Source organism: Argopecten irradians, chromosome 14 (assembly GCF_041381155.1).
Source record: "Argopecten irradians isolate NY chromosome 14, Ai_NY, whole genome shotgun sequence".
NCBI lineage: Eukaryota > Metazoa > Mollusca > Bivalvia > Pectinida > Pectinidae > Argopecten > Argopecten irradians.
In genome coordinates this window covers 6,038,998-6,160,893 of record NC_091147.1, presented here as the reverse complement: position 1 = coordinate 6,160,893, position 121,896 = coordinate 6,038,998, and the positions used below count along the sequence as shown (strand labels likewise).

General features: G+C 34.4%; 6 protein-coding genes across 9 annotated transcripts in view; 4 read left to right on the top strand and 2 right to left on the bottom strand.

The window, feature by feature from the left end:
• Nucleotides 1-1,047: 1,047 nt before the first annotated feature.
• Nucleotides 1,048-24,318, bottom strand: LOC138307297 (thialysine N-epsilon-acetyltransferase-like). 2 transcript variants are annotated; one of them, XM_069247950.1, is made up of 6 exons: nt 24,192-24,318; nt 9,938-10,210; nt 9,541-9,589; nt 3,491-3,562; nt 2,635-2,786; nt 1,048-1,903 (listed from the first exon to the last, which is right to left on the bottom strand). In XM_069247950.1, exons 2-6 carry the CDS (start codon nt 10,001-10,003, stop codon nt 1,733-1,735), a joined length of 510 nt encoding a protein of 169 aa, XP_069104051.1. In that variant the 5' UTR covers nt 10,004-10,210; nt 24,192-24,318; the 3' UTR covers nt 1,048-1,732. The 2 variants fall into 2 exon arrangements, with proteins under 2 accessions (XP_069104051.1, XP_069104052.1); XM_069247951.1 differs by lacking the exon at nt 24,192-24,318 and having other exon boundaries at nt 9,938-14,455.
• Nucleotides 24,319-25,163: 845 nt separating this feature from the next.
• On the bottom strand, nt 25,164-28,000 carry LOC138307386 (thialysine N-epsilon-acetyltransferase-like). Its single transcript, XM_069248098.1, has 5 exons — nt 27,843-28,000; nt 27,464-27,515; nt 26,642-26,713; nt 26,206-26,360; nt 25,164-25,986 (listed from the first exon to the last, which is right to left on the bottom strand). The coding sequence occupies exons 1-5, from the start codon at nt 27,906-27,908 to the stop codon at nt 25,819-25,821; spliced, it is 513 nt and encodes a 170-aa protein (XP_069104199.1). The 5' UTR covers nt 27,909-28,000; the 3' UTR covers nt 25,164-25,818.
• Nucleotides 28,001-28,847: 847 nt separating this feature from the next.
• Nucleotides 28,848-29,528, top strand: LOC138308153 (uncharacterized). Its single transcript, XM_069249092.1, has one exon. It carries the CDS (start codon nt 28,848-28,850, stop codon nt 29,526-29,528), a length of 681 nt encoding a protein of 226 aa, XP_069105193.1.
• Nucleotides 29,529-29,719: 191 nt separating this feature from the next.
• LOC138308152 (uncharacterized) lies at nt 29,720-30,307 on the top strand. The gene has a single exon (XM_069249091.1). The coding sequence runs from the start codon at nt 29,720-29,722 to the stop codon at nt 30,305-30,307; it is 588 nt and encodes a 195-aa protein (XP_069105192.1).
• Nucleotides 30,308-50,347: 20,040 nt separating this feature from the next.
• On the top strand, nt 50,348-88,346 carry LOC138307971 (kinesin-like protein KIF28P). Of its 3 annotated transcripts, none has more exons than XM_069248922.1 (24): nt 50,348-50,572; nt 55,370-55,585; nt 60,780-60,897; nt 61,209-61,320; nt 61,605-61,712; nt 62,277-62,410; nt 62,744-62,814; nt 63,159-63,219; nt 63,722-63,913; nt 68,147-68,262; nt 69,559-69,673; nt 72,030-72,093; nt 72,473-72,601; nt 76,244-76,404; nt 76,608-76,622; nt 78,294-78,442; nt 78,880-79,017; nt 79,148-79,283; nt 79,478-79,632; nt 80,743-80,862; nt 81,263-81,406; nt 82,063-82,206; nt 82,376-82,432; nt 85,272-88,346. In XM_069248922.1, exons 1-24 carry the CDS (start codon nt 50,420-50,422, stop codon nt 85,365-85,367), a joined length of 2,904 nt encoding a protein of 967 aa, XP_069105023.1. In that variant the 5' UTR covers nt 50,348-50,419; the 3' UTR covers nt 85,368-88,346. The 3 variants fall into 3 exon arrangements, with proteins under 3 accessions (XP_069105023.1, XP_069105022.1, XP_069105024.1); XM_069248921.1 differs by having other exon boundaries at nt 63,722-63,919; XM_069248923.1 differs by lacking the exon at nt 76,608-76,622 and having other exon boundaries at nt 63,722-63,919.
• Nucleotides 88,347-115,544: 27,198 nt separating this feature from the next.
• The window catches only part of LOC138308149 (protein lev-9-like), a 14,394-nt gene continuing 8,042 nt past the window's right edge, over nt 115,545-121,896 (top strand). Inside the window, exons 1-3 of the mRNA XM_069249089.1 lie at nt 115,545-116,107; nt 119,655-119,819; nt 120,097-120,264. Coding sequence (XP_069105190.1) covers nt 115,909-116,107; nt 119,655-119,819; nt 120,097-120,264 — 532 coding nt within the window. The 5' untranslated portion in view covers nt 115,545-115,908. The remainder of the gene's footprint in view (nt 116,108-119,654; nt 119,820-120,096; nt 120,265-121,896) is intronic.

The following is a 121,896-nucleotide window of genomic DNA, read 5'->3' as shown; positions in this document are numbered from 1 at the left end:
ATGTGACTTTGCTAGATGTTCTAGCTGGGGTCTGTTAATTAGTAAGTATTTACAATGCCACTGCGCAGTACCTATATGTTGGTACTAAGACCAATGTATGTTATTTTCCAATATTTCCATTCTACTTTCAGTTTCCCGTTTGATCTATGTTAAACCAGATGGGCAATATCACGCTATGAACTCCAATCTGGTCAAGCGTATGAATGGTTAACGTTTCCGGCGCGTCACGGACAGTGTATACAATATATACTTACGCCTATACATAACGGTCAAATAATTTAAAGAGTGGTTTTAAAGTTGTGTGGTCTATGAAATCTAATAGTATTATCATGTTTACAAAGTAGCATGTATTAAAAAATATCATCGCATAATTTTCATTTGTTCGCTTGTTTCAAACCGTTTTGTGTTGAACTATATTCAGAAGCTGATGATATGGCTGTTCCGTTTATTAAACTTGGTGACGTCAACACAAGCGCAAGCGGGAAAATTCAAAGGATATATATGTATAGTGTTGAATTTTAAAAATCGTAATGGAAATATAAGTAATAAACTGTTACCAGATTGGACATACAGTTGATATGAAGCCCATCCGTCCGAAAGATAAATATTCATGGCGCCCGTTAGGGCGCCATTCTATTTATCTTCCTTCCGGATGGGCTTCATATCAACTGTATGTGCAATCTGGTAACAGTTTATTGCTTAAATATTAACATTGGCAGTTAGCCTCTGGCGTGACGTCAAAATAGAAATATTGACGTTGCGTCCTGATTTGGAAAAAAATAATTCCTTGGAAAAAATCAATGGAATCGTCCGTGTAAACGTATTTCATTTTATAAAGTAGCATGGAAAATTAATTATAAGCATTGAAGACACTACTTTTTAATTTCATCGGGTTATGAAATAAATTTTGTTCCCAAACTTTTGTGAGAATCCGCTACGCGAATTCACACAGTTTGCAAACAAAATTTCTTTTGTGCCACTCAGTATTTCCCGCAAAATGTTAGGCTGTTCCGTAGACTGATATTTTTCCCTATACAGACGTATAAATTTCATTTTCATGCTTTATTTCTTATCTATTTTTGTTAATGATAAAGACCACTTTAAATGTATATATACGTATTAGTTGTCATAACGCTAACGCGCACCACTGGATATGCTAAAACACCCACTGTATGTCACACACCAATGCATGTCAAAAATATGAGAACTAATGCTTAAAACGCTCTAGCTATATATATAGATGTCAATGTGACTTTGCTAGTTGTCCTAGCTCGGGTCTTTTCATTAGTAGCACAATCAGGTTGTCAATGTGACTAAGCTAGTTGTTCTAGCCCGGGTCGTTTCATTAGTAGCACAATCAGGTTGTCAATGTGACTAAGCTAGTTGTTCTAGCCCGGGTCGTTTCATTAGTAGCACAATCAGGTTGTCAATGTGACTAAGCTAGCTGTTCTAGCCCGGGTCGTTTCATTAGTAGCACAATCAGGTTGTCAATGTGACTAAGCTAGCTGTTCTAGCCCGGGGTCGTTTCATTAGTAGCACAATCAGGTTGTCAATGTGACTAAGCTAGCTGTTCTAGCCCGGGTCGTTTCATTAGTAGCACAATCAGGTTGTCAATGTGACTAAGCTAGCTGTTCTAGCCCGGGTCGTTTCATTAGTAGCACAATCAGGTTGTCAATGTGACTAAGCTAGCTGTTCTAGCCCGGGTCGTTTCATTAGTAGCACAATCAGGTTGTCAATGTGACTTTGCTAGCTGTTCTAGCTCGAGTCTATTCATTTGGTAGACATTTAAGTCGGTCGTCTCGGTGACGTCATATGCCCCCCGTTTCTTGTAGAATTCTATTGACGCCGTATTCCAATTGTATACTTCCCACTTCAATATTTGACAATCCTGGGCTAAACCAATCTACAAACAGAAAAAATACTCCTGAACTAGACCATTCTACAAACACAGAAAAAATACTCTTGGGTTAAAACAATCTACAAACGGAAAACAAATATTTATTTCCTCTCGCCCATACCAATCTTCAAACAGAAAAGCAAATATTTAAACGCATTATATATATATATAAGCAAGAGGAATTACTCGGAAGGTTGGGAGGGCGGGATGTCAGGTAGGAACACAAACTCCAATTTGTCTCTCATAAAGTCACTGCAAATTAAAGTACCCTAATCTCCGTGAAAACTATTCTGATCATCATTGCACGGGCACAGGAATATCTGTAGTCTCTTATAGTCTAATATTATATGCAATTTATCTGTATCACTTATAGATATTTTGCATTTAGCTAAGGTGTCTCTATCGCCTCTGAGGTTCGTATACAAACTTTATAAGATCTTTCAGACAGAATTGTGAGTAATGTTTAGAAAGCCTAGTAAAATAAATTATTAACAATAGGTGTTTATATAATAATCACAATTTTATGTCGACAACGTAACGGTTGAATAACTTTGGATTATGGAAGATGAGGATGAACTGAGGACAAAACCTTGACAGTGCTACAGTGTATATACCACATAACGTCAAAGACGGACGGTAATGACTCTACGGACGGACTAATCAATAATTGGCAATGTAAGTGTACATTCGTGACTGTAAAATCGGTATGTTAATTGCCAATGAGATAAGTTATTTACCTGTGCTACTTGACTAAAAAGTTTAGATCCAACACCGCTGCCCCTGTATTGTTCTGATAGAAAGATGTCCTCCAGGAAGATGGTCCGCCCAATGCTAGTGGTGTAGATGTAGAAGTATAGGGCGTAACCCCAAAGGAAGGTCTGGTCTTGTGCTTTCCATGGTAATAGGGAATTAAAAAGGTTTAAATACGAACAGGCACCAATAGGACATTATCTTAAATGATTAGTGCAGCAATAAATAAATAAATAAATGAATAAATAAAAAGGGAGCATACAGCAGAGAATTGCTTTAAATGAATATTAAATAAAGTCTCACGCAATAGATTTCCTACCTTTTAGCGCTATCACTTGTTTTTGGTCGCGATTAACGGGTAGTGTCGACTACAACTCAAATTTTGTGTGAAACAAATATCAAATGTGGAAAGACAGCGATTGCCAATTGCACATCAATTGCACATTAAAGGAACTTATGATGCAGAAAGAAATTTTCATGGAGGTATGTTGAAAGGTGTTAGGCCTAGTACTGTAGTAGTTGAGAAAGGAATGTAGTCAGTGCATTAAGTGTGTTTACAACAAGGCAAAGCAAGGGGACTAGCGTAATACGTTGCAAACAACTTTCATGGAATCAATTAGACCGGTATTGAAATCATTGCCCAAACAAATCACCCGGACGCATATTCATTACAAAATCCAATTTAATAATCGCATTTAGGATCACAATGAAATTTATTTTTATAAATGTGCGATTGATTGTCGATACTTATGATATTGCAAATTATTCAGTAAGACTTCCCACTAAATAGTTTCAAACTTTACATAAGACAAATAGTTGACATTAATCACGGCTGTATCATACCTCTCATTTTCTTGTCTTCAACAACTATGCATTCGAACCATTTCCACTCTCCGAAACCATCTTTCCTGAGTCCTGCATGATTACAAAGTATTATCATTAGGGATACTTAGTACAATAAGTGGTATATGTATACGCATACGGATACGGAGACGTATTTGACTGTAATCGATCATTACATGTAACTTTTTCCATCAACTCTATAAAATTCTATACTTTCTTTATTTCGAAATTAAATCAACTACAAGATAACAATTCTGGTTCGAAACACGTGATTTTCGATCGCTCAACAGACTTTGGCTCTATAGCTATACGGACATCTTTATATATGTGTAACACTGTGCCGAAAATCAACCTCATAAGATGTAGAAAGTAAAGGATTTTATAGAATTGATGGCAAACATTACTTATAATGATAAATACAAGTAAAATACGTATTCGTATCCGTATGCGTATACGTATACCGCTTATTGTAAGTATTGATACATATACGTCATACGCAATCTATTTCTAATTCGTGACATTACAAAATATTTTACATCAGTAAAAGAAAAGTCAATTTTTAAAAGGAAGTGACTTAGAAAATAAACGTCTTCCTATTCTACTAGCGACATCGTAAAGTATATTGTGGAACGGTTTGACACCAATCGATAGCAGAATATTGTCATTTCAGGTCATCTGAATTCCATGTATATGTAAATCACATTATAAAAACCTCAATCAAGATTCGCGGGGTGGTTGTACAGAGAAAACAAATTTAAATTTAACTTTTGCTGAATGGCAGTATTTTAAGAGTTTCTTATTACTTTAAGTTATCATATTTTAAGGCATTTCATGCGTCTGTATAGTTTGTTTATAGAAACATAACCCTGTGTATTTTTGAACAAAAATTTGTTTGATGAAATAACGTACACATGTAAACATAGATATAGAAACAGAAGTATATTTACACATCACATGATCATCTAGAAACAACATCACATGATCATCTAGAAACAACATCACATGATCATCTAGAAACAACATCACATGATCATCTAGAAACAACATCACATGATCATCTAGAAACAACATCACATGATCATCTAGAAACACACATCACATGATCATCTAGAAACACCAACATTTCATTACATATAAGGACATATGCTACATAACTATACATATACATGTATAGCCAAGGCCCGCAAAAATAAAAACTTCTTAGACTCGTTTCATTCATAAAATGTCATATGAAATGAACACTCGTATAAGATCCTATAAAATATTCATATAAGATCCTATAAAATATTCATAGATAATTAAAACTAGTTAATGAAATTTGCATCCGAAGGTGTTACTAGTTATGTAATTTATAGGCTTTGTGGATCAATCACTCCTACCAAAGCAAACTCCCACACCAGGCCTAGTAACAAATAACTTATTGTAACGATATATTTGTACCGATATGATGTTTCACCGAATAATTATACGGATTTTTTATGTCATGTAGAGATAACACAAAAAAAGAACAATCGAGGATGCATAAACGGCTGTCTTCATAAGCACTAGTGTAACATGTCATTGAACGTTTCTCATTGGTTGTTGTAGACAAGAAATTAATGGATACATCACAAAATCTTCTGTATTTGCAGAATACATAGAGTATTTTCTTTGTTTCTTGATGAATACAAGTTATATTTCATTGAGTGAGGTGGAAACATTGACTATTTTAACGAGTGCGAAGCACGAGTGAAATATATCGAAGTTTCCATCTCACGAGATGAAATACTTCTGGTATTCATCAATAAACAAAGAATATTTCATTTATTATGTGGGAATATAGGTCACTCGCCTTATATATGATGTTAATTATTTTAGTGTGTGTGCCATAATTGCTGTGGTCCCTTTCGTTGTTTCTATCTGTTTGATATGACACCGGTAGGGTAGGGCTATGTATATAAACAGTCCACGTGCGTTTCCGGTTGAGTATTATTATAGCGGCTATGGTTTGTATCCTTGGGCAGTCTAGGTTAACTTGGTGTTTATCTTTGTGTATTACTTTTACTTACTTTGTTACCGTTTATATGTATCACTGTTTAATTGATCTAGTTAATTAATATGAATAAATCTCCATTTAACTTTATGTAAGTGTTTGTTGATGTGTAGTGAATTGCTCCGCCACATCCTTATGAACTTGGGATTGAGCTGTCTGTAATAAGCTCACCGTGTGTGCGTGTCTCTACTCTCGGGATTCGTCTGCTGACCGGTGTCGTGGGGATTGTAAATCAAAACTATACGATCACACCTTTTGGGAACTGACGTCCCTTCGACGCTGGTCTCGGGAGTGGGGATGCGCTATTACAGAATGGTGCTGTGACCAGGATGTGGAATGTGAGTATTTGATTATATGTCACTTGAACTATTTGTGAAATTCAGTTTCAAGGCAATGTGTATTTTGTAACCTTTATTGTTAGAAATAGCAAGTCCTGTAACAATAGACGTTCATCTACATGTTAAAACACAAAACTGTTATAATGAAGTAAGTTTTTGCTCTACGGTATCAGAAACTAGGAATAAGGATATTGATATTACTTTGTTAGGTTTTGTCATTGAAAGTATATCAATGAGACCATATTGTGTTGGTATGGGGAGATCGTAACTCTAAGGAAACTAGAAAGGAGCGTTACATTAATTAGAAAACTAATGAGTAATGAGAGGTCCAGCCAGTATTTAAACGTCAAAGACAGAGTTGGTAAATTGGAAGGAAACTCTAGGGGATATAGATAAACAAGGGAGAGTGTCAGGTCGGGTTCGACAATGGTTACTGGTGTATTATAGACATAGGTTGTCTTAATGCAAGGTGCATTTACATAGGATAACATTTAGAATGCTGATAGACATTAGGATCAATGTGTCTCTTTCTCCAATTGTTAAATGGGGTTAAGTTCACCAACTCAAAGGTGGATTCATTATGTTTTCAAAATGGGATAAAATGGTCGCGATACATAGTTTCGGGAGTGGAGAGATCGGCCGAGGTATACAGAATGAAATTCCTAGTGATACCTCCTATGTCAACAGTTGGGAGGGGATATATTTTATACACTAATGGGACAGTGATGACAGACTAGGGAGTGAGACCACCTAACGGGACAAGCACGTGTGTATCTGACTAGCCAGAGTCAGGATACTTACCACGGGTATTGGATAATTCATCCAATTACTGGTCCATCCCTACTGTGAGGAATGATGTGAGTGTGACCTGATGTGACCTGGACCCTGAACTCAGTATAAGGTCAGGGTAAGGTCAAGTAACAGCTACAGAAAATACAAGACATCTCCATTGGCATTGGCCTCGAGGAACTGTACCAGTTCTAGGGGGTTAACTGTCAATCAAATGGGGATCAATGGAGCTGTATGAGGGATACGGAGACGTTACGTACCTCCGTGAAGATGAAGGAAGACAATACCGGGGACGTTACGTACCTCCGGGATGATTAAGAAGAGGACCACCGGAGTTGGAAATAACACAGGAAACAGACATTTCTGAAGAGTGTGGTACAACGTTTTTGTGTTAACGTTGACTGTGTAAAGCGTTATGCGATTTTAATTTTATTCGTGTGGATTTTAAAAATAGAAGAAATTGTGACTTTAACATTTGGATTATTTTCATTTGTGAAATGTGAAATATTGTGGATTGTGTCATTTTTCATTTCAGGGAAAACATTGACATATATTGTTATTTGTTTGATTTTCAGTTAAACTGTATGTTTTCGTTACGGATAAAAGTTCCTATGGGTTAATGTTCTTTATGGTTACTCAGATTTTCTGGTGGGATTCTAGATTCGAACTTAGTGCAGTAACTGTTAATCTATATTAATGGGGTATGTCACTAAAAGGTTATTGTTCCATATTTTGAGGTATTAATCGGTATTAAGCTGATGGTTATGATGTTAAATATAGATTATGGACAAGATTATGTTTTGGTATATTGATCTACATAGTGTTTTATGTTCATATTTACTGTACACCATATTTGAATAGTAGCCATGATAATGTTTTGTTTATGGTACATGGAGGTCAGTACTGCCTGCTCCATAGAAATAGTGGTTCTGAAAATACTGTCACATTATACCGGGTTATGATGTGTGTAGTTTGTGTAGCTTTCAGATTTTTGTTTTGTTAATGATTGGAAGATTTTACTTTTGTATTCATAGAGGCGGAAGTGATACCCATTCCAAGGGTAATTAAGATTGATAGTCTTGGTGACAAAGGTATATTTTTGTGAAAATGATACTTTGATCTTAAGGGGGGAGGAATGTGGGAATATAGGTCACTCGCCTTATATATGATGTTAATTATTTTAGTGTGTGTGCCATAATTGCTGTGGTCCCTTTCGTTGTTTCTATCTGTTTGATATGACACCGGTAGGGTAGGGCTATGTATATATAAACATTCCACGCGCGTTTCCGATTGTGTATTGTGATAGCAGCTATCGTTTGTATCCTTGAGCAGTCTAGGTTAACTTGGTGTTTACCAGGATATCGGTGAGTTGCCGGATGAGGTTCCGCGCTCACTGCGCATATGCCATAGATTAGACCAATCAGAATGGGGGTGCGACATCGCAAATAGGACCATGGGAAGGGGGGTTATAAAAGGGGCTGCACAGCTAAAATGGACGACTTGCATGGCCGGATAACCGGCCAACATCCAGGGAGAGATACATGTACCTTTCCCACCTCAGGAGCTGATAACAGCTACCACACAATGCTGACAACAGCACACGTACATTAGTACGTAAACGTTAGGGCACGTGGGGGTGTGTACACGTTAGTTAGGGAGTGGGGCTGTTGCTAGTGTTTACCGGGAGGTGAGGGTGTAGGGTATAAGTTTATAGGTATAGGAGGGGGGTAGATGTACCGTTATCAATAGGTCCTATATAATCCTATAGGGGTGTCCGTATACTGAAACCGTTTATCTTTGTGTATTACTTTTACTTACTTTGTTACCGTTTATATGTATCACTGTTTAATTGATCTAGTTAATTAATATGAATAAATCTCCATTTATCTTTATGTAAGTGTTTGTTGATGTGTAGTGAATTGCTCCGCCACATCCTTATGAACTTGGGATTGAGCTGTCTGTAATCAGCTCACCGTGTGTGCGTGTCTCTACTCTCGGGATTCGTCTGCTGACCGGTGTCGTGGGGGTTGTAAATCAAAACTATTCGATCACACCTTTTGGGAACTGACGTCCCTTCGACGCTGGTCCCGGGAGTGGGGATGCGCTATTACAATTACATTTGTTTTCTCGCTTCCATTTTCAGAAGACCATCACTACTAGTTCCGCAATAGGTTATTCCGCCATGGTATTTTGCCCCTGCGATTACTACGTCATATTTTTGTGAGCATAACGTCATATTTCTACACAAAACATGACGTCATTTTCATAAAACCTGTGTCGCCTTATCTAAGACCTGTTTTGTAAAACCTCATATGCATTAAACACATTACAGATAATGTTTATTTTGATTTTCATTTAACCAATAATCAATAACATTACTGTATTTATCACACAACTGACCCGCCCAGGCATGTCATAAATATCGTAAGACATATGTGAAATAACCCTATAATGACGTCACATATAAATTTGACGTCTTTTAAAATATCTGTATGACGTCGCATGTTTGTTTCAATAGACGCAAACGTCACATCCGTTCCGGATTCAACTATTTTGCTTATATTTCCATTAATAACATTTATGTGATAAATAGAATCTTATACTCGTGACTTTGCGATATGAAATTTATCAAACTCGTTAAATAATTTGATAAGCCACTCGCCTAAAGGCTCGTGGCCTATCAAAGTATTTAACTCGTTTGATAAATTCCATATCACTAGTCACTCGTGTAAGATCCTCCATATATACAACAGAGGAGATAATTTAATACCTTCTCAGAGGAGATAATTTAATACCTTCTCGACATTAAGATTACAATGAAAAGACCGGCGTTGTTTAGACCAGACGTCTAGTCGTCTACAGTAGATTAATTAACACGGAGGTATACTCACTATCTGCTGTCATTTGTAAGGACGGATTCCTGTTATAAACGGACATTTCCTACAACAAAAGATACTACCATTACAATTTTGCATTACTAACTTTGATGGGATTGGGAAAAGTACTAATGCTATCGTATACAGAATAAGACCGAAATGTTATACACAAACCAATAATACAATATAGCTCTACCGGCTAAGCCAAAAAAGCCTGCTGCGTTAGCACAGTTTTAGAAACTGATATTCTGCTTTTGATAAACCGAACTCAACACATAAAATGGCTGAGGAAATGACAAGATGAACAAGATACAATACACTTTCTATACAAATCAACATGTCAGCACGACGCTGTATTTTGTAATCATACGGATTTTAAACATCATGCTTTTGTTGGTTTGTAATGCTATACCTGTCTGAGACGGAGGATTTCCTCGCAGTCCCCTGCCACAGCCGGTCTGATGGTATACTCCTCCATTATCAGCTGTTGTCCCGTCACTTCAGTTCACCCCAAACTCACGTATTGACCTTGACCTGCAGGTCAGCGTTCATACCATAAACTGCTAAAGCGGTTGGCGTCTCAACACTCCGACTGTGTTACATGTGTGATGATCGATAGACATCTGTAAACTGTACTAATCAATGTAACTCTATCTAAGTCTGGAATGTCCTTAAAGGTAAAAAACTGAAAAAGATATGAAATTTTATGGAACTTGTCTTAATGTTTGCTCGCCAAGGCTCGTAAAAATAAAAATTTCTTTAGACTCGTTTTATAACATCTCTTCTGAAATGAACACTAATGTAAGATCTTATAAATATATCAATATTTGTTGTTTAATCTGTAAAGGTAAATTGGCTAATTGATTAATATTTGTATTTCCCATAATGTAACAATTGTAATATTTGTGTTTTTATGATCTGGTAAATGTAAGCTTTAAGCGTTTCGTTGTTTGTAGTTTATACAATTCACTATACGTCCGACACCAGTGTGTTTTTATCATATTGTGTCATTTGTTAAATTGTAGTCTTTGATGGGCACGTTAAAACGAGTGCGTAAAGTTGTTTCCGGAAGTTTGGCCCTCTTCAATTTGTTTGTAATTGATGTAGTAGCAGTAGCATTTTTTTTTTTTTTTTTTTGTAACGTTGTATCACTGAAAGCGTATTAATGTATTATTCATAGCTACTGATTTATTCAGTAAGAGCTGCGCTAGAGCAATCATATTGGTTTAGTGTGAACTAGTAGCTTGTGCAGGGTTCGTACACACGTCACGTTTTCTCTATCATACTGTATTCATATATGTAAGCTACGCTATCTACGTATAGTGTACACTTAATAGTAATTTCTTATTTTAAGGTGTTTTATTCAGTAATAAACTGCATTAAATGGATAAATTCTGCGTGGAGTGCTCATTATCATATAAGTATTAAGTAGACCCTGCTACATTACCATCAATATATGTATACATGTATATATATGTATGTTAGTGTATGCATGTGTGCCAATTAAATATGTTAAAATGAAATGATATAAAATAAGTAAGAAAATGCAAAAATGATACTAATGATATATATTAAAACCCGATGACATATTTTAATGGTTAATAAGGGCGCAGCCCTTCGTGCCCGAAGTGCGATTCACTTCTAAGGTAACAGATACACGAAAATATAAGAAAAAACACAATGTTCAAAATTCAATCCTACACACTGACAGCTTCAGTTTGCAGCCGCCATTTTCCATGCATATGGGGAGGTAGTGCGTTGCTCCGGTACTGCTCTCCCCAGTAAATATATTTAACTAATGCAAATGCATAACAGGAGTAATTAAACATTTTTTAAATTATTTTTTTAAATAATGATAATAACCCTTTGAAAATTAAAAGCTATAGAATGCAGTCAAAATATCCACCAAACGACGATGAGCACAAGGAATCAAGACGTCACTAACGTGAACAAATGGCGCGAAATCATAGGATTCGCATACGTGGCACTCCAGGCCTTGAATGGACATAGAGAAATCCGAATTTTTGAGTTCATTTCTTTGAGTTTATGCTAGACAATTATTACATCATATACTTCTATAGTTTAAAGTGCGTCCTTTTATTTCTAAATTATGTCTTCTACATGAAATAGAAAATAAAATAAACAAGTAGAGCTTCGCTCTTCCTATACCGTGCATGATTCATATTAAAAAAAATCTGGCTGCGCCTTTTAAGGCCTTGCCTTCAGTTATATTATGCTAGTCTATGATAATACATTTGGGATCACGATGTTTGACATACATTGTGGATATCAGTAATACCAAAATATCACCTACATCGTCTGCTGCAGGTAGGGCATGCCATTAATACACAGTTACAAATTAGATTTTATATGAAATAAACGAGATAGCAAATGATTCTATATAATGTATACTGACAGCATTTGCGTGTTCTACTGGCAGTGTGGACGTAAATTAAATTGTTCCAACACATCAGACAACAACGGCTCAGTAGTCCGCCATATTATTACTTAATCGTAATTAATGCAAGCAGTTACAAATAATACACCGAACCAATGTTACGGTGCTTCAAACGGCCCTACGACACACCCCTCTTTCTTTCAATATTATATTTAATTGTATATTGTCCATAGATATGATATAGGGAATAAAAGAAAGTTTACCAAAATGCAATTAAGTCCATGTGTGCTCAACTACTATGGATGAAACTAAATGTATTGATTATTGTTCAATAAATTTTTGAGCAATTATATATTTAAACGTTAAAATTATTATTGCCTCAAATAATATTTCAGCTCTCAATTGGCCATGATCCACTTTAAAGTCTGTAAACACTTAACTACGAAATTGTTCTCTTAACTCGATTATCTTCATATACACTATGAACTGATTTAATTCGGAAAACACTTTGAACAGGTCAAATAGGACTAAAAGCTAGAAATGGGTCTTTAGTCTTATGAATAGATTTCTCGCTGATTCTATTAGACGTTTTACAGCGTTTTCAACCAACTTTTCCGTTTGACTGAGGATACGCCGGTGAGCTAGTTACGTGCTCAAAATCCTAGCTTTCAGCAAATTTGTTAAATTCATGACTCTGAAACGACGGTCCGTTTTCGCAAAAGATATCATCTGGTATCACATGTCTTGCGAAGTGGGCCTTTAATTTTCCAACTACATCTTTACCAGTTTTGTCGTACAACCTGTCTATCTCGAAGTAATCGGAAAAATAGTCTACTGTCACCTTCACGTTTTCTGCTTTAGGTCCAAGATATCACCACCTATCTTTGAATAAGGTCGGTCAGGTAGCTCGTGGTCTCGTATTTAACGGTTCTTTCGGCTGATCGATACATCTGATATAACATATCTCACATTTACTGACAAAAATCTCCACGTTTTTTGTACATTCCTGGCCAACATAAAGATTATCTCATTCTCCGAATGCCTCCCTGTATTCCTAAGTCGATTATGCTGCCTCAATGATATTTGTTCTTTCACTCTCCGGTACAACTACTCGGTCACTTTTGAAAACTAGACCTTTCTGCACGATAAGTTCATCGCGGAATGTAAAGTAGACATGAAGCTTGTTATTGAGGGCGTCTTTAGTATCCGGCCATCATTGAAGAATCGTTGGATTCTGTAGCGGCTTGCAGCCTGGTGTATCGGTGGTACCACATTAATGTTTTCAGTCTCGCACTCAGTTTCAGACCGATTTTCACTGTTTTCCTTGAGATATGCTCTACTGAGCGCGTCGGCCATGTACAATGTCGGACCCGGTCTGTACTGAATTTAAAGATTGAACTTCTGCAACCGAAGTAACATTCTCTGGAGTCGATTCGGAGCGCTCAAGAGATTTTTTTCGACAAATAATCTCTAGCGGCATATTGTCCGATTCTACTTTGCTTTACGTCCATAGGTAAATGCATTTTTCAAACCTCGAGCTCTCTACTCCGAACACCACAGCCAACAGTTCCTTCTCGATTTGAGCATACCGCTCGTCCGTCTTAGTCAAGGACATCGAAGCATAACATATCGGGTGTCCATCTTGCATTAAACATGCACCTAACCCTGTCTGAGACGCGTCGCATTCTAAAACGCTATCCTTTGAAGGATCAAAAAATTTCAACACTGGAACTGCTGTTAGCCCGTTTTCACTTTTTCAAATGCTGTGTCATGTTCACAATAATCCCATACAAACTCGGTATCATTTCTGATTAAGTGTCTTAGAGGTGTTGTGATTTCGGATATGTTTGGTGTGAATTTCTGGACGTAGTTCGTCATTCCCAGCAATCTTTGTACATCCATTTTGTTTCCTGGTTTAGACATTTCTCTAATAGCCCGCGTGTTTTAGGGTCGATTTATAAACTTTCTCTTGAGATTATGTGTCCCATATACGCTACTCGCGATAGTCTGAACTTCAGTTTGTCGCTTAAGATTCTGCTCGTTACACATTTGAAGGAATGCTTTCAAGTTGATCTCACGATCTGTCAACGCGTCCTCATCCGTCTCTTCCGAACCGTATATAAATATATCGTCGTGTATGGCCTTGACACCATTCAAACCTTCCAAACACTCATCGATTCTTCGCTGGAATTCCTCGGGTGCCACCGATATATCTGTAACGATGAGTAAAAGTTGTCCTGTGTTTCATGTACACGTACATCTGTTGGTCAAATTGTCCTGTTATGATATAATGGTAGCGTCATGTAAATGTGTCCGTCAATATCTATTACGTGTGCGTAATGTGGTGTGGGTTTTACGTATTAACTGATTATGTATGCACGTAATGGCACGTGACCTGAGACTGACTATTGACTGGACGCCAACGACTAAGACCGGGTACACTTGTATACCCTGATGTACACGTGCCAGACGAACTAGAGACGGACTACGGGCAAGTCCTTATACACGGGGGAGAAACTACATCACATACATGGTTGTCGTTGCAATCACACCTGTATTTAAGAAAGACGATACTGAAAATATTAATAACTACAGAGGAATTGCTCTTGTTAGCTGTACGGGTAAACTTTTTACATCCATATTGAATGAACGTTTAGTAAAGTGGAGTACTGTAAATGATATAACAGATGCTCAGTTTGGCTTCAAGCCTTTCTATTCTACAATAGATGCGATATATGTACCTCAAACCTTAATTAACAAGCATTTAAGTTGTATTGTTGTTTTGTAGATTATAAGGAGGCATTTGATCTTTGTGAATTGCTTAAACAGAGTGTAAGAGGGAAAGTGTTACAAATAATTCAATCATATTGATGGTTTTATAACACTGTTTCTTGGGGATGCTCTACTGAAACAGTTATTATCTTAAAGGGATCGTCCAGATCATACACACAACACAATGTTGGTTCCATTTAGATTTATTTACTTATTTTTACTATACTTATACAACATCCTTGTACATATTGTCTAATAGGAAACATGTTCCTTTTGTCTCTCTCTTTCTTGGTTCATTCCTTTTGAGTTCTAACTCTCAACTCTCTCGGTCTCTCTGTCCATTTTTAACCATCAACGTCAGACTCTAACGTTCAACTCTTCACCCTAACCATCATCTATCTGCATCTTTGACATGCCAACCTCTTCAACTACAACCTCTATTCTAAAACAATCCATTTTTTCTTAGGTTGTAGAAAAATCATAAAAAAAAACATTATGGGACTTTGATTGAATCAGAACTCAGGTGACAGTGGATTTTGTTTCTTGTTTGCAGAATGGCAGAGAATATCAAACTAAAACAGGAAGAAACTGGACACTCATTTAGTTCGACCAGACAAGATGACCAAGGAGAATACATACCTCAAGTTGGAACAGCAACCAATACGGAGAATGGCCAACATGATATGGCCTCATCGCATGGGAATGGTTGTTTTTCTTATGGTCTTGGTGCAACTGCTGCAGAACCTTCTGAAGATCAGCCGGAAAGCTACTTTCAGATATTTCAAAGCCAAGCCAGTAGTAGATCAGAATCTGATTATGTTATAGATATGAAAGGAATAAACCAGTCGACACCTTACTTAGATCAACTACAACCAAAAGGTAACATGTGTTAAGTTAACATCATTCAGGTGGAATATATTATCTAGTTAATTCTGAAAATAATTTTATATTAAGCCAACTATCATCAGATGTGGGGGCCCTTTGAAATAACTGATGAATTCAGGTGACAACTGCTGCGCTAAGCATTCAAAGGTCACTATAGCCTATAGATAACGGTACAAATGTGTCATATATGTCAGGTGATCGTTAAGACTGTCCCAGGAGCCTGTTGTATTTTAGACTGAATTTACAGCAAGTGACTATCTTGCATTTTGTCAATAAATCTTAATCAGGCTTTCAACACAAATAGCTACAACTTCCTTCACAGAACAATATTTTTTTCCCTAAGTATTGGGATGTGGCCACGAAGGGGTACATAAAGTGTCAAGTGATTCTTGTATTCCCACAGTCAGATAAGTTTAATTCCAAACCATTTAGGGCCCGGCATCATAAAACTTTCTCATACAGATTTTTACTCAAATCTGTGTAAAATCATATACCTGAGTGAAAAATCTGTCTGAGAATAGTTTAATGGTGCCGGGCCCAGATTGTACTGTAAAACAACTTATTTTCACGGCGACTTCATTTTGCGTTTCTTGGAATAACGACAATATAATTATAATGTAATGTCGTCACGATCGAGATCTACTTGGTTCTGCTTCACCTGCATGATTTGACACATTTTTGTGGCAATGTATTTTTCACCATTTCTTTCCCAAGCAAAATATACAATTTTACAGTAGATGATTATTTAAAGTAAATTATGTAATACATGATATATGTGCCTTGCGTATCATTAATTGTGAACTTTTCATTTTGTAGGTGTTCCTAGTGGAGGGTTTCTCTACGAGTTTGATAAATGCATCTTTTTAGAGAAAACCTGCAACTTAGACCAGTTGTTGAATGGACTGTTCTTGATTAACCGGTTTCCACTTATAAAGAAAGGATTGAAAACACTGGCGAAAATATTCCCGGAACAATATGAAGTAAGTTCTGTTTCTTTCATCGCTTATTAATTACTAGCCCATTCTATATAGGAAATACTATATAAAATGAAATTTTTGTTGTGCAGAATCGCTGGTCGAAATTTTAATGAAATGCTCGCATCCTTATGGGGGTGGTGACTCAAAATTGTACAAATGATAGTGCTGACCCCCGAGGGCCGAGATATCTTTGTCCGTCGAGAACTCCTCCTAAACTACTTGACAGATTTTGATAAAAGAGGTATGGTCACTTTCCGCCTGCCACGACCTAGGCCGCGCACAGCTCTTTCTCGAGCTAAAATAAACTACATGTAAAATGTCACATGACGTATTATGGATCTCCTATGTCCACAATAGATTGACATTAGATATTAGTCTATTTCATTGTTCGCATAATAAACGGCTTTTACGTGATCGGTGCAAAATTAAGTGTACTAATTATAATTACTAATCCATACTGACTTTCCGTATATTATACCAGGGTTGATGTGACACAATGAATGTGTATCGTTTATTACAGAAACATATTGCAGTGTATTTATATTATTACATTATATAAGGACATTTTTTCGGCTATTTTTTAATTATCTTTATTTGTGGTTTTGTTTATATTTATCACAAGTTATTCAAAATATCTGTGTGATATCTATTGATGACGAGTCCATCGGACGACCGTTTTTTTGGGAATAGGATTAAAGTATTATTTTACTACATTCAATAAAATCAGCCATAGTAAAAGTCGGACCTCCTATGCGCTTTATGTTAAGGTGATTCGTTACAGTTAGGCCTAAAAGTTTCCCCTCATTTAATTTTCTTTAAAATTTGCTCACTGAAAAATTTGTTGATAAACTGTTTATTAAGGCTTTTATTTGAAATTTGATCGAGTGGTTTCGGAAATATTGTACTCTCAATAATCCTACTTTACAGTCTGTTTTTCTCAAAATACAATTCTACACACGTATTTTCAAAGCTTGGTAATTGACTGAAATATTACAAACAACAACATTTTTTATCTTTAATATGTAAGTTTATATGGCTATCAATGAACTCAATGTTGTTTCCACTCTTAAAACTACATTAATTGTGATTCTTTTTACACAAATGCGTATAAATGAGGCCTAAAAAGGGCCAATTTTTGCATTTGAATTTCAAATCAAATACCTAATTTCAAAAATTGTGTTGTTTAATTTTCTTTAATTTTTTGTCCACATAATTAGACAGTTGTTTGGGTTACGATGAAAGAATATAAAATATGACCAGCGGAATTTTTGAGTAATTTGCCTTTGTATACCCCTACCCCCTCAAAAATGTCTTTTTTCACAATTATATAAATAGACCGAAATCGAGAGGTAATATTTTTATAAAAGTACATCTTATATATTCAACATCATAAAGGGTAAGAGTCTGTTAATATAAATTGTTAAAACTGTCAATTTTATGTCACGATGCCACCAATTCGATGCTATACAAAGCTAAGAAAGGACACAAATTAGCCATTATTTTGCCTGGATAGAATATCTGAAAATGATTATAGAAAATTCCCTGTAAAGATTCCACTTCAATTACCCTTTAGACAATCTATGATTTTATATTGTTTTAGCGGAAAATATTTTATCAAAATCTATCTTTCCATCGTGAATATATCTTAGCTTCAATAGTCGTTTGAGGCAGATATTCAAGCATAAATTTGAATTTGGCGCCAAAATTGTAGCTATGAAAAGCGTCTACGTGACAACGATCGAATCGAAGTTGATAACTTCAACTTCGGATCACAAAAATTTCGATACAATCACAGGGGCCAACTCAATGAAAATGGATGTTGTCATTCATTTTTGTATTTGGACTACGGGCAAGTCCTTATACACGGGGGAGAAACTACATCACATACATGGTTGTCGTTGCAATCAAAATGGCGGAAAATTGTTCGCTTCAAGGTAAAAAATGGTATGCTGTGTCACGAATAACGACAATCTCAATACGACAATGAGTGCACCGTACCCCGGACATTTCCGTGTAACTGTACCAAGTGTTATTTGTGTTATAAATCTCTCCGTTTCTTCAAACACTCCAACACAATATCAAAATATTGCATGATATCGTTAACACAATCAAGCATGGTTTTGTAAATAACTCAAATTTCTGCATATTTCCGATGTCGCATGTTGAATACTTTGTTATATGATGTTGCATATTGTAATTAATCACCGTTTAATTTTGAATTAAGTATATATTCCTCATATCAAGATATAATATCTACGTTTTATCAATATGATGTCGTTAACACTTAAAACTGGAAATGATGTCGTCAACACCTTTTTAGCTTTTACTTATTCGAATATGGCATTGAACTGCTGTTAATTAAGATTTAGCGTGTGACAAAACATTATAGGCTAGTTAACACTATTCAAGTAAGCTGGCGGCTTAATATCTCATTTTTAAAGCATTAATTTTGTACATATAGAAAATGGTGAAAGCATTTAAATATGATCATTTGATTCATAAATCAAGATCTATGAAATGTTTGGTTTTAAAATATTGCAATCACAATTATTACTATATTTTTAGTAGTCGATCGATCGTTGTGAAACAAAGGGACATTACTCTGAAAAAGGCGGAAGTATCTCTTTCCGATATAGATAACGCATATCTATATGATATAAAATTATTACCAAGATCTGCTTCGTTGAAATCAATCCACTAGTTTAAGAGTAGTCGATCGATCGCTGTGTCTACAGGCGCGTCATCTTAATCCTGTATACTCATAGACAATATCTCGAATATCAAATATAAAGATTATGTTTATCTGGACGACGGACGGACTAAAAGTCATCATGACGGGAACGGGGTGAAGGCAGTGTGTGATTATTCGTTCTAGTAGGAATTGGCTGATGCTTACATCGATAATAAAACTTAATTTCTGAAGGACATCTTTTTGTAGTTTTAAAAGGTGGTCGCTAAATGCTGGTATAGCGACCACGTTCCCATGGATTTTTGTCTATGACTTAATTTATGTCTTATCCGAGGCGACAGATCAGCGTCTTTGGCCGATGTATATAAATTGTATAGTTTTTGTCATCACTCCGCTGACCATTAGCTTTTCTTTATGTGCGTGGTGCCAAAGATCTAAAAACGTCATTCTTGGTGGTCAAATATAATACGAAAAGCCCGTGCATGTTTTACAAAATAGAGTCGTTCACCATTTATGTTCATGCATGTTTGGGCGGATTTACGGTACTTGTTTTCTTAAACACTGGCCTCTGCAATATAGAATTGTAGTTAAGTCTCATCAATACTATTTGACTGTTAACATAGAAGGTATGCCTATTTTTGATATAAAGCGTTTGGTATTGTGTTCTCGTCAGCAAATTCGGAAATGTGCCCAGGTAGAGAGAGTTATGATATTGCGCGTCTTCTTTATAGCGATACTTTGAAATATCTCTTCTAAATGCTTATTTAAACATTGTTGACTGTGATCTAAATGTGTTTCTTTTCTAAAATAATCTAAAGATGAGGAATAATGTGTAACACTTGGTGAAAGTCACTTGTAGTTTCAGTGTAACTTTCGGTTGTTATTTAAGGCCAAATAGGTTTTGTCGTATTGTCGCTTCTGTGATCGACAGTGTGCTAAGCGATAGAAATACTCCGGCCCGCGCCAATACGACAAAATTATGCGACAATGCGATAAAACAATGTTGTGACATTGACTGGGCATTTTTTTCGCTCCGCCCACTGTCAGGCCTCGTATTGTCGTATTGGCGCATTCTTCATTGCGATTCTTAACTGTTTTACCGAATGAATTTTCTGCTTGGGTATTGACATGACATTTTTTCACCTTTTTCGATATATTACATGTATATGTATATGTGTTTTTTCCCTAAATTGACTTTTTTGACTTTCGTCTATAAATCAGGAAAGTACTTAAAACGTTAAACCCGTTTAAAAAGATCTTGTGAGTAAAAAGAAACGATTACACGCGACAAATAATAACTGTATATGTACGTGTATTATGTTTTACGAATCATTACTGAATGGAAAGGAAGTTATATCCAGCGTAAATGGCTGTTTTTCGTGGGTTTTGGTGCTAAATATATAGGGATACTCCATAGCAAGTTAATTGATATAGGAATAAGTTATTTTTCGTGTGTACAACCATGACTATCGAAAAAATACTGTTATTTTAACAATCATATACGAGCCACCAAACATACAAATTGGATAATAGTGTTGACGACATCATTTCCAATTTTAAGTGTTAACGACATCATTTTGATAAAACGTAGATATTATATCTTAATATGAGGATTATATACGCAATTCAAAATGAAACAGTGATTAATTACAATATGCAACACCATATAACAAAGTATTCAACATGCGACATCGGAAATATGCAGAAATTTGGATTATTTACATAACCTCACTTGATTGTGTTAACGATATCATGCAATATTTTGATTTGTGTTAGAGTGTTTGAAGAAACGGAGAGATTTATAACACAAATAACACTTGCTACAGTTACACGGAAATGTCCGGGGTACGGTGTGCACTCATTGTCTTGTTGAGATTGTCGTTATTGGTGACACAGCATACCATTTTTTAGTCCGCTAAACCTGCCTATATTATTAGGCTTTTTTAATTTTTTTTTTTTTTTTTGTCTAATATATAGTCAGATCGCGGTACCTCTTAAAAATGTGAAATCGTAGGCCAGATTTGGCCTACGCTACGTCAGCGGCATATTTCTAATATATCGTCCATGCAATGCCGGGAAAACGTACACATACCTTTATATTGGGATCTTATGTACTCCTTTGCCCCCATGTTACATCCCATTTATGAAATTAAACAACTGTGTACAATGAAATACTTCCGAGACCCTTCTATTTCACACATTTGTAATGGCCGCCGTATACACATTTAGTAGAGCAAACGGCAGCCAATCAACTTCGCTTCCGGATTTATTTTTAAAAAACCACGTTTGGTTGAAAGATAAACAAAATTTCTACCGTGTATATGCTACATGTATATGCAACGTGAACGGAAGCGAAGTTGATTGGCTGCCGTTTGCTCTAAATGTGTGAAATAGAAGGGTCTCGGAAGTATTTCATTGTACACAGTTGTTTAATTTCATAAATGGGATGTAACATGGGGGCAAAGGAGTACATAAGATCCCAATATAAAGGTATGTGTACGTTTTCCCGGCATTGCATGGACGATATATTAGAAATATGCCGCTGACGTAGCGTAGGCCAAATCTGGCCTACGATTTCACATTTTTAAGAGGTACCGCGAGCTGACTATATATTAGGCAAAAAAAAAAAAAAAAAAAAAATTAAAAAAGCCTAATGAGATTGTCGTTATTGGTGACACAGCATACCATTTTTTACTTTGAAGCGAACAATTTTCCGCCATTTTGATTGCAACGACAACCATGTATGTGACGTAGTTTCTCCCCGTGTTATATTTCATATATACCAAAGCCTTCGCACCATGGCTGCGAGGTAAATTTATTACATTTTTCCAATAGCTGTTCATTGATAAGTAGCTTACAGTCTTTATTATTCCATATATTATAATACACATATAGCACTGAATAGTTCGTGCAGTTATAGCTTATTTATCTATTGTTCTATGTGTAGTCGCTATATTAACGGCTTTATACTTTATTGTAAGATAAAAGGGTAGTCGAAAAGCATTTTATTTCTGTAAATGCTATGCTGTATATTGCAAGTATCATTCAGGTATATATATATATTATATATATACATGTATATGTCTCAGGTGCGTACGTGTCGGTGTGAGTGTACTGTTTTTAACTGTGTTTTGTGTACTTTTTACAGGGTATTTTAATAAACGGTTGAACACCAATGAACTTTTACCCTCTGATTTCTGTTTATGTTTACGGGCATTCTTTTCCAACGAAACCTTCCGTCATCCAATAGTGGCATCGAGTAGTCATTTCGTTTGAGCGATTTGTTTAAAGGTTGAGGGTCTATACGCACTCTGATTTTCCCTGACGGTTTGTGACAACAACTATTGACGATATCCAATCAGTCGGAACTGTGACAAGTGCCAGTACGTCCCTTTTTACCAGACGGTCTAATTCATCCTTGACCTTTGGTTTTGTTGCTACAGATTGTTTTCTCACCAGTATTTTCGTCGGTTCAAAAGTTTCGTCAATTTCCAAATGAAGTTCTCCTTCAAACAACCTTCATCTTCAAACACACCTGTTTTATCCAGGTAACAGATACTTATTTTCTTCGTTTCGACCAGGTTTACGACATCATCACCCACATTTCTCTCCTGTATGTTATGGGATTGAATTCTGATCAAATCCATTTCCTGTGTGTCAGCTGACCCTAGGATAGGGTGAACGCCTCCCTGCACGATCACAGATTCAACCATATATTTCTCCCTTGTTCTCAGATTGACAGTTTCTAATGTTCTCTTTCCAATGGGTTTAGTCGTGGCTTTGTTGAACATGTGTAGCTTTCTGATATAGCTTTTCAGTTCCTTAAATTGACGATCATGGCATGCACATGCATACACGTGTGCTGATAGGACATTAACCGATGAACCACTATGTAGTTGGAACTCAAAGTTTTTTTGTTGATTTTCAACAGTTCATTGATTCGCTTCGGTTCCACACCTAGTGCCTCAACTCGTCAACAGAGAACATATAATCGCTTTCCTCTGATTCGTCACTTACATGGTGCACGCGTCGATGACCTCCTCCACGCGGTTTGTGTTTTCTTGGACGTTCAGGCTTACGCTCGCCTTTACATTTTACCTCAAAATGTCCCTTATCACCACATCTTCGGCATTTACGTCCACATGCAGGGCAACTTTCCTTCTTCCTGTCGTGTTTTCGACCACAAGAATTACACGCCGCTTCGGACTTATGTGGAGTTGTTTTACGCTTCTTAAAATGGACTTCCTCGTTCATTTCTTCCATTTTTTCATTAGACCAGTAAATGTCAATGCATTTTTAAGTCCAATTTTCCCTCTTGAAGTAGTTTCTTTCTAGTACTTTGTTTTCAAGGCCTATTACGATTCTGTCGCGTATTGTTTCATCTTCAAGCATATCGTATTTGCACGATTTAGCCAGGGATCGGAGTTCGGCGATATATTCATCGATAGACTCATGTTTACCGTGCTCCCTTTTGTTGAACATGTATCTTTCATTGATGTCATTTGTTTGACCAACACAGAAGTCTTCAAATTTCTTGAACACCATTTCAATGTCATCTTTATCTTCTGCTGATTCCAATGTACGTTAGACCATCACAGACCTGGAGTGTTTCAGCACCTATACATGTCAATAATGTCGGAGAAGGTAAGTTTGACGGGACATTAAATTAAAAACAGTTGGACTTGACTTGACCACCTTCAGTACCTTGGGGAGCCTCGGCACTCCACCAACGTTTTGATTAACCATTGAACTCTTAAACCAAGTTTGTTTTCACAAACGTTTATATAGGGTCAAGCTTTATTCACGTTGTCCGGCCTCGTAGTCCTCGGTGAAATTTGGCGGGAACAACATGGTCTGGGTACCCCTTGTTTACAACGATCCGTGCCTCCATATCGATTAAATTCCTGGGCTCACGATCGATTTTCATGATAGTAGTGTCACTTACCTTACCATCGAAATCCATTCTGATACCCTGTTTCGTCTTCTTACTGTCATTGTGGACGTATTGTGTTCCTACACATCAGACATCAGCTCAGTTGTCCGCCAAATTTATTACTCAATCGTACTTCACACAAGCAATTACAAATGATACACCGAACTAATGTTACGGTGCTTCAAACGAACCTACGATACACCCATCAGTAAAAGCTAGGAAAAAAGTCGCTATGATAATGAGAACTCCTGTTTATGAACATAGGGTTTAATATACAGTACATAGTATTTCAATGGACATAGGGTTTGATATACATAGTATTTCACAAACTATGCATTATGCAACCGACAGTTAAAAAAGCACTTTTCAATAACGAAAAGGTCTTTTGGAAAAAAAATAACCGGATTGTGTTTTTTTCTTATTTTGGTAATTTTTGTGACTTGATAGGATAACCCTGTGGCAAATATATATGCAAATAAGATAACCCTTTTGAGCAAGCCATACATAGCCATTTCATAGTTATACTGATGACCTCTTTTTCCTGTTTACACCAAGTCAACAGCTACATTAGAGTAATTTTATTCAGAGCACGAATGCTATCTTTAGGTGTAAAATAGAGCAGGTAGACACAGAGATACCTGGCCATGAGGTACTTGTTTTAATCGGCTAACTGTGTAGTACGATGTCCAGCCTGTCTGACCTCTTGATATGTATAGTGCGATGTCAAATGTTTCTGACCCCTTACTTTGTAGAATGATGTAAAGTTTCTCTGACCTCTTACTTTGTTGTGCGATATCAAGTGTTTCTGACCCCTTTTTTGTAGTGCTACATTTGTATGTTGTTATGGCTATGTAATAGAAAAATACCCCATGTTTTGGATTTATATTAATTCATGGCAGATGACGCCAGTATAATACTTTCTCAATTCCCTACTCGGAACAAATATACCACTGACCAAAGCAATTCAGTTATGGCAAAACACAATCAAGATGGTATAATATATTTATTGTTGTCTCTTGGCCAGTTAATGTACATGATACATCAGTTATTTAGCAATTCATTCACAATAATCAATAGATGGATTTGTTGGTGTAACTATCTATTGATGTTTTATTTACACACATCTGATATAATACATAACCATAACGTATTAGTGAATGGTAATGATATGATCAGACATCGCTTTGAATTTGTTTGTATTGTATACATTTTTTTTTCTTATTTTGGTGCAACCAAAAATCAACAACAAATCTTATTTGGATAAACACATTTTGAGGTATCATGGTATTATTGCTTTATAAGTGTCACAAAAGAAATATCACGAGAGTAATTTTATTGAGCACGATGTTCCTGGTGCATGATAAAGCACTAAAAAGACTACTAATACATTTGTAATATGCACTTTGTACATTTTTTTAAAACTGTTAACGATAAAATCAATAAATGCAAAAATGTCTTGTTTCTTTTGAATAATGACCCCATACGATTATAATGAATTATTAAAAAAATGTTTAATTTAATTGAAGTTAACTACATGTATATGTGTGTACCTCTATTCACCACAGGATGCCGTTTGAACTGTGAAAAGCAGCAATAAATAGTCCACGATAAACGATCCAGAGTAAAATCATGTTTGATATTATGTCTTACACAACTGCTCTAACACGGGTCTGTCCATCCGAAAAATATTCCAGTTCTCTTTGCTAGTCACATCAAACGCGCCACGTGCCTTGTAGAAGTCAATTGACCGCTGGTTCCAACTTAGGACCACCCACTGCATCCTCTGACAGTCCAGGTCCACTCCGATCTGTATCAAATAGAGACATAATTTGGGTTATAACAGTGGTCCAACTTATCTAATGATATGCTTTGAAAGGCCATTTTCAGTTGGAAGTAGGTGTGTATAGTGTATAAGTCACCGACTGGTCACATATTTCTGGAAGTTCCATTAAAACTAAAGGTTCTGAGCTACCTGGTTGGGTAGCATCGGGTTTAAACGTTTAATGTGTGGCCTGGGCAAACATACCTTTATTACAGCATTGAAGAGCTTGGTGCCGATACCCTTTCCTCTTTGTGCTGGCGATATATACAGATCCTCTAGGTACATCACACGTCCTTCCCAGGTAGAGTAGGCGAAGTAATACAAAGCATATCCCCACAAGGTAGCTTGACCTCCCTCACCTGTATATGTATACTGTTAGTTAAAAAAATCGTGCCAGGTCCCTGTGGTTTCGTTCACATAAATATCCTTTTATCTAATCGTTAATTTCATTTTTATTTCTGTTTTCTTTAGAGACAAATTATTCAAAATGATTGTTCTTATGGTAGACCAAATATAATTGTGGTTTTATTTCTTGTCTATCAAATATTTTAGAATGATGTCTCATAATTTGAGAGAATTTGAAAGAATCATGATATATGGATGTGAATACAAGCCAATGTGTTTCGATAAAGAGCCTTACCTGTGTTCCCTTTAGCCTCTACAACCAGACAAGTGAAAAACTTCTGATCGCCGAACCCGTCTCTTCTCAGCGCTAAATGAAGGACATTCATTACGATGAGATTGAATATTCAATTGCATTTAATAGGAAGATTATTGCACAAACATTTGACTTCAGGCCTTGTATTGTGTATGGAATCTAAACTGGAACTATACAGAAAGAGATACCTAGGAGATATACAAAGTTGGTTGATGTGCAATGACCTGGATGCGTTACGTGTTAATGTGTACATGTGTGATTTGGGAAGTTGCGGTATATTTGCTTTGTATTCCATTTTCTTTATTGATGACGTTTTACTGATAACGGATACACCACGTATCCCTCGCTCAAAGTAGTACTTCACATTAAACAAACGCCAGGTAAATAAACTAATAAACATAAGTCAATATTGCAAATCAGATTGCACCATACAAAAAACTGCCAATGATATTTAGAGCCAAAATATTGATTTTGTCAATTCGTATTTTGAACCAAATAAAAAATGTCAATAATTCATGATTTCATTAAAGTAAGCATATAATATTAGGAATTAATAACTGACCATATAGTTTGTAGGCTCTGGGTTCTGTCCAGTTGTACAACAACAGAATGGTGTTCACATACATGCATAATGTGTACTTGTGTTTTAATCGTTGATATATTTTGTGTGGATGATCAACTGTTACAAAAAAAATAAAGAAATAATTATCGAAATGATATTTATCTGGTGTCGTTTTTAGTTCATATCGAACGTTAATAATATTTTTGTTAATATTATATGTAGTAATAAACAGTAACGCCTACTTTCAGCTGTCATCTTCACTTGCTCTGGTAGTTTTTCGAATTCGGCTAACTCCTATAATAAAAACGTATTTTCATAAGAGAAATTTTGGAATTGATATGTATATACTGTATATTTATTTTTACTTGAAATAATTAAACTGCTAAAACAACACTTGCTGAGGTAAATATTACCTGCTTATCAGCCGAGAGTAACCTCAGGCAATAAAATGTTTTCAGCCTTTGAAATACAATGTAGGAAATAAAAATTGACGGACGGATTATTGTCCCGGGCCTAAATCTTTCAGTCACAAATTAAATTCGACACCGTATAAACATGCAGCCAGTATACTGAATATGATGAGATACGAACACGTGTGTCGCGCACTTATGTATTTCTGACCTGTATCAGGCGAAGGATCTCCTCACAGTCATCCTTTACAGCAGGCCTGATGATGTAATCCGCCATTTTTTATGTAGAATGTTGATGTAACAACTTTTCGTCCTCCGGGCAGTCCTGACCTACATTCAGGTGTGATGTCTATATATAGATATCGCGGCCGGTGTCATACATTTATAACAACGGTGTTTTATTTCACTACATATCATATAATGGAATAAAGAATACATTTTGTGTGTGTAAGCTGTACACCGTGGAATACAAAATATGTAAGCCGTACACCATGAAATACAGAATATGTAAGCTGTACACCATGGAATACAGATTATGTAAGCTGTACACCATGGAATACAGATTATGTAAGCTGTACACCATGGAATACAGAGTATGTAAGCTGTACACCATGGAATACAGAGTATGTTAGCAGTACACAACGGAATACAGAATATGTAAGCTGTACACCATGGAATACAGAGAGTATGTAAGCTGTACACCATGGAATACAGAATATGTAAGCTGTACACACATGGAATACAGAGTATATGTAAGCTGTACACCATGGAATACAGAATATGTAAGCTGTACACCATGGAATACAGAGTATGTAAGCATATACACCACGGAATACAGAGTATGTAAGCTGTACACCATGGAATACAGAATATGTAAGCTGTACACCATGGAATACAGAGTATGTTACCTATACACCACGGAATACAGAGTATGTAAGCTGTACACCATGGAATACAGAATATGTAAGCTGTACACCATGGAATACAGAGTATGTTAGCAGTACACCATGGAATACAGAGTATGTTAGCTGTACACCATGGAATACAGAGTATGTAAGCTGTACACCACGGAATACAGAGTATGTAAGCTGTACACCATGGAATACAGAGTATGTAAGCTGTACACCATGGAATATAGAGTATGTAGGCTTACACCATGGAATATAGAGTATGTAAGCTGTACACCATCAAATACAAAATATGTAATGAGTACACCATGGAATACAGAGTATGTAGGCCGTACACCACGGAATACAGAATATGTAAGCAGTACACCATGGAATATAGAGTATGCAAGCTGTACACAATGGAATATAGAGTATGTAAGCTGTACACCACGGAATACAGAGTATGTAAGCTGTACACCATGGAATACAGAGTATGTAAGCTGTACACCATGGAATACAGAATATGTAAGCTGTACACCACGGAATACAGAATATGTAAGCAGTACACCATGGAATATAGAGTATGCAAGCTGTACACAATGGAATATAGAGTATGTAAGCTGTACACCATGGAATACAGAGTATGTAAGCTGTACACCATGGAATACAGAGTATGTAAGCTGTACACCATGGAATACAGAGTATGTAAGCTGTACACCATGGAATACAGAGTATGTAAGCTGTACACCATGGAATACAGAGTATGTAAGCAGTACACCATGGAATACAGATTATGTAAGCTGTACACCATGGAATACAGAGTATGTAAGCAGTACACCATGGAATACAGAGTATGTAAGCTGTACACCATGGAATACAGAGTATGTAAGCTGTACACCATGGAATACAGAGTATGTTACCTATACACCACGGAATACAGAGTATGTAAGCTGTACACAACGGAATACAGATATGTAAGCAGTACACCATGGAATATACAGAGTATGTAAGCTGTACACCATGGAATACAGAATATGTAAGCTGTACACCATGGAATATAGAGTATGTAAGCTGTACACCATGGAATACAGAATATGTAAGCAGTTACACCATTGAATACAGAGTATGTAAGCGTACACCATGGAATACAGAATATGTAAGCTGTACACCATGGATATATAGAGTATGTAAGCTGTACACCATGGAATACAGAATATGTAAGCAGTACACCATGGAATACAGAGTATGTAAGCTGTACACCATGGAATACAGAATATGTAAGCTGTACACCATGGAATACAGAGTATGTAAGCTGTACACCATGGAATACAGAGTATGTAAGCTGTACACCATGGAATACAGAGTATGTAAGCTGTACACCATGGAATACAGAAAGCTGTACACCATGGAATACAGACTATGTAAGCTGTACACCATGGAATACAGACTATGTAAGCTGTACACCATGGAATACAGACTATGTAAGCTGTACACCATGGAATACAGACTATGTAAGCTGTACACCATGGAATACAGAATATGTAAGCTGTACACCATGGAATACAGAATATGTAAGCTGTACACCATGGAATACAGAGTATGTAAGCTGTACACCATGGAATACAGAATATGTAAGCTGTACACCATGGAATACAGACTATGTAAGCTGTACACCATGGAATACAGACTATGTAAGCTGTACACCATGGAATACAGAATATGTAAGCTGTACACCATGGAATACAGAATATGTAAGCTGTACACCATGGAATACAGAATATGTAAGTAGTACACCATGGAATACAGAGAATGTAAGCACTACACCATGGAATACAGAATATGTAAGCTGTACACAATGGAATACAGACTATGTAAGCAGTACACCATGGAATACAGATTATGTAAGCTGTACACCATGGAATACAGAATATGTAAGCTGTACACCATGGAATATACAGAATATGTAAGCTGTACACCATGGAATACAGAGTATGTAAGCTGTACACCATGGAATACAGAATATGTAAGCTGTACACCATGGAATACAGAATATGTAAGCTGTACACCATGGAATACAGAATATGTAAGTAGTACACCATGGAATACAGAGTATGTAAGCTGTACACCATGGAATACAGAATATGTAAGCTGTACACCATGGAATACAGAGTATGTAAGCTGTACACCATGGAATACAGAATATGTAAGCTGTACACCATGGAATACAGAAGTATTAAGCAGTATTAGCGTACACCATGGAATACAGAATATGTAAGCTGTACACAAGGAATACAGACTATGTAAGCAGTACACCATGGAATACAGACTATGTAAGCTGTACACCATGGAATACAGAATATGTAAGCAGCTGTACACCATTGAATACAGAGTATGTAAGCTGTACACCATGGAATACAGAGTATGTAAGCAGTACATCATGGAATACAGAGTATGTAAGCAGTACACCATGGAATACAGAGTATGTAAGCTGTACACCATGGAATACAGAGTATGTAAGCAGTACACCATGGAATACAGAGTATGTAAGCTGTACACCATGGAATACAGACTATATGTAAGCTGTACACCATGGAATACAGAATATGTAAGCTGTACACCATGGAATACAGACTATGTAAGCTGTACACCATGGAATACAGACTATGTAAGCTGTACACCATGGAATACAGAGTATGTAAGCTGTACACCATGGAATACAGACTATGTAAGCTGTACACCATGGAATACAGAGTATGTAAGCTGTACACCATGGAATACAGACTATGTAAGCTGTACACCATGGAATACAGAATATGTAAGCTGTACACCATGGAATACAGAGTATGTAAGCTGTACACCATGGAATACAGACTATGTAAGCTGTACACCATGGAATACAGACTATGTAAGCTGTACACCATGGAATACAGACTATGTAAGCTGTACACCATGGAATACAAACTATATAAGCTGTATACCATGTTAAATAAAAGTATATATTATCGTAAATCATACGCGCATTTTAGTAATTAGATTAGCTTATGAACAAAAATAATGGTAAAAGTCCTATTTAACATTTGGAAGGGTTGTGTTATATACGTTATTGTTATTCTCTTCTTGTAACTTCAATTTGCAAAGAGCATCCATTGACAGTTTCCAAACAAAAATGCTTTTGTGTCGCCTGTCTCTTTAGTACTACGGTTACATATACGTCTTGTTAATACACTCCTATTATTAAGAAACACGGTTTTGTCAGATGTTTCCTACAAATACGTTGTCTGCAAACACAAAAGCAGATTGTTTTGTCAATCAAGGTTTTGTCCATTTCTGCTTCGCTTTTGGTTTATTTTGAAAAAAAAATGTTGATTAGCAAATTATTGCACAGTTGCTTTGAAGATCATGTATATTTCTTTGCTTGACACAAAAACTAGTTAATGATAATAGCAACAGTATTTAACTTAATCCTGGGCTTCAATTTTCTTTCAATCATGTCATCGCTTGATGAACTTCATTAGAACTGACTTCTATATAGACGTCCTTTAGAAATGGAGGGCAACTATTGTGCTAACTCGGATTTGATTATAGTTATACGCTGTGAGGCAAATAAACGAGGGCACATTGGCGAGATTTTACGTTATAGTCATAAGGCTTGATTAATTACACTCTTATATGTTTACCGTAGAGGTTAATTGAGAATACTATCGTACATTGGTGTTAGCGCTGTATACAGATTAAGTTAGCTGTGGAGAAACCAAAACCATGACAATGATACTAGTCGAACAACCAGGTAGATACGTCGATTGAAACTCATATCTCGTTTCTTGATTTGTTTCTATCATACCCGTTTTTCAGTCGATTTCAATGGAGGACTATTTTTTAATGATTTTCAATATCTCGTTTCTTGATTTGTTTCTGCCATACCCGTTTTCCTGCCGGTTTCAATGCAGGACTATTTTTAATTATTTTCAACACGATTTGTTAATCTAATTATTAAATGGGAAAAAGTTAAAGAAAACAAGTCAATAACGACTGGTATTTAATTTATTTTCTTTATGGAAAAACAGAGTAAGTGAACTAAAGGTCGTTGTTGATATTTTTCTGTGAAGCAGCATTTTAATTGGTATCTTATCATCTTTTTATGTAAAAGTAGCAATTATCATATCTCCGGCAGTTACTTCAAGTTGAATTCTAGTAATATACTTTATTAGCTGAAAATTCTGTGTTTTTGTAGAAAGAAAGTGAACCTTAATAATGTAATTAAAAATTATGTTATCATCAAATATTACCAAGAAAACAGAGAATGTTATCGCTATCTCTTTTGACCTAGTTTTTCGACCATGTAATTATAAAATTGATGAGATAATGTGAGATTAATAACATAGTATGGGGTATACCTCTGATATCATCATTTCATACTCTGTGAATGCATTGTAAGACTATGCGAATAACTCTGTGTGAAATGTTATATGACCTCTACTTTCCTATCACGCATCTATGAACCACAACATGAACCTCCACTTTGCTAGCCAAGGATATTAAGTCCGATTCTCTTCCTACTACCCTTGGCATATCTCACTTCAGAACAGGTGTTTTTGCTTTCAAATTCTGATTGGATGCGGCTAGATTCAGGTTACCAATGAAAACCCGGCTTTGATATGTCAAGAAAACTGAACTGAAGCGATATTATAATGAACTACAATTGTAAATTGAGTGCATGCCATTCCTGTCAACATCAACACCTATATAGCGAAGTTATATTACTGTCTATTTAATCAATAAGATGTTTTCGACCAGCTAAATGAACGTCTTGGAAACGTTGCTCCCCAAACAGATAGGAAAGTTAATACGTGCGTGGTTTGTTTCACAAAGTTAAACAATATATACTGCGATCTCGTTACAGTATTCGACACTGCAGAACTTTAGCACAAATCACAAAAACTGGTGTCCGAACTTACTAATAAACAAATAACCCACACAGATGGTAATTATTGATAATCTGTCGCAAACAACATGCGTGTTTCATAGGGCGCAGCATTTTATCAAGCATATAACAATGATAAGAGCTTTTTAATTGGTTTCTTAATACGTAAATGGTAGGAGCGCAACTGCGGTGATCAAGTAGGTGGCGCAGTGCGGGAACGCGTACCGTGCGTTCCATTTGCAGAAATAACTGGCACGAACCTTCTGTATCTATAATGGAACGCGCTGTACCACCCGAACCGAACCGGTACAAGTGGTTCGTTTTCAGAAGCGTACCACTTGTATCCAAGATGGCGGACCCGAGATTCTTCATTTGTCACCGGAATGTGTTCTTTGTTGAAAACAAGGCAGAGCGTATTTATATCCGATAAAATTGCATGGATCGTTTATTTCAATGTGTACTGGAACTATTTAGGTATTATCTTTATATACATTTCATCGTTAACACCGAAAATACCTAGCTTTTATATTCGAAGCGTTTCTTTAATATGGGTGCCGCCATCATGGAAAAAAATCAAAACGTGTTCCATTTGGCGGTGCCGTATCACTTTAGTGCAACTGGTACGAATCCGCAAATGGAACGCCGGTTATTCTGAAGTGAAATATGCCAAGGGTAGTAGGAAGAGAATACCCTTGGCTAGCGAAGTTGCATGAACCTCATATTGACCAACTTTGAAGTTTCAAGGATAAGTACATGTATCGCGTAATATCAACACCTGGACAATGTCATACCTGAAGGCTCTGTGTTGTTTGGACATATTATGTACACCACAAGAATCGAACAACGGCACACTGCACGGCCTTAAGGTTGAACGTCGCTCTCTATATAGAGAATCTCTCAACAATGTAAGTGCATGATTGGGATTTGTCTTTTCTTTGCCGAGCTGGCTTCCGATTTACAATAACATAGCTCAGGAGTGGACATAACGACATGTAGAGATGTTGATATGCGAACTGGCGATTTTAATATATTTGGTTTTAGCGCAAGCAGTAGTCTAGAATTAGATCGTTAGACCATATATATATATATCTCAATACAGTATATTATATCCATACGTATACGTCGATGAATATAGATAAGAAATGAACAACGAAAAAAGTGACTTTTCTTAGGTTATGCTATGAAGATAACCGATGTTGTATCCTTTATATAGGCAATATTTCTATATTTATATATATTCTGTGTTTTAATTTAGAGGCGGATGGCCCCGAACTGTTAGAATTAATTAGTTAGTTAATTAATTAATTAATTAGTTGCTTTACAATTACCAAGTAGTCCGTATCCTACAAACTTTTGTAACGATCTAGTGTTATTTTGTATTTGAAAAAAATATTCGTTGATATTACATTTATGATCATTATCTGATGAAATTGGGATATTTTTATTAGAAAACATTATACGTCTGTATGTTTATATAAGCATCTGGAATTAAACAGAGATTAATGCATCAAAAGATAACTATATTGCAAAATTAAAAGCATTTCTTCCACTGTACATCATAAAAAGTTAAAATGTCTCACATAAAATGAATATTTTATTGTTGACAACACATGTCGATATAATACCAGTCATTAATGAAGCAGTACTGGCTGACGAGGAATACATTATTATAGTATTGTCGATCCCCTCGTTTTCTGTGGTAAGTGGTGACCCTTCATATCGTGTTAGTGCATTTTGACAACGTAATACTTATAAATTAACGACCTCTCAGTTAATCTGATTGTGTTTTTGCATTATTTATATACATATTGTCATTGTCATTGTTTTGGGGAAAATATATATACATATTCAGACCGATCTGGATTAAAGTTCATGTCATCGCTTCACAATTTATAGATGTTTATTTATGTAATACCTTATTGGATAAAGAATTAGCCTTTGGTTTTTCAAATGAAGATGAATAGGATTTTAAATAAGGAAATCCATTTTTTTGTATCGGCTATTTTAAAATAGGAAATCTTTTTCTCTTGAGGATTAAATCTCAACTAACTACTAATTTTAAGACTTAAACTTGCAGTTTGTTTAAAGTTCATTTTAAATGTTATTCTTTACATAATCTTCAATTTTGAAGGAAATAAAGAGAATAATATGTCTTAATACAAATATCTTAATCACATAACGAAGAGTGATACACTTGTGTACCGGTGTTATTGTTTGACTTAAAATGTCAAACTACCATTAAACAAATAACATACTATTTATTTAAAACAAGTTCAATAATTTCTGACGTAGATTTCATCAGATCATTCATCATTTTATATACATTGTATTTCGTTTCATATTCCAGATCGCTGTACGTCTGAGCCTTAGAATGGAATAGAGAAAACAAACAGAAGTAACCTTGACAACTAGATCAAAGATATTTTAGATACAGGTCTTCGTGTATACAATGCCAGAACTTTAACGCTGCACAACAATTGTTTTTTTCTTGATAATTCAGATATATAAATAAGCTGGAAATAAGTTTGTTTCTTACATAACTTTCAAGTCTGGTACATATAATGACTCAAGGGATAATGCTATCAGCTCCATTGTAGCCGGTCCCAAGCACGTGTTGGGGAAGGAGGAGGGACAAAGTCTCGAGTAGAGGTTGTATCCTACATCTTGCATATAAACAACTATCAAGCAAACAAGCAATGCTATAGTATCGTTGAAATAGGTGTATCAATGATACGAGATGGAGTAAGACTCATCAGTTGCCTCGACCCTTGTGGTACAATGCTTTCACTCATGGTTGGTTACAGAATCTGCCATATGCAGTTTTAATAGTCCTTCATCCATGAGGAATCCGGAAGTTTTATCAGTATTTCATAGAAAATACAGATTTAAAAAAGTACAAAAACAAACATCCTCAACAGGTCCTTAGCCTAGATTTGGCTTTTGCGAGTTTTATATTTAGCAACTTTTACGTGAAATAAGAAACATATCATATGGGAAGTGTTTGGACGGTTCAGGGATGAGTACTGCTTATCTCACCAACATCAGTGACAATGACACGGATTAGTTCAGGGCAGGTGGCTTCTTTCCATTCATTTTATGTATGTGCATGTCTGTGGTCAATGTGGTAGCATTCACGTGTATGTGGAGATGTAAAAGTATAGCAGAGTCAATCAAAATCATGACAATGAACCTCCTACTCAGCGACATCATCTATGGGATGTCATTTGCCGTCCGACTTTTCTACATACTGGGTTTCCCAGATGATACCGTTAAACGATATACCTGCTACTTTCAAGAGCTATTGACTAGGGGGTCGAACATTGCCGCCTTGTTCACCATCACCAAGAGCTATTGACTATGGGGTCGAACATTGCCGCCTTGTTCACTATCACCAAGAGCTATTGACTATGGGGTCGAACAGTCGTACGCGCGTTTTCGCTCGGAATAGCGTCAGTCAAACTGTGGGCTGAGTTTAGTAACAGCGATAATCTAACTGAGGGCGGAGTTTACCTGTTATAGGTGTTACACATTCAAAAACTTTCGTAATTTCAATCATTAATACCGTAACAATTAAAAACAGCATTACGTGTACGTATATAGTCATGACCTACAGGTAAATGTAGCCATAGTCACAGGTTAAAGTGAGTGGAAATTTGGTATTTGGTATCTTAACTTAATAATACTATTTTATTTGAAATCACATCAGCTAGAGAGTCGTTACTGTATACATGTACATGTATATTCCAAACGTCAAATTATGCTTTCTTGAACTACAATAGAGGGTTTTTAGACACAACCTATCATAGGTTTGAATAGAAATCTACATATTTATAAGCATACTTTTAAACATAACGATTCAAACAACTAACAATTAGACGTGGGATGTCTGCTTCCGCATGAAACATCTACATTAGGCCAAACAATGTCTGTTTAGGGTTACCCAACCGACCCTAATTTTTTACCCCCGACCCTGATTTTTTTTCTGTACCTAAAGGGATACTCCAATTAATAGTTTTACTCTAGGCCAATCTAATCTGTTAATACCTTCTTCATTAGTCAAATCTCCAATTATTCATTGTTAAATAAAGAGTGAAGAGTAAAAGACACTAATGTTTAATCATTTTATTGATATCTGTTTAGTAAACAGCTCGCTATTGCATCTGAACTTGACAAAAAATAAATAATATATATATAAAAATTTTAAAAAAATCGCTACCTACCGACCCTATTTTTTTGCCAATGTAACCCTAAACAAATATATTTTTTGAGCTTATATATACAGCTACAACCGTGTATGTTCCAGGGAAAGGTTTTACGAAGCTATCAAGATATAGTGTTGTTGTCTTTCGATGGTTATATGGTACTATTGAATTAAAAAAAAAAACATGTTTGAAACCTTTTATCTCCAAGTGTATGCTAACAAATCTTTGGTACAAAGGTGTGACCAAGTCAAATCAGTAGATTTCTTTGAAGTCAACATTGTTTGCGCTACACTACATGGAGTCTAACCAATCGAGGTAACTTCCCAGAGATTTCATTGGCTGTCGTAACAGAATGTTACAACATTTGAGGGAGGAGTCTAATCCGGACGCTTGAACGCAGTTCACTGTATCACCAAGAGCTATTGACTATGGGGTCGAACATTGCCTCCTTGTTCACTATCACCAAGAGCTATTGACTATGGGGTCGAACATTGCCGTCTTCTTCACTATCACCAAGAGCTATTGACAATGGGGTCGAACATTGCCTCCTTGTTCACTATCACCAAGAGCTATTGACAATGGGGTCGAACATTGCCGCCTTGTTCACTATCACCAAGAGCTATTGACTATGGGGTCGAACATTGCCGCCTTGTTCACTATCACCAAGAGCTATTGACTATGGGGTCGAACATTGCCGCCTTGTTCACTATCACCAAGAGCTATTGACTATGGGGTCGAACATTGCCGCCTTGTTCACTATCACCAAGAGCTATTGACTATGGGGTCGAACATTGCCGCCTTGTTCACTAGCACCAAGAGCTATTGACTATGGGGTCGAACATTGCCGCCTTGTTCACTAGCACCAAGAGCTATTGACCATGGGGGTCGAACATTGCCTCCTTGTTCACTATCACCAAGAGCTATTGACTATGGGGTCGAACATTGCCGCCTTGTTCACTATCACCAAGAGCTATTGACTATGGGGTCGAACATTGCCGCCTTGTTCACTATCACCAAGAGCTATTGACCATGGGGGTCGAACATTGCCACCTTGTTCACTATCACCAAGAGCTATTGACAATGGGGTCGAACATTGCCTCCTTGTTCACTATCACCAAGAGCTATTGACAATGGGGTCGAACATTGCCGCCTTGTTCACTAGCACCAAGAGCTATTGACTATGGGGTCGAACATTGCCGCCTTGTTCACTATCACCAAGAGCTATTGACTATGGGGTCGAACATTGCCGCCTTGTTCACTATCACCAAGAGCTATTGACTATGGGGTCGAACATTGCCGCCTTGTTCACTATCACCAAGAGCTATTGACTATGGGGTCGAACATTTGCCGCCTTGTTCACTAGCACCAAGATAAGAGCTATTGACTATGGGGTCGAACATTGCCTCCTTGTTCACTATCACCAAGAGCTATTGACAATGGGGTCGAACATTGCCTCCTTGTTCACTATCACCAAGAGCTATTGACAATGGGGTCGAACATTGCCGCCTTGTTCACTATCACCAAGAGCTATTGACTATGGGGTCGAACATTGCCGCCTTGTTCACTATCACCAAGAGCTATTGACTATGGGGTCGAACATTGCCGCCTTGTTCACTATCACCAAGAGCTATTGACTATGGGGTCGAACATTGCCGCCTTGTTCACTATCACCAAGAGCTATTGACTATGGGGTCGAACATTGCCGCCTTGTTCACTATCACCAATAGCTATTGACTATGGAGTCGAACATTGCCGCCTTGTTCACTATCACCAAGAGCTATTGACTATGGGGTCGAACATTGCCGCCTTGTTCACTATCACCAAGAGCTATTGACTATGGGGTCAAACATTGCCGCCTTGCTCACTATCACCAAGAGCTATTGACTATGGGGTCGAACATTGCCGCCTTGTTCACTATCACGAGTATGTCTTTAGACCGCTTTGGATGTCTCTATTACATGTACGAAATGTTTTACGTATCGAACGTTAATTCTGGGAGTATTCGGTGTCTGTGTCCTTCTTTGCCTTGGTGTCGGTTGTAGGATAATTAACGGCATTGCATACGGTTTGGTCCAAAGGAAAATCGTCAAACTTAATGTACATAGTCGTTTGACTGGAGCAAATAACCGTCATTTGTATTTGACAACATACAAAATATTGTTTGTAGTTTTAATTTGGAATATATTGTATGTCCCTTTAAGCTTATTTTTGCTACACGATTTACGTATCAGTTTACCCCACAACAAATCGTTGCCTATTTTCTTGCCATAATGAATAGTTTTGTGAATCCCTTTATCTATGTCTGGAGGTTTCCTGAATGCCGCCTCCAACTGAAAGTTACAGCAGCTCTCAGAGAAAATCAGAAACGACTATAGGTTAGTTTTCTAGATAAATGACACAGGGTGTAAACATTAAGGTAGATTAAAATGAGGATGAGGAAGGTTTGATCTCAAGAGGATGAGGATATAGAGAATCTCAAATGTCTTATGTGATATCAGATTTATTAAACGAGTTCACTTATTAGATACGCCACAAACATTTAGACGCGAGGCTTGTGTCGGGCGCTAATTAACATTTAAATAGTGAGTTTGAAATATATTACATATCAATGAGTGTATTTTATGTACCAAGTCACTTTTATTATGTTATGCTAGGTTTACAATATGTTCCCGGCGACCACGTCAGCCCCGTTTCAAGCTACCTTGGACAAAACGTGGTCAACGTGAAATAACGCAGAAGGACGTGATAGACAAACGTGAGCGACCGTGATTATTTTAGTGGATGTCGTGCCAGATTTTTAAACTGTCAAAAAGTATGCCACGACATCCACGGTATAGATGGTGAACGTAACAAGACGTTATAAAACGGGAATGGCGCAACAAAACGTAACAGTACGTACGACGCCGTAACAGCTAAAACTTGCAGACGGTCCGTGGCGGAACGGGCAGCAAGCACGGTCTCCGGCATCCCACAAAAGCGTTCAACTTTTGTAACGTTCTGTCACGTTTTTTTTCACTTTTAATCACGGTAGATACAGATGGGCTGCACATTTTGTCCCGTTTTGTCCAGGTTTTCGCGGTTTTCACGACAAGCCAAGGTGGATGATAGCCGTTTCAAATTTGATGCGTTCTGTCATGGCACATCACGGTTTATAGCGGTTGAAAGCCCGACGTGCTGCGACATGTTGCGTCCTATTACGTTGCAAGCAGTAAATTGTATGATGGAGTCTCATTGCCTGGTCTTGTGCATATTTTTGTTGATATTTCCTGGAATATTTTTTATTAATGAATAAAAATAGCAATTATCAAACACATTTTAACCATCAAATAATACCAAAGCTACTATTACAAAAAGCATGTTAAGTGAGAACCATTACAGACAAAAAAAATAAATGCGTAGAAACACTTGGCAATATTAAACTACAATATTGCAATTTTTCATTTTGAGGTTAATTTTGACCATTTAGCAATGAGCAACACTATTGTGAAATACCCATATCAAACAACAGAATCAAAATGGCCCCTACACACGATGATTTGGTACATTAATAGCAAGACTAAAAAAAAAGAAGTTGTTTAGGTTTAACAGAAAATAATTCAAATAAAAACATATCTGAAACATGTCAGGGATTGCTTTTTCTGCAATGGCAAACAATAGTAAATTGTCTCAAACTATGGTAGCTTAAGGCTAGGTCAGATAGAAGAATAATACCTTATTTCATATATATCGATTTCTGGGGTACTTATTTCAATGACCTCATTGAATAAGTCTAACGGAAAGCGTTGGCAACTCCGTTGGAGAGTTCTCAAATAGTAATTGCTACCTCTTGTGTTATTTAATTGCTGTATTATCCTATATTGTTCTTGTAATGTACATTGTACAAATGTTATACATGTACATCGGCTGCATTTCACATTTAGATTTGCATTTACAAACTAAATCATATATTATCAATTTTGTTTTCACTATTTAAATTTACATAAAAGTGTACCATGATACATATTCTGTATCAATTTACCAACATAATATAGATTGTCGGTTTATTTGACTTTGATACTTATATCATCTTTTTATCTGAAAATGACATTGTGATCACATTTGATATTCCCATACACAATTATTATTATTATACTATCGATGCTTTATGACCAACTTTGCTCTGTTCTTTTCTATATACAGTATGTATATCTACATACACCACTGTCATGATCCCCTATCACTCACCCCAACTACACCATCCAGTAGCTCCCCTATCTTTACTAACATTAGGGTTTTATTCCAATAGATTTACAACTAAAATTATTTGATACGCTAGTCGAACCAATCTTATAAAATTATCGGAAATGGATACTGTAATCATAAATATATTCCATACATAAAATTTAAAAATTCCAATTGAGACTGGAAGATGGCGTAATGTCGCGAAACATGAAAGAATATGTCATTATGCAAATATCGGGGATGACTTTCCTTTTCTTTTTGTATATAAACACGAAGAAATCAAGAATACGCGTATTAAATATACTCCACAGTTTTATCAATGATTCCAGTCTGCATAAGATGGGTGGCCTAATACAATTTAGGTATTTACAATATCCGATTATTGAAGAACGTGTCTCTATTCATTAGAAAGATGATGGTATTTTTGCAGTACGGTATAAGTATTGTTAAATTTCCAAATTAAATGTCCATATTTTAGTAATTGATAATTGTATATTGTCTATCGTGCCACGTGCAGTTAAAAATGTAACTTGTATTTGTATAATCCTTGTAACACATTTTACTTTGCTGGGTGACTATAAATAACAATTTTTGAAATCTAAATTCTTTAGAATATTGAAAAATAACAAATATTTAAATGGGCCAAAAGTAAGCATACCGACCCCCTATTTTTCTGTCTGATTCAGAAAGAGCAACTCTTTCCCTGTTGATATACAAAATATCTACAAAAGTGTTTGAAAATGGTAGATTTTGCAGCTCAAAATTAAGGGGTAGCATACATTCTTGTATGTTGTTATTGCGAGAAAAATATGAGTGTTATCAATCATAACTGCTAAATTTTTAAAGAAAGCCATTTTACAATAAATTCTACAAACACCCAAATATATCAAACACCTGTAACCTATATAATGTTAGCTTTACTTACGATCAAACTATGACCGATTTCTCAACAAATCTCTGGTTATGTATGGTATAAAAATAAACACCATTTTGCTTTACTCAATCCCTGTACCTTTCCCTTTCCTACCAAAGTACAGTATAATTAGCACTGATAACTTAAGAAATCATCAGTGCTGTCCTATTGCTTATAAGTTATATATATTGCTTATAAGTTATATATATTTTACTTGTTTCTGTATCCAACCTTTTATGACATGTATATACTGTAGTACTGTAACGCTATTTAACTGAATAAAATATTGTTTAAACCAAACACCTATTTAGGAAATTATGTCTTTAATACATGTATATCGAGTTTATGGTCAAAACGGCAAAATTCTTATAAAATCCAATATTTTGTCAAATCGGTATCATTGAGTGACCACGGCTCAAAAACGAGCTCACTAACATATTTTTATTCCATTTTCTTGTATGGTATGAACTCCAATTTCCAAAAATCTACACGAGAGAAAAAAGTTTGATGCAAGAAAATTTTGACATCTCAGAGGTGTGCATCAGCATAAAAAATATCCTAGACATTCTTAAAAATTATTTTCAAAATGTGATACATATTTATCTACATTGATCTTAGGGTTTCTAAATGTTTAACCATGACATGTAAGATCTGATTGATAATTTATATCGCCGTTTCTGCGATTTACTTTTATAAAGATACCAAAAACAAGTTTTGATCTATATAATTTAATGTACATTTATTAGTCTCTGATACCTGAATAGACATAGAGTTTTCATGTGTTTTCCTCGGTACTTTCCTGAATTCCTTCTTCGTATTTGTACTGTTTAAAACTCTGTGGGATCATGCCTTTTGGTTTTCCTCCATATTATGATGAAAAATACGTAATTAACTGATCGTTTAAGTATGAGTTTAAACCCTTTTTTATTTCTTTCAACGATTCAACGATTTTATTTTACACCCAGACACATTATAATGTGTAACATGAGAGATAAAACAAATACAAGTGTATAAGCATGACAGGATGGACAAGTATATGTACATAACATTAAGACATTATTATATAGCAATTACTCTCAACATTTTTACATTTCACATGTACGAAACACAAAGTATAAATATTTCTTTCATGGTGCAATAAGAAAAAAAACACCTAAATCATAAATGTAGAATATTTTGATTTCATAGTAGCATCATTATTACGATAATAGTAGAGGATTAAGTTTTTTAAGAAAAAGGGAGAGTCCATTTAGGACACTCTTATTACAAACTGATATTAAACCTTTCATCTTATTATCATTTGGGTTAATTCGGAAGTAGTTTGGAATATACTTTCTTTGCAAATGTTGGACAACCGCATTATTACAAACAAACAAATAATGAAACTCATTTCCAACATGTTCCAAGCACATATTACAAAGTCTATCTTCTTTAGGAATATTTCGCCATCTGCCTGTTTCAATGGGAAACTTTAAGTTACAGGTACGTATTTTGGTTATTTGCAATCTGTTATTTTCGGACAATATTGTCAAATACTTCTCAAATTTAAATTCAGTTTTAAAAATCAAATAGAATTGTCCTCTCGATGAGTTGTGGGCATCAGAAAACCAGTTTTGGATAAACTGGTCTTGGAGCCTTTGTTTTAAATAGTGTTTGAAAAACATCTTAGGCATGATAATTTTATTATCAAATATATATGAAAAACCAGTTTCATCAAATATACTCTTAATTTTGTTAATCCACTTGAAGGAATGAGTTCCATTTTCTTGTAGACAAAGAGCTAACTTCATTAAAATACTACTTAATTCTTAATTGAAATATTTTCTTCGGAAGATTTCAATATTATCATAGTATTTCCGTATGTATTCATAACTCGAACAGCACCTTAGTGCAATAGCTTCCATTTCTCTCATATATATACCTACCTTTTTAGGGCTAAGTAAACATGCCTCAAATATTGGAGCCAAAGGTGAAATAAGATGGATCCTCTGTATCAGAACAACCACAGGAATCTGTTCGTTTATACTCACGTCTGCAAACAATAAGCACTTAGTCTAATATGATCCTGTATAAAGTATACTCATGGTCGTCAAGAAGAGGAAATTCGTGGGAGCTCGTGTTTGCAAAATCGCATCTAAGTTAAATGTGTCGAATATATTAACTAGTACTAATACAGCTAAAGTAAAAATGAGAAGTATAAGCACACTTCTTGCTACAACCGACAACAATGTATGGCTATCTAATCTTTGGAAGGACAAACCTTAACAAGGGAATCTACCGTGGTAGTAAGAGGGAGTGCCGGTCTGAATATTTATGTCACATCTCCACGTCATTACCGTAGCCAGCTTTATATTCTAAAGACAGAAGAACTCCGGCCGTATACTTTAGTTTAATCATTATATATTATGATGAAGCGTAGACGGTTATACTTTATAGATAGAATTATTTCAAGTTTATAACAGGTTGTCTATAGAGAGGGGTATTCATTTCCTTGTGATTATTATATAAACATGTGTTCAAATCTATTACACAAGTTGGTTTAGTATGGCTAATCATTGTATTTTATAGTACATACAGGTGAACCATGGTATATATGTTAAATTTTTTAACTAAGTAGTAATATAAGTGAGCTCGAGGCGGTATAAAATTATGATAACAAAGTCAAATATATTGTGATAAAATGTAAAATATTGCATAAATTTTGCTCTGAATTTTAGTGCCTCATACGAGTACGTCTTGATATCATAAATCTTTTAAAGTTGTATGTAATTGATTGTTTATACTGGGATCTCCCTGGGGTTATTATATAATATTGATATCTGTGTAATTTTATAACTCAAGCTTGTGAGTATCGCTAACAATACAATATTATTTTATTTATCTATAATAATATTGTATTGTAATATTGTATTGTATTGGTGTAATACTGCCGGGTCTCGGGCGGTAATACACTCTTGTCGCCTTAGGCTCTATTCGGCTACCAACAGAATATTCAACGTGAAAACAGATGCATCAATTGTTATTCATGTTTTGAATACAGGAGAATTTAAGACTAGAATTTATGGGAAATCGTGTTTTACTTTTACCATATACTTTCTAAGTCAGTATTTAAGGGTACTTAGACATGTTCATTATGTAATATTCAGGTACATGTATATTCATAAAAATGTCACTTCAATTAGGTTAGCCTTGCGGTTTAAACAAATGGTTGATACAATATTTTGATGGTACCATTTGATAAATATTTCGTTTTGAAATGCTCCACCGCCGACAGAGCATAAACGATACCTATCATTTGAACAATAACTGATGATTAATCGTAATCTATGTGTCTACTAAGCACAAAAATACATAATAAATTATTTCTTTAGCTTTTGGTACATGCGCAATCAGTACTTCATTACATATAGGGCATAGATATGTGGAATGTTTCGGGACGCAATTAACTATATTATTAACATATTATCTTCAAGTATATATATAAAGAAGCTCTTTTCAATGATGGTAATGGTGTGAAATAAGTAACTTTTTAAGTGAAAAAAAATGCTTATTCGCCTGCTCCTGTTTTTGATAGAGACAAAATACCATTCTCCAACGGTGGGTCATCTGCATAGTGTTAAGACTGGCTATAAAACAAACTGTATATACAAACACTTTCATTTACAAAATACATGGGAACTAATGAATATATGAATTTGAGTTAGGAGCTAAGTAAATAAAAATGTTAAAATTATATGTGCCGTAATTGTCATACTCACCAATCAATAAAAAATTACCATTATTTTAAGAAATACAATACTTCCAATGTATACGTTTTATTATACATAGTCAAATAAAGGCTCAGAATGATTTTTTGTCGTTACTGACAAAAAACCTAATATTTACATTTATAGTGCAGTGTAATGAACACTTTATATGGTCAGATCATTAATCCAAGTTGTGATCTACAATGTCATTGAATATTTTACAGTGTCATTAGTAAGTGTAAAGTATTCAAATATGTTTCATGCAGACAAAAACATTAAAAAAAATGTCTACATTGCAAAATATTTCTGTCGTAGTTAATGTAAATTATGATACATTTTTGTCTGTGCCTTTAAATGATTTTCACCACAGGAATCAGAGAATTATTTACAGTTTATATAATTATGGACCCACCAGAGTGTTCATTGACCATTTTTAGACGTTTTAGGCTAACCCAACTACAAAAAAGTAGATTTAGCGGCTAAAAAAATCATATTTCTATCACGCTTGTATAAAATAAGATTACCGTTGGAAAGAGCGATAATTTTCCTTACAAAATCTTCCTATACAACTAATCACTTGAATTTTGTTAAATTGGTCCGTGGGCAAAAGTCAATGGTTGCTATGACTGTTCCTCCTTAATTTGCTCTGTAAGTAATCACTATGGTCTACCCAATTTAAATTCAATCAAGTGTAACTGTCGGTGCATGTATGTTATCTATATATCCAAGTGTGACATTGTTAGCAACTCCATTGTGTTAAGTACTGGAACATGCTACGACAAGTTCAGTTTCATCTAAAATGGTCAATCAATAGTGTCGTGGTCAATAAGTGAATGTCGAACATCCAGTCTGAGGGGGAAATTACTATACCCAGTATATGTGGTCGTTTACAAATAGCTCGTATATTCACTGATATTAGATTACATACACGTCAGCCTTTTCATTTTCTTAAGATTACTTCTCTAGAGGAATACAAAATATTGTCCAAACCAGATCAGTCAACTGTGAGCTATTGAGTACGTACTAGTAAGCTCTGTATTATTCCCTTTGTTATAGTGTAAGGATTGCGTTACTTATTATTGAGGAACAAAATTTACCAACGTAAGTTTGTTGATGATGCTTACCACATCCTCGATATATCTCCCACTGTCGTCATATCCTGCCTCAACTATCTCATGAATAGTAAAACTGAAGGCAGTTTAGGAGAAAATCACATGGAGATGGGGTGGCTCTCGCACACCACGCTTATATTTTACGTTCACTACGTTTATTCTATTCTATTCTTACTTTCTTAGTTTAAGTGTACAAATGTATATAACTCCGATACCTCATATATATCTGAAATTTAAATATATTTAAATCTCTGTATATATATATGTATATGTATGTTTATGAAATCTATTTGATTTTCAAATTACTGTTTCTCTCATTCATTCATTTATTCATTCATTTTGAATTTTTTTTTAATTTAAAAAGAAAAATTATATAAACTTTGGAGGATTAAATGCAACAATACTTCATATTAATTATCATAACGTAAAAAATCTAAATTTTAATTTAACGCCTTCGATGACTTTGTCGATTTCAAAATTTGATTGAACTAGCAGCCGGTTCTTTCATCAGTTTTATAGAAAGAATCTCGGTGTCTTGGCCCAAATTATTCTAATGACTTACATGTAATTAATATCTATTTTGCGGAAATGGACATACAAGTACATGTATGTAAACCTATCGTTTAAATTAGTTTGGCATAATTACAATAATAGTTTAAGTCTTTTTGATTGATTTATTTATATTCATCTTAATTGAGCTAATTAATCAATCAATCAAACAATATATCTATCTAATCAATCAAGGATTTATAAGTCCTTGAATCAATTACTGCGCAAATAAAATTCTCGGTAAATGTATTTATTTATAAAAAAAATACACGAAATTTTATGTGATATTTTTAAAAAATATAGGATTTTTAATAATTTCTTCGTGCTTGTAATAGTATAAACATGTTTCAATTTTCTGACAATTTCATTCGAAAATGTAAGATTTCCCGCATTCTTACATACATCTGTACATGGGCCTATAGCAAGTTATCGTTCTTTTTGTTTACGGAAGTAACTAACTGGCTCTTCCATTTAGTAACCCTCAATTTAATAATTTACTAATACAGTCGCATGAAAAATGAAATGCAACATCAAAATATTTTCCTGCAGAATAAATAATATGTTGATTAGCAATATGCATTTCATAAAGTAAATAGCCACTTGTTTCATTTCCACGTGTGTTATATAAAAGTGGGGAGGATAAAGGAACAGCCTAAAGAACGTGGAAAATGGCTGAAAGCGTAAAGGTAGCAGTGCGGGTTCGCCCATTCATATCCTTTTATTACGGCATGGAGGAATATTTTTATTTTCAGATGTTTACACACATGTGATTCAGAAGTAGATCTTCATAAATGGTGTTAATTGATCATACATAGACGAATGATACGAGCGATGCGGCCCTGAAACGACTCGTATCCAGGTACGCTACAACAGTCAATAATGTGTCGCGTGCTACCCGGTCACGACTTCAGTACGTTAATAATTGTTTATGTAAACAAGCGGGCGACTACACATCCGCATGTTAATATGACAAGAGTACACATCGTGATTGAAACTTTATGTATTTAAAATTCAACGTTCTCGTCAATTTTATTTCATTATTGTAAATTCAGAATGTCCATTTATAGTATCATCATTTTTTTGCACGTTTAGATACAATGAAGAATATATTTTTACAATATTTGTTGAAAATAAGTTTAAATATAATAACGTTCATACAACGTACAGATGTATTAATAATTTAAGCTATAATTCCATAGTTTGTATTTCAGCAAAATACTTTATGAACATCTGTGCATTTTTTTCCCGTTTTCTTTCCATGTAGTGTATCACAATATATGTAAGTGAGACTGGCCATAGGTCAATCATTTGTGACCGTCCAGGTATACGTACATGTAGCACAGAGCATACCGCTATATAGAACGAATAATAAATCATATTCTGCCTCCACTCCGTTCCCGCAGCGACCATCTGTGAGAAATCTTCCATCCATTATTCAGCTACTGTCTATATTGTTTGTGGTCCAGGGTTTGAGTCCTGGTCTGATTATTATATCAAATGCATGTACTTGTGAATTAAACCTTTATGCATGTTATTTTGCATGCAGACTGTTGTCCAAAAGAATCTGACTTAAATTAATCCGACTCACTATATTATACAATTATACAAATATTGACATGTATTGAGGTGGATATGGTAAATTATCAACCTGAGGAGGTGATATTTTATAACCTTACATCGAAGCAAACAGATGCATGATACATTTTAAAACTTACTTGAATAGTACTATTTGAAAAATTCTATTCAGATGAACATTTAAAATTTTGCAGGACCACATTGATCATGATGTTACCTTTTGTCATATCTTTAATATGTTGTATCAACCCACCATAACTAGTAATACAATATTCTAGGGATCAGGTACATGAAATGAAATCAGGGCCATTCGGACAATTGGCTAGAAAATACTTAACAATGACTTGTAATTTATACTGACTACATGCATAACATTTGCTGTGACTACAGAAAAGCTCTGAATGAACTACTATAGTTCTAAGAGGCCCTTGGTACATATCTTCTGATTAAATGTATTTTATTTGTGGAATGTTTTTATAGCCAACATTTTGTTAACAATATGACTAGTAATGATCCCAGTTCTGAAAATTTAACTACATATACTTATCAATGGGTAAAAGTATCTAGTTCCCAATAGTATTACATTTAATAAGAAAGGTTTTCCTTAACACTGTGCCTACAATTCAAGAGAAACCAGCAGAAATGCAAAACTTATCATCGAAATGTCGGGGAAAACGACGGAGATCAAGGACCCGGAGAACATGTCAGCAGAACCTCGTCGTTTTGCCTTTGATTATTCCTACTGGTCACATGACCAATTTACAGAGAACAGTGAGGGCTACCTAGAACCAAGTGGATCAAAATACGCAGATCAGGTGAGTTGTCAAGAAATTCTACCAATCACTATCCCATTTACTGGTCCCTAAATACTAAGTTTAAACAGAACTCTATTAGTCTTGACCCTATCACCCCTACCATTTAAAGTCAAATAGTCCATCCCATCTCTACCCCACTAAGGTTAAATGGTCTACATCAACCACCCCTACCTCTAAGATTAAATATATTCTATCTCAACCACCTACCTACCCACTAAGGTTTAATGGTCTATTCCAACCACCCCTACCCCCTAAAGTTTTTTAGTCTGCACCAACCACATCTTCCCCTAAGGTAAAAAAAGTCTGCACTAACCACCCCTACCTCTAAGATTAAATATATTCTATCCCAACCATCCTACCCCCTAAGATTAAATAGTCTACACCAACCCCCCCTACCCCTAAGGTTATATGGTCTACACCTATCACAGTTGTCCCCTAACGTACTTGGTAAAATTTAAATTAAACCGCCCTTTCCCCATAACGTTAGATATATACCCCCTTAAGGTTACAAAGCGTACCCTCTGATCCCCCATAAGGATACAGATACTACAGGTCTCATACTTAATCTCCATGTTTGCCTGACATACGACATGTAAGTGTGAAGATTTAAAGCTTTGAGGAATTTCATTTTAGCTTGTACGTCTTCTCCAGGTAGATAATAGACTTACAGAAGTTAAAAGTCCAGACGTCATAAAGTCACAATTTATTGCATGGACAATTTTTAAGATGATTTTGATTAAATTCTTAAAAGCTGATGTTATCTCAAGATGAATGTATCATATATTTTCTGGCTTTATTGGTAATAAAACCCTGCTAAGTAAAATGTAAACACAAAGCATTGAAAGTGAGATTGGGCTGGCCAGGTTAACGCACCCCCGATAATGAAGTATATATTTGGATTTATCAGAGGAATAACAATTTTGACAGGATAAACAGCCATGGGAGGACTTTTGTCATGAATCTTGAGCTTAATATTGCCATATTATAGCTATAGTATACGTCTGTGGTATTGCTATATAATGTAATTAATTGTGATCGAAACGTCTCTCAATGGACACTCAGGGGTGTCAAATAGTCTTTTAATGGACAGACAGGGGTGTGAAATAGTCTCTCAATGGACAGTCAAGGGTGTCAAATAGTCTCTCAATAGGAGACAGGGGTGTCAAATAGTCTCTCAATGGACAGACAGAGTTGTCAAATAGTCTCTCAATGGACAGACAGGGGTGTCAAATAGTCTCTTAATGGACAGTCAGGGGTGTCAAATAGTCTCTCAATAGGAGACAAGGGTGTCAAATAGTCTCTCAATGGACATACACTGGGTGTCAAATAGTCTCTCAATTGACAGACAGGGGTGTCAAATAGTCTCTCAATGGACATACACTGGGTGTCAAATAGGCTCTCAATGGACAGACAGGGGTGTCAAATAGTCTCTCAATGGACAGATAGGGGTGTCTTCTATGCACAGAGAGGAGTGACCTCCATAGACGGTTGTCAAAATAGCCATTCCATGGACAGACAAGGGTGTCCAAATAGTCTCTTCATGGCAGAGAGGGGTGTCCAAATAGTCACTCCATGGATAGGCAGGGGTGTCCAAATAGCGCATATATATATATATAGGTACTAACAAAATCACTTTGTTATAAGCCTGCTAAGTAAAATGTAAACACAAAGGTTGAAAAGTGAGAGTGGGCTGGCCAGGTTAACGCACCCCCGATAATGAAGTATATATTTGGATTTATCAGAGGAATAACAATTTTGACAGGATAAACAGCCATGGGAGGACTTTTGTCATGAATCTTGAGCTTAATATTGCCATATTATAGCTATAGTATACGTCTGTGGTATTGCTATATAATGTAATTAATTGTGATCGAAACGTCTCTCAATGGACACTCAGGGGTGTCAAATAGTCTTTTAATGGACAGACAGGGGTGTCAAATAGTCTCTCAATGGACAGACAGGGATGTGAAATAGTCTCTCAATGGACAGTCAAGGGTGTCAAATAGTCTCTCAATAGGAGACAGGGGTGTCAAATAGTCTCTCAATGGACAGACAGAGTTGTCAAATAGTCTCTCAATGGACAGACAGGGGTGTCAAATAGTCTCTTAATGGACAGTCAGGGGTGTCAAATAGTCTCTCAATAGGAGACAAGGGTGTCAAATAGTCTCTCAATGGACATACACTGGGTGTCAAATAGTCTCTCAATTGACAGACAGGGGTGTCAAATAGTCTCTCAATGGACATACACTGGTGTCAAATAGGCTCTCAATGGACAGACAGGGGTGTCAAATAGTCTCTCAATGGACAGATAGGGGTGTCTTCTATGCACAGAGAGGAGTGACCTCCATAGACGGTTGTCAAAATAGCCATTCCATGGACAGACAAGGGTGTCCAAATAGTCTCTTCATGGCAGAGAGGGGTGTCCAAATAGTCACTCCATGGATAGGCAGGGGTGTCCAAATAGCGCATATATATATATATAGGTACTAACAAAATCACTTTGTTATAAGCAAAGGGTTGTCGTAAACTTATAGTAATCTTATAGGAACCTTAATGGGGAAATAAACAAATGCTATGTTATTACCACGGAATAGTTGTAAATGTGTTTGTTATAAACATATTTTCTGTTTCTATAGTTATCTAGTTATCTTATATAACATAACAGTTATTATGGCCCAGCTGTATTTGAGAAGCTAATTAATTTTGTATAGATTGCAGTGGCCCAGGTGTAACAAGGTGTTATAAATACAGATATTATAATAATCAGGTCAGGACTCTTTTATGGTAGGATATTAATCCTATTTTTAACAATAACTGCATGACTCTAATTACTTCAGTAAGAGTGTTGCTTACTTTTCCTCAACACAAGAGTGTAGGCCAAGATCTATAGTGTGTGATCCAGCTTAATATGCATGGTGGCTGTCAATATACCTGTATAACATAATTACCAGGTAGATAGATAAAGATCTCGTCAGGACAAATGTCAATAAACTAATTTTAAACACTTTGTGTCTGTCTATTGAGCTCCCCTATGAATACATTTAACATAAAACAATTAAGGTATTTATCTCGTAAGGGCTAAAATGTCAGTTACGTAACACAATAAATCTTTTGTTTGCCTACTCAGCTCCGACAATCATCCTGTACTTGTAGAAAAGATTTTCTCAGTACAACAAAGTATGGGCTTCAAATCATCAAGTAAACAGTAAAATTTGATCCCAATGACCCCCTCATTCCGGGTTGTAATTCAGTTAATAAATTAAAAAAAAAAGTCTGCAGATCTAAGGTGCTAATAAACCCAACACACTCTTAACCTGGCAGATAAGGCCGTAGTATTTAGATGTGGCATTTAGATATGATCGACCTGAAAAGATCTTTACCTACATGTAACTCACCTGGATTTCACCTGAATTTTACTTTGCTACCTAGAAATTGAAGAAACAGGCACCTTAATTAATATGTCAATTACAGGTAAAATTGACTTAAAATTTCGTACGAAATTGACCTGATCGAACTTTATCTGAAGTCACATGAAGACATTTTGGATATACACAGTATACAATGTACAAGTATCTAAGGCAATCATGCAGTACAAATCCCCCACTTTTTCAATGAGGTTATTAGACATATATATAAGTCTAATGAATTTGTTTTAATTCAAATTTAATTACCTTTCAATTTTTTCATCACTCTCGAATTTCACAGAATGTATTAGACTATCATCTTAACTGTGATTGAATGTGTGTACTAGCTATTTTATCAATCAGAAGTTACATGTGTATAGTTATAATGTTGATTGTATAAGCTTGGTTGATGAAGTGTAGTATTGATGTATTTTTCTCCCCAGTAACTTCTCACTGAACCTTCACACCACACTGGGCCCGGCCACCCACTTTACCTTTACTCCTAAACACGTTGTACATGTACTCAAGGATTCTACATAATTAATGAGCAAGCTATATTTAGACAAGCAGCTATAGTTCCAGACAAATTAATCGTTGTTGTGGTGTTATGACGTGACTATAACATTTGTCAATCATTCAACAGCTGTAATATCCATTAGCATATCTAAAATCAATGTGATTCTTGTTTCAAATTTAAAGTTTTAATTGTATTTAATCTTAGTCTAATTGGCTCTAAATTAATTGTTATTAATACCTGAAACAAAAGTTCCATGATGTGGTTATCACTGTGTTGATAAACTTTTTATTTTATTCATTGTTGTTGTCTCTTCATTTTAACATTTTTTTTAGTTTTTATCTAATAAATTAATTTTAGCTCTTAGATATAGTTGAGATCACTTGATCAATAAACCTATCCCAGCTGGCTGATCTACTTACTAAACCTCATCACTCCCTAAATTGTTGAAACATGCTGCCTTAGATAGTGTAGATGTGCATAATCTTTATCGGAACAAAATACCTACATGTTTTTCAGAGTTATGCCCCTTTGTTACTCAAATGATAAAACACTACTCCTCCTAAACTGCAAAAGGGATTTTATTAAAACTTGTTGGCAATAATCCTTGTACAGTATAAATGTTCGTAATCTATATTGAAACAAGATACCTACATGTACTTGCCTTTTTCCAGATTTTCTATATATGCCCCTATGGTACAAAACAATGGGATGAGGGGGGGGGGGAGGGGGTGTAACAGTGTTTGGTTGTTTGGTGGTCAAAGGTATTAGTTGGCAGACAGTCCTTGTTCAGAGATGATATTGTGTCTACCACAATTACATTATATATTAGGTAGATATAATAATTATTGTGATTTTTAATTATGTTCTTGTTTACAGAAAGTGGTGTTTGATGACCTTGGTAGGGGCGTACTGGACAATGCCTGGAAGGGCTACAACTGTTCACTGTTTGCGTATGGCCAAACAGGAAGTGGGAAGTCTTATTCCATGGTCGGGTACGGAAGCAACAAGGGCATTGTACCAATTTTTTGTGACGAGCTGTTCAAAGCTGTAGAGGCGAAACGAATTAATGCTGGAGCTGATGAAGAATACCAGGTAAGAATTTAAAAGGTAGACAACTCTTGTTAAAGGGCAGTAATTGATTTAAAAATATGATGCTTATTGCTGTAGCTTTAAAATGAATGTAGGAAGTTTTTATTTTTCTTTGAATAATATATGTATCTTTTCTTTTCGTTATTATTATTTTAACAAATTATCAATAGTTGGTAAAAAAGAAACCAATTTGTTAATATTTTTTAAATACATGATAGTTAGCTGAAGTGTTACATACCCAGAGACATATAATACCAAAATGATATGAACCAATGAAAACTCCTTAAACATAACACAAATCAAAGGACAACTTTGTTTATTTATCAACCTTATCTGTTAAGTTGTATATATGTAGAATGATAGATATATTTGGACTAAAATATTATTGATGACATTGTAATACATACTTATTAATATTTACATAAAATGTTTGCAAAGGTAATGGTGAATACTTTAATGAGGTGGAGCCTGCTGTAGTTTTTAATTTGACCTTATTATTTTTGACAGACATTTCACCAGGTGATCTGTATATTAAGTGTTTGTTATATATGACACACACATCACAAACAGATGTATCAAGGTTTTTATTTCAAATTAATTTGCTCGTTTAATCATTTTCAAATTTATTGTTTATATTGATGTTGTTAAATAAACTTACAATGTATAATAATAATTTCATTATAATGATTGTTACTTTCTTAAGAAAAAGAATTTTTTCTGAAAATTCTATAAAATAAAGTAAAAATTGTTATGGAGGTAACTGATGCTGTGCTCTCTAATCTTTTCATATTTTTTAAAAGTAGTTTTAATACAGATGCCACTTCACTTTACGCCTCACCATGCTGTCATGAATTCGAATTTTGTATTAATGAATATTTATTTCTGCATGGAAATATTTATTTGGTCTTGTACTATAGTGACATGGTATATTGCATGATCCTGTCCAGTTAATTAATTGTCTCAATTGTGTGCTAATTAATTGTCCTGCCTTTTGATAGGCAATTATATTTGTTGTTTGTTGATAAGTTTATACCCAAAGTATAAAGTGTTGATGTTAATTTTTTATAATGAATGTGCTTTTGAAATTTCTAACTTTGATGTTGAATGATATGTATATGTATATATGTATATGGTTACTTCAATTCAATTTATTGGCAACCATTACATTGAAATTGACTTTATAATTTAAAAATAAATACATAAACAACAACGTGTCTATTATTCACTATGGGAAAAGGAAAGGAAATGATTATATTTAAGTCATTTTTGTTTGTGTGGCTATTGTAAAGATGATTCTACAATGGAAGCAATTCACAATATCATAAAGCCTTATTTTTTTTTTTTAAATTTTTGTTGGAGAGTATCTTTTTTTTAAGTTAATTAGTGAAAGCAATAATTATATATATATAAATGTGTAAATGCACCAGTATGAATTACCATTTCATTTCTTCAGTTATACTTTTGATCACTACTGTATCAGAAAGGTTCTATGTAATTTACTGTATTCAATCCAATAATCAGAGTCCATCCTACTTTTTAAGGCTTCAATTTCACTAACTTAAAATTAAATACAGACTGAAAATATGACATTTGTGTTGGTTTCCTTACTGATTTCTTATGGAAATTGATTTATGGCTTACTTTGTATAACAGTATGAAAGCCTAGCCCAAATTTGTTTCTACTTTTATTTGTGCCCCTTATTTGCCTCATTTTTTAAGTGCCTGTGGAGGCACTTATTGGGTCTAATATGGTATGTAAAATTGCTATAATGATAACTTTATTTTGTGTTCTCCATATTTCTACCTGTAAACAAATCATTTATCCAATAAGTAATATTAGATGTATTTGATAGTGTTAAATAAACATACTCTTTAATTAAAGAAATTTCATTTTGGTAACTTCTTATTCTTAGAAAAGCAATAAGAGATACCTTTATATGACTCTTAAGTAAAAGTGGCCTTGATTTATAATTGCAACAATAATTTTTTTTTTATTTATAAGGCTCCAGGTCATTTAAAGGGAAGCTATCTCCGTCTGCACAATCTATTTTACAAAACGGAAATAATCTTCACTTGCCCAAACTCATGCACTATAGACTTTTCCTATAAATGTCAACATACTAGGGGCCTTTGTGATAATTAGTCTGGTAGATTTGTACTAGATATCAGTCTATATTACAGAAGGATCGGCTCCCAAGATCTTTTCTGTCCTCGAATGCATTTAGTAGTTATGATCAGTAATCAGACAAAACTTCAATACATTGTAACACAATGTACCGACGATACACAGTGATCAGAATAATAGCAACACATATACAGGTGTCATAGCAACTCACAAATAAAGTCATTAATGTTTATTTATGATATCATCTATGTCGAGGGTTTGGGAATTAATAGGAGCCGAAATAGACAGTGATAATATTAATGTTATAAGCTCTATCTTTGTGGTAGAGGTAGGGGTTGGGGAATATTGTTGGTAGGGGTAGGGGTTGGGGAATATTGTTGGTAGGGGTAGGGGTTGGGGAATATTGTTGGTAGAGGTAGGGGTTGGGGAATTATTGCTTGTAGGGGTAGGGGTTGGAGAATATTGTTGGTAGGGATAGGGGTTGGAGAATATTGTTGGTAGGGGTAGGGGTTAGAGAATGTTGTTGGTAGGGGTAGGGGTTGGGGAATATTGTTGGTAGGGGTAGGGGTTGGGGAATTATTGCTAGTAGGGGTAGGGGTTGGAGAATTATTGCTGGCAGGGGTAGGGGTTGGGGAATTATTGCTGGTAGGGATAGGGGTTGGGGAATTATTGCTGGTAGGGGTAGGGGTTGGAGAATATTGCTGGTAGGGTCAGGGGTTGGGGTATTTTTTCTGGTAGGGGAAGGGATTGGGTCATTATTGCTGGTAGGGGTAGGGGTTGGGGAATTATTGCTGGTAGGGTCAGGGGTTGGGGTATTTTTGCTGGTAGGGGAAGGGGTTGGGGAATTATTGCTGGTAGGGGTAGGGGTTTGGTAATTAAGATGTATTACTGGTAGGGTAGGGGTAGGGGTTTGGTAATTACAATGTATTACTTGTAGGAGTAAGGGGATGGGTAATTATATACAATGTATTACTGGTAGGGATAGGGGTTGGGTAATTACAATGTATTACTGTTAGGGGTAGGGGTTCGGGAATTATTGCTGGTAGGGGTAGCTCGGAGCTGGGGAATTATTGCTGGTAGGGGTAGCTCGGGGCTGGGGAATTATTGCTGGTAGGGGTAGCTCGGGGCTGGGGAATTATTTCTGGTAGGGGTAGCTCGGGGCTGGGGAATTATTTCTGGTAGGGGTAGGGAAATTATAAGAGAACTAGAACATGGTAATAATGAAGTCTTACACCTCTTTTTGATAATCAATATTTTGTTTACTGCATGGAATGATTCATCAAAATTTTGTTTACTTTCCGGATCTAATTTGATGTTGACATATTCCATTAAAACCTCTAAACAAACAAATTTTCAGATTATCGTTATTGTAGAACGTAGAACCATTTTAATTTTGTTAGATATTTTAACGCAATTTAACTGGCATCTTAGCACCAGGTATATTTGAGTGATTGTGTGTACCTGGTACATACATATACACACCTATAATTATAAGCTGAATACCTGTAGTGAAAAGTTATACCCCGGGAAGGACTATACCATCAATGGCATTGTATAGATGGCAATTCCCTGGTATACAACAATAAACAAGGGCTTTAGAAGTCTCCAACCATTGTAGCCCTGAAGCTTTGAGACAATATTTAAATGACCAACAATGTTAATGAGTATGTGAATACATTTGACAACTGAAGTATATAGTCCTAAATCCTACAGGAACATCTACGTCTAGACTGTGTAGTACACGTATGTAATAGGATTATGTTGTAATCTTTCAGATGTTCTGTATGTTTAAAAGACAGCTAAAGAAATAATCAAACTAAAGCCAAAGGCTAAAAGATAGTGACCACCTATTTTTTTCTAAACTGAAAATGAATGCAGTAATTGATATACTGTCAGACAATTACTGTAACAGACAGTAAAACAGGGAAGTCATATGACTGAACAGTGCATGCAACAAGATAATCAAGTGTACCAATAATTACAGAAACAACAATCATAACCACAGGTTCCTGGCGCGATTTTTTTAAATGACATGTTCACTTCAGGTACATAATATATTAGATTATGTACTAGAACATATGTCTTAAAAAATAAATGAGCCAGGTACCTGTCAATATAACAAAGACCAGAAATAAAGCTTAAAGCTAATATTAAAAAGCAAGTATGGGGAAAACAAACAGTTGTAGTAGAGAACAAAATGGAATATCAGTTATATATGATATACAAGTTGATCAGAGGCCAAGCTCCCATATCATATAGGCTAGCTACACAGTATACTATATACTACTAGGTACATCAGTTCTGCTGGGATCTACGATCAATAATTATTAGGTAAAAGGTATTTTCTTAGTTGTTATGACCTTGTTATATGATAATGGGTGGGTCAGGTGTTCGGGGTGGGATGAGGGGGGCTTTAAGGTAGGGGCTGGGGTGTGTACAAAATGTTACGCATGTCTGCTCCATTACTTTTCTTTTCCACTTTGATATCACAAGAGTGAAGGGGGTCAGGGTTTGGGGTGTATTTATGTCTTAGAGAGTTATACGAATATCAATATATTTATCAAACCCAGTACAATATACAATGGCAGTGATAGAAAGATATCGAGCTAGGTCTACATAAATTATACCAATTATACCTTTCTATGCAACATTAATTAGCTTACTCGTTATGTCCACCCTGGAAAATGTTATTACAAAAGTGAAGGCTCTGTGTGTGACACCATATATATTAGACAGGTAGTTTGGTCGTTTGATGTACATCAAACATGTGGAATAACATTAATCTGTATGGCTTTGAAGTTGGGCATCGCTCTCTGTAATATTCAAAGTATTTAAATCTTTGTACAGACTTGTGATTGGTCAGGTTTTTCACCTGAAATGCCTTCAGTTTCAGTATGACATAGTCTACAGATGGTGATAGTAATCTCTGAAATATCGAAGATGGCCATTTGGTTACTCTGAATATTGCCTAGAAGGTACAGTTTGTTTATCTCTAAGCACTTTGCTAGTTAATATGCCCTTGAAAATTGTATGTCATAATTAAAAAAATAAATATGAATGTCCTATAACACAGGTTACCCTTGGCATGTTGGAGATCTACAATGAGCAAGTGCGTGACTTACTCAACCCCAAAACCATCAGCCAGAAAGGAGGCCTGAAGGTCAGACAGGACCCTAAAAAGGGTTTCTATGGTAAGTGTGCTGATTCTAATCTATCAGAGTTAATTACCTCCCTTTACACCTCAGCAGCAGGGTAGCATTGTCACGATTTGTATACCAAGTTCCCTGTTTTAAAAATATTACTGTAATTCAAGAGGGATTGATAATTTGTATATACTACAATGAAATGATGTGCTAAATTTGAGGACAATTAATTGTTTATAGATCTTTACAAAGTTAGAGAATTAATTAATCATTAGCTGAAAACGTATTTCTTAATAAGGACCTATGCGGCAAATACCTTCCAACTGGTTTGTTAACTTGCTTTTGATTTAAAATTTCAGTTGAACAGCTGACATCATGTCCAGTGAACAGTTACAAGGAGATCGACAACAAGATCAATGAAGGCACACGGAACAGGACAGTCGCCTCCACCAACATGAACGCCACCAGCAGGTATCACCATAGCAACAGCAAATTATGTCAGATCTATCATCTTTAATGTTTCAAGGTAGAATTTGTTGAGAAGGAAATAATACTGAATTCAGGTATTTAGATATGCTTATACAAAGCATGACTGTATTTATGGCATCTGTTAATTAAGATAACTTTTGCCTCGCTGTCATTTCACTGTGTTTATAGAGATATTATAGTGTATTATAGAGATATTTCTTTCTCATTTCGTTTCATTATTATAATTTTTTTATGCCATATTAAATCGTGTTATTTTGTTTGTGTAGTCGAGCCCATACGATTGTGGCCATAACCTTCACTCAGAAGACTCCAAACGAGACAGGACAGAGTATGACAAGGACGGCCGTCGTCAACCTCGTGGATCTGGCAGGGAGGTAACTCCGCTTGTTTATATCACTGAGAGCCTATCTCGTACTCCCACTAATATTTGTGTTATTATTGTTAATGTTATTGTCATAAATATATTCAACCACAGCTTAAAAAAATAAGTTACTGATTTTAAAATATCACTTAGTCTAGTACAGAATTGTACCAATTTTAAATGAATTATTGGTGTCGGTAATCAGTTAGAAATCTCCTGAATTATGATCCTCTAAAAATTTATTTTGATATAAGGAGATATCTCTGGATAATCTCTAGACTTACATTATCATAGGTAATTGATTCCTAGTTACCTTGTGAATCATCTACATTTAAAAGAAGATTATTATTTTTTTTTTCTTTTCAAATATTTGTGTGAATGGAGGTAATTAACCCTCATTTCATTAACGAGATGAGGGGAGATAACTGTGATAAAAGTTATTGGTTTATTACACCTGCAGTTATCTACTTGATACATATCATAAACAGTGTTTTGATTTCTTTGATTACAAAACCTACCCCACCTTGTAGTCACTGCCTCCTCTATTTTAACATGTTGTAATCTATGTTGTCTGCAGTGAGAGAGCTGACTCGACAGGGGCTACTGGGGACAGACTAAAGGAAGGTTCCGCCATTAACCAGTCTCTTAGCTCCCTCGGTAACGTAATCAAGGCTCTCGCTGACCTGTCCACGGGCAAGAAGAAAACTGTCGGTAAGTAGCTGATGATAAGACATTGTGATTATAACAATGGAAGACCTTGAATGTTATATTCCTGAAGGTTTTTGGTGAGTCACAATAGTTGGGATAGAGACATGCTCATCTTTTTATACTCTCTTTAGCTTCCAGGATTAATTAAGATTGTCTGGAAAATTCCTCTTAATCTACTGGGTCAATGTTATATACAAGGACACTTTAAGAACTTTGACCTCCAGTGTTAAATATTCCTTTTCCTGATGACATTGTTGATAAAGAATTATGTTCATAAATCACAAACTTAAAGGTGTCTTCTAGTTGTTATATAACATAAGTGATGTTTGTTTTCAGTGCCGTACCGTGACTCGGTGCTCACCAAACTGTTACAGAACGCTCTGGGAGGAAACAGTAAGACTATAATGGTGGGTATATATTATATGTTCTAATTAATGTAGCTTCTCGGTAAACTGGTAATAGTCATCATATAGTTTTAATAAAATCACTGTAAAAAGGTGTGCTCATTAATATTTCATATTATTTTATCATTGAATGTGATGTTTCGTCCAATTATTGCTGAACAATTTGAAGGGGAGATAACTTACTGTGGGAGCACCGAGGTACTGTGGTTACCATGGGGGCATGTACCCCAGAGATATAATAACAGTGATTTCCCTGTCATGTCATATGTTTCAACTAATCACGAACACTGTTACAAACATGAGGTATAATGATGTGTTTTTAAATACCACTTGTACTGTAATTATAGATTGCAGCCCTGAGTCCTGCTGATATTAACTATGAGGAAACCCTCTCCACGTTACGGTTCGGTAAGTACTATCATAGTTATCAATTAAAGCTTTAACATTTTGTTACAAGTTGAATTCGATTTTTTTACTTTTACAAAACTATCAGAAGTTAACAGATTTATCAAATCTTCTGTTATATCAACAGTCATGTGAAATTATCCTCCCATCAATAAACAATTTAAAAGAATAAACGGTGAGAAATACCAGAAATTTATCTTAAGTTTAAAAATTCCATTTTTAAATATTCTAAAAATCAAATTGTAACATGAATGTGATTTTTAAATCCAACATGATAATTTTATAAGGATGAACATTTTTTTTCAAATTTTGAATAGTAATATTTAAACTTATTTCAAAGTCTCTAAAACTCTAAAAAAATGTAATGTAACATGACTTTCTCCTTTTCATCAACTTGGAAAGATTTTTTCCCAGCTTTATCATAACAGGACAAAATTTAATGTACAGTATTTATTTCCCATTTACAAAAAATGAATTGTTGTAAATATCTGATGTTTGTAATCAGCTGATAGGGCGAAGGCCATTAAGACCACGGCCACAGTGAACGAGAGTCCAACAGACCGACTCATCCGAGAACTCCGTGAAGAAAACGCTCGCCTGATGGAGATGTTAAAACAAGGCGGTCTGAGTCCAGAGATGGCAGCGGCATTGATAGGAGGGGCAGGGGGCGCCGGCGGTAACAATTCAGCTAATTCAGGTAAGGGTCAGGGTCAAAGAAATTGAAATATATGTATGAAATATATATTTAAAACATCAGTTGGGAATGAGTTTTAGTAATGTGTATTTAATCTAGGCTACATTTTATACTCTGAATAGGTTTGAAAGTTTTACATTAAATCTTGTAACAGTTGGTTGAAAAGTTTCCAAGTTTGACACTCTATCTGTAGTAAGGTTGGTTGAATTGGTTTCATGTTTTACAACAAATTTTAAATTCTTGAATATAAGTTGAATGAGATAACATATTCCCTAATAAGTCGATAAGGTAATTTGAAAAAGTTTCAAATATTAGGTCTAGTTTGAGGGAGTAAATGCATGACAATGCAGACATGGGTTCTAACCGGGACCATCCGAACACTAGCCTGATGCCTCTAGCATATTGAGCTATCTGGTCGACGGTGATCGACATCCAGAACTGTCTATAGATGTTACAGTAGTAACACAACAGATATTTAAACCATATCATTTAATAGTAAACTGTAGAAGAATAGAATAAGCTATTTATGATTTTATTTAATATTTTGCATGAAAAATAAACATAATTTTCTTTGGAATGGTATATTACTTTGTTAAACTTTGGATGTTATGCATGAGGCTTGTATTCGGTTTTATTTATCATTTACATAATTTTATAATTAATTTCTTTATGTTGAATGCCTTAGCTATATACATGTACATATATAACATGCATGGTATATATCAAGAACATTATTTGCATCAGTGTGTTGTTGTTTTTAGCTTATATGCTTTTCAATATATAACTTATAATTAATGCATGTATAAAAGAACTTTTAATTTATTGATTTTTAATCAATATTAATTTAAAATGATCATTTTGTCTGTAAAAAAAAAGATGTAAAATTTTGACATTACAACTAAAACCAATGATTGCTATTTTCAATAATATGATATTAACACGTTTTTATTGTGCCTTATTTTCCCAGATGAGGGTAAGCATGTTTTTTCAGATGACAATGTTTCATGGTTTACGTATATTAATGAGTTGAGTAGTTTGGCACAATACAGAGGACCATGTATACGTAGAGCAACCAACACGGCTGTCATACCAGCCTCTAGTCTAAAATACTTTGCATGCAAGGTTTATAGATAAAACATAATGTACAAGATACAGTTGTAATCAATTTTATATTTTATCTATCATTTTTAGAGAGTTACTTCCCTTGTGGGTAGCAAACCTCACATAATTTATTTTCTCTGAAAAATCTTGACGTTACACATATACATCAATCTACCTTCAAGGGTAGATAACTGTTATTTGCAACGATAGAATGGCCTCCAAAATTATTATTAATTTACAAATCAAATAGTTGCATCGTATTATTTTTATTTTTTTTTGAATATGTAAAACTATAAAAAAAATCAAGATAAATGAATTAGAAGAAATTATAAACCCTAAATCAAAAACAAAACTTCACTTTGAAGACATTTTTAATTCTTACATATAATAGATGACATATTATTGGGATATGTTTAATTATTTATCAATTGAAATTACCGTCTTGTCAGCAAATGATCTAATTGGAGTGAATTTAAATGATTAATTGGTGATTCAAAATTATTGGACTTCAGGTGTGATATTCAATTTTAAATTAATTCGACTATACAGGTCCTAAGGGTAAAAGTTTAGTTGTTACATGTATATACTTATGACATTTTGATTTCCTACAAAGATAAATTATAAAATTGGTGAGTTGATATAGATTAATCTCCAGTGTATATAAGTGTGTGCTGTTAATTATAATGTAGAATTCAATTAAAAAATTATAATTAGTGTTTTCAAAAAAGTAGGGTAATTAATATCATAACTATCTTACAAGTATGTCTATTAATTAAATAGATCTGTTCATAATGACAGAGTTATCTTTTCTTGTTTATACATATAATGATTATTACTTCGGTTATACTGTATACTGTAAAATTGAGAAATTTTCATTATTTTTTTGTGAAAATGATAATTATGTTTGACTCTTAATTGACTTTTACAATGGAAAGGAAATTTAACGATGCCAGCTTACAACAATAGATAACTTTAGGTAGCAAAAACATGTTAGAAATCCTAGTAATTTTAACTCTGTACATGTTGTATAAAGTTGTATATGCATAGTTGTAGCTATATAGAAATTGGCTAAGATGCTAATTAGTCACATATATATTTAGTGCAATGATCAGTTATATATTTACTAATGGAACACAAACTAGACTTGTGAGATTCAAATAATAAATCGGACACATACTGTTGCATGTGTTTTGCCTGCATGGAGGTGAAGGTGAAGGATATTTCAAGAAAATATAAAAAAAACTGTTAATGATTGTCTAATTTTACCAACTCATAATTTAAACTACATACAAGCTTTAAGATTCAGACATACATGTATATTAGTACAATAGTTTATTTCTACTCTTCAAATAATTTAAGGAAATTTTCTAATAATATGATGAGTTACATATGTATACTAGTTCAGTTCAGTATTTGCTTATTATAGAATTATCTCCCTTGTGGGTAACTGGGAAAGTATCCATTGTGACGTCATTATTTTGTGAGTGAAGTTCACATCGTCTTCTCCGAAAAGTATGACAATACGCTCACAAACACATGACGTCACAATCAATATTACCTGCATGGGCAGATAACTCTGTAATATACAAATAGAGAATAATTTATGAACATTTTCTTTCCTTTTAGACTATTAATATCTGTTATACATTTTTAACTCATTATGTGTGTGATTACGTAACTCTGTATCAAACAGTGACTTTTTTTGTCAATTTTTATATCATTTCTTCTAATTATTTTCTCATTGTTGTCTCCCTTTGTATACCGATCTGTCTTATCTTATTCTTATATTTATTACCTAATGATATAACCACTATAACGTTATCTACCCATCTTCTTTGAAGCTGTATATCACTCGATATTTACCTTTGTTATACTACTGTAAACTTCCTCTGCTGTAGAGTGACGACTTCCTCGGCTATATAAAATCATATCTTCCATTCTTTCCTAAAAACATGTTTGATATATTTTAGTAACTTTATACCCATATGGCTAACTACATTTTGTATATTTCTTTTGTTTATATATTGAAGATGAATATAGATCTTAGGAGCTACTGATTTTATTTCCCCCTCAAAATGATTTCAATCAAACACCTAAGATGGCCACCACTACCTCTGATTGGTGAATCAATTCTAGAGTCATGGAGACAGAAAAAAATATTTTATACAGTTGTTTTCAAATCTTTTCAAACAATGATGGTGATGAAGGGGTGGGGTGGGAAGGAGGGTGAAGGGATCATATTGTATATTATTGCCTTCTTTCGAGGGCACTATGGTCTTATAGTGTTGTCGAGGGATGGCATAGTACCTGAGCCGGAGGCATCAATATGACGTACGTAACAAAAAGTTCACCAAACCACAGTCCCGTGGGAAACCATAGTCCCCGGACTATGGCTAAATAGTGCCTGGGGGCTGAGCCAATGAAAACGTGAGAAAAAGTCGTGTTAACAAATATGTACTAATGTATATTGTACCCATGTCTGTCCTGCACTAATTTGATATATGGAGAGGGGCATTTATTTTTTTTTACAAATATTTCTAATCTGTACACGTTAAATATCTGATGTATATGTGGTCAGTGTGTTTTATATTATTCAGATATATTTTATTCTCTCTTAATCGTTTTGTTTTCTTTACAAACTACCATTCTGACTTTTTATCTAGTTGATTATATGGTGATTCCACAGTCAGCACTTACATCTTGTATATTGTAAACTTACACTTACATGATATATCTCATCCTTCTAAGTACATGTAGTTAGGCTATACTAATTTCTTGTTTTGTTGATTCCAACACAAATACCATTATGTTGTTACAGCAAAGATGGGTTAACCTGAACACATTAATTTCATTGATTCAGTTGAAGATGTATATGACAATGAAGAATACATTGTAATTTAATACCTCAACAATAAGCTGAACTTAAAAACCTGCAAATAATGATGGTGTTGATGACGATATCAAAGATGACAATGATGATTGTAACATTGATAATGATGCTGATGCTGATGAAGATGATGGTGATGATGATGACAATGTTGATGATAATGATGATGATAATGATGATGATGATGATGATAATGATGATGATGGCTTTGATGGTGATGATGACAATGATGATAATTTGTGATACAGAGGTGGAAGAGATGAAGAAGCAGTTGGAGGAACAAGTGAGGAAGAATCAGGAAGAGATGGAGAACATGAAGAAGACGTGGCAGGAGAGGATGCAGGAGAATAAAGGCAGTATATCGGTAGGTCAAAGGTCAAAGGGTACAAAAGGTCAAGATTACTGGATGTTAGTAGGGCAAAAGTTACATGGTTCTAGTAAGGCATAATATCGGTAGGTCAAAGGTCATAGGGTACAAAAGGTCAAGATTATAAGACTCTTTCATATGTGGATATGAAGGATAGGGATATTCTACCCGAGGGTCACAAAATGTAGTAAAACCCGAGGCTTGCCGAGGGTTTTGCAACATTTTGTGATCCCGAGGGTAGAATATCCCTATCCTTCATATCCACTTATGAAAGAGTATTTTTCTTTCATACCACGACGTTTTACTGCAATTTTACAACTATAATATCCCGCCATTTTGAAATAAATTCGAAGAAATCCACGACTGGAAGTCAATTTCCACACATGAAAAATTAAGTGATATTTTCAACACAAATTCCGTTGCTTGCATCTTTTATAGTAAAACCAGTCAATTTTGTGAAAAAAATGTTAAAATTTTACCGAGGAAATAGAGATTTTGTTGACGCCGTGACGTCACGAGGCTTTATTGCATGGGTAGCCATGCAATACAGCCTCAGGCGACATGCGTGTATTGCCCTAGACCAGCCAGTATTACACGTGTAGGTATGAAAGAATACTAGATATTAGGGCAAATGTTTCATGGTTCTAGTAAGACAATATATTGATAGGTCAAAGGTCAAAGATTATCAGGTACTAGTAGGTCAAAGATTACATGGTTCCAGAAAGGCAGTATATCGGTAGGTCAAAGGTCACAGCTTGTTAAAAGGTCACAGAGTATCAAAGGTCAAAGATAACATGGTTCTAGTAGGTCAAAGGTCATAGGGTACAGAACTAGTAGGTTAAAGGTATCAAGGTAAAGAAGGTAAAATATTACAAGGCAAAGGTCACATGGTATCAAAGGTCAAAGATGGCATATGATTCTAGTAGGTCAAATGTCATAGGGTACAGAAGGTCAAAGATTATAGGGTACTTATATATTGATTCTAGTAGATCAAATGTTACATAAGTTAAAAGTTACATGGTATCAATGGGTTAGTGGTTAGATGGTACCAGTAGGTCAAAATCTAAAGGGTAATAACATATAGTATTGGTAGGTCAAAGGATCGCAGAATTGTTGATGTAAGCATATTACCATCATTTATCTCAGATGTTTGGAGATTTAAATTTGACCACGGAGATAATGATGTAGATGTAACTGTGGATAATTGCAGAGTAGCTCTTCAGATAACTACTGACTTAAATATTAGGAAAACAATGAAGTTTAGGTGCGTAACGTTATCATTGAAACCTGCAGGCCAACATGGAGGAAGACAACAAGAGACAGGAGGACAGGAAAGTGATCCCTCACCTCTGGAACCTAAACGAGGACCCCGCCCTCACTGCTATGGTCGTCCATTTTGTTAATGAGGGTAAGTAATTTAAGGTGATTTGATCTGATCCCTCGATCATCTCTGGAACCTAAACGAGGACCCTGCCCTCACTGCTATGGTCGTTCATTTTGTTAATGAGGGTAAGTAATTTAAGATGATTTGAACTGATCCCTCACCACTGGAACCTAAACGAGGACCCCGCCCTCACTGCTATGGTTGTCCATTTTGTTAATGAGGGTAAGTAATTTAAGGTGATTTGATCTGATCCCTCGATCATCTCTGGAACCTAAACGAGGACCCCGCCCTCACTGCTATGGTTGTCCATTTTGTTAATGAGGGTAAGTAATTTAAGGTGATTTGATCTGATCCCTCACCCCTGTAACCTAAACCAGGACCCCGCCCTCACTGCTATGGTCGTCCATTTTGTTAATGAGGGTAAGTAATTTAAGGTGATTAGATCCCTCACCTCTGGAACCTAAACGAGGACCCCGCCCTCACTGCTATGGTCGTCCATTTTGTTAATGAGAGTAAGTAAATTAAGGTGATTTGATCTGATCCCTCACCTTTGGAACCTAAACGAGGACCCCGCCCTCACTGCTATGGTCGTCCATTTTGTTAATGAGGGTAAGTAATTTAAGGTGATTTGATCCCTCACCTCTGGAACCTAAACGAGAACCCCGCCCTCACTGCTATGGTCGTCCATTTTGTTAATGAGAGTAAGTAATTTAAGGTGATCTGATCCCTCACCTCTGGAACCTAAACGAGTACCCCGCCCTCACTGCTATGGTGGTCCATTTTGTTAATGAGAGTAAGTAATTTAAGGTGATTTGATCTGATCCCCCACCTCTGGAACCTAAATGAGGACCCCGCTCTCACTGCTATGGTCGTCCATTTTGTAAATGAGCGTAAGTAATTTAAGGTGATTAGATCTGATCTCTCACCTCTGGAACCTAAATGAGGACCCCGCCCTCACTGCTATGGTCGTCCATTTTGTTAATGAGGGTAAGTAATTTAAGGTGATTTGATCCCTCACCTCTGGAACCTAAACAAGGACCCCGCCCTCACTGCTCTGGTCGTCCATTTTGTTAATGAGAGTAAGTAATTTAAGGTGATTCGATCCCTCACCTCTGGAACCTAAACGAGGACCCCACCCTCACTTCTATGGTCGTCCATTTTGTTAATGAGAGTAAGTAATTTAAGGTGATTCGATCTCTCACCTCTGGAACCTAAATGAGGACCCCGCCCTCACTGCTATGGTCGTCCATTTTGTTAATGAGGGTAAGTAATTTAAGGTGATTTGATCCCTCACCTCTGGAACCTAAACAAGGACCCCGCCCTCACTGCTATGGTCGTCCATTTTGTTAATGAGAGTAAGTAATTTAAGGTGATTCGATCTCTCACCTCTGGAACCTAAATGAGGACCCCGCCCTCACTGCTATGGTCGTCCATTTTGTTAATGAGAGTAAGTAATTTAAGGTGATTTGATCCCTCACCCCTGTAACCTAAACGAGGACCCCGCCCTCACTGCTCTGGTCGTCCATTTTGTTAATGAGAGTAAGTAATTTAAGGTGATTTGATCCCTCACCCCTGTAACCTTAATGAGGACCCAGCCCTCACTGCTCTGGTCGTCCATTTTGTTAATGAGAGTAATTAATTTAAGGTGATTTGATCCCTCACCCCTGTAACCTAAATGAGGACCCCGCCCTCACTGCTCTGGTCGTCCATTTTGTTAATGAGAGTAAGTAATTTAAGGTGATTTGATCCCTCACCCCTGTAACCTAAATGAGGACCCCGCCCTCACTGCTCTGGTCGTCCATTTTGTTAATGAGAGTAAGTAATTTAAGGTGATTTGATCCCTCACCTCTGGAACCTAAACAAGGACCCCGCCCTCACTGCTCTGGTCGTCCATTTTGTTAATGAGAGTAAGTAATTTAAGGTGATTTGATCCCTCACCCCTGTAACCTAAACGAGAACCCCGCCCTCACTGCTATGGTCGTCCATTTTGTTAATGAGTGTAAGTAATTTAAGGTGATTTGATCCCTCACCTCTGGAACCTAAACGAGGACCCCGCCCTCACTGCTTTGGTCGTCCATTTTGTTAATGAGAGTTAGTAAATTAATATGATTTGATCTGATCCCTCACCTCTGGAACCTAAACGATGACCCCGCAATCACTGCTATGGTCGTCCATTTTGTTAATGAGGGGAAGTAATTTAAGGTGATTCGATCTGATCCCTCACCTCTGGAACCTGAAGGAAACCCATTTTGCCACTAGTTAATTGTGGATATATGATTACCAATCTGAGTATAATAATAATTCAGTACCGAGTATTTTGCTTTAAGATATTGTTGTTTATTGCCAACATATCCCTAATTTTTAAGTTTCTGTTTCTTAGGAACATCCAAAATAGGAAACAAGAAAGCCAGCCCCCCGGCTGAGATCACACTATCAGGATTAAGGTGAGGACCTGCCACCCAACACAGGCACCTGTCAAATTATTATTGGGGTTTAAATGATGATGAACTTCTCAATGTTAACAATTTTTTAATACATTTGATTTATTGTTGTCTAATAAATACATCTTCTACTGCCTATATTCAATAATGTAATTATAGATGCAGGTATTACAAATGAAATAAAAGTATTATTGAAATGAATGATTCATTTTTGTGGTAAGAAGAGCAAAATTTAGTGGTGGAAGTCAGCTATTAAACACTACTTTAATATGGATGTTTTATACTCTCTTTTAGAAGTAAAACTCACATAAAGGGTATTAAATATTATCAGGCCTGACATTATGTAAACTTTGTTACATTTTAACAATTATTTTTTCCACAGTATATTACCAGCCCATGCTGTTGTCACTAACAAAAATAGCAACATATCTATCAAACCAATGGAGAAAGCTAAAATTCTGGTGAACGGTCAGAGAATTATCAAGGATACGCAGCTTCATCACAACGACAGGTAAGTCGTCATGGTAACAAATATCCAAACATTTACCATGGTAACAGTTTACATTTATGTACCATACAGGTCATCAAGGGTAAAAAACTCCTTTTACAAGTACAATTATAAATGGTATGGTAGGATTGTAATGCGTTTCATTAATTGGGATAATACTAAGGTCATTTAATGCTTAAAATAGATTATTTTCAAAGCAGACAGAAAAATTTTAATTCATAAAACAATTTAAGTTTTGAACTTTATGGAAGTTATTTTGATGAAATTTGCTATGGTACAGTTCATAGATATTAATGTTTTATGATGAAACTGTAAATTGGTGAATGATAGATTGAACAGAAACTGTCAGTTATCCTTAGATTTACGCTAGTGTGTAAATATTTAGACATGCAAGTGAAAGTACATGACATTCCAAGTACAAGAAGTTCTAAAAACCATAGTGTATATCCATAATCATTATTGATATGACTGAATTAATATCCAAAAGACACTCTAATTATTGTATAACAGATTTAAGTTATTCTCCCTAAAGTGATTGTCCTAAAACAAATACTTATAGATAAATTCACTTGTTGCAGATGATTAAATAAATGTTAAAAGACAAATGTTTATTGATAAAGTCTGTACTTATTTAGATAAACACTACTTAATAAGCTTGTTATAGATTGTTTATATATAAATGTTTATTGAATGTTTATAGATAAATGTTTATATATAATTGCTATTTGTTGTTTTTTGTTCATAAAAAAGTTTATTAATGAATGTTTATAGATATATTTTTATATAGAAAATGCTACTTCTTAAAGATTTTTTTTATAAATAAATGTTTATTATTGAATGTTTATAGATAAATGTTTAAAAATAAATGCAATTTGTTGTAGATTGTTCATATTAAGTAAATGTTTGTAGATAAATGAGTTATAAAATCTAATGCTTATAGATAAATGTTTATAGATAAATGTTATTTGTTGTAGATTGTTTATAGATAAATGCTACTTGTTGTAGATTGTTTATAGATAAATGTTACTTATTGTAGATTGTTTATAGATAAATATTACTTATTGTAGATTGTTTATAGATAAATGTTACTTGTTGTAGATTGTTTATAGATAAATGCTATTTGTTGTAGATTGTTTATAGATAAATGCTATTTGTTGTAGATTGTTTATAGATAAATGTTATTTGTTGTAGATTGTTTATAGATAAATGTTACTCGTTGTAGATTGTTTATAGATAAATGTTACTTGTTGTAGATTGTTTATGGATAAATGTTACTTAATGTAGATTGTTTATAGATAAATGTTACTTGTTGTAGATTGTTTATAGATAAATGTTACTTGTTGTAGATTGTTTATAGATAAATGTTACTCGTTGTAGATTGTTTATAGATAAATGTTACTTATTGTAGATTGTTTATAGATAAATGTTACTTGTTGTAGATTGTTTATAGATAAATGTTACTTGTTGTAGATTGTTTATAGATAAATGTTACTTGCTGTAGATTGTTTATAGATAAATGCTATTTGTTGTAGATTGTTTATAGATAAATGCTATTTGTTGTAGATTTTTTATAGATAAATGCTATTTGTTGTAGATTTTTTATAGATAAATATTACTTGTTGTAGATTGTTTATAGATAAATGTTACTTGCTGTAGATTGTTTATAGATAAATGCTATTTGTTGTAGATTGTTTATAGATAAATGTTATTCGTTGTAGATTGTTTATAGATAAATGTTACTTGTTGTAGATTGTTTATAGATAAATGTTACTTGTTGTAGATTGTTTATAGATAAATGTTACTTGTTGTAGATTGTTTATAGATAAATGTTACTTGTTGTAGATTGTTTATAGATAAATGTTACTTGTTGTAGATTGTTTATAGATAAATGTTACTTGTTGTAGATTGTTTATAGATAAATGTTACTTGTTGTAGATTGTTTATAGATAAATGCTATTTGTTGTAGATTGTTTATAGGTAAATGTTACTTGTTGTAAATTGTTTATAGATAAATGCTATTTGTTGTAAATTGTTTATAGATAAATGTTACTTGTTGTAGATTGTTTATAGATAAATGTTACTTGTTGTAGATTGTTTATATAATAGATAAATGTTACTTGTTGTAGATTGTTTATAGATAAATGCTATTTGTTGTAGATTGTTTATAGATAAATGTTACTTGTTGTAGATTGTTTATAGATAAATGTTACTTGTTGTAGATTGTTTATAGATAAATGTTACTCGTTGTAGATTGTTAATAGATAAATGTTACTTGTTGTAGATTGTTTATAGATAAATGCTATTCGTTGTAGATTGTTTATAGATAAATTTTACTTGTTGTAGATTGTTTATAGATAAATGTTACTTGTTGTAGATTGTTTATAGATGAATGTTACTTGTTGTAGATTGTTTATAGATAAATGTTACTTGTTGTAGATTGTTTATAGATAAATGTTACTTGTTGTAGATTGTTTATAGATAAATACTATTTGTTGTAGATTGTTTATAGATAAATGTTACTTGTTGTAGATTGTTTATAGATAAATGTTACTTGTTGTAGATTGTTTATAGATAAATGTTACTTGTTGTAGATTGTTTATAGATAAATGTTACTTGTTGTAGATTGTTTATAGATAAATGTTACTTGTTGTAGATTGTTTATAGATAAATGTTACTTGTTGTAGATTGTTTATAGATAAATGTTATTTGTTGTAGATTGTTTATAGATAAATGTTACTTGTTGTAGATTGTTTATAGATAAATGTTACTTGTTGTAGATTGTTTATAGATAAATGTTACTTGTTGTAGATTGTTTATAGATAAATGTTACTTGTTGTAGATTGTTTATAGATAAATGTTACTTGTTGTAGATTGTTTATAGATAAATGTTACTTGTTGTAGAATGTTTATAGATAAATGCTATTTGTTGTAAATTGTTTATAGATAAATGCTATTTGTTGTAAATTGTTTATAGATAATTGCTATTTGTTGTAGATTGTTTATAGATAAATGTTACTTGTTGTAGATTGTTTATAGATAAATGTTACTTGTTGTAGATTGTTTATAGATAAATGTTACTTATTGTAGATTGTTTATAGATAAATGTTACTCGTTGTAGATTGTTTATAGATAAATGTTACTTATTGTAGATTGTTTATAGATAAATGTTACTTGTTGTAGATTGTTTATAGATAACTGTTACTTATTGTAGATTGTTTATAGATAAATGTTACTTATTGTAGATTGTTTATAGATAAATGTTACTTATTGTAGATTGTTTATAGATAAATGTTACTCGTTGTAGATTGTTTATAGATAAATGTTACTTGTTGTAGATTGTTTATAGATAAATGTTACTTGTTGTAGATTGTTTATAGATAAATGTTACTTGTTGTAGATTGTTTATAGATAAATGTTACTTGTTGTAGATTGTTTATAGATAAATGTTACTCGTTGTAGATTGTTTATAGATAAATGTTACTTGTTGTAGATTGTTTATAGATAAATGTTACTTGTTGTAGATTGTTTATAGATAAATGTTACTTGTTGTAGATTGTTCATAGATAAATGTTACTTGTTGTAGATTGTTTATAGATAAATGTTACTTGTTGTAGATTGTTAATAGATAAATACTATTTGTTGTAGATTGTTGTTTGGGGCCAACAACATGTATGTGTTCCACCACCCTCAGGATGAAGCCAAGAACATCAAGGAAGGCAAGAAGACAGAAACACCTACATTTGACTCAGCTCAGGAGGAGATCGCTCAGAAAGCTGGTCTTATGAATACAGAAGGCAAATCTGCAGGTAAGATATCGTTACAGGTGCATATTTATAATTATAGCGTATATGAATTTGTTATATGTAAAATTGCATAGCACCTTTTGAGTAAGAAAATTAAAGAATGGTAATTTGTCAAATATATAATAATGTTTTTACCAAGTTGTACACTTTTGTATTGTTTAATTGGTACCCTCTATGGTGTTAATTATTTTTATCACTTACCACAGATTCTGACAAAATGCGTAAGTTTCTACGGTTATGTGAAGGAGTATGTTGTGTTAAAATTACCTGTTTTTGTACTGTGTTTGTATCATGGACATTGTTTGAACTCCAATTGACCAATTAAAGAGCATATATGTACAGTGGAATCACTGTTGTTATCATACTAGATAATTATAGGTAAAAGAAGGAAGTCCACATTGTTAGTAAGCAGGATTGATATTATCTATATGTATGATGTTATAATAGTTAGCGCTATTTTTTCACCTGAGGAGCTTAGATTATCTGTGGACTTTACAGAAACCTTAATTAGTGTTTTTACCTGGGGAGGATTACACCTGTATGGTGTTACTACACACCTTTGTCTCTGCCTGGGGATCTGCCATCAGTTAGGTATAGCCCAGAGATACCAGGATGTAGAGATGTAATCCATTGATATAACCAACAGGGATGTTCTGTGGGAGTAACAATGCCAGTGATGATATCTGATATTACATGAGACAAATGATTGGCTAATTGATTCGGTAAAAGAGTAGATATATTGGTTTGGTTTGGTGTAACATCAAATCAAGAAACAGCCCTACATACATGTGGATATACCAAGTTTTATAGCAGTGCATCAGAATCTGTTAATTGTACTTAAAATATGCCAGTCAGATTATCAAGGAGTGTAGAACATGGCAAGTTCCTTCAATTTGATACTACCTCTGGACTTTAAAGTGTCATAATTGTAAACCAATTTAGTTTCATGTGTGATTAAGTTTTGCAAGCAATAAGAAATCCTTGAAAATAATCGCTATAGAATTTTCCTAACATGGGTAAAATGGAAGAAAATAATGAAATTTACTATAATATATCTTTTAAAATTCATGTTCGTGTTTTTCTGTATTTATTTACTAAATATTAATAGTTATTCTGTATTAAATTTTGTTTAAAAGTTTTTGCCCTAGGTTTGGTTCAGCAGTGGACACTACATCTGTAGTTTGGCTAATACATGTATATATTCTGTTGGAAACTTACATTGACAACTATTGAATATTGCTATTTAATAATTATATTTAAATTTAATTTAAACAAATTATCTTAATGTATTGTGATGTGTTGAGTTTGCTTTGGGGTTTTCAATGAACATTGCTGTTACATTTATTGTAATCTATGTGATTAAATCTCACTCAAATTTCCATTTTAATTACTATTATTACAATAATTAGTGGTTTATCAACTTCAATATTTTTATGAGTATCTATTAAAAGTAAAAGTAAAATTATTAGATATAATTAACATTACATTTATTTAGATATTGTTTAGGTTGCTTCTTTTATTCATTTCTATATCATCATAAACCCTTTTTATTTGTGTCAAGTATTGCATGTACCTTTAGTTACCACTCAATTTTAGTCATTTGTGATGATGATTTTAAACATTTTGATTCGTCAGTACTGATTGCTGATATCCATTCTGTAAATTCTGATTGGTCGATAGTGATTAGATTGCATGATGATAATTTCATGTATTTTGATTGGCTGACAGTGGTAGATGATAATAGTTTGAGCATTTTAATAGGTCGGTAGTGGTTGGTGATAATAATTTGAGCGTTTTGATTGGTCAGTAGTGGTTTGTGATAATGATTTGAGCGTTTTGATTGGTCAGTAGTGGTTTGTGATAATGATTTGAGCGTTTTGACTGGTTTACAGAGGACATGATCCTCCAGGAAGAGGTAGTCCAAATGCTACAGCTGGTGAATGAGGCCAATGCTATGTCTGAGGAACTGGACAAGAAGGTGAAATTTGAGGTCGCCCTCATGTCACCTCAGGCACGTGGACTCAAGGATGGTCGCACAGCGGTATGTATCACATGTTTAACAGTCCAAGACCTTTCCTAAACTAAAAAGTAATCCTTACAAAAGTCAACTAATGCATGGTAACAAGGGAAATAAAACAACCTGATTTATGAAAATTAATATTTATTTTATTGTAATAATATCCTTCAGAAAACGATAAGTGTATTGTTAACGGTATTAAAGCTAATAACTATGAAATTACATTGTATCACATTAGTTTTACATTCCTATTTCAAAAATCAAAAGTCATTTCGCAAAGGAAACGGGCCTTTAAATGTTTTATAATTAATTATTGGTTTGTATAATTAAAGAATGAAAAATAAAAAAATCAGGACAGATCCAATAATATCTGAAGTGTAAATAATAGTTAAATAATAAAGCTCTATACCATATATAAAAATGATGTTTAATTTAAACATTTAATTATCATTTTTATGCAGGTTATGGTGAAGATGATCAGCCAGGTGAACAACAATGAATGGATGTGGGACAAAAACAAGGCCATCAACAGGAAGTCTCTAATGCAGGAGATCTACCAGGACTTTGTGTCCGGGGAGGAAAACTGGGACGTCCCCAAGGTAAACCTGATACATCCATTTGTGAAATTTGATAAAGATATTGATAGCAGGAATACTATTATCTCCCTTTCATTTATTTTTATATGAAACTGGTGATTTGATCTAATTGAAATTTTCCATGTTTACTCAGGAAAAAGATCCATTTTGGGAGCCGAGTGACCAGGAGATTTTAATAGGCAGTGCCCATCTCCACCTCATGTCTCTAGCTCACGCGTTTGATATTGAGGAGACATTGGCAATCACAGACTACAAGGGCAAGGAAATGGGTAAGTAGGGCACAGTGATCTATGACATTTTACCTTTTTTGATGTTTAAGAATTCCAGCAATGTTTGTTGAATCTAAGAAATGTTATAGTAATGGTTAATGTTTTAGATATCTTGTTATGATTTGTTGATATTTTAGACAACAATACAACAATATTTAAGAAATGTTATGGTGATTGTAGAAATGTATTTCTAGGTCATGTGAAAGTTACCTGTAAACCTTGTACAAAGGATTACAAAGACCTTGGCGAAGATGACTTTGTTGATGAACCTAATGAAATGATTGGCAAAGATTTCTACTTTATTCTCAAACTTGAAAACTGCAGAGGACTTCCACCAAATATAGCAAAGGTAAGAAAAAATATATTTGGTAATATGACTAAAAGTCTAAGTATATATCATATAAGGAATGACTTCAACGTAACGTGAGATGTATCTATCTAAGTAATCTAAGTAGATATCATATAAGGAATTACTTATAACATGAAATGTATCAATCTTATAATTTAAGTAGATATCATATTAGGAATTACTTCAATGTAACCTGAGATGTATCTATCTAAGTAATCTAAGTAGATATCATATAAGGAATTACTTAAATGTAACATGAAATGTATCAATCTTATGATCTAAGAAGACAGCATTTAAAGGAATTACTTAAATGTAACATGAAATGTATCAATCTTATGATCTAAGAAGACAGCATTTAAAGGAATTACTTAAATGTAACATGAAATGTATCAATCTTATGATCTAAGAAGACAGCATTTAAGGAATTACTTAAATGTAACGTGAGATGTATCTATCTAATAATCTAAGACGATAGCATTTAAAGGAATTACTTAAATGTAACGTGAAATGTATCAATCATCTGATCTAAGAAGACAGCATTTAAGGAATTACTTAAATGTAACGTGAAATGTATCAATCTTCTGATCTAAGAAGACAGCATTTAAGGAATTACTTAAATGTAACGTGAAATGTATCAATCTTATGATCTAAGAAGACAGCATTTAAGGAATTACTTAAATGTAACGTGAAATGTATCAATCTTCTGATCTAAGAAGACAGCATTTAAGGAATTACTTAAATGTAACATGAAATGTATCAATCTTATGATCTAAGAAGATAGCATTTAAAGGAATTACTTAAATGTAACATGAAATGTATCAATATAAGTACATGTAGAAAACATCAAAGAAATAAATGTAAGATGTGTCAATCTGATTTCACTATTTTATTCATTATTTGTATGCAGATGATATTTCATCATTCGGAAGTCACCACTTTTAAAAAGATCAATGATATGTAAAAGGGTTAAAGTGTAAAATAAATGATTTTTAATTTCTCTGCTGTGATATAACGTTTTAGCTAAATATATTAAATTTATTTGCTGAATTTAAAAGACATTGTGTTTTAATCTGCAAATATTATAAAAAATTGCCCTTTTTTAACGATCAGAGCCGCTGTAAGTACAAGCATTATACAGATGACAAGTTCACAGAGACAAATGAAGTAGAAAGCATGAACCCGGACTTCAACTTCGAAAAGAAGTACAAACAGACACCTGTTACTGAACAAGTAGGTACAATTACAGTGGGATTTTTTAATTAACTGTACATTGGAAACATAAATATCCTATTTTGCTATTCTACAAAAATTATTCTGAATTTTAGCTCATATCTGATTTGCATTTGTCACCAATATATAACACTTTTGTTATATAACCAACAAAGGTATACACTAAAATGACACTATTAGATGAAGTGACTGCAATCTTTTAGTGACAGGCTTGACAGCAAGTAGTCATAGGATAATGCCAAAATATATATAAGGAATCATCGCGCCTGTGTTAATTCATTGTACTTTGATAATGAAAACAAGTAATTTGATTATGTAATCACATGTCAATTATGGTTTACTTTTATATCATTTTAAATCGTTAGGTTTCTGATTTCTTTTACTCATTTTTCTTTTACAGTACATAAACTACTTGAAAGATGGTTCCATTGTAATTGAGGTATGGGGTAGACAAAAAGGAGATTCCAATGCAGGTGCCCCATCCAATAGCACCGTAGCATCAAAGGGAGCTAAACCGGCTGCCAACAACGCAACACAACAGAAGGTAAATGTTCAGATATAGAGTCTGACGGTTTGATGGTAGGGATAGTGATGTTGTGAGGGGTAAGAGATAATAGAAGACTTTTGTTAGTTCATCAGTCTTAGCTGTGACTATACCTACTAAACAGAGGGTTTGGGGATAGGACTGGTGAGGTAAGGAGAAGTTGGTTCATGTGTCTAAGCTGTGGCTATACATACTAAACAGAGTGTTTGGAGATAGGACTGGTGAGGTAAGGAGAAGTTGGTTCATGTGTCTTAGCTGTGGCTATACCTACTAAACAGAGGGTTTTGAGATAGGACTGGTGAGGTAAGGAGAAGTTGGTTCATGTGTCTTAGCTGTGGCTATGCCTACTAAACAGAGGGTTTGGGGATAGGACTGGTGAGGTAAGGAGAAGTTGGTTCATGTGTCTTAGCTGTGGCTATGCCTACTAAACAGAGGGTTTGGAGATAGGTATGGTGAGGTTAGGAGAATGTTATACTCTTCCTGTGTTTAGCTTCAACTGTTGTACAAAACAAATCATTAGGTAGGTTTTAAGAAAAAGTAATAATTTAGAATAGGTGTGTGGAAAGAGAAGTGATGTGCCGTGTGATCAGATAGGGAAATCGATAATAAATGATATTTGAAAGAACTTTTAAACTAAAGCTTTTCTTTGCTTTTAGAAACCTGACAATAAGGTTAACAACAAATTGAAGTCTACTCCAGCCCCAGCCCCTGTTCCTGCTCCAGTGGTAAAGGAAGACCCAAAGATAGCTGCCGAATTAGACTCCTACAAGAAACGTACTAATGAAGCAGAAGGCAAACTGGTAAGAGCTGTGGTATTGAGGAGAGAGGAGGTATATCTGCTAAACTAAGCATTATAGTATATAGTATAGGCAAAATTATTATTACTACCTATTGTGTATGCTAGCATTCATTACTTAATTGCTTTCACAAAATATTTTGTTTTCTGACAATATTTATTGTATTCTGTAGGGAAGTATCCAGGATCAAATTGCTGCAAAACGGAAGAATGGACAAACAACAATAACGGTATGTCTTTATAACTTCTTTTATAATGCAGTGTATTTGAACAATAAAGTAATCATACATCATGTAGTTAGATTATGAAATAGTCATGGAATGTGTTTGTCAATGAGAGAATATTCTATGGGTTTATATTCTTACGCATTTTATTTTTTTCCATTGTACACACAAATGAGTCAAATTAGCGTTCACATTGCTTGGTAAATTATCTATGGTTTACATTGCTTGGTACATAATCTATGGTCCACATTGCTCGATAAATTATCTATGGTTGAAATTGCTTGGTAAATTATCTATGGTTGACATGAATTGCTTGGTTAATTATCTATGGTTCACATTGCTCGATAAATTATCTATGGTTCACATTGCTTGGTAAGTTATCTATGGTTCACATTGCTTGGTAAATTACATGTATCTATGGTTTACATTGCTCGATAAATTATCTATGGTTGACATTGCTTGGTGAATTATCTATGGTTGACATAAATTGCTTGGTAAATTATCTATGGTTCACATTGCTTGGTACATTATCTATGGTTCACATTGCTTGGTAAATTATCTATGGTTCACATTGCTTGGTAAATTATCTATGGTTGACAATGCTTGGTAAATTATCTATAGTTCACATTGCTTGGTAAATTATCTATGGTTCACATTACTTGGTAAATTATCTATGGTTCACATTACTTGGTAAATTATCTATGGTTGACAATGCTTGGTAAATTATCTATGGTTCACATTACTTGGTACATAATCTATAGTTCACATTGCTTGGTAAATTATCTATGGTTCACATTACTTGGTAAATTATCTATGGTTCACATTGCTTGGTAAATTATCTATGGTTCACATTGCTTGGTAAATTATCTATGGTTCACATTGCTTGGTAAATTATCTATGGTTCACATTGCTTGGTAAATTATCTATGGTTGACAATGCTTGGTAAATTATCTATGGTTCACATTGCCTGTTACATTATCTATGGTTGACATTGCTTGGTAAATTATCTATAGTTCACATTACTTGGTAAATTATCTATGGTTCACAATTACTTGGTAAATTATCTATGGTTCACATTACTTGGTAAATTATCTATGGTTGACAATGCTTGGTAAATTATCTATAGTTCACATTGCTTGGTAAATTATCTATGGTTCACATTACTTGGTAAATTATCTATGGTTCACATTACTTGGTGAATTATCTATGGTTCACATTACTTGGTGAATTATCTATGGTTCACATTACTTGGTAAATTATCTATGGTTCACATTACTTGGTGAATTATCTATGGTTCACATTACTTGGTAAATTATCTATGGTTCACATTGCTTGGTGAATTATCTATGGTTCACATTACTTGGTAAATTATCTATGGTTCACATTACTTGGTAAATTATCTATGGTTCACATTACTTGGTAAATTATCTATGGTTCACATTGCTTGGTGAATTATCTATGGTTCACATTACTTGGTAAATTATCTATGGTTCACATTGCTTGGTGAATTATCTATGGTTCACATTGCTTGGTAAATTATCTATGGTTCACATTGCTTGGTAAATTATCTATGGTTCACATTGCTTGGTAAATTATCTATGGTTGACAATGCTTGGTAAATTATCTATGGTTCACATTGCCTGTTACATTATCTATGGTTGACATTGCTTGGTAAATTATCTATGGTTCACATTGCTTGGTAAATTATCTATGGTTGACAATGCTTGGTAAATTATCTATGGTTCACATTGCCTGTTACATTATCTATGGTTGACATTGCTTGGTAAATTATCTATGGTTCACATTGCTTGGTAAATTATCTATGGTTGACATTGCTTGGTAAATTATCTATGGTTGACATTGCTTGGTAAATTATCTATGGTTCACATTGCTTGGTAAATTATCTATGGTTGACAATGCTTGGTAAATTATCTATGGTTCACATTGCTTGGTAAATTATCTATGGTTCACATTACTTGGTAAATTATCTATGGTTCACATTGCTTGGTGAATTATCTATGGTTCACATTACTTGGTAAATTATCTATGGTTCACATTGCTTGGTGAATTATCTATGGTTCACATTGCTTGGTAAATTATCTATGGTTCACATTACTTGGTAAATTATCTATGGTTCACATTACTTGGTAAATTATCTATGGTTGACAATGCTTGGTAAATTATCTATGGTTCACATTACTTGGTAAATTATCTATGGTTCACATTACTTGGTAAATTATCTATGGTTCACATTACTTGGTAAATTATCTATGGTTCACATTACTTGGTAAATTATCTATGGTTCACATTACTTGGTAAATTATCTATGGTTGACAATGCTTGGTAAATTATCTATAGTTCACATTGCTTGGTAAATTATCTATGGTTCACATTACTTGGTAAATTATCTATGGTTCACATTACTTGGTGAATTATCTATGGTTCACATTACTTGGTGAATTATCTATGGTTCACATTACTTGGTAAATTATCTATGGTTCACATTACTTGGTGAATTATCTATGGTTCACATTACTTGGTAAATTATCTATGGTTCACATTGCTTGGTGAATTATCTATGGTTCACATTACTTGGTAAATTATCTATGGTTCACATTACTTGGTAAATTATCTATGGTTCACATTACTTGGTAAATTATCTATGGTTCACATTACTTGGTAAATTATCTATGGTTCACATTGCTTGGTGAATTATCTATGGTTCACATTACTTGGTAAATTATCTATGGTTCACATTGCTTGGTGAATTATCTATGGTTCACATTGCCTGTTACATTATCTATGGTTGACATTGATGTTCTTTTAATTTATTACCTAAATGCAGATTGAAGAACTGGAAGCCATGCTGGGTGGAAATGTTAACCATACAAGAAACGAGAACCTCGGAGAAAACACCTCTAAAGCTTGTGTTATCCAATAGGAAGGTTGTGTACAAGTTCATTCAATCAAATTCAAAAAAAGAAACTTCCAATGAAACTTAATATTCTTAAGTATTTTGTTGAAAAGAAATTTAGAAAAAACTATTTTTTTTCAGGGATAGGTTGTCTAGCTTATAATAAAATTAAGTTAGACCAACGACAATATATCAAGATGTATATTTTTACTCTCTTGTTGCTTTATCAATATGATTTGGGAAGTAAGATGCTAATATAAAAAATCAATATCATTTGTTGCCATGGAAACATTTTCTAAAATATTCATCAGAATATGAACCAACAAATATTCACGTGGGATTGAATTTGGCAGAAAAGTAGAAATCGTGAAAATAAATTGCCACAGGAAAATTTGTCGTACATAGGTACAATATAACCTTAAGACTACAGATCATGGGTAAACATCACAGAGAAGACTTAGCTAGTCATGAAAATATTTGATTAAGTCTCCACGACAATAAGTGTTGAACTGTCATGAGATGACACAGGTTTATTTTGGTACATTTTATTGTATAAAATATTCAACTGTCTGTCAATGATTTTAGAACATTTTTAAATGGAATGATCTACCCTTGATATCAAATACTTCTAATCTAATTAGAGATAATTGCTGATCATTATCAACTCTTAACGCATATATCTTATATTCATTGTTATGTATTTAATGTCTTTCAAAATCAAAATCTATAACTCTAGTCTCCCTAGTTCAAACCTGGGATTTGGTACTACAGTAGGTATATAGTGGTAAGTCATAATTTCAATGTATGTATAGGATTTGGTAAGAAGTGAGGGGAACTAAAGACTGTGATATCGATTGTTTATAATTAATGCTGCTGTAATATATACAGAATTCCATTTTGTTTCAAATTACATGTATAATCCATTATCTATAATGGAAGTCCCTGATGGCTTCTTTGTTTTCCCAATTTGTAGGGTTTATTACTGTTTCGGTTTTTCTATGATTTTTATTATTTTTTAGAATTATTCTATTTGAACTTAGGTATTCGGAAATGCTTTTTTTGCATTGATATAAAGTGCACAGTTATGTATACACAAGCCTATTAAATACTTGTGATGTTAATTTGTAATATGTATTCATTTGGTACATCTGTTATTTAGATGTATCTATGTACAATCTTCTTTCCGTATGTTAATGGTATGTATATGACATTATGATGACATATCATTGTAACTACTTTATCGAGTGTCTTCTTGTGATTCCGAAATAAAGAATCTGTTGATGGCACCGACATCAATCCGCATGAGCTACATGTTTGTAATACAAAAAATGCTCAAGATGAGTCATGTTTTAATTATTGGTTATTACAAAAAATGTCTTAAATATGTAGTAGAGCTGTAATAGGCTGTTTAGTCTATCATTCCAATCAAAACATGACTTAAATATGTAGTAGAGCTGTAATAGGCTGTTTAGTCTATCATTCCAATCAAAACATGTTGAAGGTAATTATTCCTGTATAGTTATAAACATTCCTTTTTATTTCCATCAAGTACACCTATTAAACTACCACCAGTTATATCACCGTTAGAATATGTTTACAATTTATAAAAACCTGGAGTCAATCACCAATGACAAGAAATCAATGATGATCCACATGTCACTCTAACCTACAACTTTAACTTTTAATTTGTTATTTTGTATTATCGTCGTCACGGGTTTATCGATGGGTATATATTCACAGTTACTGTAATTAATCATATAAATATTATGTAATATATGTGTATTTTACTTACATCTGTATCTAATTGGAACAATGTAACGTATAATTTATATGTATTAAGCTTTACAAAAAATTACACCTGCTACCATGGAACTTAAGCCTGCAGGTAAACATTTAGGTTGACTCTCAAATCTAGCTTCAGTAAGATACATTTGGTTAATTTGATTATGATTTCAAAATCAAGCATTCAACTGTTCTCTATTGGATTTATTTAAGATTTATAACTAAGTGATTTTATTGAGTATTGATTTGTACAAAATCAATTTGTCATTCTGTAACAGCAAGGCGATTTTGGCGCAACATACACGCATTGTAATATATAATGACCTGTTTCTCCTGTGGTTGCAGTGTATACATATGGTCATTTACAGGTAGAATATATACGTACCTGTATCGTCGTAATAACGTTATATTTATTTCACTCACATCTAGCTTTATTGTTTGAAATTGTGTATGTTTCAGTATTTCAATCAGAATATTTATTTAATGCATCTTGTCTCAAAATATCACCGAAATGAATGCTTCCGTTTAAAATGTACCATTTAAAAAGTAATTGAATCTTAAAAGAATTCCGTCCCAAATATACCAGTGAAAAATCACTTTAGATAATTCCGTCCCAAATAGATGAAAGTGAATTAAAAATGAGCAAAAACCTTTGTAAGTTTTTTCACATATACGTATAGGTCATTTCATTATCACATTTGTTTATTGTATAAATGGAAAGCAAAATGTTTTGCTCGAATTAAAGTACTATTTTTTATAATACATGTACATGTACATAAACCTATGTATACTGTTGAAAATTTGGACTTGTCCTTGTGTAATTACAGTAATAATAATTTGAGTAATTAACGATTACTTTACAATATTAATTAAGGAATCTTGTGTTTGGCGTTTTTTTGCGTCCGTCATTTGACCTATGATGATTACATGTGATTTCGTAGTCTTCTGAAACACAAAGAAGAAAAAAATACAATCAGTTTATCAATGAATTAGTTTTGATGGGGTATTTGAATATTAAATCTAGTAATACATAAAAGCATTTGAGATGATGATTTTGATCATTCTCTAGTTATATACATGATAGATTTACTATCACTGGTAATGAGTCCTACTTTATCCAGTGTCTGATGACTGATGATGTACAATGTTGATAATGTTGTTCTAAATATATTTACCGTGTGCAATGATCTAACTCGTTAATCAAATAAAATACTTTATTTCTTACTGCCTGTGTTGTGTTTGTATCCCCTTGCACTGTCTGTCATCAGCAACTATTGAATCCAAAACCTGTAAGCGCAACGTTAAGTTAGCACCGGATTTGGGATTCGAATAACGATTCCGTTGTCAGCACCTGATTCGTTATTCAAAAATGAATAAATACACTCGGAAGTAATAATTACAGAACATAAAAATGGACCAAAACATAATTTCACAATCTCAAAAAAAAAAAAAAAAAAAAAAATACCTCGATAAATTGTTTAATAATTGAAAACTGTTAAATACCTCCTTAGATCGTTAGATCCTAAAACTTATATGGACACCATTTGAACACTTGAAAGCCGTTAAACACCACCTTAGATAATTTTTCTTTATTCAGTTTGAATAACGAATGTTAACATAGCACCGGATTCGGAATTCGAATAACGAAGCCGATGCCAGCACCTGATTCGTTATTCAAAAGTGAATTAATAAGTAATAATTACAAAACATAAAAAACAGATAAAACATAATATCACAATTTAAAAAAAAACCCCAAAAAACTAGACACCTCGATAAATTGTTAGATAATTAAAAACTGTGAAATACTTCCTTAGATCGTTTGATCCTAAAACTTACACGGACACCATTTAAACACTTGACAGCCGTTAAACACCACCTTAGATAGTTTATAGGTCATCGTGTTTTGTCCGTCGTCGTGCGCCGTGCGCCGTGCGTCGTGCGTAAGACTATTTATACAAAAGCCTACTCCTCCTTAATCCTTGGATTGATTTCATCCATATTTGGTGTGAAACATCATTAGGGAAGGACAATCATATTTTATATAAATGAGCCTGGTCTGACCCCTAGGGGCAGAGGGGTGGAGCCCCAAAAGGGCAAATTTTCGTAATTTTATTTTTAAAATCCTACTCCTCCTTCGTCCTTGGATGGATTTCATCCATATTTGGTATGAAACATCATTGGGGAAAGACAATCATTTTTTATATAATTGAGTTAGGTCCGACCCCTAGGGCTGAGGGGCGGGGCCCCAAAAGGGCAAATTTTCTTAATTTAAGCTTTAAAATCTTACTCCTCCTTCATCCTTGGATGGATTTCATCCATATTTGACATGAAACATCATTGGGGAAGGACAATCATATTTTTATATAAATGAGCTTGGTCCGATCCCTACGGGCTGAGGGGTGGAGCCCAAAAAAGGGCAAATTTTCTTATTTTAAGCTTTAAAATCCTACTCCTCCTTCATCCTTGGATTGATTTCATCCATATTTAGTATGAAACATCATTGGGGAAAGACAATCATTTTTTATATAAATGAGATAGGTCCGACCCCTAGGGATAGAGGGGCAGGGCCCCAAAAGGGCAAATTTTCTTAATTTAAGCTTTAAAATCTTACTCCTCCTTCATCCTTGGATGGATTTCATCCATATTTGGTGTGAAACATCATTGGGGAAGGACAATCATATTTTTCATGAACGAGTTAGGTCTTACCCCTGGGGACAGAGGGGTGGGGCTCAGAAGGGGAAACTTCAACTTCCTCTTTTCAGGTTTCGGTCTCTGATCTCAACGACAATTGATCTATAGGGGTTTTAAGGGATGGCAAACAACATGCAAACATGGGGATGGGGTCTAAAATGGTAGTTTTGCTGAAATTTGGCCTTAAAATCTTACTCCTCCTTAATCCTGGAATGGGTTACAACTATATATGGATGAAGGGCTACCAAGTTTGTTCAACAAATGACCTTTACCTATTTCAGAAACTTACATGTTCAACAAAGGAGTTCCTTGTATTGCTTATATTGATTATAAACCACTCCTTTATATTGTGACTTTGTTGTTTTGTGCCACGAGTCAGATGACCGTTAAGGCCCATGGGCCTCTTGTCTTTATTCAGTTTGAATAACGAATGTCAACACCGTATTCGTTATTGCAGTAAAACTTATATGGACATCATTTCAAGACTTGAAAGCCATAAGACGACTCCTTAGATTGTTTTTCATTATTCAGTTTCGATAAAGAATCCGCTACAAGCTCTTAATTCTTTATTCAGTATAACTTTGATATCATTTAAACACTTGAAAGCCGAAAACAACCTCCTTGGGTCGTTTTTCGTTATTCAGTTTGATTAACGAATCCGGTGTCAGCACTATTAATTATTACTTACATGGACACCATTTAAACACTTAGACGCCGTAAAACATCTCCTTAGATCAGTTTGAATATCGAATCCGGTGCCAGCAACGAATGCGTTATTTGGTTTTCAATTTTGAATTGAAAACCGAATAACGAAATCGGTACCGTGTGCTGAAGGTCCGGTGTTCGAATCACTACCAGGTCTAACTTTTATTTTTATTTTGACAAGAACAGAAATAGTTTTATTGGATCGTAAGAAATAAACGCTGTTATTTCAAATTACATGTGATATCAGGTGAATAGAATCACAAATAAAGATAATTAAAAAATTATTCAACCAATGTAATAATAAACAACATACTTTTTTTTTCATTTCTCGTATACAATGTATACATTGTGTCGCGAATCCTGGTACATTTCATACAAGTGGAGACAGTCAATATTGACAAGTTTAGTTAAACACAATAGAGATTTTAACGATTTAAAATATGAACTACTAAGGAGTTGATTTGGCGTTTATTATATAACAATAAAACACACTTCTAGTGGCAATATATTTTTGACACGGAAGACTCATATATTGTCAAGTGACATTTGTTACCTGTAGTGTATTATTAGCTTGACCAAGATCGGTGCGGTCCTGGAAGGCAGAAAGTGATTATACCTCTCAGTACAATAATAATTTGAATTTGTGTTATTAATATTCACTAATCAATGATCAAATTTTGAAATACTTATCTGACATTTAGAGACATTCGATATCTTTTGACATTTTGACTTTTGAATACATTGCAATCTAATATATCTCAATTAGCAAAATCAGGAATAACATAAGTAGCCTTTGAAATCATCTCTACATAACTTTTACTGAATAACGAATACGGTATTGACACCAGATTCGTTATTGAAAGTGAAAACCGAACAACGAATACGGTGCTGATACCGGATTCGATGTTTACACACACAGCCACAAGATACATGTATGTTTTCAAGATGGCCGCCATAGCCGCCATCTTGAAAACACACTTTCAACTTCTTCTCATGTTTTACCGGTACGATTTGGCTGAAACTTGCATAAAATGATCCTGACATAATCCCGACAATATTGTTGTTGTTTTTCAGGTCGATCTGAAATCCAAGATGGCCGCCTCAGCCGCCATATCAAAAACATATTTTCAACTTCTTCTCCAAATCTACCGGTGCGATTTGGCTGACATTTGCATGAAATGATCCTAACTTGGTCCCGACAAAGTGTTGTTAATTTTCGGGTCGATCCGAAAACCAAGATGGCCGTCACAGCCGCCATCTTGAACACACATTTTGAACTTCTTTTCAAGTTTTACCGGTACGATTTGGCTGAAACTTGCATGAAATGATCTTGACATGGTCCTGACATGGTCCCATCAAAGTGTTGTTATTTTTCGGGTCGATCCAAAATCCAAGATGGCCGCCACAACCATTGTCTTGAAAACACATTTTGAACAGCGTGATAAAGCTGTTTAGACAGACACCGTGAATTTGGAATCCATCTGGTCCGTTGAGTTCGGATTTATATGTTTGTAGCTTTGCAGTAATTGTCGCAGTCAGTGTTGGCCAAGAAGAAGGACTACTTAGTTTAGACTCACCAGAATGAGAGGCAATCCCTAATATCTTCAATACTGATCAAAAAAGGAATATAATGTTAAATGGTTTAGTTAGAATTATCAGAATGACAGATAGGCCTCAATATCTTCAGTTATGGTCAACAGAGGTATATGATGTTAAATGGTTTAGTTAGAATTATTAGAATGACAGACAGATCTCAATATCTTCACTATTGGTCAAAAGAAAAATATAATGTTAAATGGTTTAGTTAGAATTATCAGAATGACAGGCAAGCCTCAATTTCCTCATTGTAACCTAACAAGTTGCCCACATATTTAGACTAAAATATAAGAGTGTTGCATTTTTAATGAAAAAGAAAATTGATATAATTAACTCACTAATTTGAAAGTATTCCTTTGGCACTTAAAGATCAATGTTTGTAATAATGTGATAACTAATGTTCATAGTAACGTATAGTGTACTAAATATATCATCCTAATTAGTGAGAAGGTACATCAACCAATCAATATTTCAGAGTTATCTGTAAAATTCACGCATTCAACCGTTATAACGTGTCAGTACGTTAATTAATGCACACTGCATGGAAAACTAAAAAGCGGAAAAAATAGTGTTAAGAACGTATATATTAGGACTGGATGAGGATCGTTTGTATTACTCATAACAGACTTTCCTTTTCCGAATGTCTCCCATGATGCCGACCCACATTTGGGCATGGGTTGAAGAGTTGGGAACTTGTTCATATGAAGAAGGCTCCGGGGTCTGATCCCTGGCCGAGGTAGATCATGCATGCTTCAGTGAGATAGCAGTTCACAAAAGGCAAATAAATACTACCTGTATAAGAGGGTGACAGTGCCTTGTGTACCCCGAAAAACATACTGCAGTCTCAATCGAATACGCATGCGCATACACAGTGGCGGTTCATCAATGACCCTTGCTGTTAATAGGGCGTTAATTAATCAAAAGTTTGTAATTAATCTATTTTAGCGGATATATAGGAAACAAATATTTTCCTATATATTCTATTTTTATATAAACATACAATATACTGGGGCCTAATAATGATCTTGTTTGTAAACATTAAAGAGAACAGTCGGGCAAGGATGGCTGAAGTCGGTAAAAATAGTGTGAATGTATCCAGTATAATTTCTTATGAAATGGAAAAATAAAATCTCTCTTCAAAATCAGTCTGCGTACGAAGAAATTGATTTAAAGTATGGAAATTCTAAAACGTCCTCCCGGCTCACTATGTCCGTGGTTACATTTCCACGCAGCCTCGCTTTCAATGCTTTCAACTTTTCTTTACTTTAATGGTCAGAACTGGGAAACTAAGCAGAACTTGACCGTCGTATTAGTATGTGAGAACTTTTGGAAGGCCAATGAACGCATTTAGACTGGTTTTCTTTGCCCGACTATTCACTTTAAATATACTGGGGCTTAATAATGATCTTGTTTGTAAATATATACTGGGGCCTAATAATGATCATGTTTGTAAACATTAAATATACTGGGGCCTAATAATGATCATGTTTGTAAACATTAAATATACTGGGGCCTAATAATGATCATGTTTGTAAACATTAAATATACTGGGGCCTAATAATGATCTTGTTTGTAAATATATACTGGGGCCTAATAATGATCATGTTTGTAAACATTAAATATACTGGGGCCTAATAATGATCATGTTTGTAAATATTAAATATACTGGGGCCTAACATTGATCATGTTTGTAAACATTAAATATACTGGGGCCTTATAATGATCTTGTTTGTAAACATTAAATATACTAGGGCCTAATAATGATCATGTTTGTAAACATTAAATATACTGGGGCCTTATAATGATCTTGTTAATAAACATTAAATATACTAGGGCCTAATAATGATCATGTTTGTAGACATTAAATATACTGGGGCCTAATAATGATCATGTTTGTAAACATTAAATATACTAGGGCCTAATAATGATCATGTTTGTAAACATTAAATATACTGGGGCCTTATAATGATCTTGTTTGTAAACATTAAATATTCTGGGGCCTAATAATGATTATGTTTGTAAACATTAAATATACTGGGGCCTAATAATGATTGTGTTTGTAAACATTAAATATACTGGGGCCTAATAATGATTATGTTTGTAAACATTAAATATACTGGGGCCTAATAATAATTATGTTTATAAACATACAATATACTGGGGCCTAATAATGATCGTGTTTGTAAACATTAAATATACTAGGGCCTAATAATGATTATGTTTGTAAACATTAAATATACTGGGGCCTAATAATGATCGTGTTTGTAAACATTAAATATACTGGGGCCTAATAATGATCGTGTTTGTAAACATTAAATATACTGGGGCCTAATAATGATCGTGTTTGTAAACATTAAATATACTAGGGCCTAATAATGATCATGTTTGTAAACATTTAATATACTGGGGCCTAATAATGATCATGTTTGTAAACATTAAATATACTGGGGCCTAATAATGATTATGTTTATAAACATTAAATATACTGGGGCCTAATAATAATTATGTTTATAAACATACAATATATTGGGGCCTAATAATGATCTTGTTTGTAAACATTAAATATACTGGGGCCTAATAATGATCATGTTTGTAAACATTAAATATACTGGGGCCTAATAATGATTATGTTTGTAAACATTAAATATACTGAGGCCTAATAATGATCATGTTTGTAAACATTAAAAATACTGGGGCCTAATAATGATCGTGTTTGTAAACATTAAATATACTGGGGCCTAATAATGATCGTGTTTGTAAACATTAAATATACTAGGGCCTAATAATGATCATGTTTGTAAACATTAAATATACTGGGGCCTAATAATGATTATGTTTATAAACATTAAATATACTGGGGCCTAATAATGATCTTGTTTGTAAACATTAAATATACTAGGGCCTAATAATGATCTTGTTTGTAAATATATACTGGGGCCTAATAATGATCTTGTTTGTAAACATTAAATATACTAGGGCCTAATAATGATCTTGTTTGTAAACATTAAATATACTAGGGCCTAATAATGATCATGTTTGTAAACATTAAATATACTGGGGCCTAATAATGATCTTGTTTGTAAACATTAAATATACTAAGGCCTAATAATGATCTTGTTTGTAAATATATACTGGGGCCTAATAATGATCATGTTTGTAAACATTAAATATACTAGGGCCTAATAATGATCTTGTTTGTAAACATTAAATATACTAGGGCCTAATAATGATCATGTTTGTAAACATTAAATATACTGGGGCCTAACATTGATCATGTTTGTAGACATTAAATATACTGGGGCCTACTATTGATCATGTTTATAAACATTAAATATACTGGGGCCTAATAATGATCATGTTTATAAACATTAAATATACTGGGGCCTAATAATGATCATGTTTGTAAACATTAAATATACTGGGGCCTAATAATAATCATGTTTGTAAACATTAAATATACTGGGCCTAATAAGGATCATGTTTGTAAACATTAAATATACTGGGGCCTAATAATGATCATGTTTATAAACATTAAATATACTGGGGCCTAATAATGATCGTGTTTGTAAACATTAAATATACTGGGGCCTAATAATGATCAGGTTTGTAAACATTAAATATACTGGGGCCTAATAATGATCATGTTTGTAAACATTAAATATACTGGGGCCTAATAATGATCTTGTTTGTAAACATTAAATATACTGGGGCCTAACATTGATCATGTTTGTAAACATTAAATATACTGGGGCCTAATAATGATCTTGTTTGTAAACATTAAATATACTGGGGCCTAATAATGATCATGTTTGTAAACATTAAATATACTGGGGCCTAATAATGATCATGTTTGTAAACATTAAATATACTGGGGCCTAATAATGATCATGTTTGTAAACATTAAATATACTGGGGCCTAATAATGATCATGTTTGTAAACATTAAATATACTAGGGCCTAATAATGATCATGTTTGTAAACATTAAATATACTGGGGCCTAATAATAATCATGTTTGTAAACATTAAATATACTGGGGCCTACAATGTAATAATGATCATGTTTGTAAACATTAAATATACTGGGGCCTAATAATGATCATGTTTGTAAACATTAAATATACTGGGGCCTTATAATGATCATGTTTGTAAACATTAAATATACTAGGGCCTAATAATGATCATGTTTGTAAACATTAAATATACTGGGGCCTAATAATGATTATGTTTATAAACATTAAATATACTGGGCCTAATAATGATCATGTTTGTAAACATATACTGGGGCCTAATAATAATCATGTTTGTAAACATTAAATATACTGGGGCCTAATAATGATCATGTTTGTAAACATTAAAAATACTGGGGCCTAATAATGATCATGTTTGTAAACATTAAATGTACTGGGGCCTAATAATGATCGTGTTTGTAAACATTAAATATACTGGGGCCTAATAATGATCATGTTTGTAGACATTAAATATACTGGGGCCTAATAATAATTATGTTTATAAACATACAATATACTAGGGCCTAATAATGATCATGTTTGTAAACATTAAATATACTGGGGCCTAATAATGATTATGTTTATAAACATTAAATATACTGGGGCCTAATAATGATCTTGTTTGTAAACATATACTGGGGCCTAATAATGATCATGTTTGTAAACATTAAATATACTGGGGCCTAATAATGATCATGTTTGTAAACATTAAATATACTGGGCCTAATAATGATCATGTTTGTAAACATATACTGGGGCCTAATAATGATCATGTTTGTAAACATTAAAAATACTGGGGCCTAATAATGATCATGTTTGTAAACATTAAATATACTGGGGCCTAATAATGATCATGTTTGTAGACATTAAATATACTGGGGCCTAATAATAATTATGTTTATAAACATACAATATACTGGGGCCTAATAATGATCATGTTTGTAAACATTAAATATACTAGGGCCTAATAATGATCATGTTTGTAAACATTAAATATACTGGGGCCTAATAATAATCATGTTTGTAAACATTAAATATACTGGGGCCTACAATGTAATAATGATCATGTTTGTAAACATTAAATATACTGGGGCCTAATAATGATCATGTTTGTAAACATTAAATATACTGGGGCCTTATAATGATCATGTTTGTAAACATTAAATATACTAGGGCCTAATAATGATCATGTTTGTAAACATTAAATATACTGGGGCCTAATAATGATTATGTTTATAAACATTAAATATACTGGGGCCTAATAATGATCTTGTTTGTAAACATATACTGGGGCCTAATAATGATCATGTTTGTAAACATTAAATATACTGGGGCCTAATAATGATCATGTTTGTAAACATTAAATATACTGGGCCTAATAATAATCATGTTTGTAAACATATACTGGGGCCTAATAATAATCATGTTTGTAAACATTAAAAATACTGGGGCCTAATAATGATCATGTTTGTAAACATTAAATATACTGGGGCCTAATAATGATCGTGTTTGTAAACATTAAATATACTGGGGCCTAATAATGATCATGTTTGTAGACATTAAATATACTGGGGCCTAATAATAATTATGTTTATAAACATACAATATACTGGGGCCTAATAATGATCATGTTTGTAAACATTAAATATACTAGGGCCTAATAATGATCTTGTTTGTAGACATTAAATATACTAGGGCCTAATAATGATCATGTTTGTAAACATTGAATATACTGGGGCCTAATAACGATCTTGTTTGTAAACATTAAATATACTGGGGCCTAATAATGATCATGTTTGTAAACATTAAATATACTGGGGCCTAATAATGATCATGTTTGTAAACATTAAATATACTGGGGCCTAATAATGATCATGTTTGTAAACATACAATATACTGGGGCCTAATAATGATCATGTTTGTAAACATTAAATATTACGGGCCTTATAATGATCTTGTTTAGAAACATTTTGAATAAAATGGATATTGACATATGAATATTATTGTAACAAAACGTAAAACCGAGGAAATACGAATACTGTTAAAACTACTAATACTTCTCCGTTCTCTAGAGGTCTCCATACAATTGTTCATGTTCAGTGTTCTAAAAGCACTGCAGTGCCCTGTTGTTTTGCATGTTTTTGTTAAAAAGTCATAAGAGGTGTCGATTACTAACAGATAATTTTATAGCAACACTTCCACGTACTTCCATTACAATAAATATTTCATATAGTGATGAACGTTATACCTAACGAAGGCAGAGGAATCTGTTTTATGGTAAGTGTTATTTACTGACAGATCGATATAGGATCAGTAAGAGTAGCCATGCATACCAAACAAACATGTTATACCTCTCACCGACACCTGCTCCAGTCGGGTGGAGCTTCGGGTGTCAAACATCCAGGATGGAAAGTAGACTCTATCCGTAAGTAAATTTCCAGTAGTGTCATTTTATGTAATGAATTATTATCTTCATAGCCGTGGAGTTCATAATCTAGTTAATAGTATTTTCTTTACGTGTCTTTACCGATTTGCCAATGAATGCAACATCAACTTTTTCAGATTTTTATGCTATTAATTTATTGTTGGGTTATCTTAACTCTTAACTTGAAGACGCATTATAGATTTCTTCCCAAGTTCTACCATTGCGATTTGACTGAAACTTGATTCTGACTTGGTCCTCACTAAGTGCTGCTATCTGTAGGGCTATCATAACTCTAAGATGTTCCCTACGGATATCATCTTGAAAGCACATTTTTCACTTCTTCTAAAATTGTACTTCTGTGATTTAGCTAAAACAAACATGCGTGGGACAATCCTACCAGGTATTGTGATATTTCAGGTAACCCGAGATCCTTGATGGCTAACGATGGCTGCCATTTAAAAAACCGTTTTAATTTTTTTTTACTTGAAAGAGCATAACGATGCTCATTTGATGTTAATATTTAAGAAAAAAATATACATTTACTGAGATAAGGCTACTTTTCCAAACATCAAATGCTTTGGTCTTCTTGTTTATCTTTGAACTAAAACGCTTGTAACTCTCACAAACTTCATGGCACGAACTAATTATAATTTAATGCTTTGAAATGGTGTAATGCAATTTATATTTGGTGATCATGGGTCACAAACTATGATAATGTTAATAATGATGCCCTATACTATACACAGATGACGTGTTGCTACGTTGTTACGTTCCATTATAAAAAATACCATGAGACAACATCAAGTTACTTAAATTGGATAAGACGTTGTAATATATCCCTGACCGAAATTTTGTTTACAAACTGTGTGAATCCGCGTAGCGGATTCTCACAAAAGTGTGCAAACAAAATTTATTTCATAGCCTTATTAAGTTAAAAAATAGTTACATCAATGCTTATAATGAATTTTGCAGATTACTTGATAAAATAAAACACGTTTAAACGTACGATTCTATTGATTTTCCAATGGATTTCCAAATCAATACGCAAAATTTGACGTCTTTATTGTGACGTCATTATTACGTCGGATTTTTGCGCCAATCTTGGATTTTTTCTTCATAGTATATGAAGAAAAACAACCTGCCAATCAGAAAATCGAATTTCGTAAACAAATAAACATAATAAAGGACTAAAAAAACATAGTTCTTTGTAGTTACTGATGAGAAATCGATATCCAGGAAACAAGTCTGTATAATATAACTGTCAAAAAGGGGAAAAAAGTCACTTAACTCCTTCAATATTCTATGGACATAGACATGTTCTAAATCATCGATTCTGCGATGTTAGTAATTTAAAAAATAATTTAAAACAAAAGGAAACCCAGCGATCTTGATAATGGTACAGAAGCTTCAATTTATCAATTGAATAATGCATAATGTGTCACATAAATACCTTTACCTAAACACATACATAATGAATTTTACAAGACTCGAGGATATATTCATAAAACAGCTTTTACTTTTGTTACTGTTGTTTTGACACCAGTACAGTGTTTGATAAGATATTCCAGTTGTACTACTTTTCGTGTAGAGAGACAATTCGAAATATGAATAGCCAACAATGTTAAAAGGTGCAATCAGCAGGAATACAATCTGCACGCGATTCTGACATATTTTCATTACTAAATGAGTGAATACAATTATTTACTATTAATTAACTTGGTATATACATTTCGCGCATTGCTGGGTGGTTTGTTATAAATCAGCACATCGATAATTATGATATATGAGAGTCAAATTGCTTGCAAACATGTATTGTAATGGTAAGATTTTAAGTAGATATTCATGTGACACAAATACATAGCAGTAGGATGCCTATACACGTCAATGGAAACATTTTTAGAAACGGATAAAGACATCTAGGATATAAGTGATATAATATACAATGTACATTAGTTCGAAACTAGTCTATTTGCTAACTGCTGTGATAAACTATTTTGAATAATGTATTTTATTGATAAAGTCGAAGTGATTACATTGCCTTTACGTACGGCTTTGTCTTTGTGACATACTGCATGCCAGACACATCTGAAGCACACGAATCTTATACTGTACCATATTACATGTATACAGAGTGCTCATTTGTAACATGAGAGTAGAACATGTATGTCTCGAACCCAGGCCCTTCTAACACCAGCCGGATGCTATGATCGATCCAATCAAGATCCGCTAAACTCATCCCTCCTCCTTTATCAAAGTCGTTGCTCTCAAAGGCCGACGAGACCCTTACACTGCCAGTGAGGGTATTTTGTTGGACATAAATTTGTAAAAAGAGGGGAGACAAATGTAGCGCTTAGACCGGGGCTCGAACCAGGAAACTCCGAGAACTATGCGGCTGCTTTATCGATTGAGCTACCTGATCGCCAATGAGACAATACTCAGTATACATCCGTCCATGCCCGTCCTGGGGAACGCTTCCTGGCCCCTGAGAAGGTTGTCCAGCTAAAGCTAACCACTCGATCATAGTATATGTTATAATACAGCAGTTACGGCTATATGAAAATAAACCTGGTAATATTTAGGAAAAAAATTTCCATAAGGCGAAACTGCTTATGTAATAAGATAGTTATAAGTCTAAGGACCAAATGATACTGTATGCTATTTCCAATGATTTATAATTATCTATATACCAATAGTCTTATTTCACCAACCTATCTGTTTAAACCAGATGTCTTATTCTTAATTTAGATTACTGCTTGTGTTCTTACTCCCGAGTGTAGCGGGAGGGGAGTGTCTGGAGAGACTCGGTGACCTACACATGAGGATGTCAGCGTACAGTGTTGATGAGGCAGAGGGTGTGTCAAAATGTGGACAGACGTGCGCCCTAGAAGGTCGTTGTGTGGCCATTAACTTCCATTCTGCTACTCTTATATGTGAGCTGGTGGAGGCAGGTGCAGTGGCCCACGCCGATTCCTTTGGGTGGACTTATATAACGAATTTCGATTTCGTAACAGTACGTGCTGCAACGTTACAGTTCCAATGGCCACACTAAGATCATCAAAACATTAATTTATCTCTACTATATGTTTTATATTAAGGATGAAATTAAAAAAAATCATTTAATTATTGGAAAAATGTCATGTAACATATTTATTTATATGACGCATATGTTAAGACAAATATTGAAGCTCATTTCATTTTACAGACTTATATTTTTAATTACTTGGTATCTCATTAATTTATAGGAGATGCTTGGACCCTGTTCCGGGGAAACAGTTCCGGACAATTTAGCATGCGTAAAGCTGACAGGTGGAGGGAAAATCGCCATCATCAAATGTAAGTTCTTTTGGATTTATTTTTTGTTCTTTTCCTTTTTATTTAGAAATGATACATTGATAACATAAGAATGGTCGTTAGTAACGTACTACTACCATTCGTCATCTATGTATAGAAAGACTAATAATAATAATAATTGTCTTTATTTTCATTCGATTGCACATTGAGTCAAAGACTCTTCTCACATGTTGTCCAACATATAAAATGTACAGTGTTTGCAGCAGAGTTAATAAACATACAGTAATTATAAAAAATGAAATAAACACATATCACAGAATAAGTAAATCATATCATAGATTAAATTATAATATCACGAAAATACAGAATAATGCCATAAGTGTACACATAAAAGCCATGCAAACTCTAATGCTGCAATTAGTGATAATGAAATAATAAACACAAATAAGTGTTTTGTATACATATATGCCAATACGGCAAAAAAAAAACATTTGACAGATTAAACGCTGATACAGCATACATCATCAAAACAAGAAATAAATGTTAAATATGCTAACATGAAATACTAAAATAAGGATTGAAAAAATAACACATAACACGGATGATAAGATACGGATAAAGAAATTTCAGTTGTAGTCCATAGATAAAATCAATTATCTTTATTATTATAAAGTTCAAAAAAAATGTCTTTCTGCATTCAATCTTGAAGGTGTTTACAGATGTTTTTTCCTTGACTCTTGCAGGAAGTTTATTACAATGATCTTGGGCCATTATATTTAAAAGAATTTCTTAACTTGGCTGTGTTATGCCTTGGTAAAACAAATTTTCCCATTGTGGAAGATCTAGTTTGAATGGGATGTATATTGCTGATTAAGATGTTACAGTTTAGGTAGGCAGGACATAAACTATTCATAATTTTATGCATCAAGACATAATCGTTTTATTCAACCCTTGGGATGAAAGGCAGTCATTTCAATTTGACAAACAGTTGTTCACCTGGAACACTATAATCTACATCTAAAATAATTCGTATGTCTTTTTCTGGATTCGTTCAAGGTTTTAAACAAATTCTGTGAACAGTGTCCTAAAATGTTGGAACAAAAGGCAATATATGGCAATATATGGTAAAATAAAACAATTATAGTAAGTTATTCTAGCCGACATTGGTAGGAAATTTTTAATTCTGCACAGCTGATAAAGTTTTAAAAAATTCAAAACATCCTGCACTTGTTTATCCCAAAATAGAAGGTAGTAAAAGGCTTTTTTTCTTGACATTCTGTAACTGATAAATTCCATCTGATATATACTTAGTTCCTCTGTAAGTCAGTGATTCTTCTGTTTACTACCAATAAGCATGGTCTTAGTTTTTTCAGTGTTTATTACCATTTTATTATCATTATCACCAGTTTTTAACATTATAAAAATCATTTTGAAGACATGTTTCAATGATATTTAAGTGTTTATCTGCTTTTTGCATAGAAGTCTGCATACATAAAAAGTTGACATTGTTTGGAGCAGAGAGGGAGATCATTAACATACACTAAAAACATTAAGGGCCCTAGAATGGATCCTTGGGGATCTCCAGATTTGATTTCTAGGGCATTGCTCAGAACGATACTAAAAGATACCTTCTGACATCGATGTGTTAAGTAGGAATAGAAAAAAATTGATAAAACCTGATTTTGTTGCGTATTTCGTTGAACATCATATGTTTATACTTTTAATTCTTCTGTCTTAACAGGACTTTGACCTAGTTTCAAATGCCTCTGTCGGGGTTAATTTTTATTATGAGAAGAGGGTGGATGAACAGGGGTGGGGGAAGGCGGGTGTTGCAGCGAACAAATAAACAATATTAATATGAATACGAAATATGATAAGCATAAATTTTGATTCAATAATATGTCATTTTCAGTTTTACTTTGTGACTTTGGGTTTTAGTGTTGTTTCTTATAAATATTTTTACAATATTTTTACAGTATTTTTATTTAGATGTTTGTGGGTGACAATTTGCATGTTTATCTGTAATTTATTTTGTTGCTCCTGTTAACAATTTCCTCCGAGTAAAACAATGAATGATTCATTTAGTTTAGAAAATCAATCACTATCGTACGTATAGCAGAAAAGTATACATAATTGATAAATCATTCTTTATATCAACATTGACATTTAGCCTACATGATAGTAATAAATACAACATCATTCTGAGAAAAACAAATGCTGCTGTAACAAATAATAAATAAGTCTTTGCTCGTGCACGTGCCATGTCTGTTTTGAGATTACTTTTAGATTCATCGAATTAGATATATGTCATAGAGAAATTTGAGATGTTCTTTGTTGTTATATAATTGTATATTTTACCTATAGATGTGTTGATCAGTTTAAAATCTACCCTAAGGCATTGTGGTCTTACTTTTGTGGAGTGACCACCAATTACATATAGTATTCACATGTCAAAGTGTTTATAAACTTCCTTGAGGCAATGGTGTCATTGATAAGCTTAAGTAGATATATTTCATATCAAACTGTCGATATATTGTCAAGTCGTTTAATTGTGATAATATCTTTATGCTATTAATCTTGATTACATCCGGGTTTACCTATTGGACAATGGTCATTTTATTATAAAAACCCATGTCTGATTTATGAATATCAGTTGGATTTCCAACCTTCAAGGCGGTCACTACGGATATTTCTTGGATTACCAAATAGTGAACTGTGTGAACATTATTCCAATTCTGAACTTTTATAAGGTGGATCGCCATCTACGGACAACTAATTCGGTGTCTACATATTGGATTACCAATACGAGTGAACTTTCATTTTATTTCTATGTAATGTGCCACATATGTTTGATATATGAGAAAGAAATACAATACAAGAGAAAAGCAAATTCCACTTGAATTCTTCGTTTTGTGTCCTGCAATTTATACTCATTACCAACGAACTGAACTTGAAAACAACACACATTTTCTTTATTAAAATTGGTGGAGAATCCGGGTAACTTGCCACAGGTAAGCCAAGTTACGCACAAGATCCCCGGGAACCTCAGCGAGACCCCAACCTTGGAGCACCAAGACTGTTGCCACAAATTTGCTCCGCATTTTAACAATGGATGCCACATATCGAAACGACACGTCGCACCAAAGATCAATTCCCTCAGCGACACGAACAACGTTCCTACCAAATCTACCTTTCAACCGAAGATGGACACGTTCACCTGACGAAGCCTGTCAAACAACGGCTACAAGGCACCAGAGACTCCCTATGTCATCTAACAGCCCAACATCGTCGCCTCGGAATCAGTGTTTTAGATGTGGTAAGTGGGTATTCCATTGTTATCAAGAGCACGTTAAAATCACTTGTCAGGCAAAATCAGCCCAATGTTTCAGATGTGGCAAATTCGGACATTTCTCACGGGCTTGTTTTTCAAAGCGCCCAATTTCGGACCAATCAAACCAAAATCATAAATCAAAAAGTAAATTTCATAAAAGCAGGGACGCAAAACGCATGTCAGAGTTCATCTCGCGAAAATCAATAGTATGTGAATTTCCATTTTCGGACCTTTCTGACTCAGAATTCACAAAAGTAAACAAAAGAAATCAAATTCAAGTACAAATTGTACCACAGATCAAAAGCAACAATGGCACAAATGAAAACGAGCTGGAAATTAAAGAGCTCAAAATCACCAATGAAAATCTTGAAGCGGAAAATGAACGCTTAAAAACAGAGCTGAACGAGAATCAAACTTATACCAATGAGCTAAGAGTCAGCTTTGCAGAAACTTTTAATTTGTACCAGAGTGAACATGAGCGTTTAAAACGGGAGAATGCATTTTTTGAAAAAAGAAACGATGATAAATCTGGTCAAATAGCTCGTCTTGAAAAAGACATCACAAAATATAAGGAAACAATCGCTAATCTTGAAAGCACGATTCAGAATTTCGAAAGAGAAAATTTGCTTGTAAATTCTCAAACGTCTCGACAAAATTGTCAAAATTACGCACCTCCCAAACATAACCAACCATTTCGGCCAAATCGAAGACGAGGAAATTTTGGAAACCAATTTGGTTACTATTAAGTTTTTAGTAGTTTTTGCTAACCCATGCTTAAGCTTAAGCTAATTATACTTCTAGATTTGAAGGAGTCAATGAAAACCAATAACAGTCTCTTGAAAACAACAGTATCCACTTTTATTACATGTGTGTTAATTTGATGGACAATCTATTGAATGAACGTTATACAGTTGAGAAAAGCCTAGGTGTATTAAGATTATCAACACTGACTTGTTTGACAAATAATTTAGACTCTGGGACAGAGTCTTCCTGAGCGAGAAGGAAGTTGTCATAGAGAAATTTGAGATGTTCTTTGTTGTTATATAATTGTATATTTTACCTATAGATGTGTTGATCAGTTTAAAATCTACCCTAAGGCATTGTGGTCTTTCTTTTGTGGAGTGACCACCAATTACATATAGTATTCACATGTCAAAGTGTTTATAAACTTCCTTGAGGCAATGGTGTCATTGATAAGCTTAAGTAGATATATTTCATATCAAACTGTCGATATATTGTCAAGTCGTTTAATTGTGATAATATCTTTATGCTATTAATCTTGATTACATCCGGGTTTACCTATTGGACAATGGTCATTTTATTATAAAAAACCCATGTCTGATTTATGAATATCAGTTGGATTTCCAACCTTCAAGGCGGTCACTACGGATATTTCTTGGATTACCAAATAGTGAACTGTGTAAACATTATTCCAATTCTGAACTTTTATAAGGTGGATCGCCATCTACGGACAACTAATTCGGTGTCTACATATTGGATTACCAATACGAGTGAACTTTCATTTTATTTCTATGTAATGTGCCACATATGTTTGATATATGAGAAAGAAATACAATACAAGAGAAAAGCAAATTCCACTTGAATTCTTCGTTTTGTGTCCTGCAATTTATACTCATTACCAACGAACTGAACTTGAAAACAACACACATTTTCTTTATTAAATATACATTGTACGACATTGTGCATGTTTTATTGTTCGCTAAGCAAGTTAAAATAAGGGCGACTTATTTCCTGACAGCTTGTATACTTGATAATTAGTAAAATTAAGATATAACTATGTATGATATGAACTACCCAATTATGTTGGTCACATTAAACAGTCTTTCTTGGTTTAATCCCTTGACAATGGTGACTAACATCGATTAAGATGATTAAGATGATTAAGATATTAGCATTATCAAATATTGGACCCATGATTAGGAAGACAAAGTCAACATCCTGTACTCCTAAGCTTAGACTTTCTCTGTTTCCCGAACAATTTGATATGAAATTTTCATGGCCCGGGATTATGAAACAGTCTTAACAGTCTTAGATTTAAGTCCTTGCTTAGCCAATCAAAAAGTACTTACCTTTTTGTGACATCATCTCTGATTTGATAAGTGTAAGCTTAAAACCGTTTTAGACTTAAGATTGTTTCACGATCTGGTGTCTTGTCTTTGTGTTTGAGTGTTCGTTAACGCCTTCCCGTAAGACGCAGTTCCTCTGGTATGGTCTCTCTTAGATATTAATACTTCAAATTATATGAAATACATTTTTTTAAACGAGTTGTTTCCTTTACGCCAGTTTGAAAGTTGATGTCGCGGTGAAAGTCAAACGTAACTACATGTATTCAAGCGTTTTCTCGACAGTGATTATAGACAAATAGAGGGGTTGTTACCAGATCAATCCTCACACTGCTATTAATTTATCGGCATAACGTTTAAGTGATTATCTCGTTGAGAATGCAGAGTTGATCAATGAGATTGGGCTTTAAATGTTGGATGGATGCGTTTGTGTCACATTTGTTTGTATCGCTTTCAATATACAATCGGTCTGGTGTATATTAAATATATTTATGGGGTTGGTAATGAAGTAGCCATTCAAATTCAAATGGGTCAGTTTATATTAAAAAAATGATATTTCTAAAAAAAATCAATATACAAATGATATGATGGATCAAAAATGATTTTTATGGATTTGAAAGTATATTAATATTAATAATATATATTACAGTAGAATAATAGTATTTTTGTAGGATAACTGAAATAATCAAATCATTCTGCTGTCTTATTCGATAGAACTAAGATCATGTATTATTCATAAATAGGTTGTCCTGGATTTCCAAATTAATTTACCTTTTTTATTCTCAAATTCCAATCTATAATTGAATATGATTACATTGTATATCGTAATTAGGAACAAGTTTGAAGTAAAGCGTATTTCCATCAATGGATCATTACTGTAATTAAGTACATTTATGGTCTCTAACATCCTGTCTGAAATTAAATAATTGTTACACAAGTGAATAGTATTTGCTGCAGCAGGCAGTGTAACTGACATATCAAATAGTTATGTAATGCCACGCTTTCATTGGAACGGTTCGGATTACATAACGGACATTAAGATAATAAGCCTCAATTCAAACTCCATACCGTCACAATAAATTCTTGACGGAGCCCCGTTCGTTCCATTAAAGTTATCACTGTTACCCTGTAATGCAGGCAGTATTTATATAATGATCATATTATTTGCATTAAGTTATCTAGAGTCATATAATCTAAATCGGCTGTACATTTACTAGACACAATATGTTGACAAATATGGATGATGAATTATTTATACGATTATATTGATTCAAACAATAAAGTGCACTGATGTAAGTCAAACCTCGACCGGGGTTCGATTACGTGGGTTCGATCCTGGCATCCTGATTTTCAGTCTCAAGTTAAAACTCCCCTTGCCCTTACATCCCTTTTGGGTCTCCGGGAGTTATTTAAATAGGCTGTGTATTTTATAACTTGTTTAACAATCGCTGTGAAATAAATAAATCATTTTAGCCTAAAGTAAGGAGGACCATAATGTTTTGTTCCATGTTACACTAAGGAGGACCACAATGTTTTGTTCCATGTTACACTAAGGAGGACCATAATGTTTTGTACCATGTTACACTAAGGAGGACCACAATGTTTTGTTCCATGTAACACTAAGGAGGACCACAATGTTTTGTTCCATGTTACACTAAGGAGGACCACAATGTTTTGTTCCATGTTACACTGAGGAGGACCACAATGTTTTGTTACATGTTACACTAAGGAGGACCACAATGTTTTGTTCCATGTTACACTAAGGAGGACCACAATGTTTTGTTCCATGTTACACTAAGGAGGACCACAATGTTTTGTTCCATGTTACACTAAGGAGGACCACAATGTTTTGTTACATGTTACACTAAGGAGGACCACAATGTTTTGTTCCATGTTACACTAAGGAGGACCACAATGTTTTGTTACATGTTACACTAAGGAGGACCATAATGTTTTGTTCCATGTAACACTAAGGAGGACCACAATGTTTTGTTCCATGTTACACTAAGGAGGACCACAATGTTTTGTTCCATGTTACACTAAGGAGGACCACAATGTTTTGTTCCATGTTACACTAAGGAGGACCACAATGTTTTGTTCCATGTTACACTAAGGAGGACCACAATGTTTTGTTCCATGTTACACTAAGGAGGACCATAATGTTTTGTTCCATGTAACACTAAGGAGGACCACAATGTTTTGTTCCATGTTACACTAAGGAGGACCACAATGTTTTGTTACATGTTACACTAAGGAGGACCATAATGTTTTGTTCCATGTAACACTAAGGAGGACCACAATGTTTTGTTCCATGTTACACTAAGGAGGACCACAATGTTTTGTTCCATGTTACACTAAGGAGGACCATAATGTTTTGTTCCATGTTACACTAAGGAGGACCACAATGTTTTGTTCCATGTTACACTAAGGAGGACCACAATGTTTTGTTCCATATTACACTAAGGAGGACCATAATGTTTTGTTCCATGTTACACTAAGGAGGACCACAATGTTTTGTTCCATGTTACACTAAGGAGGACCATAATGTTTTGTTCCATGTTACACTAAGGAGGACCACAATGTTTTGTTACATGTTACACTAAGGTGGACCACAATGTTTTGTTCGATGTTACACTAAGGAGGACCATAATGTTTTGTTCCATGTAACACTAAGGAGGACCATAATGTTTTGTTCCATGTTACACTAAGGAGGACCATAATGTTTTGTTCCATGTTACACTAAGGAGGACCATAATGTTTTGTTCCATGTTACACTAAGGAGGACCACAATGTTTTGTTCCATGTTACACTAAGGAGGACCACAATGTTTTGTTCCATGTTACACTAAGGAGGACCATAATGTTTTGTTCCATGTAACACTAAGGTGGACCATAATGTTTTGTTCCATGTTACACTAAGGAGGACCATAATGTTTTGTTCCATGTTACACTAAGGAGGACCACAATGTTTTGTTCCATGTTACACTAAGGAGGACCACAATGTTTTGTTCCATGTTACACTAAGGAGGACCATAATGTTTTGTTCCATGTTACACTAAGGAGGACCACAATGTTTTGTTCCATGTTACACTAAGGAGGACCACAATGTTTTGTTACATGTTACACTAAGGAGGACCATAATGTTTTGTTCCATGTTACACTAAGGAGGACCATAATGTTTTGTTCCATGTTACACTAAGGAGGACCATAATGTTTTGTTCCATGTTACACTAAGGAGGACCACAATGTTTTGTTACATGTTACACTAAGGAGGACCATAATGTTTTGTTCCATGTTACACTAAGGAGGACCATAATGTTTTGTTCCATGTTACACTAAGGAGGACCATAATATTTTGTTCCATGTTCCACAGGTCAAATGAACGTGAACTATCGACAGAATCATAAAATTTATGTTTTAATGAAACGTTTGTCAAATAATGGTAACCAATCTACTAGTCCATGGCTTAATGTCAGGTGGTGCCCGTTGATAAACTATGTGATACACTTCCTAATCAATCGAGCTGTGAAAAGAAAACAAAACATTCTATAACAATAAATGTATCATCATTTTGTTGTGCATGGGAATTATCCTCCTCTTGTCATAGGTTAGTTAAATTATTAAATATTTGATTACAACGTGATCAGAAACAAAATACGGCCTTGTAAGCGCTTGTCATGAATAACCATGTAAAGTAAAGTAGACCAGAACTTCACAAAAAAATGACAAATTTAATCAAAATAACGCGAGGCAACATACCGTGACAGAAGACTTATTTAACTAGTTCGGAAGTTTGTATAGCTAGTGATTACAAGTATAACAGCATTTGTGGAAAGAACTTTTATTGGGAAAAGGAGATGTTTAAATTACTGGAAATGTGGAAATTAAGGCGAGAGAGAAATTTACGTTACATACCCGAAGTCCTTTTTTTCGCGAAAATTACGCCTGAGTAGATTACTGTATAACACATGTGTGTAGAAACAGTCGTGAACTTCTTTATTTCTATGAAACCACATACAAACAACGAAATTCGTTCAATAAAATCTCCAATCATGGTTAGAAAGACTAACTTTATCCGCGAACAAAATGTGAGCCGCGAAAGAAAGTACTCACGAATAGTTGTCATGTTCAACAGTATTTGGTGCATATATGATAAGCATTATTTAACAATTAAAGGATTGTTAGATTGCATTTATTGGCGATATAAATGCAATCTGGGTTGCACATAAATAGAATAGCGCCCGTTAGGGCGTTATGAATATTTATCTGCCACCCAGATTGCATTTATATCTCCAATAAATGCAATCGAACAATACTTTAATTGTTATATTTACATTTTACTTTCTAGTTCAAATTAAAACATAATCTAAATGCGAGTGAATAATTGAATTTCCCGTTTCAGCCATTTAACCTCATCAGCCAAGTTCAATGTGACAAAAATAGTCCCTATCAAAAATTGAAAAGAAAACAAAATTTCAATGTTTTCAAATAGCTTTTTAGTTTACTTTCATTTATACAGACATTTAAAAGATTTTTTATAACCAAACTGGTTCATTCAACTACAATGTCAATTTTCCCCGCAAGGACTATCATGGTGTCAGTAAAAAAGACTCACATCCATTTATATAGATATTACTACACCAAGTCTACGCTGCATTTATTGGCTCACAATGCAGATCACGATTATCATTAGAGTAGTGGGAGTCGCTGTGGCAAAATGTAAATATAACATGTTAATATGTGTATTTACTGCGATAATAATAACATCGCAAAATGTTAAATCCATATCCACGCCAGTACTGTGTAGTTACTAATATTAGCTTGGTTTTAATTTACCAAATTCATAGTTTTACGTATGGTAGCCTGTCGTACGAATGGTGTTTTCAAAGGCCTACTGAGATGATGCGCGAAAATAAATCCCCGCGAATATGTTTAAACAGAAAATCGCGATACTTTACAACAACGAAACTAAACAACTATGCAGTATATCCACGTTTAAATAAAAGCTTCAGCGCCGGCCAAGGTGCGAAAGTACTTTAAGAGTATCTTATATTCGAGAATATTTCCCTATCAAACATACTAGAAGTCAAAGATGAACGATTTCAGTTTACATTAAATATTTAATTTGATTGTATCTCGATTATATTAATTATTTCGCTATTAAAATGGAATTTACTGTTTCTTTCTTTATACTTTGTGCTTACTGTCCATTGAATACAGATATCCAAATTTCTGTCCAAATAATTTATTGATTTCTGGATGTTGGGGCTCCACCTCCAGCCAGAAAATTAACACCAGTTGACCCATGTTATTGGTTTATTTCAGCCAATGCCATTTTCCCTTCTTGTGATTATTTTTTACATGTTTTTGATATCATATAATATATGTTGTATAACGGACTATTTCGAAGTGTTATTCGTACATTAGGTTCATGGACATTTTGCTTATGTCTGGGATAGTTCAAAATATCCTGACTAACCTGGATGGATATACATGTACAATGTATTCTCTCTTCCAGTCAAAGTAACATTCATAAAATCGTGTTCACAACCATTTTCATTTACATGTAAGTCTAACATAGTTTGATTTCAGTTGATCCCTGCTCTGCGATCACGTGTCGATAATATCACCAAATACACGGTAGGGGAACAGGATTCTTCTACAATACTGAATACAATTATTTGTTGTGTCATTAGTAAGTACAGATGTACTTGTTAAATGGTCGTTAAACAGCTTTAAATAATCACCTGATCACTGAAAAACCGAACCAACCCTCCTATGGGCACAACTGATAATTAACCTTTTTGCGGTGCATTATACTTTTACGTCGCCATAGTATGGCAGTAGTTTCATTGCTACAAAAACTTAATGGCCGAAACAGCACGTGTTATAGCACGTGGGTACATGGGATTTACCTTTACGTAAACACGTAGTTTGATCAGAAACAGTGACGGCGACATAGACAGATTCAAGCATACAACCCAGTAATGATAGATTGACTGCTCAGAATGTTGACATCGTCGCTTTTCACGATATCCTAAATTGCCATCGTCATAACATTTGAAATGTTTTGTCATATTTTCTGAAATAAATAATACCAGAAGAGATTTTTTTCCAAGACCAGCCCATACACTCTTTCAATGCTTGAAAACAAAACTTCTTCCGAGAATGATAAACCAAGTCATGATCCGAAAATGCTTTTCTACACAATACACATTCTTTTTAACCGAAAAAATCACATGTAATAACACTAACGCACTTTTACCAATTTCACCTAAAACTCAACTTACATACAAAAATGAAAAAATGTAGCACCAGATTTCAGGATTGTTTCTGAGACATTACTATAACCCGTTGTATGTTGGATTCTCCGCTTTAAGACACACCGAACTGTACACCTGACTGACGCCGTAATTCTATGATTGTTATAAATCCTTGGAGATCATATGATCTCGAAATGACAGGAAGTTTATATTACAAAGACCACCCTATTTCACTGATTAGAGACGTGAACTAGACCAACGTTTTATGTATGTGTACTGGTAATGTCGTGTTTATACCCGCGAGATTTGTCTTTATCGGGTGTTGTCCTATATCATGAATTGGTTAAGTGAGGGAGTTCACATAACGCGCATACAAAGTGTTTCCTGGCAAATTCAAGTCAAATTCAGAGTCAAATTCAGGTCATATTTACTTGAAGAAAGGCAAAACGGCGATTAACAGTTACAACAAAAAAGAGTCTATTAGATGAAAATCAATTGCAGAAATATTTGTTTCATTATCTAGATGGCTCAGAACTGCCTCCTATTATGCCCGCGTCACACTGTCCCGATATTGATATCCGATGGCCATACGAATACGATATTTTCAATTTCGGATGAAAATCGTCCCGAAGGAGGTGTTACCCGACGTCTTCACCGAAGTGATAACCGATGAAAATACGATGCCTAAAGAAGGATACGCGATTTTATTCGAATCAAACACGAAGGCTGAAAGAAGAACACACTAATGCTGAGCGAAGGTACAAATGTAACACGATGGTTATACGACATCGTGTTTCCAATACGCTGCTCGTACGAAGGCAACACGAAACCATCCGTTCTAGGAAATATAGAAAATGAAATCAAACATTTAAGAAATGCAATCAAATATCATTAAAGCTCAAACAAATATATTGTTTTAAGCACATATTAATGATTTAATTAAATCAAGTTGGCAATTAAAATAAGATGTTGTAGAATGTGTAGAAGAATTTTTTTGACATGTTTAAGTTTTATATGCCATAACTGGAAGAAACATTTTGACAGGTTGGTTTTTCTTCAGTAATTTTTGAAAACCATAACTTTTGAGAAATTCATTCACAATCATACCAAGGCGTGGGGAAACATGTATGATGCTTCATAAACATTTGCAAAAACACAGAATTTATGCACTATAATAATTCATGTTTTTTATATATATATATCTGAAGAAGTCACGTTATAATTATTTATATCACTGTAAAAATGTGAAATGAAATTGTAGACCACAACTTGGCTTCTTCGTGTGATAAAGAGTACTCATTTCATTACATTACTCACCTAGTACTGCAAAAATCCGTTTTGAGCTCTTATTTGAAATTATAAAATCAAAACCTTCATTTATGCATTGTAAGTATTGTAATAATCGATATATTGATAACTTTCAGTGGTGAATGACATTTAAATTTCTTCTTGATTCGTGAGCATACAAATTACGGCACATAATAACTTTAAGTGTTAAAGTTTCAATGTAAGTATAATCTTGAATCATTGCAGGATCGGTACATTAATTATAAATCTTCAAACACTCAAAACAAAGTTCTGTGCCAGCAATGGTTGTTCATCTTACTCTCAAAGTTGAAATAATAGAAGAAATGTAGCTGTCTGCTTTTTCCTATATATTATCATCATAACCTATCATTTCTGCTGTTTAACCAGGATGACAGAAAAAGATACTCTGGTGAGGTTCATTTAAGTGTTCATATGAGCGACTGAAATTACGTTGTCTTCGTCAACACCGTATTTCTATCGTGAAGCCATCGTACTAGGATACGATGTCTTCAAGACGGTCTTACGAGGGCTTCGCGTAGTCGTGTTGTTTTCTTCGAGACCATTGGATTACTTCGTATTTCCTTCGTACTGCATTCGTGATTATAAATGTGCCTCCGATGATTACACGATGGTAAGACGAATTGCCAAGATGTCCTCGCGATTGCCTTACGAAGGGCAAGATGGACACATGGATTCAACACGAAAATGAACCTTCGTATGGTATTCGGGCAACATTTTGGCATGCCAAAGATTTTAGGGTCACTCACAAAGTTACTGCCGAATCATGAGACAATTCCTCGTCGATCTTACGATAGCTAAAATGGCCTCGCAAATAGCCCGATGCGCTCACGATCCGTGCCGAATTTGGAAATTTTCTTTTTCGTGTGTCCATCCTGTGTCAACATCGGGACAGAGTGACGCCAGCGTTACCCAGATATGGTACATAAATATTTGTTTCATTATCCAGATTGCCCAGAGCTTCCCCCTATTACCCAGAGTGCCCTATATTTAAGGTACATAAATATTTGTTTCATTATCCAGATTGCCCAGAGCTGCCCTCTATTACCCAGAATGCCCTAATATATATGGTACATAGATATTTGTTCCATTATACAGATTGCCCAGAGCTGCCCCCTATTATCCATGCTTCACTTACGTCCGACAGTCGAAAGGTTGGCGTCACTGTGACATACACATGTGACGCAGGCTACGCCGGAATCGGAGATGATCAAAGAAAGTGCGTTGGGAATGGCCAATGGAAGGGGTCGACATTTGAATGTCGGGGTAAGTTTTGATTATAAGTAAACTATTTCGAATGAAAGGAAGGGATATGACTATTTCATCTTTGTATATTGTGTTTGTTTACTATTAGGTTTTCAATTTTAGTTTAAGTATTAAAATGTATTGATGCTGTGTGTTTACAATTATTGTAAAAAAATATTGCTAACATACTACTAAGTAAATGATATCACAGGGACAGACGACTGGTCTGTATTGGCTAATTAAGCATTAGTGAGGCACTCAACACGGATATATGGTGCCTTCAGACCTCGTGAGTACATGTATATCCCTCTTGTGTATAATCAGCATCAGGGCAAAACTCACAATGCTTTATAAACGATTAAATAATATGAATAGAAATTACGTTATGATCTTTTCTTGAAAACAAACAACCAATACAATTAAAAATATTGGATTAAATTGTAACAGCTTGTTTTAATTATTTGATAACCACAGCAGGATACTTATTATCACATGACGAGCAGGCAAAATACATTTAAACAGGTAAATTCCTTCCCCCTGGGTTAACCAAAGCAGGTTGAAATGTTACCTAAACTAACAATATACAACTGACTAGAATTGAGTACTTCAGGTACATGCAACGGTGAACACCCTATGCTGAGTATCTACCAGCTGATACCTTCGGCAGTGTAAACCTTGGCAAAGTTTGCATGTAACTGACCCAATTGCAATTTGGCTGTTGATTCAGGCCAGATCAACGGGTCTCCACCGTACTCCCTGGGTAAATCCTTGGCGAGTATTTCATATCCATATTATCCAATACGGATAACTACCATGTTTCCACCACGGAGAAACCTAAAACTGTATCCATTCTACAGTTACCATATCTCTCCCAATTCGACCCCTTGGATTCACTAGGAACTAAGAGGAGGAGTTTACTGTTAAACTAATTGTTACAACCTAATATAAGACATAATATTTAATATTTCTTGACTTCTAAATCCATAGCGAGCCAGTACCCTACTATATATAATACATACAAATCAAAATTTATAACACGCCAGTTAGATATCAGACTGCGACAGAAGTTATATGTCACTTTGTGGTTGCCAAGTCACTGTCCATGAACCACCCGTTAAAGTGTCACATCATTACAGCAGATTCACGCGCAGAACACAAATTGATGGCTAATAGTTCCATTCCACAGCGCTGGTCTTGTTCCGTCCCATCCTTAGTTTAACTACAATGGAATAATAATAATTATGAGAATAAAACGGCAGCAGAATATGATAAAATAATTCAACAATTACTTAACTACTTAATTTGTATATACAAAATTTATCGGTAACCTCACTAAGTTATCTGAAAATATTTTTTATTATTTTTTATGAAAAACATTATTAAGGTGCTGATTGGGATGGGAAGTTGGATAACTTTTTTTATTAGTCTCAATTGGTCATTGGATATTTCGTCCTTAGATGTCTGCGCAGCAGCGTTGTAGATGTGACGCTTTGCGCATGTCACTCCCAAACAGGGGGAGCAAATTAAATGACTACAGCCTACCTGTTGCACTAACCAATTATAAAACTAAAAAATAATGTGTTTAATTTTGAAAAAAAAATTAGTTTTATTACAACCATATTAGTAACAAATAATTGCAATGGCATTAAACGAAAAATGTATTTCATTCTTATTTATCACTTTTTCTTGTCGTTGTTTAATAAAACTCTTCAAAACGATCATAAATGGATGATTGTATGATAAAAAGAAGGTAATTGTAGTTCAATTTGACGCTGCAAGTGATGATATTGTTTAAAGGGACAATCCAGTCTAAGAGTACATTAAAATTTTCACATATTTCAAAAACAAGCTAGTTCTAATAGAAATTAGATTATTTGGTTTTACTGTGATATGCCAGAAAAGCTCAGTGATATGTGTGTGGAATGTCCAAACTCGCTTACTGTCCGCAATTAAACATTGTGGTCGGACGTCTTGTATGCTGAACCCTGACCCTTGCCAGTGTAGTAAAGAATTTGTTGTCTAAAACAACTCAAATCGCTTTTACAGTAGTGTGTTTACCTTATTAGATGCATGTTCTTGTCTAAAAATGATTTCATCAACTCCTCAGTGGATATGTATTGCATTTTTGAACGTACGTGACTTTGGCTCGGGTATGGATACAGCGTACATGTTTATTGTGCCTGCTTAATTGTATTGATCAACGATTTGGAAATTCAATAAATGCTGTAACCTAATTTTTGAACTTTTCATAAGTTTTCTAAACTGAACAAACCCAATACTTTCAGCCAAAATCTGTAAAAAAAAACAACAAAGAAAATGTGAGTTTTCACCCTTTGACCTTTGATATTTGAAATTACCATGAGCGCAGAAAAATCGGATATTCTGGATAGCATACAATATGCAACTGACCCTAAAGTATCTTCATGCAAAATATTTTGCTTATCACTGAGTGGTCATAAAACGGCCATAAGTGATACCCCTCCTTTGTCAATGTTTCTTGTAATAGGTTTCAAAAGGAATGTAGAACAATACATTGATGTGTTTTTTTTGCTTCGTAGTTATGCAACAGAATTATCCTCATTGAATTGCCCCTTTAATAATAGATCTGCCGCCTGATTGTTAATTACATGTACAGTAGAGACCTAGGTGAATAGATGCAGCATAGGACAATCAATGAGTGTGTTATTTCAACGACCGATGTGATGATGCACGTTCTTAGAAACAATAGGCCACAAACTGTCACATATTGGTGCCACGATTATCATTATTGTAATCAATGCTCTTTAAGTTCTGTCCCCACAAAACAGACTCCCGCCGAGACGACTGTAATCGTTATTATCTTCAGACAAAATCCATATGTCATGATAGCTTACGATGAGTTGTTTAGTCTCTACATTCGAAATGGTTACTGGTACCAACACTCAGTGGTAGTGTGATCGTGATGGGGAGGATGTGACTGTTAAGTTCAGTCATTTGATTGTGTATTCTAAAAAAGAATAAATAATGTGGTACCAATCCTTTATATAGTTCGTCTACATAGTGCAATTCGTTATTCGTGAATAGCTGTAATGTATTTGATACATCTATCAGGAAACCCATTTCAAAATGTGGTGTTTATCATGCTTTAATACGTAAACCTACATGTATTTTAACAAAACACATATGTGTACCTGTGACGTTTCACAAATGTAATGATTATTTCATATGTGACGTCTCATTCTCCCAAAGCCTACACACGTTAGGTGTTGATCTGACAAAAATCTCTTCCTTTCAAAGAAATCGTTTCTACCGACAAATAATAATGACGAAGCAAAATATAATCCGAAATACTGTTTAATTATGCATTTTTTCCACACCTAAGCGTGTATTACCGACTGGTCTTGGGCAATACAGGATTATCTAACCTCAAGAACACAAAATGTTGTTAATCTCGATGCTTTGTAACCCTCGGGTAGAATATCCCAATCCTTTTTATCCAGATATAGAAGAGTCATATACTATTGCATGAACATTAAATTGTATTGTACAGTGATAGTGATAACGTTTATAATACCTTGTGTCCTTATAGATTGTGGGCCACCACCTGATATTCCCTTTGGTACAGTACAGCCAGGGGATAACTTGGTGGGTACTGACAGATTCTACCTATGTGGTGTCCTGTCCACCCCCGACGCCAACGCCTTCATCACGTGCCAGACAGATGGACAATGGTCAACTGCAACCTTTACTTGTGGTAAGGATAGCGACTAAAGACTGTCTGTTGACAGTGCTTGTAACGTTTCCCCAGTAACTCTTGTATTGTAGTACTACTTTTGTTTTACGCCCTGTAAATTACCAACCAGAAACAGAGTGGTCAGGATTTGTAAGACTACACACATGTGGATATCAAAGCGATATAACTGGAGAGCATACGAAATAACAATTTGTGTATTTACATTACACAAAATTATTGTCATGTGTTGTCCTGTTATAGCTTAGCATTACTGTACACCGTCTCCCTTATATTTCAGTGTGTCCTGACCCCCCTAGTGTGCCAAACGCCTCGCCTTCCAGTAGCGACAAGGTGGTGGGCACGGTTATCACCTTTACCTGTGATACGGGATACGTGGCCACGGGGACATCCTCTATCACCTGTCTGTCTACTGGAGCGTGGGAATCTCTAACATTCACGTGCACAGGTAATATTGATGATTCTTAATTTTCACCTGGACAGGTAAGTTATATAATTCACCAAGGTCACGTGCACAAGTAAGTTACATAATTCAAACACGTGCTATGCATAGGTAGAACAGTTTTAGCACAATTAAGTCAAACTTCGTTAGAATTATTAGTCTGGGATATTCATTACTTTCACATTATGTCCTAATTGGTACTTTCTGAGTCCATAAAAGGACAGGGCCAGATAAGGTCAATATTAGAAGATCTTCTGCATGATGTCACAGATGTGATGGATTGAAAGGTCAATTTTGTTTTGTTTATTACTCCAAAAGTTTAGGTCTTTTGTCAATTTAGGACCATATGTGGCACTATATAAAACTATATGCTTCCTTTATAGTCCTGACCGACTTCACGAGCCTAATGGCTTCAACAGGCCAATATAGCATTTAAACGTTTTTGGATTTTTCTATAACAAGCAGACCCGTTTAACAATTCATGGATGTGAACTTTTCGCATCTGCATATTTCAAATATTTTTGGTTGTGCAGTTAAGAGGCGCGTCCTGTCGTGAATCCTGATAGTCAGCGCTACAGTGCCGACATACTCTTCAATGACTACCAATGTGTAGCCCCTGTTCATGTTGGGGGTACCGGTGAGATACTGTTCTTTAAATATATTACGCCATACATGTATTAACCTGGGCATAAGATGTAAGAACTAACAGAAAACGGGAATAAACACAAATGTCAGAATCAAAGCGGGGAAGGGCTTGAGTCTGGCCAGCGAAGGACCGGAAGAGTAATACCAATTCCGGTGTAGCAAGTGCAAGGATAGACAAAAAATAGAGTGATGCTAACTACATTGGATGGATACTCTACTCCACTCTCCACGACCTCCACGACATTAAAGATCGTAGCGAGATCTTGAAACTTTTTGAAAACCATCTTCAGTGTGACTGTTATCACGACACTGATACGCTTATACCGCACACAAAAATTGCTTTGCGCCACATTCTTGACGTCAACGGTACAATATAAGTACAAATGTTCCACGACAAAACATGCTGCCGGTACGATATAGTTTACGAATAGGCCTGGATGCTGCTACACTCTAGGAGATCGCATCACTCTAGTATTACGCTGCTCCCACGAGTATCACGTTTGCGCTACGTTATTTCAAAGACTTTTTCAAGACCGACCGACGTTTACTATATATACGATGTCTTTGAGCCCCCTCTCTTAGTTTTATTCTTGCTTTTCAGGAGATAACACCTTAAAATTGAAAATCAAGCTTTGCTGCACCTTGTGCTATTGCAAGGTCAGCAAAGTATATTTTAAGTCAAGATGGCAATAGCGCTATTGCTGCAGAGAAGGGGAAGAAGAATGAGAAAACGGAGGGTGATTTTCGTAAACCCCTGTCTCGACCACCTCTATTTTTCCCTCTCACACATATGTAATTACTGTTTTAATGTGGCTGTAATGACGGTCAGACTATAAATGAAGGGTGGCTGTTTAATCTGTATTGAGACAGATGTGGTGACATCGTAAAATGGTCCTGGGGGCCTCGTCGTGCTAATGTACCATGGTGCTCTTGATCGTGGTAAAATCGGGACTTTCCTTCGTAGGCGCGTAGCGTAGACTTAATGATATCGTA

What these genes read in the sequence shown, in the direction of transcription:
- LOC138307297 (XM_069247950.1), bottom strand. Translation starts at nt 10,003, where the DNA reads ATGGAGGAGTATACCATCAGACCGGCTGTGGCAGGGGACTGCGAGGAA. An exon ending in CTTACAAATGACAGCAGATA is followed by an intron (nt 3,563 to 9,540) that starts GTGAGTATACCT and finishes GTAATCATGCAG; the next exon opens with GACTCAGGAAAGATGGTTTC. An exon ending in TGAAGACAAGAAAATGAGAG is followed by an intron (nt 2,787 to 3,490) that starts GTATGATACAGC and finishes TACCATGGAAAG; the next exon opens with CACAAGACCAGACCTTCCTT.
- LOC138307386 (XM_069248098.1), bottom strand. Translation starts at nt 27,908, where the DNA reads ATGGCGGATTACATCATCAGGCCTGCTGTAAAGGATGACTGTGAGGAG. An exon ending in AGAGGCTAAAGGGAACACAG is followed by an intron (nt 26,361 to 26,641) that starts GTAAGGCTCTTT and finishes ATACATATACAG; the next exon opens with GTGAGGGAGGTCAAGCTACC. An exon ending in TCTTCAATGCTGTAATAAAG is followed by an intron (nt 25,987 to 26,205) that starts GTATGTTTGCCC and finishes TATTTGATACAG; the next exon opens with ATCGGAGTGGACCTGGACTG.
- LOC138308153 (XM_069249092.1), top strand. Translation starts at nt 28,848, where the DNA reads ATGGAATACAGAGTATGTAGGCCGTACACCACGGAATACAGAATATGT.
- LOC138308152 (XM_069249091.1), top strand. Translation starts at nt 29,720, where the DNA reads ATGGAATACAGAATATGTAAGCAGTACACCATGGAATACAGAGTATGT.
- LOC138307971 (XM_069248921.1), top strand. Translation starts at nt 50,420, where the DNA reads ATGTCGGGGAAAACGACGGAGATCAAGGACCCGGAGAACATGTCAGCA. An exon ending in CAGCTTCATCACAACGACAG is followed by an intron (nt 72,602 to 76,243) that starts GTAAGTCGTCAT and finishes TATTTGTTGTAG; the next exon opens with ATTGTTGTTTGGGGCCAACA. An exon ending in AGACACCTGTTACTGAACAA is followed by an intron (nt 80,863 to 81,262) that starts GTAGGTACAATT and finishes TTTCTTTTACAG; the next exon opens with TACATAAACTACTTGAAAGA.